This window comes from Scyliorhinus torazame, chromosome 9 (genome assembly GCF_047496885.1).
Source record: "Scyliorhinus torazame isolate Kashiwa2021f chromosome 9, sScyTor2.1, whole genome shotgun sequence".
Lineage (NCBI taxonomy): Eukaryota > Metazoa > Chordata > Chondrichthyes > Carcharhiniformes > Scyliorhinidae > Scyliorhinus > Scyliorhinus torazame.
Window position 1 is genome coordinate 260,587,387 of NC_092715.1, and position 144,179 is coordinate 260,731,565.

Below are 144,179 nucleotides of genomic sequence, written 5' to 3' on the forward strand. Positions count from 1 at the left end.
AGCGAGAGAGAGGGACACAGCGAGAGAGAGAGGGACACAGCAAGAGAGAGGGACACAGCAAGAGAGAGGGACACAGTAAGAGAGAGGGATACAGCGGGAGAGAGAGAGGGACACAGTGAGAGAGAGAGGGACACAGCGAGAGAGAGAGAGGGACACAGCGAGAGAGAGAGGGACACAGCGAGAGAGAGCAGGACTCAGCGAGAGTGGGACACAGCGAGAGAGAGAGACACAGCGAGAGAGAGAGACACAGCGAGAGAGAGAGGAACACAGCGAGAGAGTGACACAGTGAGAGAGAGGGACAGAGAGAGAGAGAGGGACAGAGAGGGAGAGGGACACTGAGAGAGAGGGACACAGAGAGAGGGACACAGCGAGAGAGAGGGACAAACGAGAGAGAGAGAGACAGAGAGAGAGAGGGACAGAGAGAGGGAGGGACACAGCGAGAGAGAGGGACACAGCGGGAGAGAGAGACACAGCGGGAGAGAGGGACACAGTGTGCGAGAGGGACACAGTGAGAGCGAGGGACACAGCGAGAGAGAGAGGGACGCAGCGAGAGAGAGGGACACAGCGAGAGGGACACAGTGAGAAAGAGGGACACAGTGAGAGATGGGGACACAGAGAGAGGGACAGAGAGAGAGAGGGACAGAGAGAGAGGCACACAGTGAGAGAGAGGACACAGCGAGAGATAGAGGGACCCAGTGAAAGAAGGGGACAAAGTGAGAGAGAGGGACACAGCGAGAAAGAGAGGGACACAGCGTGAGAGAGGGACACAGCGTGAGAGAGGGACACAGCGAGAGAGAGGGACACAGCGAGAGAGTGGGGCACAGTGAGAGAGAGGGACACAGTGAGAGAGAGGGACACAGTGAGAGAGAGGGACACAGTTTGAGAGAGGGACACAGTGAGAGAGGGACAGAGAGACAGAGGGACAGAGAGAGAGAAGGGCACAGCGAGAGATAGAGGGACCCAGTGAAAGAAGGGGACAAAGTCAGAGGGACACAGCGAGAGAATGGGACACATCAAGAGAGAGGGTCACAGTGAGAGAGAGGGTCACAGCGAGAGAGGGACACAGTGAGAGAGAGGGACACAGTGAGGGTGGCACAGTAGAGAGAGAGGGACACAGTGAGAGAGAGGGACACAGTGAGGGTGGCACAGTAGAGAGAGAGGGACACAGTGAGAGAGAGGGTCGCAGCGAGAGAGAGGGTCGCAGCGAGAGAGGGACGCAGTGAGAGAGAGGGACACAGTGAGAGGGGCACATTAGAGAGAGAGGGACACAGTGAGAGAGGGACACGTGAGAGAGGGACACAATGAGAGAGAGAGGGACACAGCGAGAGAGAGAGAGGCACGGTGTGGGCACAGTGAGAGAGAGGGACAGTTAGAGGGACACAGTGAGAGAGGGGCACAGTGAGAGAGACACAGCGAGAGAGAGGCACGGTGTGGGCACAGTGAGAGAGAGGGGCAGTTAAAGGGACACAGTGAGAGAGAGGGGCAGTTAGAGGGACACAGTGAGAGAGGGACACAGCGAGAAAGAGAGAGGCACGGTGTGGGCACAGTGAGAGAGAGGGGCGGTTAGAGGGACACAGTGAGAGAGAGGGGCAGTTAGAGGGACACAGAGAGAGAGGGACACAGCGAGAGAGAGAGGCACGGTGTGGGCACAGTGAGAGAGAGGGACACAGTGAGAAAGAGGGACAGAGAGAGAGAGAAGGACACAGCGAGAGAGAGGGGCAGTTAGAGGGACACAGAGAGAGAGGGACACAGCGAGAGAGAGAGGCACGGTGTGGGCACAGTGAGAGAGAGGGGCAGTTAGAGGGACACAGTGAGAGAGAGCCCAGTAAAGTGAGCGCAGTGTGGGCGGAGAGAGCTCAGTGTGGGCGGAGAGAGCAGCAAATCAGCCGAGTGAAGCAGAGAGAGAGAGAGAGAGAGGGAAAACGGAGCGGACCCATTGACTATAACGGAACATTCACAGAAACTGCTCCCGTGCAGCTAGAGAGAATTAGCAGAACCACCCCCCCCATTCGTTCAACAGGACTGTGTGGGAGAGAGAGAGAGAGAGGAGTGAGAGAGGGAAGGGGGAGTGAGAGAGGGAAGCGGGAGTGAGAGAGAGAGAGGGGGTAATAAACCAGCAATAACCATTCAGGACAGAATTCCCCCTGTGTGAGTGTGTGAAGATGATCTTGCTCCTGTCTGGGTTACACTGAGGTTTCAGGGCTGTTTGCTGCATTGAAAGGATTATATTTAATTGTCAAGTGTCCCAATCAGAGGGAAGTTTTCCTGCTGCTCCCGCGGAGACTCCAGACTGAATCCAGGTATGTGAGTTTCACCTTCAATATCTGCCCCTTTCCACATTCACTGTGGAGATTTGAATTGTTGGTCTTGCTGTGCAACTGGTTCCATTGAAGCGTGTAATGATTGTTAGTATCACAGGATCACTGGCAGTCTGGGGTATTTGCTTTAACTTTTCAACGGGGCTGTGACTGGGGAAAGTTATTGATTTGATTTGAAGTGAGGATTTGGAGCGATTTGGAGCTGGGGGTTAATACAGGGGAGAGGGGGAAGGGGGGCTGGGTGCTGAGGTTAACATGCCTCTGAGTAACCCGCACTGTGGAGGACCCGCTGCACTCAGCCTCTCCACAAACTTGCAGAATGAGCCCCGCCGAGGGGAAATGCCCCGGAGACTGGTGTCTGAGTTGGGCTGAACGAGTGAAGTGGAACTGGGCCAAATTAGACTTGGAGAGAACAGAAGGAGGGAGAGGGATAAGGCTGGTGAATACAGGCTTAAACACCCTCCCCTGGTTCAGCACTGAGTGGGAAATAGGCACAGCACGAGGCCATTCGACCCTTCCAGCTTCTACTATTTAATTGGATCATGGCTGATTTGTATCTTTATTCCATTACTTTTGCTTCGATATTCTTGAATACTTTAATGTTCAACTTGGGCAGCAAGGTAGCACAAGTGGATAGCACTGTGGCTTCACAGCGCCAGGGTCCCAGGTTCTATTCCCCGCTGGGTCACTGTCTGTGCGGAGTCTGCACGTTCTCCCCGTGTCTGCGTGGGTTTCCTCCGGGTGCTCTGGTTTCCTCCCACAGTCCAACGACGTGCAGGTTCGGTGGATTGGCCATGATAAATTGCCCTTAGTGTCCAAAAAGGTTAGGAGGGGTTATTGGGTTACGGGGATAGGGTGGAAGTGAGGGCTTAAGTGGGTTGGTGCAGACTCGATGGGCCGAATGGCCTCCTTCTGCACTGTAGGTTCTATGTTCTATTGGAACAGATAAGCAGGCCATTCGGCCCGACTGCTCTGTGCTGTTTGTGCGATCAGGAGTCTCCTCCCGATAAACGCCATCTAACCGCGACACGGAATCATAGATTGGTTAGGTAGCACAGGAGGAGGCCCTTTGACCCAGCGTGTGTGTGCTAGTCCCCGAAGGAGCGGTTCGTCCAGTGCCCTCCCCCCACCACCTTCACCCTGTAGCCATGCACATCCATCCCCTTTAGATACATATCCAGTTCCCTTTTGAAAGCCTCGCGTGCACCTGCCTCCACCACACTCTCGGACAGTGCAGTGGAGACCCTGACCGCTCGCTGTGTGAAAAGGTTTCTCCTCTTGTCTCCATTGCTTCTTCAGCCAAGTATCTGAAATCTGTGTTCTCGATCTTGTTCCTGATCCCCTCGTGAATCTGATCCCCACAAACCACCTCCTCTCAACCTTCTCTTCTCCAAGGAAAAAGGATCCCAACTTCTCCAATCCATCTATGTTAATGAAGTTCCTCATTCCTGGAATCATGAATCCTTTCTGCACCCTCTCTATTGTTTTCACATCCTTCCGAAAGTGTGGTGCACAGAACTGAACACAATACTCCAGTTTAGGCCGTACCAATGTTTTCTGCAGGTTAACTGAACTTCCTTGCTTTTGTACTCTCTCCCCCTATTGGTACAACCCAGAATGACTGTATGATTCATTAACCATTCTCTCAACATTCAATGATTAAAATGCCAGTATGTCCAGGAACTTCTGCTCCAACACACCTTCTGGAATGACATCCTTTATACTGTCTTTCCATGTCCCACATAGAGTTCGACAAGAACACAGCCTAGAGTCGTGAACAGAGCCCAGTCCATCACGTGATACCGCCTCCCATCTATTGACTCTGTCTATACCTCCTGCTGCCTGGGGAAAGTGGGCAGCATAATCAAAGACCCCTCCCACCCGGGTTATTCTCTCTTCCAACTTCTTCTATCGGGCAGGAGATACAAAAGTCTGAGAACATGCACTAACAGATTCAAAAACAGCTTCTTCCTGCTGTTACCAGATTCCTAACTGACCCTCTTATGGACTGAACTGATCTTTACGCGTTGGATTGGATTTGTTTATTGTCACGTGTACCGAGGTACAGTGAAAAATATTTTCCTGTGAGCAGCTCAACAGATCATTAAGTACATGGGAAGAAAAGGGAATCAAAGAAAATACGTAATAGGGCAACACAACATATACAATGTAACTACATGAGCACTGGCACCGGATGAAGCATACAGGGTGTAGTGTTAATGAGGTCAGTCCATAAGAGGGTCATTTAGGAGTCTGGTAACAGCGGGGAAGAAGCTGTTTTTGAGTCTGTTCGTGCGTGTTCTCAGACTTCTGTATCTCCTGCCCGATGGAAGAAGTTGGAAGAGTGAGTAAGCCAGGTGGGAGGGATCTTTGATTATGCTGCCCGCTTTCCCCAGGCAGCGGGAAGTGTAGACAGAGTCAATGGATGGGAGGCAGGTTTGTGTGATGGACTGGGCGGTGTTCACGACTCTCTGAAGTTTCTTGCGGTCCTGGGCCGAGCAGTTGCCATACCAGGCTGTGATGCAGCCAGATAGGATGCTTTCTGTGGTGCATCTGTAAAAGTTGGTAAGGGTTAATGTGGACATGCCGAATTTCTTTAGTTTCCTGAGGAAGTATAGGCGCTATTGTGCTTTCTTGGTGGTAGCGTCAACGTGGGTGGACCAGGACAGATTTTTGGAGATGAGCACCCCTAGGAATTTGAAACTGATAACCATCTCCACCTCGGCCCCGTTGATGCTGACAGGGGTGTGTACAGTACTTTGCTTCCTGAAGTCAATGACCAGCTCTTTAGTTTTGCTGGCATTAAGGGAGAGATTGTTGTCGCTACATCACTCCACTAGGTTCTCTATCTCCCGCCTGTATTCTGACTCGTCGCTATTCCCTACGGAGCAGCACTACAGTGCGTATGCTTCACCCGTGCGTGTCTGTATATTTACATTGTGTATTTACCGTACGTCCTATGTTTTTCATGTATGGAATGATCTGCCTGGACTGTATACAGAACAATACTTTTCACTGTACCTCGGTACACGTGACAATAAATCAAAAGCTAATCTTCTTATCAAAATGAATCACTTCATACTTCCCTGCATTTAATTCCATCTGCCACTTTTCTACCCATCCCACCAACTACTCTTTGTCCATTTGAAGTTCCTACTTCTATCTCCTCTCAGTCCACAATTGTGTACAGCACGGTAGCATTGTGGATAGCACTGTGGCTTCACAGCGCCAGGGTCCCAGGTTTGATTCCCTGCTGGGTCACTGTCCGTGCGGAGTCTGCACGTTCTCCCCGTGTCTGCGTGGGTTTCCTCCGGGTGCTCCGGTTTCCTCCCACAGTCCACTGTCCACGTGCAGGTTAGGTGGATTGGCCATGATAAATTGTCCTTAGTGTCCAAAAAACAGGTTAGGAGGGGTTATTGGGTTACGGGGACAGGGTGGAAGTGAGGGCTTAAGTGGGTCGGTGCAGACTCGATGGGCCGAATGGCCTCCTTCTGCACTGTATGTTCTATGTAATACTTCCAAGTTTTGTATTTTTGGCAAATTTTGAAATTGTGCCTGTACACCAAGACCCTCGATGATGAACATATCAGCGACAGAAATCTAGCAAACTCAGTTTTGATATTTGCTACTGGTTTCTAACCTTAACAGTTGTTTTGAGAGACGGGTCCAGATTTCCACTACACCATTTTGTGTGAAGAAGTTCTTCTTGATTTTTTTCACCAGAGGGAACTGGTGGGTGATGCATCAGAGCCACTACCTAGAAAGTTCATCTGTTAAGGACACGAGGGTTTCATCGAGCCCACCCCCTGGCCCCTTTTGAATGATTAAGTAGATGACTCCGAGGTGTTAGTCATCACTTGCCAGGGTGCACACTTCAAGGCCCAATCTCATCAGGTTTAATTCACCAGTGTTGACGCTTGCCCTACAGAAAGATAATGACATCCTTGTGCATTTACGGAGTGTTGAATTAATGTGCGGAACCACAGGCCTTATATCGGTTTCTCCACAGTTGGTGCATTCTTTCGTTTTGTGAAAGGGGCGATTCAGTCCTTGACTTCGGTGGGATGTCGACGAAATCGGGTTTGCACAGTCTTGCACTGCACTTGTTTTTGATTGTAAAACCGGGGAGTTTGCTCACTGCCTTTTGCATCGGATGACAATGCTGCAGCTCTGGGCTATTGTGGTGTCTATCCATTACGTTTATCCCCTCCCACTCTCTTACCTTGCTTCAAAAATGTCCCAAGTGCTTTACCCTGGTCTAAATATTCTGAGCAACACCCTTGTGGAGTTTTGCAGGTCGTTTTTGCGAAGTTGAAAATGGGGGCTGGGGAATGGGAAAAAAATAAGGCCCATGAATATTAATTTCCCAGATGTTCTTAAAGCAAGACCGTCCTTTAAATTATCTGGCAAATTTCTTCTTCGAAACCTAGAAGATAGGAGTATGTACAGGTCATTTAGCTCTTCGAGCCTCCTCCACAATTCTATATGATTATGGCTGATCCTCTATCATAATGCCATATTCCTGTGGTCTCCCCATACCCCTTGATGTCTTGGGGGTCTAGAAACCTATTTTTTTTTCTGATCAAAATCAAGCCACCAAGAAAAATAATTCGCCGTTTAGTTACATCCTGTTTTGAAGTTAATAACTGGTTTATTCTTTTAGGTGCATGAGCGAGGCGTTGACGGTCAATCCAAGATTACAATGACCACCACGCTCCTAAGTATATCCATTTGGAGATGATTTAACAGCAATCATTTTCTCTCGTTACAAAGCAGTCCTGGTTTTCTCTAAACTTAAAAACTGAATTCATAGATTCTGAGCATGTTACGGGGCAGGAGGAGACCACTTTGGCCCAGGGAGCTGGTGCTAACTCTCCGAAAGTGCTATCTAAATAGCCGACTCCTCTTTTCCCCCACAGCCGTGCATTTTTTTTTTGCGTCCCTTTTTGAAAACTATTTATCCAGTTCCCCTTTGGAAAGTTACCACCCAATCTGCTTCCGCCAGCATTTCACGCACTCCAAGAACTCGGTGAGATGTTTAAACTTGTGACCATCGAGTTTGAGGATGCTGTTTTATTAATTGCAAGATTTTGATCTGTACGTTGCTAATTTCTGGATCGAATCGCCTGGTTACGTGGGACTTGTGAATATAGGTGTTTGACATAAGCTTGACATGAGTTGAATTTAATATTAATAGGAAATGGTGAAAGGCAACAATCTGATAATGTAACAGAATCGGATAGGTGCAGGGCTAAATCGCTGGCTTTGAAAGCAGACCAAGGCAGGCCCGCAGCACGGTTCAATTCCCGTACCAGCCTCCCCGAACAGGCGCCGGAATGTGGTGACTAGGGGCTTTTCACAGTAATTTCATTGAAGCCTACTTGTGACAATAAGCGATTTTCATTTCATATGGTTTCTGTTCGTGTACAAAAGCTTGGAATGTTTTTTTTTCTGTTAATCCATTTCCCATAGATTGACAGTGAGTCGGTTTGTGATTTGAGTTTTGATCTCAGCTGGAACACTGGTCGATGGTGACCATATGTAAGACATTTCCCTCCCTCCCTCCTCTCCCTTTCTTTATTGGCATCCATCATATTTAACCCCTTCTCTCTTTTCAAATACAGGATAGAAGCACAGAAAATAGGAGTGCAGAAGGAGGCCCTTCGAGCCTGCTCCGCCATTCATTATGATCGTTGCTGATCATCCATAAGACATGGGAGCAGAATTAGGCCACTCGGCCCATCGCGTCTGCTCCGCCATTTAATCATGGCTGATATTTTTCCCATCCCCATTCTCCTGCTTTCTCCCCATAACCCTTGATCCCCTTATTGATCAAGAACCCATCTATCTCTGTCTGAAAGACATTCAGTAGCCAATCCCGCCTTCCCCTAAATCCTTTGATCCCTTTTTTCCCCCAAGTGCTATATCTAACTGCATCTTGAGACCGTACAGGATAGAAACAGGAGGAGGATATTTAAGTCAATGGCTTGCATGTTGCGCAAAAAAAAGCTAAATTGTATGACAAAAGATTTTGTAGAAATTCCAATAAAAATATGCAGTTGTGGACAGAATCTGAACCATTCCTTGAGGAATGAAGTATTGGCGATTTATACCCTAGACTTAAACCTTCCTTGGAGGGGAGATGCATTGAGTAGTGCTGCCCTATTGATAAAGACTGTTTTGCAATGTATTCATATATAGGCAGACTAATCTGGGAAAGGCAGCAAAGTGACTAGTTAAAGCCGGCTGCTGGTGCATATTATACCTGCTTTTAATCAGCTATCTGGTCGGAGGAATCCAAATTTGTTTTTCACCTTATCATCGTGATGACCTTCTAGTTCTAGTGAAGCCAGTACAATATTTAGTGATGCTGTTGGTAGGGGCAAGTCCCGTAAATGACGGACAATTCTGTTTTTCCTGCTTGTTTTGTAAATGTGAAGGAAAATAAGGCACGAAGAAGTTGGGATTTCTCTTTGACAACTCGAGGACACTTTCCCAGTTTAACCTCTACTACTCTCTTTCCCGCGTCTGGAAGCACATGCTTACACCTGTTTCCAGAGTTAGATTTTCCTGGAACAGGTTACCAACCTGTGCCGCCAGAAACTGTCGCTTGAGGGGCGCCACTTGTATTGGAAGGATTTACAGGTTGGTACTCAATCCATTGGGTCACGTTATGAACGCACCTTTCTTTGGCCATCAAGTCCTGGGGTGGGTCCCGAAACCGGAGCATCTGGCTCAGAGAGAGGGGGCTCCCCACTGCACCACAAGACCATCTCCTCGGTTTAGCAACTCTTCCACATGGTATCATGTCTGACAGTGCGGCACCCCTTTGGTACTGCCCTGAAGATCCAGCCTGGATCATGTGCTCAAATATCTGGGGTGGGGTTTGAACCTGAAACCTGTTTTCTGGCAGCAGAGAAGGCTCACCATTGGTTGCCAGTGGGGTCTTTGCGTCCCGCTGATGTTTACAGTGTTTTGTGTGACTTGTGCATCCCGCCATGGGAGAGGAGGGAGAGTTACCTTCAGTCCCACTCCTCCGCCCTATCCCAATAACCCTTTAACCTAACCTACACATCTTTGGACACTATAGGGCAATTGTATAATGGCCAATCCACCTAACCTGCACACGTTTGGACTGTGGGGGGGAAACCGGAGCACCCGGAGGAAACCCACGCAGACACTGGGAGAACGTGTAAACTCCACACAGTCACAGACAATTGAACCCGGGTCCCTGGCGCTGTGAGGCAGCAGTGCTAACCATTGCTCCACCATGCTACCCATAGTTGTGAGATTTCCCTCATGGGCTCCAGAGACTTGAGGAGCAGGTCCTTAAATAGCTGTTCAGGGGACTCGGAGACAGGTGATAAATGTCTCCCCTGTCAGTGACACACTGACAAATGATAATGTAATTGTTAAACTTGGGCGTGTTGGCTAAAAGAATGCAGAAAGTTAGCATGCAGGTGCAGCAGGCAATTGGGAAAGAAAATGGCACATTGGCCTTCATTACAGGGGGTCTGGAGTACAGGAATAAATAAGTCTTTCTACAATTGTACAGGGTTTTGGTGAGATCACATCTGGAGTAGTGTGTGCAATTTTGGTTTCCAAATTTAAGAGAGGATATATTTGTAATGCAGACAGTTCAGCGAAGGTTCACTAGACTAGTCCCGGAAATGAGGGGGTGTCGGTCCTGGAAATGAGGGGGTTGTCCAGGGGTTGTCCTACGATGGGAAGCTGAGTAAGTCAGGCTTATATTCTCTGGAGTTCAGAAGAATGAGAGGAGATCTCAATGAAACATACAAAATCCCGATGGGGCTTGATGGGGTGGACACAGAAAGATTGTTTCCGCTGATAGGGGGATTCAATAACACGGGGGACACGGTCTTGGGATAAGGGGGCCGATCAAGGGATAAGGGCAGCACGTCGGCACAGTGGTTAGCACAGTTGCTTCACAGCTCCAGGGTCCCAGGTTCGATTCCCGGCTTGGGGCACTGTCTGTGCGGAGTCTGTAGGTTTTCCCCCTGCCTGTGTGGGTTTCTTCCGGGCACTCCGGTTTCCTCCCACAGTCCAAAGATGTGCAGGTTAGGTGAATTGGCCATGATAAATTGCCCTTCGTGTTCAAAAAAAAAAAGGTTAGGTGGGGTTAATGGGTTATGGGGTGGAGGCATGGGCTTAAGTAGGGTGCTCTTTCCAAGAGCCGGTGCAGACTCGATGGGCCGAATGGCCTCCTTCTGCATTGTAAATTCTATCATGTAGGTCTGAGATGGGGAGAGCAGGTGGGAAAATGGAATTGCAGCCCATGATCAGCCATGATGTTGTTGGGTGGCAGAGCGGGCTCGATGGGGTGCCCACCTGCTCCTGGGGTGGGATTGTCTGCTCCCCCCACCCCCAACCTCCCCCCCCCCCCCAGCTGAGTGTTTCTCAGCAGCGGGATGCGACGCACCATTCGCTCCTGGCAGGACTTTCCGCTCCCGCCGTTGTCAATGGGAATTTCCATCGAAGCCACCACGTGTGTCGCTGGGAAACAGGGCCGGGGGGGGCGGGGGGGCACAAGCCAGCGAACGGCCATAGAATCACGGCACTTATGTCCTAAAATCTCAGATTTTGGTTCCCCAACCTGGAATGAGCGATGAAACCTTTGGCGTCATATTGGCGAGGCTTTATTCGATAACTTGTGTCTCCAGAACCTGGGGAGTGTGGTTCAGCGAGCTGGCCTGTATTTTGGGGCTGTGCGGCAGATAGAGTTCTGATGTAAATGTATATTAAACGGCAGTTCAGTGTGCAGCGGAAATGATAGCTTTCTAAAAATCAATGGCACACTTTAATTTTCTCATTTCTGGCTTAGCCAGCTGTAATTTGTGCCTCGATAATCAGTACTCTGTAATGGAGCTGCATGAAGTGCATCATTGTAGCGAGCTGAAATTGCTGCAGCATAATTGGCCTTGAGTATTTCTGTTTTACTTTAATGTTAACTGATAACAGCCCCGTGAATAATTACGTTATTTTCTAGAAACAGATTTGCATAAGAATGGGTGCCGGTTATTATTCAATTGCGGGTGGCAGTGGTTAGCACTACTGCCTCACAGCGCCAGGGACCCGGGTTCAATTCCAGCCTCGGGTGACTGTGTCTTTGCGGAGTTTGCGTCTGCGTGGGTTTCCTCTGGGTGCTCCAGTTTCCACCCACAGTCCAAAGGTGTGGCGGTTTGGGTGGCTTGGCCGTGCTGAATTGGCCCTTCGTGTCCAAAGATATGCAGATTAGGTGGGGATCGGGTGGGGGAGTGGGCCTTGGTAGGGTGCTCTTTCAGAGGGCCGGTATGACTCGATGGGCCGAATGGCATCCTTCTGCACTGTAGGGATTCCGGTTAGGATTGTAGAATTATCTTAATTGTTCGTTTTTAAATTTAGAGTACCCAATTTTTCTTTTCCCCCAAATTAAGGGGCAATTTAGCGTGGCCAGTCCACCTAGCCTGCACATCTTTGGGTTGTGGGGGCGTGACCCACGCTGACGGGGAGAACGTGCAAACTGCAGACGGCTGGGATTTGAACCCGGGTCCTCAGCGCCGTAGGCAGCAATGCTAGCCACTGTGCCACGTACCACCCCCAAATTATCTTAATTTTAGCAAACTGGGCTAGTCGTCTTTTTCCTCTTCCCAACTTTTCTGTCCCAGCTTCTCTTCCCGTTGCCCTTTTCTTTATGATTTAATGGGACGTGGACATTGTTTGGATTTGTTGCCCATCATTATTTTCCCTTCCTGGGCCATTTCAGAGCGGCAGTTAAAAGTCAACCACACTGCTGAGGGTCACATGTAGGCCAGATCAGGTAAGCACAGCAGATCTCCTTCCCTAAAGGGACATTAGTTAACCAGGTGGGTTGACAATCATGGATGGTTTCACAGTCACTATTACTGACTAACTTTGGGCAGCATGGTGGCGCAGTGGTTAGCACTGCTGCCTCAAGGCACCGAGGTCCCAGGTTCGATCCCGGCCCGGGTCACTGTCCGTGTGGAGTTTGCGCATTCTCCTCGTGTCTGTGTGGGTCTGACCCCCACAACCCACCCCCCCCATGTGCCGGGTAGGCGGGTTGTGCACTTCTATGGGCAACACGGTAGCATAGTGGTTAACACAATTGCTTCACAGCTCCAGGGTCCCGGGTTCGATTCCCGGCTTGGGTCACTGTCTGTGCGGAGTCTGCACATCCTCCCCGTGTGTGCGTGGGTTTCCTCCGGGTGCTCCGGTTTCCTCCCACAGTCCAAAGATGTGCAGGTTAGGTGGATTGGCCATGCTAAATTGCCCTTAGTGTCCAAAAATTGCCCTTAGTGTTGGGTGGGGTTGCTGGGTTGGGGGGATAGGGTGGAGGTGTGGGCTTGGGTGGGGTGCTCTTTCCGGGAGCCAGTGCAGACTCGATGGGCCGAATGGCCACCTTCTGCACTGTAAATTCTGCGATTCTAAAAGGCCCCTTAATTGCAAAATAAAATTGGTTGCTCTAAATTTATTTTCAAAGAAATTACTGACTAACTTTTTATCTTCCAGATTTTTTTTCTTGTTAACTGAATTCAAATTAACCACGGGAGTTCGAACCTTTCTCCCCAGAGCATTAGCTAATTCAGTGACATTACCACTGCACCACAACCTCCCCTTTCATGGTGCCTGCTCCCTGGTAGGTGCCGAACCATGGGGAGGCAAGTTGGAGCAGGTCACCTGCCCATGTGGCCAGGCTTTGAGCCTGAGTAGATCAGTGTGAAAAGGCTAGTCAACTCCGAGAGATGCTGTGAAAAGCCATCTGTTGCCCACACTGAATCATTGCCTGCCTTTGCTGATTTGACCTCTCTTCATGTTACATGAAGGGGTGGGATCTGTTAAACGTGCTTTTAAAAACAGGACACTTGGAGATTTTAGTTTTGGTGCTCAATAAACACTGGTGTCAGGACAGGGTGGTAATGGGCGCTGTAAATCTGGCTAATTTCCGAGAAAAATCACCTTTAACCAAGTGGCGTTCAAAATTGAGTTTTGTATCCTACATAGTTATCATACCACTTTTGTTAGATTTACCATCAGATCCTCACTTAAATCATAATTCCTTTTAAATTTAGACCTGAATTTGAACAAACACATACATACTGTGAAGTCTTAAGGCTTTTCACTGCCCTTCTGACGGGATAATGGTTAAGTTATATATGGTGAAATGGTGTAACATTACTTTTGAGTAAGTAATGCCTAGATGTGTATGACCCCGTGTTAGTTTTGCTAACTATGTGCTTATTAATCAAAAGTGATCAGTGTCGTTACTTTATCAAGGGGTGGAAGTTCCTGGAATCCATAGAAGGAGGCCATTCGGCCCATTGAGTCTGCACCAACCCTCCGAAAGTGCACCCTACCTAGGCTCGCTCCGCCACACTGTCCCCGTAACACCGCGCATTGATCATGGCCAATTCACCTAACCTGTATACCGTTGAACTGTGGGAGGAAACCCTCGCAGACGCAGGAAGAACATGCAAACGCCACACAGACGGTCACCCGAGGCCGGAATCGAACCCGGGTCCCAGGCGCGGTGAGGCAGCAGTGCTAGCCCCTGTGGCACTGTGCCGTCCTCCGCGTTAATTGGTTGACAATTTGATTTCATAGAACCGGACTCCAAGTGTGACAGAAACTGAAGATGGAAGCAGTGGGTGAGTGTAATAAAAGTGACCTGGGGCGGCTCAGTGGTTAGCACTACTGCCTCACGGCCCCGAGGACCCGGGTTCGATCCCGGCTCCGGGTTCACTGTCCGTGTGGAGTTTGCACATTCTGCCCGTGTCTGCGCGAGTCTCACCCCCACAACCCAAAGATGTGCAGGGTAGGCTGCGCTAAATTGCCCCTTAATTGGGGGAAAAAATAAATTGTGTGCTCTAAATTTACAAAAAACAAAAGTGACCTGTTAGCAATAGATTTGTTTTACTTTGCTGGAGGCTTCAGAACTGCATCCAAATGCATCTTAGTGGGCCAGACAGGATAGTCAAATGGCGCAGTTTATTCACTATTAAGGCAGAGAAACTGCAGTAAGTGGAACACAAACAAAGTGTGCTTCTGATTAAGGTGTAGCATCAGATAACCATGTTTGTCTTAAGCCGGGTCCAGGTATCAGTGCAGGGAAGGGGGGGGGGGGCATCTAGACAGTACCCATTGTCTAGCCTTTAATCTCCTGAAGTAATTACTTGTGCTGTTCCAGTTGAAAAAGCTGGAATGCTTGAGTCATTGTGTCTACTTAAACTGCCGTTTTGTGTAGGTTTAGTTCTGTTGATATTAATTTGGATTTCATCCTAATCAAGCTTCTCGTAATGGGAAAACCACATGGCGCGGCTAACAGCAAATGCTTTGTGCGAAAGGCTTTGCTTTTCCTGCACGCCTGTTTGGGGTACAGTAAAATCACATCCGGTCTCTCTGCTCAAAGGGAAAACCAGGAGCAGATGTTCGCCAGGCAGCCTGTAAGGGCCATTCAGGTAAAATGCACACAAGGCAGCGCGAGGCTGGGAAGGCACAATTAACAGTGCCACGGAACATTCAAGGTGGATCTTAATGAAGCACAGTTGTAAACGCCCGAGTTGCCAGGACAATGGGCTTTTGATGAGCATTGGAAAACGGTGAGACAAACCATATCAATCTTTGGAGTGACCTTTATGGCCCTCATTAATTGTTGAGTCAACAAAGTTAATGGTCATGTCTCCCTTGTTTACAGTGGGATTGGATTCGGTTGGGAACAACTGCTAGCATTTAGCAGGGCACTGTGTTCCAATTCGGCAGCTACACGTTGGGTGGGATTCTTCCGCCCCGCCCGCTGCAAGATCGCCGCGGGCGAGACGCGGACAGTGGGGAAGGCCATTGACCTCGGGCGGGATTCTACTGTCGCCGGGCGGACACGGCCGGAGAATCCCGCCGGTTATTTCATTCATTATTGAGGCACACATGATGGTTCTCTGTGAGCCTCAGTTTTGGCCTTTTACAACAGCACAATAAATAAACGTTGGCACTTGTACACCCGGTCAGATGTTTGTAGTTATTGCCGTGAAGTGCTCTTATCCGTCCGTGCCTTTGCTACCATTGGACTCAGCTGTTCCAACGCAAAAGCAAAATACTCCGGATGCTGGAAACCTGAAATAAAAACAGAAAGTGCTGGAAAAAACTCAGCAGGTCTGGCAGCGTCTGTGGAGAGAAAACAGAGTTAACGGACTCGATTTAACTAAATTGGAGCAAGGTCCCATAGCGAGCGCGGTTAGCCGGGTGTTTCCCGGCACTCGCAGCGCCAAGAAACATATGGCTATTTAACACAGCTGGCATGATATAAGGGGCCTCTGCAGGGAATGCACAGCTGAGGCTGCACATAGTCCCGTTTTTGTACACTGGGGAGCTCTGCTCGCCCGAACTCCCCATTGTAGTGAGAGAGCGGGACACCATTTTTAAATGGTGCCCCAATCTCTGAGGCCCACCCCCAATCCCCCCAGCCCAAATGCACTATTGGAGGGTCCCCGGCCCCCCCACACCTTTCCCAACACCCACGCAGGACACCCCTAGCCCAATCGCACATGTGAAAAAAATGCCAGCTTGGCACATTGGTCGTGCCAACCTGGGAGTGCCCATGACAGCTGGCACTACCACCTGGGCACCTTGGCAGTGCCAGGCTGGCACCTAGGTGGCACTGCCATGGTACCCAAGTGGTACCAGCAGTGCCACGACACGACCCTGCCCGCCAAAGGGCATGCAGCTGGAGGCCTCCACTCCCCTGGGAGACCTCCACAAGTGCCGTTCCATCTGGTCCCCATTCCGTGGAGACAAGTGCTGACCAGCGCTCAACCAAGGTCACTGAGGCGAAGAGGATGAATCCCAAAGCTTCATGTACCTCGGGAATCTGCACATTAGAGTGAGACTAGCTGTTTTGCTCTAATTTGCAGATTTGCCAAAAGGTGACCCCGCCGCGCCCACATTGGGCGGGATCCACACCGCCAACGTCTCGCAAGATCTCGTTGAATCTCACGAGGCGTTGCGAGTCGAGTAGATCCCGGGAGCGGGGTCTCCTGGCTTTTATCGGCCATGCTGTGTCGTGGCGAACCGCATTCCGGGTGCAGCGTAGCCGTTGGACGTGCCCAACGTTTCAAGTTCGTATAACTTGCTCGGAGCTACAGAGCTTCTTCAGATGTTCTTCTGGCTGGCCTTCTGTCTTTCATAGAATGATAGAATCACTGCAGTGCAGAAGGAGGCTATTCGGCCCATCGAGTCTGCACCTTTCACCCTCCGCAGACTTGAAATCCTCCAAAGCTTTTCTGCCTGTATCCTAACTCGCACCAAGTCCCGTTCAGCCATTAGTAGACGCGGAGCGGATGCTTCCTCCTGTGGGGTCACCTGGAATGAGGGATCACAGTTTTAGAATAAGGAGTAGCATATTTAAAACCGAGATAAGGTGAAATTTCTTCTCTTGAAGGGTCGTGAATGTGTGGAATTGACTACCCCCGAGTGTGGTGGATGTTGGGCCATTTGAGTAAATTTGAGGAGAAGATAGACCGATTTTTAATTAGCAATGGGTTGAAGGGTTCTGGAGAATGGGCGGGAGAGTGGAGTTGGGGTCGAGATGAAATCAGCCGTGACCATATTGAATAGTGGTGTGGGCTCGAGGGACTGAATTGCCTAATCCTGCTCCTAGTTCCTATGTTATTATTTTACCTCTGTGCTCGCTGACTGATATTGGGTTTAAAAATTGTATTCTTGTTTGGCAAGTCTTTCCAAAGTCTTGTCCCTTCCTCATGCTTTACCCATCTCCAACCCCCCCAACATCTCTGCACTTTTCCAATTCTGGGCCTCCTCTGCATTCCCAGTTTTCACCCCTCCATCATTGATGGCGCTGCTGCCCAGAGTCCAGTCTCTAAACTCTGGTACTCCCTCCCTAAGCCTCTCGGCTTCTCTCCTCCCCCTCTGTTAAGATGCAACTTAATCCCGTCCTCTTTGACCAAGCTTTTGGCTATCTGGTCCAACATCTTTTTTGGTGTCACGTTTTTGATTGATGAAATTGCATCCTGTAAAATGCAAGGGGACATTTTCCACATTTAGGAACTTTTATAAATGACAATTGCTCTGAATGCAGTGATTCTAATGCGGTAGAATGCTGGTTACCTCTGCCACTAGACATGGTCAGGGTGATGTTTCTGCTCCTGTTTCTCAATAATATAGCTCACAATCTAATGGTCAGATTTCAACAAAACCTGGTGCACGGATAAGTCCTCGCCGAAAGCAGATTCTGGAGTTTTAAACAACCCGTTAATATTGGGATATAGGGCAAATTGGCTTTTAAAAAAAAGAATATTGTGGTAGTTTGATTTAGAATGTTGTTGATTGTTTTAGAATGTTGTGGATTTGTCACCGCTGTCAAGAAGTGAGCAGAGTTTTCAGAGCAGGATATTGGACGTGGATTGGCTACAAGCCACTTCGGCGAAATTACAGCTCTTTATAAAATGGTCTTCAGTTTTTTAGCTTTGTAGTTTATAGAGCATCGATCGACCTGGCAGGGCAACGGCTCCAGGAAGAACTTTGTAATTGCAAGTAAAGTTGAGTTAGCACAGTGAGTTATGCCAATTTACTGACGTTTTACTTAACGTGTCAGAATCGGTAATATTTCCCTATATCTTGGCTGGGCTGTCGGAGAAGAGAGTGAGAGGGGGCAGAATGGTGGGCAGGCTCTTCCCTAGCTGAACACACAAGCTGTTGAGCACGTCCATCACGTGAAACGGCTGTTACACAATTCCAAGTGGATGAATATAGACCTGAATTTTCAGACTGCTCGTCTTTGCTGTGAGAGAACGTTGTATGTTCTGGAGAGAGTTCAGACATGACGTGGAAAGTTACAAAAATTCACTCAGTGAATTGCTCACTCGCAGAGCTGGTGCACACACGATGGGCCGAATGGCCTCCATCTGCACTGTAACAATTCTGTGATGCTTTAGAGATGGCTCAGATTTATGAAATGGCACCAGGAGTGAGGGACATTTTTCTTTTGTTCGTGGGGCGTGGTGTCGCTGGCCGTGCCAGCAATTATTGCCCATCCCTAATTGCCCACGAGGGACATTTAAGAGTCAACCACACTGCTGTGGGTCTGGAGTCACATGTAGGCCAGACCAGGTAAGGATGGCAGATTTCCTTTGTTATGGGCCAGGGTGTAGAGAACCCCAAAGTGTACCATGGGGTTCCCCTGACCCACAACTTTTAATAGATTGTGGTATGGGGAGCACACGGCCCACTCTACAGGTGTGGTACAGCAGAAATGGAAAAGTATTTTTTAAAGCAAAACAATGTTTAATCTATGAACTCAAGTTAACCTTTTTAAAACATACAGTGAACATCTTAGCAACCATCAATTCAAATAGAACCCCCAAAGGATACAACACTAAGTAATCCTTTAAGCTTTCCCTTTAACATCCATACGACTTAAAAACAAAACCTTTAACAGAAGCACATCAGGTTAAAGTCACTACTGAAAACATTTATAATTCTGACTTCACCAAATGATCAAGAGATAGTCTTTTCATGGCAGAGAGATCAACAGTACACCTGCTGTGTCTGGCTTCAGCTCCAACACTGAAAACGAAACTGAAACACACCCTGCAGCATACAGCCTAAAACGAAAGTAAAAAGCAGACAGACAGGCCCAGCTCCACCCACTCTCTGACATCACTGCAGTAGTAAACACCCATTTCTTAAATGTGCTCTCACTACAGATATTTATAACCCATTTATAAACACCCATTTCTTAAAGGTACTCTCACATGACACCTTCCCTAAAGGGCATTAGTGAACCAGATGGGTTTTTATGACAATCGATTCATGGTCACCATTGGACTTTTAGTTCCAGATTTTTTTATTGAATTCAAATGTCACCATCTGCAGTGGCGGGATTTGAACCTGGGACCACATTGCTCTGGGTTCTGGTTTACCACTCTGGTGACAATACCACTCCACCGCCACCTCCCCACTTGCTATGGAGAAGCATGAGAGGAGATTTGATGGGGATGTTCAAAAATCATGACGGACCTGGGCAGAGTAGACAGAGAGAAACGGCCCATTTGTAGAATGGTTCGAGAAGCAGAGGACACAGATTTAGGACAACAGACCCAATGGTGCAATAAGGAACAGCTTCTTTATGCAGCAATGCTCTGCCTGGGAGTGTGGTGGAGGCAGATTCAGTCATGGCTTCCAAGGGGGAAATAGATAAACACATGAAGAGCGAGCTCCACAGGAAGGGAAGCCAAGTGGGACTGGCTGAGTTGTTCTTGCGGGGGTCAGCACAGACGTGATGGGCTGAATGGCCCCTTCTGCGTTCTAAGCATTTAGGCTCGATCATCACGATTTTCCTTTTGTTGTCCGTGAAAGAAGCCACGATCAACAGTGGCTGCTGAGTAATTACAGAATCGCAGAATTGTTAAGGGGCAGAAGGAGGCCATTCGGCCCATCGTGTCTTCACCGGCCCTCCAAACGAGCATCGTGACTCGGTGCCATTCTTCTGCCTCTTCCCCATACCCCTGAACATTGTTTCTATTCAAGTAATCATCCACTGTCGTCTTGGATGCCTCGATTGAACCTGCCCTCCACCACACTGTCAAACAGTGCATTCCAGACCAAACTACTCATCGCATTTGCTTCTTTAGCAACTCATTTTAAGTCTGAGCCCCTCTCGTTCTGGATCCTTTTATGAGCGAGAATAGTTTATCCCTACATGCTCTGTCCAGCCCCCAATGATTTTAGAACATAGAAGGTAGAACATACAGTGCAGAAGGAGGCCATTCGGTCCATCCAGTCTGCACCGACCCACTTAAGCCCTCACTTGCACCCTATCCTCATAACCCAATAACCCCTCCTAACCTTTTTGGACACGAAGGGCAATTTAGCACGGCCAATCCACCTCACCTGCACATCTTTGGACTGTGGGAGGAAACCGGAGCACCCGGAGGAAACCCACGCAGACACGGGGAGAACGTGCAGACTCCGCACAGACAGTGGCCCAGCGGGGAATCGAACCTGGGACCCTGGCGCTGTGAAGCCGCAGTGCTAATCCCTTGTGCTACCCTGCTGCCCCAACAGCTGGACATCTCCATCAAATCTCCTCTCAACCGCCTTCTCTTCAAGGGGGGGCGAGGTCCAGATCGCGACAGTCACGCGAGATTTCATTAAATCTCTCGAGGCGTTTTGGGGGTCGCGAATCTCGTGAGCGGACTCTCGTGAGATTCGACGGCCTCGTCGTCTTGTCAAGTCTGATGCAACAAGGCCATTAAATCACTCCCTTCATTCCCATTTCCAAAATAACAGCGGTGAGTGGCAAATAAAGTTGGACAATTATTTTAAAAAATCTTGGTCTAGACTTTTCCCCCCTTCATGGTGCTGGGTGGAATACCCTTCCGAAACATGGATAGACTCTGAGAAAAGCATGGCTAGTCTATCATTTGCTGCTGTAACAGTCATTGGCTGTACTGACGGTGGATAGCTGGAGAATTAAATGAAAATCGCTTATTGTCACAAGTAGCCTTCAAATGAAGTTACTGTGAAAAGCCCCTAGTCGCCCCATTTCTGCGCCTGTTCGGGGAGGCTGGTACGGGAATTGAACCGTGCTGCTGGCCTGCCTTGGTCTGCTTTCAAAGCTGGCGATTTAGTCCTGTGCTAAACCAGCCCCTCAATGTGTCAATTCACCCACTTGCGGACCATTTATATTTACCTCGGCCAACACATTGTTTTCCAGAAGCTTCCTGGTGTCCGGCTGGGCTTTTCCACACAATTTCTGCCCATGGTGTGACACAATTTTTAAACACCTGGGACAGGAAGATTCAACATTTATTCCAGCTTCCCTGTGAAATTATTGTGCAATTTTTAAATGTTCATTTTTGAGCTTGCTTTTTTTCCCCACACTGGTATTGGAATTTTATAAAATCCCCCAAAGCTACTGTAACACCCTTATTTACAAATGTTGCCATGTAGCTGGATGGGCAGAGTAGCAACCATCTCTATATCTGAGACGCCACACTCCCTGATCTATCTCCCCCCCACCCCCTCCCCATTCCCACACGTCCCCCCACTGATCTACTATCTAACAGCAGAATTCTCATAGAATTATCATAAAATTTACAGTGCAGAAGGAGGCCATTCGGCCCATCGAGTCTGCACCGGCTCTTGGAAAGAGCACCCTACCCAAGCCCACACCTCCTCACCCTATCCCCATGACCCAGTAACCCGCCCCAACACTAAGGGCAATTTTGAACACGAAGGGCAATTTATCATGGCCAATCCACCTAACCTGCGCATCTTTGGACTGTGGGAGGAAACCGGAGCACCCGGAGGAAACCCACGCACACACGGGGAGAGCGTGCAGACTCCGCACAGACAGTGACCCAAGCCGGGAATCGAACCTGGGACCCTGGAGCTGTGAAGCAACTGTGCTAACCACTGTGCTACCATGCCACCCATAATAAGGAACAACATCAAAGGGCTCGTCGGGGATTTGAACCCGGGACCTTTCTCAAATTCACGGAGCACACCCCCTGAAGCGAGAATCTTCCCCCCCAGACCCAGAGCTGGTAAAGCACCTACTCTACCGTTTGAGCTAATTCCCCCAGTCAAATTGAATATAGGAATAGGAGTAAAGCTGCCGCTAGCCAATGCAAGGTGGTGTTATTCATCTCTTTTATAAACGTCTCTATTTGACCTTCCCTCTGCCTCGTCAGTTCCCTAAATTAAAGATCCCTCTCCCGATGATTAAATAAAAACCTGATGTTGAGTTTTATTTCACGCAGCTGCTGGGGCATGTGCAGAGACGAGGTCATTATTCCCGAACGCAGGTTGAGTTTAATTGCTGTTTTTCTGCAATGAAGACTGAGTAAATACACTTTCTGCAGATCACCACTTGGAAGCCGCCAAGGCAGGAGCGTTGGAGGAAAGGCAAAAATGTGGTTGAGATTAAAATGGGCTAACCTGATCCAGTCGGGCGAATTATTTCTAGGGGCCCGGGTTGAGAGTTTGCAGCATCTTGGCTGACCTAATAATAGTCCACAGAGCAGAGAAATGTTAACAGGCCTGAGCTGAAGGGACAGAAACTAGTTTGATGGAACCTTTGATGTAAGTCGACAGTTACTTCATGGCTTTCTCACGGGCATGCATGGGTTTTCTATTGCTGTAGTAGGGCAGCTTCAGTGGACATTTTGCGTTGGTTTTAAAGCTCAAGTTCTTTCCTGTGACAAGGAAATATGCAGCTTTGTGTTGCTACATATATGACTCTTTATTTTCTTTATTCTTCCACGAGATGGGTGTGTTTCTGATGAGACCAGCATTTCTTGTCCATCCCTAATTGCCCTTGGAATTGAGCGGTTTGCTGGGCCATTTCCAAAGGGCTGTTGCAGGTTGGCCACATTGCTGGGGGTCAGGAGTCACATGAAGGCCAGACCTGGTAAGGGAAGCAGATTTCCTTCTCTCGGGGACAATGGTGAACCAGGTGGAGGTTTTTAACGGACTTCCGTTTCGTGATCACCATTACTGAGACTAGCTTTATTTCACAGACTCATGGCTCCCTGCAGGGCAGAAGGAGGCCATTCAGCCCATCGAGTCCGCACCAACCCTCCGAAAGAGCCCCACCTTATCCCTGTAGCCCAGCAACCTCACCTAACCTTTTGGATACTAAGGGTAATTTATCGTGGTCAATCCACCTAACCTGCACATCTTTGGACTGTGGGAGGAAACAGGAGCACCTGGAGGAAACCCACGCAGACACGGGGAGAACGTGCAGACTCCACACAGACAGTCACCCAAGGTCGGAATCAAAGCCGGGCTCCTGGCGCTGTGAGGCAGCAGTACTAACCACTGTGCCGCCCCATATTTTATTGGTAGCACAGTAGTTAGCACTGTTGCTTTACAGCACCAGGGAACCGGGTTTGATCCCCAGCTTGGGTCACTGTCTATGCGGAGTCCGCACGTTCTCCCCGTGTCCGTGTGGGTTTTCTCCGGGTGCTCCGGTTTCCTCCCGCAAGTCCCGAAAGACGTGTTGTTAGGTGAATTGGACATTCTGAATTCTCCCTCTGTGCACCCGAACAGGCGCCGGAGACTGGCGACGAGGGGATTTTCACAGTAACTTCATTGCAGTGTTAACGTAAGCCGACTTGTGACACTAATCAAGATTATTATTATTATTATTATTAACTGAATTTAAATTCCACCAGTTAACTAGAATTAACTAGAGAAGAAAATCTTCCGTCCTTACCCAGTCCTCTGAATTACTCTGGAGAAGTGCTGTGTGGAGAAAGACGGGCAGGATGACATGGCCCAGCACTGTGCAGGGTTTGTGGTTCTTGATGTTCTCGGCAGATTACTGTTTTTTGCTGGCGTCTTGTGGCTTTGGCCTTTATGGCACCAAGACTCCTGTAAGCTGCAGAGCAGTGCCTGAAGCTGGTCAATAACGTAGCTGACTATCGATGGACTAAAATAGAAAGTGACAAAACTATACTTGCCAGCTGTGAGTCAGAACTCCAAACAGAACTGTGCTCCAGAATTGATGAAATATTTCACCTCATTCTCAAGGACAAGGCCGTTGGTTTCAATGAGTGAGTCAGATCTTTGCCCCCTCCCCTAATCCCGCTCCTGCCTGGAGATGCCGAGCGCTTGGCCCCACCATCCGGGCAGTTGGCGGGGAATGCATCAAAGGAGCACTGACGGGCAGCAGGCGGGACTTCGGTCCATACTTGGAAGCAAGTCCCAAGTGGCTGACAGCTCTCCAGCCCATCCCAGGCACAGTGCCGCAGTGGCCGGAGGAGGTACAGCAGTGCCATGCCTCAGACTAAGTGCAGGGAGGGGTTGGGGTAAGTAAATGGGGGAATAGGTTAGGGGGTCAGGAGGTCTGGAGGTGTGCGGTGCATGAGGGAAGGGTGCCCCCAGTGCCCCCATCACTACCCGACTAAACCCCCCCCCCCCAACTGACCCAAACCAGTGATTTATTTTCTTATTTTCCACCCTCTGGCGCCTGCCGGCCTTCAAATTGAGGCTGGGCTGAAAAGGCCCTTAAAGGGGCAAGGTTGAACTTCCTGTCTGAGACCCTGTCTGCCCTGTCATAATATACGCCATTATATCATGGTGCAGACACACACACTGATGGACACACAGCAAGACCAATCAACACACACAATACCGCAGCCAATCACCAGTTAGATCACATGCACTATAAAGACAGGGGGCATCAGAGTTCCCGCTCATTCGAGCTGCAGCTTCCTAGTAGGACAGAGCTCACAGCCTGCAGCACAGACATTCACCATATGCTGAGTGCATAGACTGGTTAGGACAAGGCAAAGGTCTTTAGTTAAAGCTAGTATTGTGTTAACCCACAGTGAGAGTATGTTAAACTGTTAATGACTCAATAAATTAGTGTTGCACTATTTCAAGTGTTGGTGACCTGTATGTGTTCCACGGATCCAGAACACCCAACACAACACGCCCCACCTTAAAATCGCATCTGGGTCAGGGCGGGCATGATCCCGGAGGGAGGGGAGTGTTAAATTCATGCCCCTGTCTCTCTGTTTCTCTCTTCTCTCTGTCTGTCTGTCTTACTCTCTCTGTCCCACTTTCTCTGTTTCTTTGTCTCTCTCTCTCTCTGGCCTAAATTTTCCGGCTGTGTCCCGACGATGGATATGAGCACCAGGAAAACCCGCTGACAATGGCAAGACCGGAAGATTCCGCCGCCAGCCGATGGCTGGCTGCCTCTGTGGGGGAGTGAGGGGGCGGTGTAACTCTCTCCCAGTTTCGCTCTGTCTCTGTGTATGTGTTTTCTCTCTCAATCTCCCACATGCCATGTCTCTCTCCCTCTCTTCAACTCTGCAAATGAATGAATTATGGTGGGATATTTAATAAGTAAACAAAGAGTCATTTCCAAAATGATGGAATAGAATTGCTACAGTGTAGAAGGAGGCCATTCAGCCCATCAAGTCTACACCGGCCGTTGGAAAAAGCAGCCTACTTAAGCTTAAGCCCACACCTCCATCCTATCCCCGTGACCCAATTGACCTTTTTGGACACTAAGGGGCAATTTAGCATCGCCAATTCACCTAACCTGCACATCTTTGGACTGTGGGAGGAAACCGGAGGAAACCCACACAGACACAGGGAGAGCGTGCAGACTCCGTACAGACAGTGACCCAAGCCGGGAGTTGAACCTGGGACCCTGGAGCTGTGAAGCAACAGTGCTATCCACTGTGCTTCCATACTTTCTATCACTTGCTAAGAAGCATTTACGGTATGAATTCAGCAAAGCCACAAATCTGAAGACCTGGTGTGTGCTGGGTATGAATCCATGGGCAGCGTTCTCTCTAATGGCTCACCGCAGTGTCCCTTTCTTCCAGTGTGAGTCTTAGTGTTAAGAGTTGGCAGACCACCAAACTACGCAGCCAAAGCTGGTGTTGTGTCATCCTCCAGTTTCCACACTGGAGTGAGTTTGGACTGATTTTTGCTTGAGAAACCAGCCAACGCCTTTCGACGTACAGGGTTACCTCTGATTGAAAAATTACTTCTGAAATAGCCGTTGTGATGTCAAGGAGCCAATCCTCGTTCTTATTGATGTTTATTCTTCCATGGGATGTGAGTGAATGTCATGGCCTCCCCTGAGCCATCAAGGCCCTGGTTTTGCTGGTTGCCTCCAACAGGAAGTGGAAGAGGTAGTAGAGCTATGGGTTTGATGCGTGCGTGTTGGCGGCCTAGTGGTCATGTTGCTGGATGAGTAAAAGCACGGGCTAAATGCTCTGGGCGTTCAAATCCCACCACGGCAGCTGGTGGGATTTAAATTCAGTTAATAAATCTGGAATGTAAAGCTACTCTCAGTAATGGTGACCGTGACAAATATCACTGGTTGTTGTAAAAAAAAACCATCTGGTTCACTAATGTCCCTTCGGGAAGGCAATCGGCCTACATGTGACTCCAGACCCACCGCAATATGGTTGGCTCTTAACTGCCCTCTGAAATGGGCGAGCAAGCCAGGGCAATTAGGGCCGGGCAACAAATGATGGCCTCCGCCAGTGACAGCTTGCTGTGCTGACCTCTCCCCTGCTGGTTTTGAACTGCCCAATGGCACACTCCAATCACTGTTGGACATTGTGATGGCTTTCGCCATCTTATTTGACGCCCCCTCTGGTCTCTTTGGGAATGGCGCAGTCACGGTGCATTGAGTGTCCAGCACAGTTTTGACCCGCAATGTGTAGGTAGAGTCATAAGAGGTGTCCAGCACAGGAAAGGCCACCCCCACCTCCGTATTCCAATCCCATTTTCCAGCACTTGGCATAGCTTTGTAGGCCTTGGCATTGCGTTGCTTGTCAGGCATGGCCCCCACACTCCAGGTTCATGGCTTCGCTGAATTCATACTGTAAATGCTGCGTAACAAATGATCAAAATAGTTGTCCTAGTGTTACTGATTCCAATCCGTGCTGGGGGTAAATTGCTATCAACACTGTTTAAGGCCTACTTCTGAGGGAAGAGAGTCCCTGGTATAACACTGTGTACTGGGGGTAGTTTGGACACACTAATTTGCACCTTTTGCTGCTGTCAGTCTTCTATTTGACGAGCCAAATCTTCTGTTTAAGTGGCAAATAGTTGATGAAATGTATTCCAAACGACAGCTGTCAAACTACCTGCCGTATGTAGATATAAGGCCCTCAATACCCTTCCAGCCAGTTGTTAACTTGCCCTTTGCATTGACATGATGGAAAATTGAGTTCTATATTTCAACACTTAACTAGTGCGTGATTAAAATGTTATCCAAGGCACATGGCGGAGCTGTGTAACATAAAAATCCAGACTTCTCTTTCTCACAACCTGGCCCTTTGGCTTCTCTGAGTCACGCTCTTTTGACCAACTTGCTTGCGTCACAAAAGCTGCAGAAACCGGAAATGACACAGAAATTACATGCTGCATTTCTTGGCACTTGCATCGGTCGCAGGTGGATGTCGGGTAAGATGGAGCCAATGCACTAAATCATACCATTGACGACTTTGCTATCGAGAATCACAATTAATTACACTGAATATCCGAGTCATTCAGCCCAATCAGTTGCATTGGTGGTCTCTGCTTCGCATGAACACGATATCTCACCCTATCAGCCGATCCTTCTATTCCTTTCTCTCTCCTGTACTTATCCAGCTTCCTCTTAAAGATTCCTGCGCTCTGGTGTGTTAACAAATTTCACGCTGTCATTTACTCAATGGGTGAAGCAGTTCAATATTTTTTCAACAGTCACATCCATTTCTGTCGCGGGCATCTAGTGGGATTGTCACGGGACTAGTAAACCAGAGACCCAGAGTAATGCTCTGGGGACCCCCAAGTTCCAATTCCGCCACTGCAGATGGTGACATTTGAATTCAGTAAAAATCTGGAATTAAAAGTCTAATGATGACCTTAAAACCATTGTCGATTGTTGGAAAAACCCATCTGGTTCACTAATGCCCTTTAGGGAAGGAAATCTGCCATTCTTACCTGGTCTGGCCTACCCTACATGTGACTCCAGATCCACAGCAATGTGGTTAACACTTAACTTCCCCCCCCCCCCCCCCCAAAGGGCAATTAGGGGATGGGCAATAATGTCCACATCCCATGCACAAATTTAAAAAAAGATGACCTGAAGCTGGGTCCGACAGGAACGTTGGGTTAGGAAGGGAATTCATTCGGAAGCATCACCTGATATTAAAAACAGTGGCTGCCATAATTTTTAAAACTCTACACCTCAGGCGAGGGATACCGTTAAGAAGGCTAACATGCTTCATGCTAACCACAGACGGTACGGGAATTGAAACTGCGCTATTGTCATCACTCTGCATCACAAATCAGCTGTCCAGCCAACTGAGCTAAACCGACTGTCGTGTTATGTACTCTAGGATAACACGGGCTGCAACTGGATGCAGCTTTAACCAAAAGATACTCCAGACCTTGAAGTTGGTTCAATCTGATTTATTGGGCCAGTAGCACAGATAGTTCTCTATGAGTTCGACTCTCTGCTAACCGAAGTGTGGTTACTCTGTCTGACTGAACCAGACTAGCTCTTAGCCATGTGCTGGAGGTGTGATACAGTACATACACCCTGACTCACTCTGTAGATGTTCATCAGTGGAAAGAGGCGGAGTGTGAGTGCCTCGTGCCTTTTATAGTGAGATACCACCCCTGAGTGTCCTGCCTGCTCATTGGTCATGTCCTGTTCTCTGTGTTCATTAGCTGCCTGTCTGTATATAATTATCTGCATGTCTGCATATCATGACATCAACCTCCCGTAGGAGTGTTGCAATCAGGTTGGGACTCTACTCATTGGAATTTAGAAGAATGGGAGGTGATCTCATTAAAACATAGATGATTCTTTTGGGGCTTGACAGGGTAAATGTTGAGAGGATGTTTCTCCATGGAAGGGTCCAGGACCAGAGGCATTGTCTCAGAATAAAGGAGCACAAATTTAAGACCGAGATGAGGAGGAATTTCTTCACTCGAGGGTTGAGTCTTTGGAACTCCTTGCTTAGAGAGCTGTGGGGACAGAGTCCTTGTGTGTATTCAAGACTGAGATAGATTCGGGATCAGCAAGGCAATCACGGGTTACAGGGAAAGGGCAGGAAAGTGGACAAGAAGAATGTCGGGTCAGCCTACTGAATGGTAGAGCAGGCTCGAGGGGCCGAACGGCCTCCTACTGTTCCTATTTCTTCTAGAACATAGAAAAATACAGCACAGAACAGGACCTTCGGCCCACGATGTTGTGCCGAACCTTTGTCCTAGATTATCATTGAATTTACAGTGCAGAAGGAGGCCATTCGGCCCACTGAGTCTGCACCGGCTCTTGGAAAGAGCACCCTACCCAAAGTCAACACCTCCACCCAACACTAAGGGCAATTTAGGACACTAAGGGCAATTTATCATGGCCAATCCACCTAACCTGCACATCTTTGGACTGTGGGAGGGAACCGGAGCACCCGGAGGAAACCCATGCAGACACGGGGAGAACGTGCAGACTCCGCACAGACAGTGACCCAAGCCGGAATCGAACCTGGGACCCTGGAGCTGTGAAGCAATTGTGCTATCCACAATGCTACCGTGCTGCCCTTAAGAACAAATAAATCTACACTATATCATTTTACCGTAATCCATGTACCTATCCAATAGCTGCTTGAAGGTCCCTAATGTTTCCGACTCAACTACTTCCACAGGCAGTGCATTCCATGCCCGCACTATTCTCTGGGTCCTCTGACATCCCCCTATATCTTCCACCATTCACCTTAAATTTATGTCCCCTTGTAATGGTTTGTTCCACCCGGGGAAAAGTCTCTGACTGTCTACTCTATCTATTCCCCTGATCATCTTATAAACCTCTATCAAGTCGCCCCTCATCCTTCTCTGCTCTAATGAGAAAAGGCCTAGCACCCTCAACCTTTCCTCGTAAGACCTACTCTCCATTCCAGGCAACATCCTGGTAAATCTTCTTTGCACCTTTTCCAAAGCTTCCACATCCTTCCTAAAATGAGGCGACCAGAACTGTACACAGTACTCCAAATGTGGCCTTACCAAAGTTTTGTACAGCTGCATCATCACCTCACGGCTCTTAAAATTCAATCCCTCTGTTAATGAACGCTAGCACACCATAGGCCTTCTTCACAGCTCTATCCACTTGAGTGGCAACTTTCAAAGATATGGGGCGGGATTCTCCGACCCCCGCCGGGTCGGAGAATCACCGGGGGCTGGCGTGAATCCAGCCCCCGCCGGTTGCCGAATTCTCCGGCACCGGAGATTCAGTGGGGGCGGGAATCGCGCCGCGCCGGTTGGTGGGCCCCCCCCCCGGCGATTCTCCGGCCCGGATGGGCCGAAGTCCCGCTACTGGAATGCCTGCCCCGCCGGCGTGGATTAAACCACCTCTCTTACCAGAGGGACAAGGTGGCGCGGGCGGGCTCTGGGGTCCTGGGGGGGGGCGCGGGGCGATCTGGCCCCGGGGGGTGCCCCCAAGGTGGCCTGGCCCACAATCGGGGCCCACCGATCCGCGGGCGGGCCTGTGTCGTGGGGGCACTCTTTTTCTTCCGCCTTCGCCATGGTCTCCACCATGGCGGAGGCGGAAGAGAACCCCTCCACTGCGCATGCGCGGGGATGCCGTGAGCGGCCGCTAGCGCTCCCGCGCATGAACCGCCCGGCAATGTTATTTCCGCGCCAGCTGGCGGGGCACCAAAGGCCTTTCCCGCCAGCTGGCGGGGCGGAAATCAGTCCGGTGCGGGCCTAGCCCCTCAAGGTGAGGGCTCGGCCGCTCTAGATGCGGAGGATTCCGCATCTTTGGGACGGCTCGATGCCGGACTGATTGGCGCCATTTTTGGCGCCTGTCGGCGGACATCGTGCCGATTATGGAGAATTTCGCCCATGGTCTTGTGGTTATTGTCACTAATGCTGTTTTCATCATTGAGTGCAAACACCAGCGTCCTCCCACTTGCTGCGCAACATTTCAGTAAGAGATAGTGCAAATATATTTCACAAGGTTTTTTTTCTCCCTCCTTTCTCCATGTATTTGCTTGTTGGCCTTTTCCCATTTGAAACCGGTTTGCCAAACCAGACACCATAGAACCTTTTGGTCATTGCCTTCAGTTGAGTCGGAGCTTGAACTGTCTGTTGGTTTTTTTTGTCCTGCGATTTAGTGGTGGGGGTTGGGTGCAATTAGAAGAAATTGCGCCTGAGAGTAAATGAGGGAGTCTATGTGGACGGAGCTTTCAGTAATTCAGCTTGTTTTTTTTTTAGAAAAAGCACCAGGATTAAGCATTCGTGGTGGCATCGGAATGTGAGGGCTAACTTGGCTCTACGTGGCCAAAGTTTAAATAAAGTTGTTCCTCTGTACAGGGAAACGTTAAGACAATCGAATGCATTTGAAGACAATGTGCATTTATTCAGCAGTCACGTGAATACTGTGTTTATCCCTCGCACTTGTCCGTTTGTGAAATTCTGATTGGTTTGTGGGCTTGAATGATCCATTATTTGATGGAACTAATTGAATTGGCGAGGTTTGTATGGTCTCAGCATTCCGTTCGGAAGAGAATGTCCACCAATCCCAACTTAATGAGGTACCAATGATTTATCCCCAAATGTGCTCCACACTTTAAAAACAATTATTTTATGGGATGTGGGTGTCACTGGCAAAACCCAACATTTGTTGAGCATCCCTAATGGCCCCGGTCCTGAGGCTAGGCCATTTCAGAGGCAGTTCTGAGACAACCACATTCCTTTGGGTCTGGAGTCACATGTAGGCGTTCTTTGTGCTGCGTATTTCGGGATGGTTGGTGTAATTTTCACCGAGACCACAAAATAGCTTGAACTTAAACACAGCTATGAATTTATCAACACTACTAACTTGGATTCGACACTTGCTCCTAAAGAATACACAGCTGATTAATAACATCTAAACTACAGCTAATCTCACTATTGGTTTAAACTATGATCTGCTCTCACTTACATTATCCGTACTTCTGACTCTCTCTAGCTAACTCCTGCACACACTCTCCCACAAGGCTTAGCAGCACTGCCTTATATAGTTGTAACTGTAGCTCCCTCTAGTGGCTACTCTTGACACTTCATTAACCCTTGCAGTTCTGATAGTTATGATAATATCACAGGCCAGACCAAGTAAGGGGGCATTAGTGAACCGCATGTGTTTCCACAAAAGTCAATGATAGTTGTCTTGGTCACCCTGACAGTGACGAGCTTTCACTTCCAGATTTTATTGATTACATTTGAATTGCACCAGCTGCTGTGATGTGATTTGAACCCTTGTCCCCTGCGAATCTGCCTGGGCCTCTGCACTACAAGCCCAGTGACATTACCACTACACCACCATCTCTCTCCCTCCTTCTCACCACAATTCCCAACCAAAATCCTTTCCTGACTGAAGCATCGGAAGTGATGTGCTCATCGTCGAAGCCCATCTGGACATTCTTTCCCCGTGCCAGGCACTCCCAAGTCAGTGGGGCCATCATAAACGGGTGCTGACTTGATGGGCCAAATGGCCTTCAGCACTGTAGGGATTCTAAGTCCATTAGCTGAACCTTGTCAACAGATAAACAACGGGTGTAACACAGCACGTTTAAGTCGGCAACACAACATAGTCTGTCGTCCAACCAAAGCTTGCCTGGGGGACTTTTCTTTAACATTGCGCAATCGGTCTCATTTACAAAGTAGAGTGTGCGAACCAGGAGCATGGCGCTGAATCAGACTGGGATCTTCAGAGTGGTAAGGTGAAAACAGAGAGGATAAGGAGAGAAATAAATAGGAATGAGAAAGACTCATTGGTTGTTCCTTCATGTGTTATGCAAATATCACCACAGGCCACACTTCCCTTTCAGAGGGAGCTGACTGGTGATGATTGAACCTGAGGGTCACTTCACCTCAGGCAAGGGGCAACATTGAGAAGGCGGGGCCTTCACGAATAACCTCAGCCGGTACAGGAATTGAACCCTGCGCTGTTCGCATCCCTCCACATCACCAATCAGACATCCAGCCAACTGAGCTAACCGACCCCTGGAGGTGCAAAATGACCTTTTCCCTGGGGTAAAAAGTTACCTCGGCCAAGAGTTCCCCTTTTGTCAGCAGGTTTGATGATGGTGTTGGGATTGGGACTGGGAGTTTTGATCTGAGAGAGAACTAGGCCAGAATGTTACGTTGCCCCCCACCTCTTGCGTGTTCTGAGGTGGGGGGGGGGGGGGGGGGGGGGGTTGGGGGAAGAGGAGTGTGGAATTGCATGGGAGATTCCCCCTGGGATCCCATCCAACCCAACTAATCTTCAATTATACAGTGGGGCCGACAGGGTTTGTTGTTCATCGAGTCTGCACCGGCTCTTGGAAAGAGCACCCTACCCAAGGTCTACACCTCCACCCTATCCCCACAACCCAGTAACGCCACCCAACACTAAGGGCAATTTTGGACACTATGGGCAATTTAGCATGGCCAAACTACCCAACCCGCACATCTTTGGACTGTGGGAGGAAACCGGAGCACCCGGAGGAAACCCACGCACACACTGGGAGGATGTGCAGACTCCGCACAGACAGTGACCCAAGCCGGAATCGAACCTGAGACCCTGGAGCTGTGAAGCATTTGTGCTATCCACAATGCTACCGTGCTGCCCCTAGCATTAGTGAACCAGATGTGTTTCCACAAAAGTCAATGATAGTTGTCTTGGTCACCCTGACAGTGACGAGCTTTCACTTCCTTGGTCTCGGACAGGAAGCCCTTAAAGGCCCTTAAGTGGCTACTTGATCTATTTAAGGGCCTTTTCCTGCCTAGCCGCAAATTTTAGGCTGGCCAGTGCCGGATAGTGTTGGGTGCAAAAAGGAAAATATAACAATCTTGGGCAGGAAGGGTGCGTTCAGATTTTGGGTGCCCTCACCTCTGGGACCCGGGAGCTCCCCCAGTCTATCCCCTGACACTGAGATCGCCTCCTGGGCCCCCCAGGGAATCCCCTACCCTGCTGTACCTGGGACCCCTGGTACTTCACTGAAGTATAGTGCCAAGGCTTAGGCGCAGGCATTGTGCTGCAGTACCTCTTCTGGCCACTGCAGTGCTGTGTCCGGAGGGGCTGGAGAGCGGTTGGCCAATTGGTCGACAGTTCTCCAAGGCGTGACTTCCGTCCAAAGGTGGATGCTCATTTGAGTGTGAAATGGCAGCGGGCTAGTTGGCAGCGGGCTAGTAGGCACCGAGTGGCCGCCATGCTGAAAATTCAGACTATAGGCTTGAGGGTAGAGAAACTAACGGAAACTTACATCAATGGTACATGAATTGGATTATCAAGGTTAAGGATACAGGGGTGAAGAGCATTGATTAAGTAATTGGAACACATATAACGAAAAACTGCTGGGACACAAGGAGAATTAGTAGGTATGAGTCAGACATAAATAATGCTGCATTCTGTAAATAAACCAACTATCGTCGTCTAGTTTCATACTCCACCATGGGGCTTGGAATCCTGTTATTACCGTACACCTGCTTTCCCTTAATAGAATCCCTACAGTGCAGAAGGAGGCCATTTGGCCCATCGAGTCTGCACGGGCCCTCTGAAACAGCCCCCTGCCTAAGCCCACAAACCCGTAACCCCATCTAACCTTTGGACACTAAGGGGCAATTCATCATGGCCAATCCACCTGACCTGCACATCTTCGGACTGTGGGGGGTGGAACCGGAGCACCCGGAGGAAACCCACGCAGAGACACGGGGAGAAAAGCATCTTTTGTGTTTCATGACGCTGCTTGGAAACAGAAGAGTTAAAATGCTGCCATTGGCGTTCTCTCGCTGGAACCCACCCAATGAACTTTGGTTTATTGGTTCACTGCAAAGCGTAACCTGAAGAAAACTGCCAGCCCACAATAGCAATTATTTTTTAAACTCCAGCATAGTTTTACTGGAACTGTGCAGCAGCCATGGTAACTTGTGGGATGCACTGACTATTGAAGGGAAGGGTGGGCACGTTTTTAAGGATACTGGATTGGAGAGGCAACTCCCAAAATCCAAGCACGGCTGACCATGATCATATGGTACAAATGGTCAGTCTGGAGTTCAGGAAGATTTGCTCGGTTTGGGCCATTTCCAAAAGGAGGCTTGATTCAGTGCGTTGTTATTCTTCAGTATTTCAGAACACAGCGAGAATCATTTCCAGGTTTCACATACCGCTGACTAGTTGTGTATGTCTGACTGTAGTAAAAGCAGATCTTTGCACTTCATTGTCATAACTCCCATCCTTTTTTTAAATTCACTCATGGGACATGGGTGTCGCTGGCTAGGCCAGCATTTAGTCCATGAGACCCTAAGACATAGGAGCAGAATTAGGCCTCTCGGCCCATCGTGTCTGCTCCGCCATTCGATCATGGCTGTTATTTTTCTCCTCCCCTTTCTCCTGCCTTCTCCCCATAACCCCTGATCTCCTTATTGATCAAGAACCTATCTATCTCTGTCTTGAAGACACTGTGATTTAGCCTCCACAGCCTTCTGCGGCAAAGAGTTCCACAGATTCACCACCCTCTGGATGAAGAAATTCCTCCTCATCTCTGGTTTAAAGGATCGTCCCTTTAGTCTGAGATGGTGTCCTCTGGTTCTTGTTTTTCCTACAAGTGGAAACATCCTCTCCACGTCCACTAAGCATTTCCCCATTTAGAAAATAGTCTATGCCTCCATTTCTCCTTCCAAAGTGCATAACCTGACACTTTTCCACGTTGTATTCCATCTGCCACTTCTTTGCCCACTCTCCTAGCCTGTCCAGGTCCTTCTGCAGCACCCCCCCCCCCCCCCCCCCCCCCAAATCCCCTGCTTCCTCAATACTACCTGTCCCTCTGCAGACCTTTGTATCATCTGCAAACTTAGCAACAGGCTGTTTAGCACAGGGCTAAATCGCTGGCTTTGAAAGCAACCAAGGCAGGCCAGCAGCACGGTTTGATTCCCGTAACAGCCTCCCCGAACAGGCGCCGGAATGTGGCGACTAGGGGCTTTTCACAGTAACTTCATTTGAAGCCTACTTGTGACAATAAGCGATTTTCATTTTTTTCATTTCATTTCAGTTCCTTCTTCCAGATCATTAATGTATATTGTGAAAAGTTGTCGTCCCAGCACCGACCCCTGAGGCACACACTAGTCACCTGCTGCTATCCGGAAAAAGACCCCTTTATCCCCACTCTCTGCCTTCTGCCAGTCAGCCAATCCTCTATCCATGGCAGGATCTTACCCTTAACACCATGGGCTCTTAACTTATTTAACAGTCTCCTCTGCGGCACCTTGTCAAAGGCCTTCTGGAAATCTAAATAAATCACAGCCACTGGTTCTCCTTTGTCTAACTTCCTTGTTACCTCCTCAAAGTACTCTAACAGATTTGTCAGACATGACCTCCCTAATTTCCCTTCAGAAGGTAGTGGTGAGCCAATAGAACTGCTAAAATCCATAAGGGTGATAGTTTTCTCAGTGGTTTTCATATAAAAGAGTGTCTCGCTCGGCCATTTCAGGGGCAGTTAAGAGTCAGTCACATTGCTGTGGGTCTGGAGTCACGTGTAGGCCAGACCGGGTAAGGACGGCAGATTTCCTTCCCTAAAGGACATTAAAAACCAGATGGGTTTTTAATAACAGTCTGGTAGTTTTATTTTCACCATTGCTAATAGTTTTACTCCAGATTTATTTAATTAACTGCTTTACTTATTTATTTATATTTAAATTTAAAGTATCCAACTCTTTTTTTTTTCCCAGTTCAGGGACAATTTAGCGTGGCCAATCCACCTAACCTGCACATCTTTGGGTTGTGGGGCGGGGCCCACACAAATGCTTTGCTTATTTAATTCAGTTCTCCAACTACCATGGTTGGATTTGAACTTGTGGCTCCTGATTATTAGTCCAGGCCAATGGATTTTAAATCCAGTAACGTGACCACTATGCTGTCATAACCAAATCAGAGAAAAGTGATTTCACAATCGGGTTTAGTGATGGAATATTTCAAGAGTGCTTGGAATTCTTAAGCCACATTCCTGACAGGGGATTGAGCAAATACACACCACTCAAACATTTTCCTAACCTCACCCCCTGCGCTCCAAACTGGCTTCAGGGAGGTCTGGATCAAAGGACTTTCTTTGGATGGTCTCTGGGGTACCTTTCAAGAATATCTAGTGTCTCGGAGTCCTACATCCAGACACATGAGGCCTCGTTCTTTCCAGCAGCTCTTCCTGATTTTTTTTTGCAGTTTAATTCTTTGAGTCTTAAAGGGACATTGCTCAGGACTTGCCTTGATGGGGAGCGAGTATTCCATTGCGATAACTGGTCTCCGGCTCATTGTGGCAGAGACGATGTTCTCCTTTCTCATCGGACGATTTGATTCCAGAGCTCTTCTCCATTACAAAGTGAAGATGGTTATGTGGTCACTGCATGTCCCTGTATCTCAGCAGTTTGTCTTTGATCGCTTGCAGTGGTCGGAGTGAACGATTATCCCAGTCAACCCACATCTGTGCTTGCTATGCGCCGCCTTTGTTTCCACTTTACTCCTGAGTAACTCCAGAGCCACACCATCTATGGGAAAGTATCAGAGATACCTGGCACAAAGGAAGATAGTTGTGGTGGTTGAAGGTCAATCATCTCAGCTCCAGGACATCACTGCAGGAGTTCCTCAGGGGAGTGTCCTAGGCCCAACCATCTTCAGCTGCTTCATCAATGACCTGCCTTCCATCATAAGGTCAGAAGTGGGGATGTTTGCAGACTGTTCGCGATTCCTCGGGTAATGAAGCCGTCCATGTCCAAATGCAGAATGTCCTGGACAATATCCAGGCTTGGGCTGACAAGTGGCAAGTTACATTCGTGCCACACAAGTGCCAGACAATGACCATCTCCTACTAGAGAGGATCTAACCATCGCCCCTTGACATTCAATGGCATTACCATCGCTGAATCCCCCACAATCAACATCCTGGGGGTTACCATTGATCAGAAACTGAACTGGACTAGCCATATTAATACTGTGGCTACCACAACAGGTCAAAGGCTAAGAATCCTACGGCAAGTAACTCACCTCCTGACCCCGCCCCTCCCCCAAAGCCTGTCCACCATCTATGAGGCACAAGTCAGGAGTGTGAGGGAATACTCTCCACTTGCCTGGATGAGCACAGCTCCAACACTCAAGAAGCTCGACACCATCCAGGACAAAGCAGCCCCGCTTGATTGCTCCCACTTTCACAAACATTCACTCCCTCCACCACCGACAAACAGTGACACCCGTGTGTACCATCTACAAGATGCACTGCAGTAACTCACCCAGGCTGCTGAGGCAGCACCTTCCAAACACACGACCACTACCATCTAGAAGGACGAGCAGCAGATATCTGGAACCCCACCACCTGGAGGTTCCCCTCCAAAATTATCCACCATCCTGACTTGGAAATATATCGCAACATCCTGGAACACCCTCCCTAACAGCATAGTGGGTGTACCTACACCCTCGAGGACTGCGGCAGTTCAAGAAGGCAACTCACCATCACCTTCTGAAGGGCAACGAGGGATGGGCAATAAATGCCGGCCTAACCAGCGACGCCCACATCCCGTAAATTAATTTACAAAAAATCGAATCGATATGTGAGATTGTTTTACCTGTATTGGGAAGTCTAGCGTCACCGTCTTTGGCGGCCACCCATTCAGCTGCCTGAGGCCTGAGCTCCGAAATTCCGTCTCCATCCCTCCTCTGAAATCCTACCTCTTTGGCCGCCTTTGCTGAAATCTCCTTTGCGCCTCTGCGTTCAGAGTGTTTATGCCGCCAATGCTCCTGCTTGGGTGCGTGGGATGTTTTGCCACCTTGGGGATATTATAGCGTCAACAAACTGCCTGTACTGGTTTAACCGTGGGCTCAAAGGGGTTGGGTGGTATTGTTGTACAACTGGAAAATTGAATTAGTTACAGATCTCAGTGACTGGTGAGGCAGCCTGGAGGGGCTGAATGGCCTACTTCCTGTCACTATTTCTTTTGTCTTTTAAGGTCAGGGTTGGGATTGTCTGTGATGCCGTGTGCACTTGAATTGTCTGCCAAGACTGGCTGTCTGGGATTGCACATCGAAACTGGCCATACTTTGAGACACTTAAGGTACCATCAGGGCCCAAGGAACGGCCTACCCAGGAGAGGGAAATGAGGGAAATGGCAGCAAATGAAGGGGATTTGGGGGGGGGGGGGGGGCGTGTTGAGGAGGCTGGGAGTAACAGTACTGCAAACAAACTCTACCATTACTAATTTCAGACCAAATTGTATGCACTTTTATGATGGATAGCTTGTAGGCCATTCAGCCCCTCGAGCCTGTTGTGCCATCCAGTTAGGTCATGGGTGATCTGTATCTTAACCCCATCGGGAACATAACAGGAGTAGGCCATTCAGCCCCTCGAGCCTGTCCCACCATTCAATGAGATCGTGGCTGATCTATGATCTACCTCCATATATCCACCTTTGACCCATATTTCTTAATATCTCTGCTGAACAAAAATCTATCTATCTCCGATTTAAAATTAACGCCTGTTCCAGCTTCAACTGCTGTGTGTGGGAGAGATTTCCAAACCTCGACCATCCTTTGGGTGAAGAAGTTCTTCCTAACATCTCTCCTGAACGTTCTGGCCCTAATTTTTAGACAATGCCCCCACGTTTTAGAATCTCCAACCAGTGGAAACGGTTTATCTTTATCTACCCTCAATTCAAGTATCTTGAATACTTTGATCAAATCACACCTTAACCTTTTAAATTCTAGTGAAAACAGGCCTAACTTGAGTAATCCCTCCTCGTAACTTAACCCCTGCAGTCCAGGTATCATTTTTGTAAACCTACGTTGTACTCTCTCCAAGGCCAAAATATCCTTCCTAAGGTGTGGTGCCCAGAACGGCTCACAGTGATTCCGAGTGGAGTCTAACCAGGGTTTTGTAAAGCTGCAGCACAACCCCTTTGTCTTTATATTCCAATCCCCTAGATATAAATGCTAGCATTCCATTAGTCGTTTTGATTGATTTCTGCACTTGTTCCTGGCATTTTAAGGGAATAGATAGGATAGATGCGGGCAGGTTGTTTCCACTGACGGGTGAAAGCAGGACTAGGGGGCATAGCCTCAAAATAAGGGGAAGTAGATTTAGAACCCAGTTTAGGAGGAACTTCTTCACCCAAAGGGTTGTGAATCTATGGAATTCCTTGCCCAGTGGAGCAGTAGAGGCTCCTTCATTAAATGTTTTTAAGATAACGCTGGATAGCTTTTTGAAGAATAAAGGGGTAAAGGGTTATGGTGTTCGGGCCGGAAAGTGGAGCTGAGTCCACAAAAGATCAGCCATGATCTCATTGAATGGCGGAGCAGGCTTGAGAGGCCAGATGGCCTACTCCTGTTCCTATTTCTTATGTTCTTATTTTAAGGAACTATGCATCTGAACCCCCAAGTCTCTTTGGACATCCACTGTACCTAACTTCTTTCCATTTAGAAAGTACTCTACTATATCCTTGTTGGGTCCAAAATGGACAACCTCATACTTGCTTACATTGAATTCCATCTGCCACAATTTTGCCCATTCACCTAGTCTGCCAGTATCTCCTTGTAATTTTATGCTATCATCTAGTCTGTCTACAATGCCACCTAACCTTGTATCATCCGCAAATTTGGATATATGACTTTCTATGCCATCGTCCAAGTCATTAATGAATAGTGTGAATAATTGAGGCTCCGACACAGACCTCTCTGGTTCACCACTAGTCACACCCTGCCAATTCGAGTAATTACCCATTATCCCCATTCTCTGTCGCCTGCCACTCAACCAATTTCCCAGCCATGTCAATAATTTGCTCTCAACTCTTTGGGCTTCCATCTTAGTTCACAGTCTCTTATGTGGGATTTTATCAAATGCCTTTTGGAAGCCCAAATAAATAACACCCATACACATTCCCCTGCCCACTAACTTAGCCACATTCAGTAAGATTAGTCAGGCATGACCTTCCCTTCACGAATCCATGCTGCTCTCTCTGATCCAACAACATTTTTCAAGGAGTTCAGTTACCCCAACCCTGATTCTAGACTATTTCCCCACCACAGATGTTAGGCTAAACGGTCTGTAATTCCCCCTTATTAAAAAGTGGAGCGACATGTGCAAATTTCCATTTTAACTCCATCTACCTGCCTTAATTCTCCAAACCCTCAACTTGCTTCAACCGACAAAAATCTATTGATCTCGGTTTTGGTGTTAGTGAAGCGAGTTCTGGCAAATCGGACAGTTCAGTTTTAGAATTGGACACGGCGTGTTTGTGCTGAGAATTATTCAATCACAACCGCACGGAAAATAATGGAGATTGAAGTGGGGATAGGAACTAGTGGGTGTGGCGGAATGGAGGTTGAACGCTTTCCCATGGGAATAGGGAAAAGCAGGGGTGGGGGAATGGAGATTGAACGCTTCCCCATGGGGACAGGGACTAGTGAGGGTGGGGGAATGCAGATTGAGAACTCCCCCCATGGGGATAGGCAATAGTGGGTGTGGCGGAATGGGTGTACAGTGGCATGTTTTGATGGGCACGGCATTCCAACGACTCACAATTGTGCGTCTTGTAAAAGCCTCGATTTCAAGACCGCATCGGCTCTTGGAATAAGCTGCTCGGTTTACCGGGCATGATGCCGGAGGATTTGGTGGGAGGGAGAGAGATCAGAAATGTTTTGGAATACGGGACAGGAGCATGTGTTACAGCCGAATGAACCTGGGCTACTCATTTGATATTCTTAAGCCAAAAGGAGTTCGAGTGTAACAACTTACAGATCAAAGTTCAAAAGTAATTGGAGATTTTCTGGCACGGAAAAGAGTTGATTTGTTTAGGTGGCTGCCAAATGTGGAGCTTAATTATTAATCAAAATGGGTAGGAGCCTTTTAAAACTAGAGAACGAGGTACTTTAGTATTGGCAGCTCTGAAGGTGATTAAGGTACTGCTGTTTCTGTTGCCAAGTGAAGTAAGTAACATCAGTCCGGTGGAAGGTTTCAGTTTAAAACTCCCTTTTTGTGGAGCGTATTTACGGAAAAAGAATGATTAACGTTGACAGATAAGCACGGCTCTCCTTCTGAATTTTACACCCTCAAAATGTCACAAAGCCCTTTTCAGGAAATGAAGTATTTTTGGAGCACAGTCACTGTTGTTTGTTTTTTAAATTTAGAGTATGCATTAATTTTTTTTTTCTAATTCAGGGGCAATTTAGTGTGGCCAATCCACCTACCCGGCACATCTTTGGGTTGTGGGGGTGAGACCCACACAGACACGGGGAGAATGTGCAAACTCCACACGGACCGGGGCCGGGATCGAACCGGAGTCCTCAGCCCCGTGAGGTAGCAGTGCTAACCACTGCGCCACCCTGCCGCCCTGTACAGTCACTGTTGTATTTTAGGGGGAATCGGTTTAGCTTGGTTAGCTGGGCAGCCGGTTCGTGATGCGGAGCGACGACAGCAGCGTGGGTTCAATTCCCGGCTGAGGTTATCCTTCTTTACCACACCCCTCACCTAAGGTGTGGTGACCCTCGGGTTAAATCACCACCCAGTCAGCTGTCAACGGGGAGAAGTCCTCTGGGACTGTGGTGGCATTTACACCGAGCTGAATTGCCCAACCCTTCCAACTGGCGGGATCTTCCAGTCCTGCCTTTGGCACCCCCCCCCCCCCCCCCCCCATGAAGGCGTGCTCCTCAAGTGGCGTGGCTGACGAACAGTGCACATCGGCGTGACCGAGGCATTCCACTGCCGGGCCAATAGCGAGCTGCCTCCGCTGGCGGGAAAAGCAGGGGGCGGAGTATCGTGAAAGCGACATCGATTCCGCCGTAAACGGGGCTTCTCCGGCCGATCGCCGAATGCGATTTTGGTGTCGCCGATCGGAGAATCCCGCCCGTAGTCTCCGAAGGCAGAGATGGGGGAAACCGTTGTGACATCCGCACTTCAGTACCTCCTAATCTCTGGCATTGACGTCAAACATTGTTTACAATGAAACAATACAAGATATATTTCTGGTATTGATATGAGATCATCACAATTAACGAACAACTTGTGATGACTGGTCATGCATCATCTATGGTCCAATGAGCTTGATTGTAATATGCAACAGCGACCTCAGCGAGTTTTACAGCACCCTAAAAATATATTTTATTCACTCATGGAATGTGAGCGTCACTGGTCGGGCCTGCATTTATTACCCATCCCTAAATACCCTTGGGGAGGTGGTGGTGAGCTGCCTTTTTGAATTACTGCAGCCCACTTGTTTAAGGAACGTCCACAGAGCTGTTAGGAAGGGAGTTTGAGGATTCTGACCCAGCAATAGCGAAGGACCGGCATTATAGTTCGAAGTCAGGATGGTGTGTGAGTTGGGGGGGAATTTCCAGGTGGTGGTGTTGACCTTGTCCTTCTGGATGGTAACGGTGGCATGTTTGGAAGGTGTTTGAGGGAGCCTCGGTGAGTTGATGCAGTGCATCTTGTAGATGGTACACACGGCTGCCGCTGTGCGTCGGTCTAAGACATTTTATACCTGGGCATCAGGCAACAGCAGTAGAGAAGGAATGAAAAGCCATGTTAAGTTTTAAGGAGATGTTTGTGCTGAGGAGAGTTTCAGCAAAAGTGTTTAGGAAAGGCGGCTTGTGATGTGGAGGTGATTCTGGTGGGAGGGTGCGTCAGTGATGGAGCAGACGATGAGCAGCCAGCTCATGTTAATTGGAACGGAGGCTGGCAGCAGGGATGTGAAGTGGGAGGAGGTTACAGAGATAGGAATGGCAGCCTGGAAAATCGTGTTACTGCGAGCTAGCGCAGTCTGAGCAGGGTCAGGGCGACAGATAATAGTGAGATTCTGTTGGGGCTCAGACATTGAGGTTGTGGGGCTGAGCTTGTGCGAACCAGGAAGGTGGATACATCGGGGTAAGAGAGGCCTGTTTATATAGAACCGTTCACAATCTCAGGCATTACAAAGAGTTCGACAGCCAATGGGGCACAGTTTGAAGTGTAAAACCTGTCCCTCTTTGATGACCCTTCCAGCTGATAGGATCATAGAATTTACAGTGCAGAAGGAGGCCATTCGGCCCATCGAGTCTGCACCGGCTCTTGGAAAGAGCACCCTACCCAAGGTCAACACCTCCACCCTATCCCCATATCTCTACACAACACTAAGGGCAATTTTGGACACCAAGGGCAATTTAGCATAGCCAATCCACCTAACCTGCACATCTTTGGACTGTGGGAGGAAACCGGAGCACCCGGAGGAAACCCACGCGCACACGGGGAGGATGTGCAGACTCCACACAGACAGTGACCCAAGCCGGAATCGAACCTGGGACCCTGGAGCTGTGAAGCAATTGTGCTATCCACAATGCTACCATGCTGCCCCAATGTGGATGGCTGTACCCTTCTGAAATATCGGTTCTTATGTCGGAAATATGGCAGCCAATCAGCACACCGCCATTGCCCTCAAACGGCAACGTGACAATTTGTTTTTGTGATGCTCGAGGGGAGCATATTTTCCCGGACACAGAGGAACTCCCCTGTTCCTAAGCTAGTCGGGAAAAATGTTAGGAAGGTTTTTGGGAGAATTCCAGGCTTCGGCCACCTCTGACAGAGGGGTGAAAATAACGGACGCGTAGGAGGCCAGAACAGGAGAGGTGCCGAGATGTCAGAGGGGTCCTGGAGGAGATTCCAGAAGTAAGGAAGGGTGAGAGCAAGGCGGGATGTGAACATCGAACCAAGGTGTTTCCAGGCTGCGATGCACTGACATTCAGGGAGCACAGAGCTCAGCCCCACAACGGCCAGTCTGAGACAGTGGTGGGTTGGTATGTGCCAATTGATACCGCCTTCTGAGAGAGCGGCAACTTACCTCCTCCTGAGAGGGTGTCAGAGGGGATGTAATCCACAACATTGTACCATCCACCCGGGGCGAGTTTTAGGGCTCGGTTTACCAGCTGCAAATGCTGAGAGAGGACCTCCCCCAGGATCCCGGACGTCCACAATGCCTCGCGAGATCTAATCAGATCTCGGTGAAACATCGTGGATCTGGAACCAGTCTCGCCCAATTGCTGATGCCACATCTAACCGGCTCCAGGCATCTATCGGCCTCGCCAAGGAGATCCCAGCCGGGCGCCGATTAGTCCTGGTCTGCACAAACATGGACCAGGCGGAACGGCACTTGGGGGTCTCCCAGGCCATTGGAGGCCCCTGGGTGGTCAGGGACAGGGCAGGGTGGCACGCTGGCTCTCCCCTGGCACTGCCAAGGTGACCAGGTGGCACTGCCAGGCTGGCAGGAACGCTATCGGGATGGCAGGTGGCAGTACCACACTGGCACTGCCAAGAGGCAGGGTCTGAGGGGGATATGAGGGGTCGGGGTGGGGGGGGTGAAGGGTGGGTATGAAGGGACCTCTGGACGATTGGGCGGGTTTTGGGTGGGAGTCCTGAAAGGGGAGGGGTTGTAAGACTTGAGAAGGGGGGACCTCAGCGACCCCATACTGGGGCATCCTCAATTGGCTCAGTGTGGGGTAATGCCCGTATGTGTGTGGTTGTGACATTGCTCGTTGGGGGGGGGGGGGGGGGGGGGGGGCTGCGGGACCCTGAAGCTCACTTAGAGTTCGGGGACGCAATCGACCAGCCACGTGCGCCCAAAGGGCAGGGTGGCGTGGCTGGCAGATGCCGGGAGATCCCTCTCCTGGGATCTAGCCGGCTCGTCATGACTCACGAGATCTAACGTGATGTCACGGGACATTGCGATCGGAATCCCGCCCATTGTAGGTGAGATCTCTATTCTGCAAATTTGCACAATAGAGCGAGACGGCTAGTCTCACTCTAATATGCATTTCCCTGAGGTACCCAAGGTGTTGGGTTCTAACCCCTTTGCCTTGGATAATCCCTTTGTTAGTCTTACTTCGGTGGTGGGCAAAGTAATGGAAAGGGTACTGAAGGATAGGATTTCTGAGCATCTGGAAAGACACTGCTTGATTAGGGATAGTCAGCACAGATTTGTGAGGGGTAGGTCTTGCCTTACAAATCTTATTGAATTCTTTGAGGAGGTGACCAAGCATGTGGATGAAGGTAAAGCAGTGGATGTAGTGTACATGGATTTTAGTAAGGCATTTGATAAGGTTCCCCATGGTAGGCTTCTGCAGAAAGTAAGGAGGCATGGGATAGTGGGAAATTTGGCCAGTTGGATAACAAACTGGCTAACCGATAGAAGTCAGAGTGGTGGTGGATGGCAAATATTCAGCCTGGATCCCAGTTACCAGTGGTGTACCGCAGGGATCAGTTCTGGGTCCTCTGCTGTTTGTGATTTTCATTAATGACTTGGATGAGGGAGTTGAAGGGTGGGTCAGTAAATTTGCAGACGATACGAAGATTGGTGGAGTTGTGGATAGTAAGGAGGGCTGTTGTCGGCTGCAAAGAGACATAGATAGGATGAAGAGCTGGGCTGAGAAGTGGCAGATGGAGTTTAACCCTGAAAAGTGTGAGGTTGTCCATTTTGGAAGGACACATACGAATGCGGAATACAGGGTTAACGGTAGAGTTCTTGGCAATGTGGAGGAGCAGAGAGATCTTGGGGTCTATGTTCATACATCTTTGAAAGTTGCCACTCAAGTGGATAGAGCTGTGAAGAAGGCCTATGGTGTGCTCATGTTCATTAACAGAGGGATTGAATTTAAGAGCCGTGAGGTGATGATGCAGCTGTACAAAACTTTGGTAAGGCCACATTTGGAGTACTGTGTACAGTTCTGGTCGCCTCATTTTAGGAAGGATGTGGAAGCTTAGGAAAAGGTGCAAAGAAGATTTACCAGGATGTTACCTGGAATGGAGAGTTGGTCTTACGAGGAAAGGTTGAGGGTGCTAGGCCTTTTCTCATTAGAACGGAGAAGGATGAGGGGCGACTTGATAGAGGTTTATAAGATGATCAGGGGAATAGATAGAGTAGACAGTCAGAGACTTTTTCCCCGGGTGGAACAAACCATTACAAGGGGACATAAATTTAAGGTGAAAGGTGGAAGATATAGAAGGGATATCAGAGGTAGGTTCTTTACCCAGAGAGTAGTGGGGGCATGGAATGCACTGCCTGTGGAAGTAGTTGAGTCGGAAGCATTAGGGACCTTCAAGCAGCTATTGGATAGGTACATGGATTACGGTAAAATTATATAGTGTAGATTTATTTGTTCTTAAGGGCAGCACGGTAGCATTGTGGATAGCACAATTGCTTCACAGCTTCAGGGTCCCAGGTTCGATTCCGGCTTGGGTCACTGTCTGTGCAGAGTCTGCACGTCCTCCCCGTGTCTGCGTGGATTTCCTCCGGGTGCTCCGGTTTCCTCCCACAGTCCAAAGATGTGCAGGTTAGGTGGATTGGCCATGATAAATTGCCCTTAGTGTCCAAAATTGCCCTTGGTGTTGGGTGGAGGTGTCGAGTTTGGGTGGGGTGCTCTTTCCAAGAGCCGGTGCAGACTCAGGGGGCCGAATGGCCTCCTTCTGCACTGTAAATTCAATGATAATCTATGATTAATCTAGGACAAAGGTTCGGCACAACATAGTGGGCCGAAGGTCCTGTTCTGTGCTGTATTTTCTATGTTCTATGTTCTATATCCTGGGCCGGCAATGTTCCGTGCTGGTCCCCACAGGCAGGGACCAGACGGAACGGCACTCGTGGGGGTTTCCCATGGATTAGATGCCCCCAGCTGCTTGCCCTCTGGGCAGAATGGCACCTTGGCAGTGCCAGCTTGGCAGTACCACCTGGGCACCAGCCTGGAACTACCAAGATGCCCAGGTGCCACTGCCAGCTGGCACAGGCATTGCCAGGCTGGCATCTTTCCTGTTCTGGGGATAGGCCCAGGACTGCCTTGTGTGGATGCAGTGCAGTGTGGTGGGAGGGGAGGAGGGGGAGGCGTGAGGACCTCCTGAAAGGTGAGTTGGGGCTTTTGGAGGTTGGGTAAGGGGGGTGGGTCGAGCGATTGGGACGCCATTAATGATGTCTTGATCTCTCCCTGCTCTATGGAGTTCTGGCGAGCGGAGCTCCTCAGTGCATGAGATGGGACTGAGTATGGCCTCATCGGGGTGTTACTCCCTTCAGCCCCGAATCGAACCAGAGTCTCGGTAGATAGCGTGGTGTTTTCCCGTCGCCGCGACTGCCAGGAAACACCTGGCTATACATGCTCTTCCCGGGACTCTGTTACGAATCGGTTCGATCGAGCCCTAGGGCACCCTTTCAAGATGGTGGCCCGATCTCCGAGGAGCCGGTTGATTTGTTATGTTGTAGGTGTAACATAAGCGGATTCCTTGTGGTGCACTTGACAAAGGAAGGTTCAGACGTGGAGATAACTTCAACACGTTTATTAAACTATTTACACTTCTATTACTCGGGTTCGACACTACTGCTAATCCTACTATAGCTACCCAGACTGACTAACCAGTTGTTGCAATCCACGTGGTGGGAGTGATATTGAATCAACCCTGTGTCTGTACTCACTGACTGTCTCCACTGGAAAGAGGCAGATCATGTGTGTGGTGTCCTTTATATATGGGTTGGTGTAATGCCCTCCTGTGGTCATGTCACCTCCTTGTGTATCGTGAATGCCCATTGGTTGTGTCCTATCTAACTGTTCTATTGGTTGAGTGTCTGTGTGTCATGTCTCCGGTGCTCCACCTAGTGTCTAGCTAGCCTACATGCATTTACATTGATGCACATCACCACACCGGTGAATTCAGCTATCCGGTGATGAAATTCTAAACCGGTGAGAAACTCCTCAAGAGCCCACAAAAGTGACCAAGTGTGGTTAGATAATGGTGTGGAACTCACCAACAGAGCCGGGAGAAATTCCCAGCCAAACCCTCCTGAAACGACACTTCCAAAAGTTTCCGTTAAACCGCGCCCACAATTCGCAGCACCATACAATTTGGAATTGAATTAAAATCGAATTAGAATTGGTTAAAATACTTCCTGGAAAAACTGCCTTGTGGGAATAATTTTGTACATTTGTTCTGCGCATGCGCCAGAACACGCTGGCACTCCCACGCATGCGCCAACTCGCGCCGGCCGGCGGAGGCCCTTCGCCGCCGGTTGGTGCGGCGCCAACCACTCCAGCGCTGGCCTAGCCCCGGAAGTGTGGAGAATTCCGCAACTTCCGGGCGGCCCAACACCAGAGTGGTTCATGCCACTCTTTGGCGCCGGTACGGCCCGCCTGCCGGTCGGGGGAGAATCCCGGCTTAGATGTCTGGCATCTGTTTTCTTAACCATTACTCCATGGTATGGCTTTTCTCCTAGCAAGGCTGAGAGGGATGTTTCTTCTTTCGCCTGCTAAAACCAACTGCTCAGAGCTGTGGAGCTGCCTTTTGTCTCACTACCTATCTCCAACTACAATCAGATTAGCTAAACGAAAACTTTAAAGCTTCTCTACCTTACAAGGTCCCAAGTTGCTGAGCAACACCTGCATACCTCTGCTGACCTATTTATTCTTCACGTTGTCGCCCTATCTAAGCACAATAGAAACACAATTGGAACTTAACCAACCCCACACATGCAAACACCTTTTTCAGTATGACTCTAACTGTAGGTGTTATTCTTCCAGGCACAGAAACATTAAATAAACCCAGTTAATGCTAGGTTTACCAATACAAATATAAATCCCTTAGAACTATCTTTGTTTTCCTAACAGTAGAAATATTTGTGGTTTGCTTATTTTGCCATTTTCATCTTCATTTACATTTTCGATGTTATCATAGTGAGATGTCCAAAAAGAAATATACGCACTCCGGGAATTGGGATCGTTGATCCATTAACTGTGTTGGAGTGAGATTATTTAAGTATGCAGCTTGTGCCATTTTGTTTTATCAGGCAGTGTTACCCATGACTGTCAGTCACCTGAGAACGCCTCTATCAAGGAGAGTCCACTTGCCAACTCATACAGCATAAATCATTGCCTCTCCTGACCGCGTTGTTCTTGCGAATTGTCCTGAGGGGTGTAAGATGACAAGCTTCGACAAGACTTCTCTTTTGTTTCTCATCAATCCTTTTTAGATTAATAGTTTATGCATGTTATGTTGATTTAAGCGGGTTTCTGTTAATCCTTTCAGGTCCAGGTAGAACAGCAAGGACACCGTGTTCCTTTCGTGGACTGTGGGTGAGGTTTGCCTCAAAGCGGATCCACGCAAACTTTAATCGGAGGTGACTCGCGGACCACAAGGTAAAAACAACAACTTACGTTTATGTGGCACCTTTAACCTAGTAAACAGCCCGAGCGGTTTGATTGGAGGCACAATCAATCGCAATATAATTTTTTTGAACCACGTTAAAATTTGGGACAGTAAACTAAAGTCTTGTTCAAGGTTTGTAGGGGGAGAGAAAGGTTTAGGGAGGGAGTTCCGGAGTTTGGAGCCTAGGTAACTGCAGGCAGGGCAACCGATGCCGGGAAGAATGAAAATAATAATGTCTCCTTGCTTCTTTTTCTGTGACTGGAGAAAGTGACGTCACTGAAACCTGGTGTAAGTAACAATCGATGAATTGAGTGGAAGCGTGTTGGGGAGGATCTAGGTAATACAACAACAATTCAGGATGGTGGTGTATTGCAGAATAAATGATTTTTTTTGCGTGCGGGGGAAGGGTCTGGCTCCGTAACAATCAGATCCTTGCCATGAATTGTGCAATATTCACTATATAAGCCAATTATCTGTTGTCTGCGATGTGAGGTGCGCGTTATTACTGGGCAGGCTAAATAATTTATTTTTCTTCACTGACTAAGTAATAATTAATATCAAAGCTGACGCATTAGTGTTTCAGTTGGCTATTACCTCGGACTTTTTAAAACTTTAAATCGTTTGCCCATTCACCTGAAGGCGGGGGTGCAGTGGGGGTGGGGTGGGGCGGGGTGCACGTGGGATTGGCGTGCATGAGTTTTAAAGATGGCAGGACATACTGAGAGAGAGGTTAGCAAAACAAAGGGAATCATGGGCTTCGTAAATAGAGGCATCGAGGGAAGTTATGCTGAAAGTTTATAAAGCTTTAATTAGGCCCTGACTAGAAAATTGCATCCAGTTCTAGTCACCAGACGTTCGGAAGGATGTGAGGATCCCGTGACATAATGAGAAATGTACAGAACTGTAAGGGTTAATGTAATGTCTGAATTAATCACTAGAGGGAGCGAGATGCAGAACTATATAAAGCATCAATGCTAAGCCTTCTGGGAGAGAGTTGAGGAGAAGGTTAGAGAACAGACTGTAGGAAAGCTAGTGTGAGTGAGAGCAGATCATAGTTATTGTATTAGTGTAGAGATTAGTGATAGATGAGTGTAGATTGTATGATTATTGTCAATTATTTATTATATAGAAGTAAGAGTCAAATTCAATTAAGTAGTGTAAATAAATCTTTAGCTTTGTTCAATATAAAAGCTGGTTGCGGTCTTTGTGAACGCTACGCCAACCATCCTAAGATCTGATCAACACAAAGAACACCACAGGTCCTTTAGAGAGTGCAGAGGGGAGTTACCAGAATGGTTACAGGGATGAGGGACTTTGGCTAGCACTGCCCACACAGTTAGTTTGCAGTTATTCTTGAAAATAAGCCGTTTAATGTCCCGGGACCGTCTTCACGTTGTCCCGAGTGCTGGAAATTTACAGAGTAATTGTGGCAGTGTTAGAAGACGACAAAAAGACGACGCATGCCGAATGCCAGAAAGAGCATTCAGCGCTCAAATGCTTCACTCCACAAAAGTGACAATACCACATTCAGATAGAACTACAACGGCAGGTTGAAGAAATCTGTGGTCAAGCTTGAGTGAAATCTAATAAGAATCCACTGCTAATTAGATCACAGCCATTTCAGACACTGTGGTGTGACCGGGACAGATGAAGCAGAGGTACCTGTGTGTGTGAAAACGGAGCACACAATTGTGCGATTAAAATCTTGAGGCTGGAAGGATTCTATTGTTGAACTTTCTTTTCTCTGTTGAAGACCTGTGAATCAGATTATTGGAACTGTACTGTACACTCCTCAGTAATGAGTCACCACTCTCGTTAATTTAATTAGTCCAGAGGTAGTACGTTTGTGGGTTCTTCCTCCCCCGCCACCACCGCCACCGATAAGGATTTGGAAAGAAAGTTAATTTACATGTTTCATTTTAACGCATGCATTCATAGAATCGTTTGTCTGGCACAGAAAGAGGCCATTCAGCCCACTGAGTCCATGCTAGCTCTCCGCAGAGCAATTCAGCCAGTCCCATTCCCCTGCTCTCTCCCCACGTCCCTGCGAGTTTATTTCCCCCAATTTCATCCAATTTCCCTTTGAAATCGTTCGTCATCTCCAGTTCCACCGCTCCCATGGTCGATGAGTTCCAGGTCATTAGCACTCGCTGTGTAAAAATGTCCTTCCTCACATCGCCTCCGCTCCCCTTGCACAAAACGCTTGATCCGTGTCCCCTACTCCTCGCACCATCAACCAATGGGGGTAGCTTTTCTTTGTCCACCTTATCTAAACCTGTCATGATCTTGTGCCCCTCTATTATGGGTTATGGAGAGAAGGCGGAGGGTAACAGACGGTGGAAACACGATCGGCCAAATGGCCACCTTCTGCGCCGTGACAATTCTGATGAGGCCTGAGGTCTCGTGTTTCACTATCTACTCCCTCATTAAGCGCTGCTACCTTCCAAGAGCTAGACACGTGAACCCCAAGATAAAGTAGAAACCTGGGCACAACTGTTGTCACCATTAGGGGCTGAGCGTTGGGCAACAATCCTTGGGTGTTCCTTTTCAATATTGACCCATTAATTTAAGTGTGTTGGCGTCAAAATAGAGGAAAGTCATGTGACTGAGATGTGGTAAGTTTGCATCCATGAAAATAATGTCTAGGTTTGATTCTTAATTTACTCTGGAGGTGATATTTCAAAGTAACTGCCACAATCTGATGAATGAGTTTTGGTTGCTTTTTAAATTCTTCAGTTGAATAAGGATTGTAAATCAAAGTGACACTATGTGTTACTAAGTAGGCAGCAATCCATCCATGTTTAGATTCTTGCATTCTTAAAATGTGTTTTACATTCTGTGAGCATAACCTCACCCAATTAAATTCTCACCAACGACTATAGCTGCATAAATGCAGTAATTCCCTGGTGCAAAAAAACACTGTTGCCTCCTGCCATAACTGACTCTCTGAGGTGAGTGACTGCCCTCGACACCAAGGCAACGTTGGACCGAGCGTGGCATCAAGGAATAAACTGGAGTCAATGGGAATCAGGGGGAAAACTCTCCGCTGGTTGGAGTCATACCCGGCACAAAGGAAGACGGTTGTGCTGGTTGGAGGTCAATCATCTCGGCTCCAGGACATCACTGCAGGAGTTCCTCGGGGTAGTGTCCTAGGCCCAACCATCTTCAGCTGCTTCATCAATGACCTCCCTTCCATCATAGGGTCAGAGGTAGGGGATGTTTGCGGATGACTGCGCAATGCTCAGCACCTTTCGTGACTCCTCAGATAATGAAGCAGTCCATGTCCAAATGAAGCAAGACCTGGACAATATCCAGGCTTGGGCTGACATATGGTAAGTTACATTTGTGCCACACAAGTGCCAGACAATGACCATCTCCTACTAGAGAGGATCTATCCATCGCCCCTTGACATTCAATGGCATTACCATCGCTGAATCTCCCACAATCAACATCCTGGGGGTTGCCATTGATCATAAACTGAACTGGACAAGCCACATTAATACTGTGGTTACCAGGACAGGTCAAAGGCTAGGAATCCTACAGCGAGTAACTCACCTCCTGACCCCCACAAAGCCTGTCCACCATCTACAAGGCACAAGTCAGGAGTGTGATGGAATATTCTCCACTTGCCTGGATGAGTGCAGTTCCAACAACACTCAAGAACTCAACGCCATCCAGGACAAAGCAGCCCCGCTTGATTGCTCCCCCTTCCACAAACATTCAAATCCTCCACCACCGACGAACAGTGGCAGCCGTGTGTGCCATCTACAAGATGCACTGCAGCGGCTCACCAAGGTTCCTCAGACAGCACCTTCCAAACCCACGGCCACTGCCATCTAGAAGGACAAGAGCAGCAGATACCTGGGAACCCCACCACCTGGAGGTTCCCCTCCAAGTCACTCGCCACCCTGACGTGGGAATATAATCGCCGTTCCTTCACTGTCGCTGGAACAAAATCCTGGAACTCCTGCCCTGACAGCACGGTGGGTGTACCTACACTTCAAGGACTGCAGCAACTTAAGCAACAAATCACCACTACCTGCTGACGGGCAACTAGGAATGGGCAATAAATGCTGGTCTACCCAGCGGCACTCCTATTCAGTCAATGAATTGAGAGAAAATTCAGTTCCATCAGCTGCCGTAGTGAAATTTGAACCCTTGTCTCCAGAAAATGGACATTACCGGTACACAACTTCGCTTTACATTAACCTGGTTGTCATAATGTAAATGTGGCCACACCGGGCACTGGGATGAATCTGTGTGACTCCCCCACGAGCTGCAGTATTGCTGCTCTTCACATTGCGACCAGTTCAGGCCTGACCGCTAGATTAACACCCCCAATTTAGCATTGTTGTGACGTGGCTTCAGCCTCATGGTGGTGGTAACTTTGTCAGGTGCTAATGCACCGGGAATGCGATGAATCAAGTGCAATATCTGGCTGCAATGGCATCCTCAAACGTCTCTGGCTGTTGCTGCTTTCAGCAGAATGTTGGTGCGTAGTGACTGATTTTATAGAATGGGAGTCCAGGGAAGTGGTATATTGTATACAATTGGCTTTGGATCAAGAATGGAAAACTGTGCCTGCTTCTGGTCTTAATGCTTGGAATCATATCCACCACTTGAGTCAGTTAAGCTGGATGTATGAATGGAGCGATGTTAACTTACTAGATGCAATTAGCTTAAGAAACCAAGTCAATCCATTATAGAGTCCTACATAGAACATGCAGTGCAAAAAGAGGCCATTTGGTCCATCCAGTCTGCACCGACCCACTTAAGCCCTCACTTCCACCCTATCCCCATAACCCAATAACCCCTCCTAACCTTTTTTGTCACTAAGGGCAATTTAGCATGGCCAATCCACCTAACCTGCACGTCTTTGGATATGTGGGAGGAAACCGGAGCACCCGGAGGAAACCCACGCAGACACGGGGAGAACGTGCAGACTGTGACCCAGCGGGGAATTGAACCTGCTACCCTGACGCTGTGAAGCCACAGTGCTATGCCCTTGTGCTACCGTGCTGCCCTAGTTAACTTACATTCTGGATTTAATGTGCGGTGACTCATCTGTAGCATCCAAAAATGAAATGTCATTGGGAATAACCTGGGAAAACGGGAAATCAGCCCATATTTTTTATGTTCTGTAGCACGTGCTGTCCAGGTCCCACTTGAGTGTTGTGAGGGAGCTCGCAAGTGACAGGCTCAGTTTAAATTTCAGAATTAATTTTAGGGAGAGCAAGTTTTCCTGGAATGTAGATGGGAGTTCACGACTGCGACATTATCAATGTGCGCAGTTCAACCAGTGAGTTCAACGACTGGGATGATACCTCTGTCAATTGCAAAATTGGAATCTTGCTGGTCAATTTGCATCATTCCTCGGATTGCCTCTCAATAATTGACATCTTGCCGTTAACCTCAACGTGCTGGATTTACATATCAATTACCCATTCAACTCGTTACTGAAAATTAGGGCTCCGAACCGTATTATTACCCTTTAAACAATGTGATAATATCTCTTGCGATGCGGACCTCTCCAACCCAGAGGGGCGAACAAATAAAACTGTTCAATCTCATTTCAGCAGGTAGCAAATTGTTGTTGGAGTTTAAAGATGTCAACTTTTTTTCTTTTTCCAGCCTCTCTCTCAATCCAAGCTATCGTTTCCTCTCTTTATTTCCTTTTCTCGACTTGATTTGGCTTTAATTCGCCCCTTTTTATTTCTTCCCCCTTGTTCCTCTGATTCTCAATACTTTAATCTCGTTGGTTACAGATATAGGGTTACAAATTGGTCCCATCGTGCACTGAGGTCTCAGATGTCTTTTGCCTTTGCTGTGCCGTTACTAGCTCACAATGACCCCCCCAAGCACATACTGCTTTTGATCTGTTGGTGAGTGGGAGAAAAGGTTTAAATTATCTGCCCCAGTTGCCCCATCCTTGTAAAGTTTACCCCATTAATCCATTTGATTAGACGGCGAACGGCATAACTTTCAGCAGGCCCTGCTCTCTAATACATACATGTGGTTTGATGAGGATCTATCAATGGTGAAAGGAAATTAAAAGCCTGACAAAAGTTCTTTCACAGTTGTGTTTGAAATCACATTCCGATTGTCCAAGGCCTCAGTACCCAGTGCCGCGAGACTTAAATACTTGTTTCTGCTTTGCACTTAACCCCTCCTTCTTTTCGTTCGCAGGTTACCAGGATGGAAGAACACTGCTTCCGCAACGAAACCATTACCTTTTTTTACAACAACAGTGAGAAACCCTTAGCAACAGAATGGAACGCAGTCAGCAAACTGGTTATGGGCCTGGGTATCACCGTCTGCATCTTCATCATGCTTGCCAACCTGCTCGTTATGATCGCCATTTACGTGAACCGTCGCTTCCATTTCCCTATTTATTATTTGATGGCAAATTTAGCGGCGGCCGACTTCTTTGCCGGCCTGGCCTACTTTTACCTCATGTTCAACACGGGGCCCAACACCCGCAGGTTGACCGTCAGCACGTGGCTCCTCCGCCAAGGCCTCATCGATACCAGCCTCACCGCCTCGGTGGCCAACCTGCTGGCCATCGCCATCGAGAGGCACATAACCGTCTTCCGCATGCAGCTCCACACCAGGATGAGCAACCGGCGCGTTGTGGTGGTGATCGTGGTGATATGGACCATGGCCATCCTCATGGGCGCAATCCCCAGCGTGGGTTGGAATTGCATCTGCAACATCAGCACCTGCTCCACCATGGCGCCACTCTATAGCAGCTCCTACTTGATATTCTGGGCTATTTTCAATCTGGTCACCTTTGTCGTCATGGTGATCCTCTACGCCCACATCTTTGTCTATGTGCGGCAGAGGACTATGCGTATGTCTCGCCACAGCTCGGGACCTCGCAGAAACCGTGACACCATGATGAGTCTGTTGAAGACCGTTGCTATAGTTCTTGGTGAGCATGTCCTATTTTTCCCTGTTCAAGTGCTGCTAAAAGTTCACTGACGTCTATTATTTGCATTTGGCTGTTTTCCTTCCCATTTTCTCAGCCTTCGGAGTCAGGTTAAGACTTGTTGGGTAACAATAAAACTGAAGCTTATTGTGGGTATCATTTCTGTCATCTTAAAAATAAATCGAGACATATTTCCGTCTAAGTGTCTTTAACAAATGAGGGGCTTGCTACGGGGCAGTGTACTGTTGTCCAAATGGTCCTTGTTGATGCATGCTTCAGCAACTACCTTCTAATTGTCAATTTGTACAGGACTCCTCAGATCTGTGGTCCTTCAACTTGCTCAATATAAACATTTTAGTGCAACCGTCAAGAATTTGCAAATTTAGTGGCCTTTAGTTGTGTTTTTACATTTTATTCTGCACTCCGCTCTCTGCTTGGGTGCCAGGAAGTGCGCTGAACCAGGGCCAATGACCCATATTTGCTGGAACAGTGCCAAAACTGAGAGGGTGCGACTAAAGGGGACGACTAGGACAGATTTCTCCATTTAGGGATTTTGTGAGGGCCACGAAGAATCCAGCACGAGTTTTAAGGATACAAAGAAATAACATTTATTTACAATAACATGTATATACAACAGCAGCAGCAACTTCCCTTGCTGCACACTCCTTCCTGGCTGGTTCCAAACTGGCCAGCTTTATTTATACAGAGAGTCTGCTAATGATTTCTCCGCCCCCCTCATTGGGGAAGCTCATACTCCCACAGGATTGTGGGATTGTCATTAGTCCCCAGCCAGTGGTAAGCAGACAGGTTATGGATTGTGGGATTGTCATTAGTCCCCAGCCAAGGGTAAGCAGGCAGGTTATAACAAGGGAGAAGGCTGAGAGGTGACCTGGTGAAGGCCTTCGAAATTACGAAAGAGTTTGACAGGATAGACGTGGAGAACGTGTTTTCCACTTGTAGGGAGTGTCCGAAAGCAAGGGCCCTAAATAAAAGGTAGTGTCATGTGAGAGTACCTTTAAGAAATGGGTGTTTATAGATGGGTGTGTATATAAGTATCTGTAGTGAGAGTACCTTTACGAAATGGGTGTTTATTACTGCAGTGATGTCAGAGTGTGAGTGGAGCTGGGCTGTCAGTCAGCTTTTTACTTTCGTTTTAGGCTGTTTGCTGCAGGGTGTGTTTTAGTTTCGTTTTCAGTGTTGGAGCTGAAGCCAGACAGAGCAGGTGTACTGCTGTTCTCTCTGCCATCAAAAGACTATCTCTTGATCATTTTGGTGAATTCAAAATTATAAATGTTCTCAGTAGTGAATGTAAACCTAATGTGCTTCTGGTAAAAGGTGTTTCTTTTGTCTTCTGGATGTTGTTTGGGACCACACCTGTAGAGTGGGCCGTGTGCTCCCCATACCACAATCTATTAAAAGTTGTGGGTCAGGTGAACTCCATGATACACTTTGGGGTTCTCTAAACCCTGGCCCATAACAGGTAGTCACAATTACATTGCACTGGGAATGTGGGGGCGGGGGACGGGAGGGGGGGCGGAGGGGGTGACCTCTTTATCCAGAGAGTGGTGGGAATGTAGAGGTCTCTGCCCCAGGGAGCAGTTGAGGCAGATGGTGGAGATGTATTTGAGGAGAAGCTTGGAAAGGTACACGAGGGAGGGAAGGAATGGAAGGATATGCTGAAGGGTGACAGGAGGTAGGATAGGAGGATGCTCGTTTTGTGTTGGGCCGATTGGACTGTTTCTGTGCTGCGAACGATGTACAATTCCCAAGCTGGCCGTAGATGGCTTCACTTGTGGATTTTGAGAGTCTATCCCGATGTCAATATTGAAGTTCTATACTGAGCAACAAGGAACCAATTCAGCATTCAGATATTAGTTAAGTAATCGCCTGTCTGTGGTCCAAAAGTGATTAAAAGGAATTGCTGTTTCCTCTACCACTTGTTATCAAGTTTAGCAGATGCCTGGTACTGTGAGGCAGAGCCATACATCAACATTGTCCAGTCTGCACGGCAACAGCTTCTGCCAGAAGTTTCAAAGACAGCTCTCTTTGTTCGCTAATATGGTGAAAGAAAAACCTTTCTCTCAGAAGAATTGTTGTTTGATCAAGGATGGTGAGACACAGGGATATCTTCGCTTGTAACTCCCTGTTCTTGATCAGTTGATATCTGGCCAGACAGAAACCTTGGCCGTAATTCTGGGCGAGCTAGGGAACGTAACCGAACACAGTGCTCTTTACAGCAGCTTTCTTTGTTGCCTCATTAGAGTTTGCAGCTAGCTTTGCTCACAGCAGGTACTGATGTAGTGAACATTTTTTTTGGAGTTAGCCCACGGTTACACGTTTCTGCTTAACTACCCAGATCCACTCCATAATGGCGTAAGTTGCAAGGACACACTAATTTCCCCGAAGGAATGTGTACGTAAAGTAAAATTGCAGTGGTATTTTCTGCCTCTTTCCCTTTTAGAACATCAGAATCTGTTACGTTAAAAAGAGGAGAGCTTCCAGTCATGTATTTTCGAAACAGGTTTGCGTTTAATGTACATGAACGATATTCTTGAGGGTGGCAAATTTTTAATTTTCATGACATCCAGGCGGTTTAAGATGGGTTTGACTGATCTATGTTCTGTGTTTTCCTTGAGGTCCTGATGGCTCATGCTAATTTGGTTTTGTTCCACGACTTTCTTATTTAAAACAATCCGCCATGCACAATGCGATTCTCAGCGAATTCTGGTGTGAATTCCTGGCAGAGGGGCCAATGTAAAGTGAACGTGAACCTTGATTTGCGTCATGAATAAATCCCAGGCCCAATGGTCACTATAAACAACAGGGTCGAACTTTGCTGACAATAGATTCATATCATCCCCCCTTTTCGAAATGGAGCACTTTCATCTATCTAACAATGCCTGTCCTGGTGCGACAGTGTGGCTCGCTTCATAGTCTCCAATTTTCTGTATTTAACTTTACAGCTGGCTCCCATTCTGCCTGTAATTCAAGGCTCTCAGCGTGTGTGGTTAATGCACCGTCTGATCTCTAGGGTGGGTTATGTTTTTAATGTTAGTGAGGAGCTTAGTGCAGGAAACTTTTAAAATGTAGGGTGCGATCGAACTGCCGTGCTACCCCCGAAAAGCAGCGTGCCGTGGCGTAACATGGTCGATAGAAGCCGGGAGTCCCCGTTCCCAGGATCTACCCGGCTCGCATCGCCTCGCAGGATCTAACAAGATCTCCTGAGGCATTGTGATGTAAATCCCACCCACTATGGGCAGGATCACTTTTTTTTGGCAAACCTGCATCTTAAAGCGAGACAGCTAGTCTCACTTTAATGTGCAGTTTCCTGAGATACCCGAGGCGTGGGATCTATCCCCTTTGCCTGGGAGACCTTGGGCGAGTGTCGTTCAGTACTGGTCTCCACAAACAGGGACCAGGCACAACAGCGCTCATGGCGGTCTCCCAGGAGATTGAAGGCCCCCAGGCGCATGTCCTTTGGGAAAGGTGGTACCCTAGTACCCTGGCAGTGCTAGCCTGGCACCTTAGCAGTGCCAAGGTGACAAGCTGGCATTTTTTGCGTGGCGGCGATTGGGCTGGGGTGCCATGCCTGGGTGTTGGGGGATGGGGTGCTGGGCTGTAGACCCTCCCATAGTGCATTGGGGCTTGAGGGGGCGTGTCAGGGTTCGGGGGTTGCTTCGGGGGCCTTCGAGATCGGCACACTATTTAAAAATGCCGCTCCGATCTCTCGCTACACTGAGGAGTTCCGGCAAGCGGACAACCCCAGTGTACAAAACGGGGCTATGTGCAGCCACGGCCATGCGTTCTACGCTGAGGCCCCTATCTAACCCGAGTGCCATTCAATGGTGTGTTTCTTGCCGCCGGGAAACACCCGGCTAAACGTGCTCGCTATGGGACTTCATTCCCTTTTAATTAAATCCCGCCTGTAGTCTTTTGGAAAGATAACAATTGGGAGAGAAAACTGTGATGGAGTTTCCTCCCATCTAGCTCTGGGTTCCTCTGTCCATGGTTAGAGGGACTATTGTTACGCGACTGAAAGTGACCTCCTGTAAATACAACCATGTAGCGTCTTCAATGTATCACACTCCGCTCGTCCATTTCAGAAAGATGAAGATTTTTATTCTGAGGGGTGCGAGACTTTCGAACTCTCTCCCTCCTCAAAAAGTGGCTGAGGCGGAGTCTTTGAATATCTTTAAGGCGGAAGTAGATGGATTCTTGAAAATTAAGGGGGCGAAAGGTTGTCACGGGAATGTGGAATTAGATCAGCCATGATCTTCTTGAATGGCGGAGCAAGCTCGAGGGGCCGAGTGGCCTACTCCTGCTCCCAATTCGTATGTTAGTACGTAATCTTTACATGTAAATTGAAGGCACCTCAAAACCCTGCACCTCTCTTGACCATTCTTGACCCAGCCACTGTCTCTATGTTGTCAGGCTGTTTATCCGCCATCCAGTATAGGATGTGCAGAAGATTCCTCCAGCTAGACGAAAGCGAAAGCCATTGACGTCAGCCATTGACGTCACTCCAAAGATGTGCAGGTTAGGCGGATTGGCCATGCTAAATTGCCCTTGGGTTAGGTGGGGTTACTGTGTTCCAGGGATAGGGTGGAGGTGTGGGCTTAAATAGGTGCTCTTTCCATGGGCCGGTACAGATTCGATGGGCTGAATTGCCTCCTTCTGCTCTGTAAATTCTATGATTCAGTCCCCATGCTCAACTTCTCTATTGCTGAAGCCCTCATCCATTGGCTTTGTACTTGAGCATTCCAATACTCTCCTCTCCAGCACCTCCACCGCCACCCCCCCCATCTTCCTCCCTACATTGACGTCAAAATCTTCCTGCTTATTTTCTAACTCTCATCAAGTAATAGAGTGCACAAAAAAGCAGCCCTTCTGCCCATCATGCCTGTGCCAGTCATTAAGCACGTATCTATCCTAATCCCATTTTACAGGTCTGTAGCCAATTATGGTGTGGCGTTTCAAGTGCTCGTCGAACTGGTTTTTAAATGTTGTGGATTCCTGCCTCTACCAGCCTTTCAGGCAGTACGTTCCAAACTCCCATCAACCCCTGGGTGTAAAAACCTTCTCCTGAAGGCCGCTCTAAATCTCCTGCCCCTTGCCTTCGGTCTCGTTCACCCATCGCCCCTGTGCTCGATGATCTAAATTGGCTCATGGTTGAGTAATGCTTCACTTTACCAATTCTCACCCAGTCCCTCCGTGATGCTGCCCTTCCATATTTCTCTGATTTCCTCCAACCTTGAGATCTGCATTCCTCAAATTTAGACCACTCCTGAATCCTATACTTTTAAGTCACTTGCCATTGGCAGCCTTGTCCAGCTGCCTAGGCAACAATTCCCGCCTAAACCTCTCTGCCGCCTTCGTCTTTCAGGCGCACCTTAAAACCTGCCTCTTTGACAAAGCTTTGGATTACCTATCCTCCTATTTCTTCAGGTGACCTAATTGTAGAGTTTTGTTTGACAACATCCCTGTGAAAAGGCCTGGGACATTAAATTACATTTAAAGCCCTATGATAAATATAAGCAAGTTGTTGATGAATTCACAGGTTTAGGGGTCTGGCTGAAGTTACTAACCTGTGCATAGTCCTACTCACAGGATTAACTCTTGAGGCATTGACAAGCCGACGGGTAATATTAAAGGAAAACTTTGACACCTGAACTCGCCCTTAACTGTGCTACACCAGCCCCAAGTCACAGAATCCCTAATGTCAGAAGGAGACCATTCGGCCCATTGCGTCTGCACTGGCCCTCTAAGTCCCAGAGAGATGGTTTGCCCTATAGCTTAGCTATTTGTATCCATAGTGACTTGTAACCTAGAGACCACCTCTTAGTTTCATCGCCACCACTTGAACCTGCCAAATTTACCATTCATTGATGGCATACATGTCTCCAAGACAATCCAAATGAGCTTTTTTACAAAAACTCTTGTTTGTTTTGTAACGTACTGCCAAGTCACTCTCTAGTTTCCCCTGATAAAATTTATCATCCTCCTTGTTTAGTTCGCTCAACTTAATCTACCATCCTGTTGATCAGTAAGTATTTTTGAAATGGTATTTACAAATATCTCTGATGAGAATGTGGTGAAGATTAAAGCGAATGTGCTGGCTTCGCATTCAGAGGAATACCCGCAAGTTATAATGAAGTGAATCAAGAGGTGATCGTATATCCTTCCGATTCTGCAATGACTCATTATCCGATCCCAGGACAGAACGTTTATTTCTTCTGACCAAAGGCTGTTCAAGAGCCACAACTTATAGAATGATACAGCACAGAAAGAGGCCATTCTGCGCGTCGGGCTGGTACCGGTACTTTGAAGGAGCTATCCAATTGGTTCTACTCCAATTGGAATTACTCTATTAAATCGTCTTCTCTGCTCCATGGGCGATCTAATATCGAACCTTTGGGTATCCTCCTTGGGATATGCTTTAGCTGTGCGTTACTGTGGCAGAACACGGGGTAACATTACATAGACTTTACAGCGCAGCAACTTGCCTGTTCCACACAAGGGGGCTGGTTTAGCACAGTGGGCTAAATAGCTGGCTTGTAATGCAGAACAATGCCAGCAGTGCGGGTTCAATTCCCGTACCGGCCTCCCCGAACAGGCACCCTGATATGGCGACAAGGGGCTTTTCACAGTAACTTCATTGAAACCTACTTGTGACAATAAGCGATTATTATTATTATTATTATTATTATTATTATTATTATTATTATTATTATTATTATTATTAGACTTCACCAACCCTATTTCATCTCAAGCGGTCAGCATTCCTTCTGTTCCGTTCTCCCTCATATTTATCCAGCTTTCCCTTAAATGCTGTTCACCTGAATGACTCCCTATGGGAGAGCTTTCCACATTCTCTTTGGGTCAAGAGGATCTTGAATTTCCTCTTGGATTTATGAGTGCTTGCCATCTATTTTTGACCTTGCCGTTGGACCGCCTCAGAAGTACAGAGCACCCAGGCGTCTGCATCTGTATCCTTGACGGTCGGCTGTTTTCCTCCTGACGGTCGTCAGCGTGACATTGGGGGTCGCTGGATCCTTCCGGATCCCCAGCGTTGTGCGCGTGAAAGCAGGTGGGCCGAGATCAGGCAAGCTTGCGTTTTCCTCGTTCTGCTTTCCTTGTTCTCGAGGGAAAGGGACGGAGGAAAGAGTGAGGTAAATTGGTTCTCAGTTGGCCATGGATGGGCACAGATTGCAAAGAACGTTGGCACCAAAGTGGCTGGTGAAAGACTTGGAGGTGGTGTTAAATTGTTTGGCTGGTCCTTAAAGTGCGTTGGCGTCGATTGCTAATAATTTATAGAGTGTAGACGTTGGCCTGGGCCCAAGATATTTTGCTGCCATGTCACAGTTCGTGCAGTGTTACAATTTCTCCCTCAGCTGGATTGTGAACAGTGTGGAACTGTTGTGAAACATTAAATCAGACTTTTTGACTTTGTTTTTTTGATAGCGCCTTGCCAGGTAATACTAGTTCTGTTCACACTAAAGCCACTTGTTCATTGATTTGGTTTACAGGCAAAAAAGGGGGCCATAAATTCATGAACGGGTGGGGTGTATATATTTAGATGAACGATCTTAACCATGTTGCACGTCACATTGAGAAATCGCCAATCTGAACTGACTGCCCATGATTTGAGGCTTGTGTCATGTTGTTGATGTTACAGCACAGATTGTGTTTATTTAGCGATGGAAGGATATATTTTACATCAGAGAGCAGCTTGTCATTATGCAGGTTTTCTTCAACAACAGGCTGTATGGAAGAAAATTTGTTTTTGTCACAGTGTAAAAATGGACCCCATGACCATCTAACTTTGGGAACCCCAGTTGAGGTAAAAGGAGGCAAGAAAGACTGAAGCTATCATCAGCCAAATGTTTTTAACGATGTGGAGATGCCGGCTTTGGACTGGGTGAGCACAGTAAGAAGTCTTACAACACCAGGTTAAAGTCCAACAGGTTTGTTTCGAATCACTAGCTTTCGGAGCACTGCTCCTGCCTCAGGTGAATGAAGAGGTGGGTTCCAGAAACATATATATATAGACAAAGTCAAAGATGCGAGACGATACTTTGAATGCAAGTACTTAAGTCTTTACAGGTCCAGATGGAGCAACTGGAGAGAGGGATAATCACAGGTTAAAGAGGTGTGAATTGTCCCAAGCCAGGACAGTTGGTAGGATTTCGGTAGGATTAATGTTTTTACAGCACTGCTGGTGGGCCAAGTGGAGCAGGAGGTTTTCCTCCAGTTAAACCAAGTGAAACCTTGCATTCATCCTTGCCCCACATTGACAATTTGCCCCCGCGATCTCCTCCCCACCCCTCCTATGTGATCGGTCATCTTTCTTCCCCCAGGGACATCGACCACCCTCCCCTTCCCTAAACATGCTCTACCCATGTCCCACTCCATTCACACTGCTTCGATATTCAACAGGATTTACCATCCCGTGCCGTCAGTGTCCGGGGTTGGGGAAAGGGGGAGGGGTTCAGCGTTGACTGGAAATTTAACGAGATCAGTTTTGGAAATACTGTGGCTACAAGAAGAGGTCAGAGTCCAAACCAGTGACCCCTGAATGCCATCTGAAAGTTGCCCTCCAAATCGCACTTCAACCTGACGTGACTGTCGCTTTGTCAAACTTCTGGAACGCCCCTCCTCAGCGTTGCTACACAAATGGAGCGGAATTCTCCGGCCATTCACCGGCAGCAGGATTCTCATGGGTTCCCCAACGGTGTGAAGTGGCTTCAATGGGAATTCCCATTGACAGCGGCATGAGCAGAGAATCGCGTAGCCAACGGAATGGCGCGCGCCGTCTCCCACCTCCGAGAAACACGAGGCTGGGCGACCAGAGCATCCCACCCATGGGCTCTCTTTTAAAGGATACAGCTGCCTTCTCTCTTGGAGGAGGAGCGGACAGGACCCAAGTAGGTGTTTCCCATCCTCCCGAACTACTTTATTCATACGTTCGAGAATATGTTAATTATATTTTTACTTCAGGGAAATCGGGCAAGGGGCAGCCCTCAATAGTGTTCCTTAACTCTCCAGATGCAACCTTGACAAAATGGGTGTGCGTAGATTGTGCTTTGTGATCAGTGGAAGGCTGCCAGAGTTACTTGGAATCTGGGTTGCTGTGGCAACATGCACTTTTCCATGCATTCTGTGGTCTGGAGCTGCGGGTAGTGTTGATGGAAGCTCAAACTTCCCTTCCAGCATGTGGCTGATCATGAATCTCTTCCACTCTTGCTGCCTGCCATTGGCGAGCATTGGGAGGATTGACCAGTCGAGACTCGACCTGTTTGACTGCGTTTCGACTGCACCTTCCATGGACATCATGGGCGACATTCTCCGACCCCCCGCCGGGTCGGAGAATCGCCGGGGGCTGGCGTGAATCCCGCCCCCGCTGGTTGCCGAAGTCTCCGGCACCGGATATTCGGCGGGGGCGGGAATCGCGCCGCGCCGGTTGGCGGGCCCCCCGCTCGATTCTCCGGCCCGAATGGGCCGAAGTCCCGCCGATAGATTGCCTGTCCCGCCGGCGTAAATTAAATCACCTACCTTACCGGCGGGACAAGGCGGCGTGGGCGGGCTCCGGGGTCCTGGGGGGGGGCGCGGGGCGATCTGACCCCGGGGGGTGCCCCCACGGTGGCCTGGCCCGCGATCAGGGCCCAGCGATCCGCGGGCGGGCCTGTGCCGTGGGGGCACTCTTTCCCTTCCGCCTCCGCCACGGTCTCCACCATGGCGGAGGTGGAAGCGACTCCTTCCACTGCGCGTGCGTGGGAAACTGTCAGCGGCCGCTGACGCTCCCGCGCATGCGCCGCCCGGAGATGTCATTTCCGCGCCTGCTGGCGGGGCAACAAAGGCCGTTTCCGCCAGCTGGCGGGGCGGAAATTCCTCCGGCGTCGGCCTAGCCCCTCAATGTTGGGGCGGCGCGATGCCGGTCTGATTGGCGCCGTTTTGGGCGCCAGTCGGCGGACATCGCGCCATTTCCGGTGAATTTCGCCCCATGTCCTGAAGTCGGACTCAGACCCAGACTGTCTGGTTCAGAGGCAGGGACATTACCCACTGCACTACAAGGCCACTGAACCGAGAGGGGAGCATCTAAAAGAACACTAAGCAGGAATAATGCAAGAACAGATTGATTTAGCTCCAGTGCATTGATCTGAAAGGAAAGTGGACCAAGAGTTGATGAATTCTGAATTTCTTGGTAATCACAAAGAAGTAAAATGAAGAGAATTTCACTTGCTGGGCGATTCAAAAGAGTTTGATATCTTATCTGAATCCTTCTGTATCGTTTTCAAGGCAGGTCTGTTCTCACAGTCTACATACAGCTTGAAACATTGTTATGTGGAGAGACCAGATAAGCTGAACTTATTCTCCTTCGAGCTCAGAGGGTTAAGAGGAGATTTGTTGGAGGTTTTTAATTCTTTTAATTTTTCATGGGATGTCAGCATTTATTGCCTATCCCTAGTTGCCCTTCAGAAGGTGGTGGTGAGCTGCCTTCTTGAACCACTGCAGTCAGTGTGGTGTAGGTACATCCACTGTGCTGTTAGTGAGGGAGTTCCAGAATTTTGACCCAGCGACAGTGAAGGAACGGCTGATATAGTTGAATAATAATCTTTCATAGTGTCACAAGTAGGTTTACATTAACACTGCAATGAAGTTACTGTGAAAATCCCCCAGTCGCCACATTCCGGCGCCTGTTCGGGTGCACAGAGGGCGAATTCAGAATGTCCAATTCACCTAACAGCACGTCTTTCGGGACTTGTGGGAGGAAACCGGGGCAGCCGGAGGAAACCCACGCAGACACGAGGACAACGTGCAGACTCCGCACAGACAGTGACCCAAGCCGGGATCGGACCTGGGACCCTGGTGCGGTGAAGCAACAGTGCTAACCACTGTGCTACCGTGCCGCCCCGTCAGGATAGTGAATGACCAGGAGGAGAACTTCCAGGGGGTGGTGTTCCCATGTGTCTGCTGCCTTGCCCTCTGGATGGTCGACATTATGGGTCTGGACAAAGCTATTTCAGAAGTCTTGGTGATTTGCTGTAGTGAATCTTGTAGATAATAGAGGTGGTCAAAGCCAAAGGAGGATTTTGATAGAGTAATTAACGAGGAACAGTTTCCATTGGCTTGAGGGGTGGCAACCAGAGGGCCATCTCAGATAATTGGAAAAGAGCCAGAGGTGAGATGAGAAGGACATTTTTACTCTATGATTGTCAATGCTCTGGCTGCTTTGAAAAGCTAGTCAAAGCAGGCTCAGTAATAACTTTCAAAAGGAAATTGGATAAATAATTGGAAGGAGGGAAAAGTTTGCAGGGATAGGGGCAAAGATCAGGGGAGTGACATTGGTTGGATAGTTCTTTCAAATTCTCTAGCACAGCCAAGATGGGCCGAATGGCCTCCTTCTATGCTCTAAGATTCTCAGACTGCAATCTTTTGTCAGTATTTCTTTTCTATTGGCACTACTGCTCTGCCTTAAGATACTAGGTCAGGATACTCCGACCCTGCGCCGGGCCGGAGAATCCCTGGGGGGGGGGAGGCGTGAATCCCCCCCCCAACGCCCCAATGTCGGCTTCCCTATTCTCTGACGCCGTCTTTCGGGCGCCGGTGGGATTCCCGCCACGCCGGTCGGGGGCCGTTGAAAGCGGCCCCCCTGTGATTGTCCGGGCTCCGATGGGCCGAGTGGCCGACGAGTTTGGCCCAGTCCCGCCAGCGTGGATTATTCACCTCACACACAATCTGGAAGGTAAGTGTGTGGGGACGGTCCTGGGGTGGGGGGGGCGGGGTGATCCGACCCCGGGGGCCCCCACAGTGGCCTGACCCGTGATCAGGCCGACCGCTCGGTGGGCGGGCTGGTTCCGTGGGGGCCTACTTTAATCCACGCCGGGCCACTGTAGAGCTCCGCCAAATTGCCTGGGGGCCAGCACGGAGAAGGGAATCCCCTGTGCAGAGGGACTTGGGTGTCCTTGTGCAAGAATCGCAAAAAGTTGGTTTGCAGGTGCAGCAGGTAATTAAAAAGGCAATTAGAATTTTGTCCTTCATTGCTAGAGGGATGGATTTTAAAAAGCAGGGAGGTTATTTTGCAGCTGTATAGGGTGCTGGTGAGGCCACACCTGGAGTACTGTGTACAGTTTTGGTCTCCTTTCTTGAGAAAGGATGTACTGGCGCTGGAGGGGGTGCAGAGGAGATTCACTCGGTTGATTCTGGAGTTGAGAGGATTGGCTTGTGAGGAGAGACTGAGTAGACTGGGATTATACTCATTGGTATTTAGAAAAATGAGGGGGGATCTTATCGAAACATATAAAATTATGAAGGGAATAGATGGGATAGAAGCAGGGAGGTTTTTTCCACAGGCGGGAGCATAGCCTCAAAATAAGGGGGAGCAGATTTAGGATGAGTTGAGGAGGAACTTCTTCACCCAAAGGGTCGTGAATCTGTGGAATTCCCTGCCCAGTGAAGCAGTTGAGGCTACCCTGTTAAATGTTTTTAAGGCAAAGGTAGATTCTTCAACAGCAAAGGAATAAAAGGTTATGGTGAGCGGGCAGGTAAGTGGAGCTGAGTCCACAAAAAGATCGGCCATGATCTTATTGAATGGTGAAGCAAGCTCGAGGGGCCAGATGGCCTATTCCTGCTCCTAGTTCTTATGTTCTTATGTTCAAGTCCCTCTCTCCCACCAGGCGAAACAAGCTCTCGGCATCCTCCCTGCCAGGTCCTCTCAGGATCTTACACGTTTCAATGCGATCGTCTCCCATTCTCCTGAACTCTGATGTACACGGGCCCAGCCTGACCAACGTTTCCTCATAGGAACCGGCCGCGTGAACCTTCTCTGTACTGCTTCTAATACAACAATGCCCCTTCCTAAGTAAGGAAACCAGAGCTATACACAGTGCTCCAGATGTGGTTATGTCATTTGCCTCCTAGTCACTGGCTGTATCTGTATACCAACTCTGTGATTTCCCCTTCTCACTCTCTGGAAGACCAACACTCTGTTTTAATTACTCTTTTTCTTTTTAAATACTTGTCGAAGCCCTTACTATTTATGTTTATATTTCTAGCTGTTTTTTTTCTTGGCACTGTAATCTCTTCGTCCTTTTTTCTTAGGTCATTCTTTGCTGACCAATCTTCTGACCTCCCACTAAACTTTGCATATGCTTTTTCTTTCAATTTGATACTATCTTCAACTTTATCTTGCAGTTGTAATCTCACTGATGATTTTGCAATTCATGTGGTATTTGAGATTAGATTGTAGCCAAAACGTTATCCCCTCTCTCGCTCTGTTTATAACATTGTTGGCTACTTGATGCTTGTCATTGAGTATTTTTTGGCCTTATTCTCTTCACTTGTCCTGCGTCAGCAAACTGAGATTTATTTATTTTAGAAAGAACTGAAGACTTTTTTTTTTTTTTTTTTTTTTGCATCTTCAGTTCACACGTGCCTGTCCCTTTTTTTAGTTATCTGAGCAGCGATTTTTGATTTGAGGAAAAGTTAAATTCTTTTAACACTGTCACGGTCCGAATAGAGGTCGATAACATTTTAGAAGAGAATTTCCCAGTGACTGACGGAAAGAATCACAAGACACCATTTCCCGTTTTTAAGGCTTTTACTGTAACAAACAAAACTAAAATCAAACCATAGACCAAACATCAATTGACAGGCAGCTAATACAACAAATTAATCGATGCAATCGAGATAAGTCTTATGCAATCACTTCGGTTGTGCGCTGCACTTCGGGCAGATTTGTACCATTTTAGGAACAGTCCCTTCCTAACTCCTAGCTTTCCAATATGCTCAGACAGGCGCTGGAATGTGGCGATGACGGGCTTTTCAGAGTAACTTCATTTGAAGCCTACTTGTGACAATAAGCGATTTTCATTTCATCTCCTTGCAAAACCAAGCGAAGATCCCAGTGCCCTTCGCATATCATACCACTTCACCTGACATTTCCAGATCCAATTTTCACCAGCAAAGCCCACGCCCTTGTTCTTTGAACTGTTGCTTCTGTCTTTTCAAACTGAAAATGAACCCTCACGGGCATCCTGCATGGTTGTTAACACAAAACAATCGTTCTATGCATCGAAGTAGCTGCTTTGCCTGCCCACGCAAAAAAATCCTCTTTCTCTCTGTCTCTCAAATTGCCCTTTTACTGTAAGATATTCCGTCAAGGTTTAAAAGCTACTACTTGGTATTTCAATGGGCTTTTGTTTGAGTTTCGCCTCCATAGCAATCAGATCATATGGGCCTGTCTCTGAGCCGAGGTGTTTGTTGTGACCTCACCATTCCACATTTCAGAGTTCTGTTATATCTGAAATTAAAGGGGATATTTTAAAACATAACTGTCTTGTAAAGTGCAGCTTCATAACAACGGGTATATTAACTGGACATATTGTTTCAGAAATTCCTTCGAAAGGCACCAAAGCATTTGCCATTTGGTTTATTGTATTTTGGCGAGGCTGTGTAGTGGAGCTTCGCTGAAGTTTGGACGAGGTAGTTACACAAATACAGTTTTCCCTTCAATGGATGTTTATGTATTTTTGAACACTAATACAAGTGTCTTGAATTACTGGATCTAATGCTTCAGAAATATGAATTGTAAATATTGCCTGTTAGTCGAAATGAAACTTAGTCATATCCTACATTTTCAGGAAGTCGCATAGCTTTCAAAAACGTGTTGCAGATTTTGGCTCAAGTATCAATTCCTTGGACGTCCTTTGAATAGAAAGTTTTGAGGTGGAATTGGATAGTAAAACCTGTGTGTTAGTTATACATTCTTTCTCTCTATTTTCCTGCTGTTTCTTTCCACCCACATCCGAGGATTGTGATTTATGGTTAACGAGCGTCGATAGTATCTTAACAAAGGAGGCATTATTCATTTGTGAGCCTGTACTCAATGCTGATGAGCTGTTCAGCTTTCTGATGAAGCACAGTGGTGCCAGATTCTGTCTTTTCCTCCGTGTGGACATTCTAACTGAGATCACTGAAAATAAAATAAAAACCTTCTCCGTCCGGGAAAGCTGAAAGAAAGACTTGCGTTTATATCAAGCTGTTCATGACCACCAGATGTCTTGAAGCACTTCACGGGCCGATAAAGTATTTTTGAAGTTGTAGTGGTGGTTTTGATGTGGGAAACAGCAGTCAATTTGCTCACAGCAAGCTCCCACAGTCATGCGAGGAAGTGAAGATTATTTCTTGTATGATTTGATTGAGAGAACGTTTGTGGCCAGGACATCAAGGACAGCTCTCCTGCCCTTCTTCAAAATAGTGCCAGGGGGTCTTTTGCATCGACCTGAGCTATGAATTAGGTCTCATCTGAGAGAAGGTGCATTCAGAGGTGCAGCACTCACTCAACGCTGTCATTCTTAATGTTTCTTTGGGCTGAAGTTCAGGATTGGGATGTCAACACGGAACCTTCTGACTCGGAGATGGGAGATTCTACCAAAAATAAAGATTTGCGCCTTTCGCAACCTCAGAATGTCCAAAGTGCTTTGCAGCCAATGAAGTAGGGTGGCACGCTAGCACAGTGGTTAGCACTGATGCTTCACAGCTCCAGGATCCCAGGTTCGATTTCCGGCTTGGGTCACTGTCTGTGCGGAGTCTGCACGCTCTCCCCATGTCCGCGTGGGTTTCCTCCGGGTGCTCCGGTTTCCTTCCACAAGTCCCAAAAGACGTGCTTGTTAGGTGAATTGGACATTCTGAATTCTCCCTCTGTGTACCCGAACAGGTGCTAGTATGTGGCGACTAGGGGATTTTCACAGTAACTTCATTGCAGTGATAATGTAAGTCTACTTGTGACAATAAAGAGTATTAATTATTAATAAGTACTTTTTGAAGTGTAGCCAATATGTGCAAAGCACTTTCACAAATGGCAATGTGAGAATGACCAGATCCTTTTTTTTTTTAGGTGTTTGATTTGGGATAGATATTGGTTAGGACACCTGGGATAACTCCTCTGTCCTTTTAAATAATGCCATAGGATCCTCCTCACCTGATAGGAGAGACAGGACCTCAGATTAATGTTTCATCTGGAACAGTTATCCGAAGTGACACTCCCTCCTCCTCTTCCCCTCAGCTCTGCAAAGGGTTCCTATCAACTCTTTGAATGTTAACATTGAAACTTCTTCCACTGTCCTTTCAGGCAACGCATTCCAACATAGCTGAAATAGTTACACACAGTTCCTGCTTGCGTCCAATTTTATTTTATTGGCCGGGTCTGGTGACTAATCAGCACCATTTAATGAATCAACGGTTAACGAGACATGTACCTTACCGATGACCTTGTTCAGATGGCAACGTGAAATAGCTTGTTCTCATCAGACATTCAACTGGTGTATCAGCAATAGCAGATAGAACATTGCGAAAGCAAAGACTCGCTTATCCGCCTAGCAAGACGCCAGGAAAACCCAAATGCGTTTTCTTTCTCTGCAGAGGAGCCAGCTTCTATCTGCGGAGTCTGCATGACAAAGGTTTGCGTAGGACCGCTATTCAAATCACCGGGATTTCCGATGGTTCAGTGGTCAGGGGTTACCAGGAGGAGAGGAGATGTAACATCTTGTGCTCATATTGGTAGCATTGATTCAGGCCATTGTTACTAACTGAGTTAATCTCGGATTGTAAAAATGAAGCAATTGTGTTGGCTGGATTTGTAGAGACACCGTGGAACAGCCTAAAGTGTACATGCCAATCACTAATGTGTGTTGAGTTGAGCTAAGGGACTAGTTATGCCTTAATACAGGCTTTATCTTAGTTTAAACTTGTAGTTTTTGTGATGCCTCTGGGAGGTTATCTAATGAGCAACAAAACTAAAACAGATGCAGTTTAATTTTCCCAGTGTAGATTAAGGTAGGGGTGCAGGAATTGACTTGAGGCGCTGTTAAAGTAAAGCTAGCCAGTAATCCCTCCCCAGCCCCGATAAACGTTCTGCTCCATTTCTGATTGGTTCTCATAATCTATATTTTATCCTCTCTGTATTTGAGGCTTTTGCAAGCGTGTGCCATTCCCCTACGTTTTCAGTAGCATCTTGCTGATCTTGCTATCTGGGTATCCTTTCGGTGAAAGTTTTCCCCTCAATTATTTTGGGTGCTGGATTTATCCTGTGTATCTGTAGGATCGGCCTTTCATCTTTGATAAGTGGCGGAGCATCCAAAATAAGTTATCAGGAAGCAGACATTTTTTAAACCAAAGACAAACGGCAAAAAATATTGGGCGCGATCTGCTGGCCACGCCGTGCTCCCGTTCAGGCGAACGGGGATGCTGCCCGATGGTAGATGCTGCAGATCCCTCTTCCGGGATAATCCCGGCTTGGCGCGCATTTCAAAATCTAACGGGATCTTGCGAGACGCCGCAATCTGAATCGTGGCATGGTGGCACAGTGGTTAGCACTGCCTTCTCACAGCTCCAGGGTCCCGGGTTTAATTCTGGCCTCCGGTGACTGTGCGGAGTCTGCACGTTCTCCCCGTGTCTGCGTGGGTTTCCTCCGGGTGCTCCGGTTTCCTCCCACAGTCCAAAGACGTGCAGGTTAGGTGGATTGGCCATGATAAATTGCCCCTTAGTGTCTAAAAGGTTAGGTGGGATTACTGGGTTATGGGGATGGGGTGGAGGCATGAACGTAAGTAGGGTGCTCTTTCCAGAGGTCGGTGCAGACTCGATGGGCCGAATGGCCCCCTTCTGCACTATAGGGATTCTATAAGTCCTGTCCATTGTGGGTGGGATCAGTATTTGGCAAATCTGCATATTGGAGTGAGGCAGCTGGTCTCACTCTAAATGCACTCGCCTGATCCACCGGGGCCCGGGGATCTAACCCCTTTGCCTCGGAGACCTTAGGCGAGTGCTGCTGCATACTGGCTCCCACAATGGGGACCAGACGGAATGGCACTTGGCGGGTGGTCTCCCCGGGGATCGGAGGCCCCCAGGGGCACTCGGGGGAGGGGGGGGGGAGATCAGGCGCAGGGGTGCCTTCCCGTGTGAAGTGGGGGCCGAGGACCCCCTTGTAGGTGAGTTAGGGCTTTGGGAGGTCCAGGGGGCGCATTGTTGGGTGGGGGGCTTGAGAGATTGGGACGCACTGAGGACTTCTGGTGAACTGAGCTCCTCCGTGCAGGAAACGGGACTAAGTGCGGCCGTGTGTGGGCGCTCCTCGCTGACGCCCCGTTGGATGGCGTGGTCTTTCTCGACGCTGCCAGTGCCAGCAAACACACAACTAAACGTGTTCGGCACAGGACTCCATTGCAATCCGGTTAGATCGTGCCCATAATTAATATACTTCAAAAATAACGTGCATATGTGTGGCACCTGGAATGCAGCAAAACAACAACATTTGTGGATCACTGTGTTGAGATCAGCTTGGGACAAGATTCTAACTTTATAAAAAAAGTCCAGGTGACTAATGACTGAATTAAAGGATTTTTAAAAATGAGGGAGAGCTGCTTTGTTTCTGTCATAAGCAAATGAGTTATCGTTACAAGATCTGAATAATATTTTGATCACTTTTAGCACAACACAAAGTGCAGTCGAGCATTTAACCCTTCGAGCTTCCTCTGCTACTCAACAATCTGGGGTGGGATTCACCCCTACCCGACGGGGCGGGGGGTCCCGGCGGGACGGAGTGGCGTGAACTAGGCCTGCCCCGGAGTGGTTGGCTCCCCGCCGGCTGGCGGGAAAGGGGCTTGGCGCCACATCAACTGGCGCCGAAGGGCCTCCGCCAGCCGGCGCGACTCAGCGCATGCGCTGGAGCACCAGCGCGTGCTGGCATCGTCCCCGCGCATGCACACAGGGTTTCGCTTCTGCACCGGGAATGGCGGAGGACCACGGCCTCCGGTGCAGAAGGATAGAGTGTCCCCACGGCACAGGCCCGCCCGCGGATCAGTGGGCCCCGGTCGCAAGCCAGGCCACTGTGGGGGCACCTCCCGGGGCCAGATCCCCCCGCGCTCCCCCCCCAAGCACCCCGGAGCCCGCCCGCGCCGCCAGGTCCCGCCGGGAAGGGATCTACTCCAATTTACGCTGGCGGGACCGCCAACAGACGGGCGGGACTTCGGCCCATTGCGGGCCGGAGATTTCGGGCAGCCCGGTGCCTATTGAGGCGTGCTGTTCCCCGCCATTCTCCGAGGCGGGCGGTGCGACTCACGCCGGGCTGGTTTTGGGGGGGCAGGAGAATTAGGAGGACGGCGGGGGCGGGATTCACGCTGACCCCTGGCGATTCTCCCATCCGGCGGGGGGGGGTCGGAGAATCCCGCCCCTGGTCTCTGTCATCTTCATTTTCCGGCAATATTCCCACCTCCCTTAATTCCTTTGTTACCCAGAAATCTCACCTCAGTCTTGAATATAATTTCACAACTGACCACCCACAACTCCCTGGGGTACATAATCCCTAAGGTTCACGACCCTTTTGACTGAAGTAATCTCATCTCAGCTCAGTATTAATTGGCCGAGACCGTGACCCCGTGTTCCATTATCCCCAACTAGGGGGGAAACATTTTTTCAGCAGCTACCCGTAAGACTTTGATTTAGATCCTCCATTCTTCTAAACTCTAGGGAATGTACGTCCATCTCTCCTACGAGGAAATCCCCTCATCCCAGGAACTTTCATTGCACTCTCTGGAGGGCAAGTATGTCCTTCCTTAGGGAAGGAGAGCAAAGCTGCACACACTACTCCAGGTGTGGCCTCACCATTTCACCGTACAATGGTATTAAGGCTCTTATCTATCTGTCTTACTAGGCACCTGCTGGAATATGAAGGGGATGGACAAGGTACACAAATCCACTTGACATTATTAGAGCTGTACCCAAGTGTGCCCCAATCCTCCAAGGTCACTCTAGAATCTCCAGGAATTAAAGTTTAACCTCGAGGAAACCTTTCTGAGCAAAATCATAAAAGGGCATTAAGCGAATTGTGTTTTTCCTTCATTTCCTTTGGACACTTTTGGTTGTTAGTTATCAAACCAAGGGGCACGAATGGAAGAAAATACTTTTCGACTGGCAAGTCAAGAATTAGGAATAATGAAACTGATTGCTTTCCGACTGGCTGCAGTGTGAGGACTGACCCGCAGACGAGTTCCGAGGGAGGGTTGGTTGTAAACGGCAACCATTATTTGATTAAACCTCCAGGACTATGTCTAATCAAAGTTGGCAACCCCAGCCATACCCTACCATACCCTATCATACCATACCATATCATACCATACCAGCCCCTTCAGCAGAGATATGTGGCAGGAATGCGGATGGGAGCTGAAGTGATGGGGCCTTGGAAGATTTACCATACGTTCATTATTTTGATACTGCCTTCATGCGATGCAGGCATCACCTGTTCCCCATCCTGCATTGATTAAGTGCCTCCCTGGATGCAGTTGAGTGGCTTACTGGTCATTTCAGAGGGTAGTTAGGAGTCATCTACATGATTGTAAATCTGGAATCACGTGTAGGCGAGGCAGAACGAGGATGGCAGATTTCCTGCCCTAAAGGACGTTAATTGAACCCGATGGGTTTTTACGGCCATCCAGTATGTTCTTGGTCACTGATGTTAACTTTTGATGGCGGATTTCTTTAATTCATTGAATTTAAATTTCCACACTGCCTCATTGGGGCTTGAACAGGTATCTCTGCTAGTCCAGTTGTATTACCACAATGTGATCAGACCCAATGGATTCATGTCTCTGCTAAATCAGTGGACTGAAGGATTTCTGAGGAAGACATACGATTCCAAAATGTCATAGAATCCTGACAGAGCAGAAGGAAGCCATTCGGCCCATCGAGTCTGCACTGACCCACTGAAAGAGCACTTCGACTCACTCCCCCGCCTCAACTCCACCTAATCAGCACATCTTTGGACACTAAAGGGCAATTTTAGCGAGGCCAATCCATTTAACCTGCGCATCTTTTTTCTGTGGGAGAAACCGGGGCACCCAGAGGAAACCTACGCAGACACGGGGAGAACGTGCAAACTACACACAGTCACCCAAGGCCGGAATTGAACCCAGGTCCCAGGCGCTGAGAGGCAACAGTGCTCAACACTGTGCCAACCCGTGAACCTTGAACTTCCTGATGTGTTTGCAGAGCTGGTAAACATGCTGTTGAGTTTGTACTTAAATATTTATGTAGTTGCGATATAAGTCTTTCGGTAAAATTACTGTCTTGACATTCATTTACTAACTACAGAGGAACTCGGCATAATAGAGCCCAAACTTTTAAATTCTGTGTGAACCTGACGTAACTGTATATTTGCAAAAGGACGCAGAAATGTGATTGTAATATGGAATATCTTTCTGTTTGAAGAACCCAATGAGTGGGTAATGAGGCCGTGTGCAATTAAACAATATAATTAAATAAATCATAGGCTGTGGCTATGAACTGGGACAAAAGCACTTCCAGAAAAATACACTTCATCATTTGATACCGTACAGGAACTGTGCACAAAAATCTTTAATCAAAAACAAGCTCATGTTTGTTATAAATTTTGTAACTAAACCCGCTTTGCATATTGCTATAGATGTGGGGAATAGTCATCACTGACTAGTACTTTTATACAGCAGGAAATAATTATTGTGTGGGGTTAGAAATAACTTGGCTTATTTTGTATAAGCCACTCGCTTCCTGAAGTTTATCTTATTATGTCTGTGCGGGGAATACAATAAATATATCCTCCGCTGTGAATCTGCTGGATATCAAGGGGCATTTTAGGGGCCAACTTAAGTTTTCTTAAATAAAGCTGCTCTTTCCCTTCTAAATGCAAGTAGTGATGAACATCAAAGGAATCCTTAAAAAGGAAGTTCAAAAGTTGTAGGAAAATGTTAAGTGTTAGTCGTGGTGTAAATGTGTAGCTGTACAAGGCTTATGAATCCTGCAAGCTTCCAAACTCGTAAGTCCTTAGTGAGGATCTATGTGACCCAGAAAACCTGGTTAGGAACATTTCCATTCCTTGTCAAACTTCCTCAACAAAGTTGCACAACTACAGTGAACATCTAGCACTTTTAATCGAAACGTCGTCTCCCCTCTCCTCCACTAAGACCGAAGCAGAGCCCTCACACGATGAAACCTCTCAAGCCAATGCTTTTTATTTAGGATCTAGACCAGCGTCATCAATCTGAATAACAGGAGCCATTGTTAAAACGTAGCCAAAAAGCAGAGTATCGTAAGAGCCTCGATGCTATAACCCAAACATCAATAATAATGAAAAATAAGATGGAGACACATGTTCGGGATTTGCACTTAACGCTCTTCACTGGCAGTATTAAACTTACGGGCAAAATTTTCCAACGCTCCCTGCCAGTGGATTCTTCTGGTCCCCCCATCCTCTCCCACCCACCCCATGGTGCATTTTCCGGGTGGGGCAGAAAATCCCACCCACGGTGTTAATTCAAATGCTAATCAGTTTAAAAGAATGACTGCTGGCCTTAACGTTCCACACAGTGCTGCTGGTGAAGGACTCCATCTTGTTTGCTTTGATAAGTTCGCTTCTTGCAAAACATCCTCAAAAAAGGGGCACAGTTAGACCCTTTATACGAACAAACAGGCCGCCTATGAACAGGAGGAGGCCACTTGGCCCCTTCAACCTGCTAAGCCATTCAACAAAGATCGTGGCAGATCTGATTGGGGCCTCATCTTCACTTACCGCCCACCACCCCCGATAATGTTTTGACTCCCCTATTATTGAAGAATCTATCTACCTCTGCCTTAACGATATATATTGACCCTGCTCCCAACGCTCTCCGGGGAAGCGAGTTCCAAAAACTCACCACCTTCTTGAGAGATAAAGAATTCTCCTCATCTCAATCTTAAATGGGAACCCCTTCATTTCCAATCAGTTTACGTAACTAAATTTGTTGACGTGTATGTTTCCATCTGCGAACATCTCGCGCACAGCATTAACGTGATGGCACAAGACGTTCTTTTACTGATAAAACAATGCAGCTGTAGCTTGTTTTGACTTTTGATCAAGCAAGATAGAACTTTGTGATTGAAAATTTCACAATTGCCTTTTGTCAATAGTTTGACTAATTCTACTTCTGTCTTGGAAGATTTTATATTCTTTCACTCGCAAGGCTAGCATTTGTAGGCATCACTTTGCAAGGCCATTTCAGAGGCAACAACATTGCTGTGGACCCGGAGTCACATTTAGACCAGACCAGGTAAGGACGGCGGATTTCCTTCCCTAAAGGACATTAGTGAACCAGATGTTTTTTTTTATAACAAGAATCAACAATATACATTGTTACATCGAAGGTCGTATGTGGAAGTGGTGGCATAGTGGTTTTGTCACTAGACTAGTAAACCAAAGACCCAGGGTAATGCCCTTGGGTCCAAGGTTCAAATCCATCCATGGCAGATGGTGAACTTTGAATTCAAAAAAATCTGGAATTAAACGTCTAGTGATGACCATGAAACCATTGCTGGTTGTAATAAAAACCCAACTCGTTGACTAATGTCCTTCAGGGAAGGAAATCTGCCGTCCTTGACCCGTCTGGCCTACACGTGACTCCAGACCCACACACCGACGTGGTTGACTCTTTTTAAAAATAAATTTTTTTTTTTTTAGAGTACCCAATTATTTTTCCAATTAAGGGGCAATTTAGCGCGGCCAATCCACCTACCCTGCACATCTTTGGGTTGTGGGGGCGAGACCCACGCAGACACGGGAAGAACGTGCAAACACCACACGGACAGTGACCCGGGGCCGGGATGGAACCCGAGTCCTCGGTGGCATGAAGCAGCAGTGCTAACCACTGCGCCGCCGTGCCACCCCGGGTCACATTTATTACACTCAACCACTGCGGCCCCTTGATGCAGTTGACTCTTAACTGACTCTTAACTGCCCCCCCCCCTCTGAAATGGCCCAGTAAGCCACTCAATTCAAGGGCAATTAAGGATGTATAACCAATTCTGACCCAGCCCGCGATGCCCACAACCCAAGAAGGAATAAAAATAAATTGAAAGTTTGTGTTCCATCTGAAATTCTTCTCGGATAATTTAGCAGAGGAGAATAAATTTAATGGACCAAAGAATTTCAGATGTAGGCATTGAACAATGTGCTATTATTCCACAATGTAATTTGACACTCCTGGTATGTTTATCGAGCCAAACACCAGTAAACATGTTGCCAAGTTTATATTTCAGCTTCCGACAACAAGAATACCTGAGTATTTATGCAAGTGAATATGTACAATATTAAACATTTATTGCCTGACACACATTTACTAATTACTAACTCAGAAATTAGATGGAGTAGATATTTTAACGACAGGGTAAATCTGATCGGACTGTCTAACTGCAACAGGACACAACAGCGTGAATGAAATGTGGAATATTTTTCTGCTTGAATAACTAAATAAGTGAGTAATGATGCATCCCGTAATTAAATACTTTCTCTATCCTCATGCAGCCCCTGTCTGTTCAAGGCACTGTCGATTCCTTTATCATTCGTCCAATTATACATCTCCGTAACTAATGTGTGCCCTGATTGCAGAGTAAGGATCTGAGGCCCTGGTATTTCTGGAGAAGCTGGCCAGCGAGTGGGTGATGGGGCTGGGAAACCGAGGAGTAAAAGAATACTGCAGCAACAGGGCACGGCAGGCAGCGTCGAGTGGGGGGAGGAAGGGAAAGGTAGCCTTCAGGTCAGTGTGTGGCGGGGGGGGGGGGGGGGGGAGTTGAGGGTGAATGAGCGGAGAGGATGAAGGACTTTGGATACCTCATTAGCTGCATAGATAGGGGACACAGCCTGGGGGCAACATGGATCGGGGGGAGAGCTGCCGTGGATTTGATTTGGCATGGACTGGGAAACGGGTTGTTTTGGGAGTGGAGGGGTGTTTACATAGAATTTCATGCAATTTACAGTGCAGAAGGAGGCCATTCAGCCCATCGGGTCTGCACCGGCTCTTGGAAAGAGCACCCTACCCAAGGTCCATACCCCCACCCTATCCCCGTAACCCAGCAACCCCACCCAACACTAAGGGCAATTTTGGACACTATGGGCAATTTAGCATGGCCAATCCACCTAACCGGCACATTTTTGGACTGTGGGAGGAAACCGGAGCACCCGGAGGAAACCCACGCACACACGGGGAGAACGTGCAGGCTCTGCACAGACAGTGACCCAAGCCGGGAATCGAACCTGGGACCCTGGAGCTGTGAAGCAATTGTGCTATCCACAATGCTACCGTGCTGCCCTTGACCCACAAGCAGTGCTGTATAGACCCTAGCTTTAGGGGTTTCCTCGGCCTTGGAAAACATGGAACGTTATATGTAAATCAGTGAAAATGTGAACTCGATTGCAGACTCGATGGGCCGAATGGCCTCCTTCTGCACTGTAAATTCTATGAAATGATTGGGAATTATGATCTGTGCAGCCGCAGATGACAAGTAATTCCAATCTGGTATGTTAGGTTTCCGTGATTCATAAGTAATGCTCATTCAGCAGGACGTTCTGCTTCCATTATCCATCCTATTTTTGCCCAGAGTTGGCAGATTCTGACTCTCTAAAATGGTTTTAAGACAAAATTCCCTTGGCAGCAAACTGTAGACTCCAAAGCCCATTCCCAGTGATCAAAGCATCTTCTGAAGGCCACACCAATTCCTTCACGTAATTGCATGGCAGGCACCGCTGGTTCATTCTGGAAGCTTCTGCTGAGTTTTATGCATTGTAGAATACCTTTGTTACTTCTCTGTTTGTCTTGGTTTGTTAGAACGTTCGTTGTGAAGTGTTGAGGGAGCACTATTATCAGCCCCCTGACTTACTGCGATATCTTACTTGGAGATCATGGCCACTAAAACTGTGGGTCATGTGGAAATGGTTGAGAAGGAAGAGTTATTTACCTCACAGGAAGCAGCACGTTTAATATTCTGTCTCCCACTGTTTGACCAATCCAAATTTTTGAAACCTACACTTAGACGATGACTTTATTGACTGGCTGCTTTGTAGGACACAAGAAATAAGCACACGAGTCGGGCATCCAGTCCTTTTGTTTCTGCTCCCCATTAAATAAAATCATGGATGGTCTTGTACCTCAGCTCCACTCCCTACTAACCCCTTGATTCCCTTAGCATCCAAAAATCTATCGATCTCTGCCACTCAAAGACTTGGTGGCACAGTGGTTAGCACAGCTGCCTCGCAGCGTCAGGTACCTGGGTTCGATTCCGACCTCTTGTCACTGTCTGTGAGGAGTTTGCACATTCTCCCCGTGTCTGCGTGAGTTTCCTCCGGGTGCTCCGGTTTCCTCCCACAGTCCGAAGGTGTGCAGGCCAGGTGGATTGGCCACGATCAATTGCTCCTTGGTGTCCAAATATGTGCTGGTTAGGTGGGGTTATGCGTGGGTAGGGCGAGGGGTTTGGGCCACGGTAAGATGCTCTTTCGGAGGGTCGGTGCAGAACGGCCTCCTTCTGCACCGTAGGGATCCTATGACTGTTGACCTCTTAGTGTTCCTAAATTCCCAAAGATTCACAACCCTTTAGGTGGGATTTTCTGCCCCACCCCTGTCTCCCAGTGGCGGGGGAGGCACGGCATTGGCTAGCGGCAGGATCCTCCGGTCCCACCAAGGTCTATTATGTTTTGCGCGGCTCGTCCATCCTGCTGTGTTTTTTTTGGGGGGTGGGGTTGGTTCCGGAAGGTTCCTCTGTCGGGCAAGGCCAGAAAACCCGGCCGTTTGAACGCAGAAATCTCTCCTCGTCTCAATCCAAAATGGCTGACGGCTTATCCCGAGGCTGGGGTCCTCTAATCCCAGGAATGTTCAGCCAGGGAAAACACACTCTCAGCGTCTACCCTGTCATCAGGCTTTCTGTCCTGGACAAAAGTTCCGTTTTTAATGACCCGATGAGCATTTATTGAGCACCATTGAACCGAAATGTGACTTCACTTAAAGAACCCGCCGCAGGGCCTGCAATGCGGAAAGTGCTGGATGCCGGCTGTTCGAGTCGCTCACTGAAATTACTGAGACTCATGACTGTCCTCGAGTCGGTGTTCTGTGGGTTTTGAGGCCACAAAATTGCTTTTGATGCGGCGCTGTAGTCAGCATCTCAAAACAAAAATAAAAATCATCCCCCTATTTTCATCAAACATGTTGGTTTCAATATTGATCTTGGTAACATTCCCAACATCGGCACACCTCTCCCTCTTTCTCTGCAGAATACCATTTCTTCTCGTGTTTGCACAGAAGAGATTTCCAAATCCATGCTGTGCGGTTTTAGAGGAAAATCTACTTTTGATACAAAAATAGTTTCCAAAGGATAATATAAATAGCGGAGCGTTTGCAAATCTTTCACTGCTTCAGTTTCAAAACCACTGTGGCTCCATCGACTGTGGAAAAACAAACCTCTTTCCGATTAAATAAACCCTATTAAACAATTGAAAAAACCATGTCGGTCCTGTATATTGTTTATTTTATTCTAATATTTATATCTCAGTGCATCTATTTGCGGAGGTGGCGGGATAGAAGTGGAACCTGCCACTAGGGAGCGTAGGAATAGCCACCCTCGGGGTCAAGGCCCCAATCGAGAGAGTCAAGAGCAACATCCAGGTTAACTCCCCCAGTGCACAACTGAGGGAGGGCTGCACTGCCAGCGGCCTGTGTCTTGTAGAAGACCAGCAGAGCTCTCCACAGTGTCATGACCAGTGGTTGTGGGATCTTGCCCTGCATAAACCTGAACGCTGCTGAAACGAGACGAATGTGGGCTGGTTGATTTGCAGACCGTGATTACCGAGACACACGGCGGACCACGTGTTCGCCACGTTGCGACAGTGACTACACTTTGCAAGTGTTTCATTGGCTTTGGAATGTCATGGGTCATGGAAGGTGCTATATAAATGCAAGTCTTGCTTCCTTTCCTTATTGGAACTAACAACGGGACATGCTGACTACCTTACCTTGTTATCTGGAGGATGACGGACACACGGTCCTGTGCTTTGGAATGTTTTATTATATTAGAAGTCCCATGTTGTTGCTGTTGCTGTTATTTTGATAGTGATGGGAAAGCACAGGATCCCAGCAAAGGGGACCGAATGGAATACGCCTGTTTCTGGACGGTGGTAAGGCCATTGAATGCCAAGGGCAGATGGTTAAATTCTCTCTTTTTGGAGATGGTCATTTGTCTGGCACTTGTGTGGCACCAACGTAACTGAATGTCGTCCAGGTCTTGCTGCATGTGAACACAGACTGCTTCACTATCTGAGGAGTTCCATTTGGAGCTAACTTGCAGGGTGATGGGGGAAAAAGCTGAGGAGTGCGACTGATCGGGTCGTTCTTTCAAAGTGCCAGCAGGAGCATGATGAACTGAATGGCCTCCTTGTGCGTTGGAAGAGTCCATGATGTGCTCTTGTCACAAGGCGCTCTGACCCCATTGGAAAGTGACATATAAATCACTTCTCTGCACCTTTCTGTAAAACCAGATGCTCTTGCGTTAACCGCTTCATATTCCAGATCACCTTTCCTATTCCTGCTGTGCACACAAGTGCTCCTTGAGGAGAATGTGGGAATGACGAGTTGCAAATCAGATGCAGTTCAAGTATTTTATTGAAACTGCTCTGACATGCCGTTTTCGCAGGACTGCAATATGAGTCGGGCATCAAACAAATCCTTCCCCAGCTGACGTTAGGGTTGACAGTTTGATGAAAGGTTTGTATTCTGAATGGTGGAAGGTTGCAGAAGGAGGCCATTTGGCCCATGGTCTGTGTGCTGTCCCTCTCTGTCGGCAGGGAGCACAAATACAAGGTAGTCGCTGTTAAATCCCATTGGGAATTCTGGAGAAACCTCCTTTCCCAGGGAATGCTGCGAATGCACAGCCTCGAGGAATGGTTGTGGGGCAGCACGGTAGCACAGTGGTTAGTACAGTCGATTCACAGCTGCAGGGTCCCAGGTTCGATTCCCGACTCGGGTCACTGTCTGTGCGGAGTCTGCATGTTCTCCCCGTGTCTGCGTGGGTTTCCTCCGGGTGCTCCGGTTTCCTCCCACACTCCAAAGATGCGCAGGTTAGGTGGCGTGGCCATGAGAAATTGTCCTTAGTGCCCAAAGGGTGGAGTGGGGTTGCTTGGTTACGGGAATAGGGTGGCGGTGTGGGCTTGTGTAGGGTGCTCTTTGTGAGGGCTGGTGCAGACTCGATGGGCCGAATGCCCTCCTGCACTGTAAATTCTATGTAAATAGTGTGGATGTATTTAAGAAGAAGCTGGAAAGTGTTGTGTTGGGTGTTCCGATACACAAACGAACCAACACGGTTGTAGATGGTACAACTCTGTTTTATTATTCTGTACAATAACAACTATTAACTTCTGGCTGTGGTTCGTACTTCACCAGCTAACCTGTGGACCCAGCCCTAGCACTATCTTAGTGAGGCACTCAGCACATGGTCTATGTCTGAGTGGCACGCTGTGAGCTCTGTGCTCTGAACTATCTCCTGGTAGAATGAGCGGGAACTGTGGTGTTCCCTGTTTTATAGTGCGTGTGCTCTCACTGGTGATTGGCTGTGATGTTGTGTCTGTGTTGGTTGGTCCAGCTACCTGTCCATCAGTGTGTGTGTGATTGCACCAGGATATGTTAATGTGGATATCATGACATCCCCCCCTTTTCACAAGAATATGTGCCTACATGGTAATAAATATTGGTGTGTACTGAGTGCATCTGAGTATGTGTGTGCAACATTTACAACATGTACATGAAGCTAAACTATATACATAGGAAGGTGTCAGGTGCAACAGAGCAACGAGGTTGTACCACGAACAAACAAGTGCAATCAGCAAACAGCGAGAGAGAACTTCTGGAACGACAAGAAAGAAGCACGTTAACAGTATTGCAAAACAATTCAGTGAGTCCAATGTGCTAACAGGCTCATAAGTCCAATCTATTAGGTGGGAGCCGAATTCGGGTTGACCGTTAGGGTGGCACACCATTCATCGCCCGGATTAATGCTGTGCACTGGCATCGGCTGGTGGGTCCGAATCGGGGACATCCGGTCCTTGTTTATTACCGCAACGCGGAAGGGTTCCCGGTCGTCGGTATCACCGGTCTGCACGTCGTCAGGGTATGACTCGGTGTATGGGGGCTGAATGGCCCACATGTCCCTGCGAGGCTGGCGTAATTGCGGACAGTTGGCAGGTTGAGCTGCTCGACAGCAGGAAGCGTAGTGGCCCATCCTGCCACAGTGGAGGCATTGTCGCGCTTTGGCCGGACATTGCCGCTTTAAGTGTGAAGATCCAGAGTTGCCGCATGTCGTGACGTCATGGCGTTCGTTGCGCCACCGTGCATGCGCGGTGCGGTCTTGCAGAGAGCGCGCCTGCACGTCCCGTCCCTCTGTGTTGATGTCCCTTCGTTTGGCGCGTTCAAGCGCAGGAGGCCTCGGAAAGCACGCAAAATGGCCGCCCTCGTCCGGGCCGCGGGCCGGGAGGAACTCAATCGACTGGACCAGCTCGGGCTCGTAGGACCCCTGACGTGCCGATTCGGCCGCCTGGAATTGGGAGTACCGGCTGGTCGCGTTTTCGTGGAGGGTGCAGGTCACGATGACGGTGGCTAGGGTGTGGCATTTTATTTTGATGAGCTGCTGGTGTAGGGTGTCCGAGGTGACCCCAAAAACTATCTGATCCCGAATCATGGAGTCGGAGATGGCCTCATAGCCGCAGGACTGTGCGAGGATATGGAGGTGTGTCAAATAAGATTGAAAAGGCTCATCCTTACCCTGCAGGCGCTGCTGGAAGAGGTACCTCTCGAAGCTCTCATTTACTTCCACATTGAAGTGTACCTCAAATTTTAGAAGGACCGTCTTGTACTTCGTCTTGTCGTCGCCTTCCGCGAATGCCAGGGAGTTGTAGATGTGGATGGCGTGTTGCCCCGCCGTGGAGAGGAGGAGGGCGATCTTCCTGGTGTCCGATGCATTCTCCCGGTCTGTGGCTTCTAGGAAGAGTTGGAAGCGCTGTTTAAACAGCTCCCAGTTGACGCCAAGATTTCCAGTGATCCGGAGCGGCTGCGGCGGGCTGATGGGTTCCATGGCGCAGGATGGCGGGTTTCTGAAGAGGTGCAGGTAGGTCTCACAGTCGCTGGCGAGTTTCCAGTCCTGGTATCATGTCATGTTGGGTGTTTCGATACACAAACAAACCAACACGGTTGTAGATGGTACAACTCTGTTTTATTATTCTGTACAATAATAACTATTAACTTCTGGCTGTGGTTCGTACTTCACCAGCTAACCTGTGGACCCAGCCCTAGCACTATCTTAGTGAGGCACTCAGCACATGGTCTATGTCTGAGTGGCACGCTGTGAGCTCTGTGGTCTGAGCTATCTCCTGGTAGAATGAGCGGGAACTGTGGTGTTCCCTGTTTTATAGTGCGTGTGCTCTCACTGGTGATTGGCTGCGATGTTGTGTGTGTGTTGGTTGGTCCGTCGACCTGTCCATCAGTGTGTGTGTGATTGCACCAGGATATGTTAATGTGGATATCATGACAGAAAGGTTAAGGAAGGAGAAAGGAGTGGAGGATATGCTGGTAGGATGGGAGGATGCTTGTGCTGTGTATTAACCAGTTGGGCCGAATGGCCTGTTTCTGTGCTACGAACACTTGTGTAATTCCAAGAGTATTAACAGCTAGTCCCATTCCCTGTATCCCTGCAGTTTTTCTCTCTCTTTGGGTGTATATCCGATCTCCCTTCGAAAGCCTCCGCCACACTCAGACACTGCACGTCAGGTCCTAACCATTTGCTGTGTTCGTAAAAAATACATTTTGCCCCATTCACGTGGGTTCTTTTGCCAATCGCCTTAAATTAGTGTCCTCTGATTCTTGACCCATCTACCAATGAGAATAGTTTCTCTTCACTCTGCTCTTGTATTCTAGCCCTCTCGACATGAATGCTAACATTGCATTTGCCTTCCTGACTACCGACTGAACCCGCGAGTTCTTTACTCGACCCAAAACTCTTCAACTTTTGAACACCTCTAATTTCTTAATCTTTCTTTCGCTCCAACTAGGAGAATTTCATCTTTTCTACTGTCTCCCTGTTACTGTAAACATAGTGCTATACAGAAGAGAGGTTGAGCCCAGTCTGTGCTACCCTGTCCTCGTAAATTAACCCACATGGCGTTTTACAAGGCAGAACATTATTGCACTTCCTAAACCTCGTGACTAATGGAAGAATTTGCAATTGTATGGCTCCCTTGATGACTTGAGGACATTCCACAGCTGATGAAATATTTTTACAGTGTAGTAAGGGTTGTTATACCGGGTAGAATTAACGGCCCGGATTTTGCACATTGCTCCATGTTTTCCAACGTGATACGGGATGCCATTGAGTAGTTAGCGCAAATTCAATTTAATAATAATTAATAATCTTTAGTGTCACAAGTAGGCTTACATTAACACTGCAATGAAGCTACTGTGAAAAGCCCCTAGTCGCCACACTACGTTGCCTGTTCGGGTACACTGAGGGCGAATTCAGAATGTCCAATTCATCTAACAGCACATCTTTCGGGACTTGTGGGAGGAAACCGGAGCACCCGGAGAAACCCACGCAGACACTGGGAGAACGTGCAGACTCCGCACAGACAGTGACCCAAGCCTGGAATCGAACCTGCAAGCCTGGAATTGAACCTGCGACCCTGGACCCTGGTTAGAATTTAGTGCGAGTTGCGATATGGGCAGAACGAATGGGCTCCTGTTTCTGGAGGGTACAGGGTGGGTGAGTGACCAGGAGACCATTGGAATAATCACACCAAAAAACAGTTTCACGGGGCGGGATTCTCTGATCCTGAGGCTAAGTGTTGACGCCGTCGTAAACGCTGTCGCGTATTACGACGATGTCAACAGGCTCCCAGGATCAGCGATCCTGCGCACTACAGGGTGCCAGCACGGCACTGGAGTGACTCACGCAGCTCAAGCTGCCGATATGGGCGCCGAGGGTCTGTGCATGCGCGCTACGGCCGGCGCCAATTCACGCATGCACGTTATGACCGTCGCAAACTAGCGCATGCGCGCTAGTTTCCTTCTCCGCACCGGCCCCGATGCAACATGGCGGAGAGCTACAGGGGCGGAGGAACATAGGCCCCCACCAGGAGAGGCCGGCCGGCCGATCGGTAGGCCCCGATCGCGGGCCAGGCCACTGTGGAGGATCCCCCCACTGGTCGGATCCCCCCTCCCCCCACCAGGCCGCCCCCCCCCCCCCCACCCACCCTGCAGGATGAACAGCGATGTCCCGCCGGGTAGGACCACATGTGAACGGCGCCGGCGGGACTCGGCCTATCTCGGTGGCCACTCGGCCCATCGCACGCAGAGGATCGCTGGGGGGGGGGTGTCGCGTAGAGCGGCCCCCGACCGGCGCTGCGTCGACTGTGCCGGCGCCAATGGTGTCGACTCTCCGGACAAATCGGCGGACCGGCGTCGCGTGAATGGCATCCCCCCCACCCGCCCGCCGGATCTCCAACCTGCCTCGGGGTCAGGGAATCCCACCCACGAAATCTGGTGCAAACTGAATGCCTGTGATGAAGCCAATTTCTTTCCCTATTTGTTTAAGAATCCACGTTGTTAGCAGTGCGTCATCTTCATGTTAGATTTTAGTTTATACTGAGATAGAATGTCTACCCTTTAGACTGGTGTGTCATAATATACATCTGTGCACCAGTTTTCCCGCTCTCTCGGGACCCAGGCTCTGAGACAGTCAGAGCCCGTGAGCTAGCCAGTGCCTGCACCATGCGGTAGCTAAGTTAGTCTGGTCCGGCTAGTGTCAGGTCTCCAGTCAAGTCAGCACAGTGTCGACCCACAGTTGAACATGTATAATAGTTTGGGTGTTGAATAAAATCATGTTGCATTTTATCAAGTGTTGGAGGTCTGTATCTCGCTACACTGCATCAAGTGCAGTCCACCTCGACCCAGCCTACCCAACACATCATGGTGGTGAACTAAATTGTCAGGAAAATATCTAATATGTGGCACTAGGTTTAATTGGCACACAAGTTTGTGACTTGATCTGGCATTTTCCATGTCGCTCATCTTGAAGAGTCCTTTATATTTTTCCGAGCGTACGTCAAGCGATTATTTTTCCATTTGCTGCAGACAAAAGATGCCGAAGATACTGGCAGAGGCTCCTTAAATTCCAGTCAGTGTCTCAACCCTGTAACCCGACAGTGGGGAACAAGTGAACGAGACAGAGGTTGTAAAAAAACTGATGTGGGTTGAACTTACATGGCTGGAAAGTTTTGAATGATTGAGTGCGTCAGCGAGCACCCATCTTTGTACGAGTGAGTTTCACAGTACAATTTCCATAGAAGCTACATTGTGTGGGATTGCGTCACTGGCAGAGGCACTGGCTTTTGGCACTGATGTTAATGAACGCATAAGATTCCATGGTAATATTTCAAGGAGGAGCCAGGGTATTCTCCTTGGTGTCCGAGGTCAATATCTATCCCTCAGTCAACATGATGTAAGAAAACATTATCTGGTCATTGTTATATTGTTGTTTGTGGGAGCTTGCTGTGTGAAAATTGGTTGCAACAATAACTATGCTTCGAAAGTGCTTTGTTGGCTAGAAAGGTTGTGAAACTTGTATATTTCTTTGATGCCGATTGGACACAGTAACTTTCAGGATCCGTTTCCCCACATTTGCACTTGTTGAGGCTCCTGGCCCTCCGAGGTGCTGCCTGCTCTCTCGGCATTGGCAGGGCTCATCTGCCTTTGCCCGTCATGCTTTGCAGGCAGTTCCCACCTCCTGGCCACATTTAGTAGATTTGTCCGTTTGTTGTATGTTTTTTTTAATACCTTGGAGCAATGCAGAGATGACACTACTTTCTAAGTATGCAACACTGAGTTTTAAACTATCTCTGCAGACACAAAACATCTGCACTTGTGCTTACAGCTTGTCTTCTAATAGCTTCTGTGGTGTCTGCCTATTTTGCTCCGAGTCTAGGCTTAACCAATCAAGCACAGTGATCGATCAGATACCAGACTTTCAAAGTTGAACATAGAATAAATGAACACTACAGGCCCTCTTGAGATGCAAACTTGTATTTCTTCTTCAGACAATCTTTGCATTTTACAGTGAAGACATTGTTGATTTATTTTTAAGATAATGTTGAATTTGAAGTTTTTGACCTATAGGATCGGCGGGGTGGGATTGGGTTAGGGGTGTTTGGTAGTGTGAGTGAAACCTGGGCCAGGCTATTATAGTAATAACAATAATCTTTATTAGTGTCGCAAGTAGGCTTACATTAACACTGCAATGAAGTTACTGTGAAAATCCCCTAGTCGCCACATTCCGGCGCCTGTTCGGGTACACTGAGGGAAAATTCAGAATGTCCAATTCACCTAACGAGCACGTCTTTCGGGACTTGTGGGAGGAAACCGGAGCACCCGGAGGAAACCCACGCAGACACGGGGAGAGCGTGCAGACTCCGCACAGACAGTGGCCCAAGCTGGGAATCGAACCCAGGTCCCTGCCGCTGTGAAGCAACAGTGCTAACCACTGGGCTACCGTGCCGCCCGCTGTGTATTTGTGTTGTCACTGATATGTTCACTCCTGGGATGTCAGTCTCGCCGACGGGCTTGGCTTTCGATCAGACAGGGAGTTTTGAATAGGTTGAATAGAAACCTTCTCTAGGACCAGGGACAAAACCCTTCATGTCAGCCCCTGGAGAGAGGTCAGGAATCACTTCTTCATGCAAAGGATGTAAAACTGTGGAACGCTCTCCCACAAAAAGCGGTCGATGCCGGTTCAATCTGAGATTGATAGACTTTTGCTCGCCATGGATATGAAGGGATATGGAACCAAAACAAGCCTGAACCTGCTGTGAGTCACCAGGGATTAAAGACCTGTGTGGTTGGGGGTGAAGAGGCTTGGACGACCAGGGGCAGGGCTTCCGAGATGGGGGGAAAGAAACGGAAGCTTTTGGAGTGGGAGAGAAGGGAGGGGGTAGTTAGAGGAAGTTGGATACCTCAGGAGTCCAACTAAACCCCCCCCCCCCCCCCCCCAACAATAATCAGTCAACCCATGACCCTCTTGTTCTTCCACTGCTGCCCCCACAGCACTTCCCCCGCCCCATTCTCCAGATCTCCAATCCCTCCCCATCATCCCGGACACCGACCTAACCCCCGCCCATTTGAGGCACAGATTAGAAAAGTGTTTTTGTCTCTGAGGATTTGGGTGCTTGTAACTCCCTTCCTGAAAAGACGGTGGAACCAGAGCCTTGGAACACAAGTCTGAGGTAGACGGTTTCTTGATAAGCAAAGGGGTGAAAGGTTATCAGGGGGTTGGTGAGAAGGTGGAGTTGAGGCCACATTCAGATCAGCCATGATCTCATTGAATGGCAGGCTCGATGGGCCAGGTGGCCTACACCTGCTCCTAATTCGTTTGTATGTACGTGCGTATGTTCGTGTCCACCTCACGCTAAGGCCTTCACTGACGTGTTGTTCCCCATTTGGTAGCCAAGCCTGTCGGTCTGGCCCCAAAAAGGAGCTGTGTTAGGTGCACACTGCGGACTATAACTCCATGGCCTGTAGGAGAATGCCGATTCGCCGGCTCCCCGTGGTGTTCTGTTTCCCCCAGCTCCTGGAAGGTCGAGCCAGTAAAATTCAAGGTCACAAAGTTGTTGTGGAGGCAACCAGTGAGTTTAAGGATGGGTCTATTAACCAGCAGCTGTGTCACTGAGCTTGACCTAACTGTGATTGTATGGGCTAAAAGCTATGGGGGTTGATTATTATCTCCGCATCTGAAAGGGTGCGCCAATGGGACATAAGGGAATGTGGAACCAGGGCAGACATCAATCCTGTTTGTTACCTGCTTGTTGCTGATGGACATTCCTGCGTGAAACAGGGGAGATTGATTAGTGTATGTTAATGAGCCGACAGTCACTAATTGTCAAGCAGTTTGCAGTCACCCAGTGACCCATGAACACGGTATTGTGAAGTGACACAGTGAGCGACTTCTTGCACTCTCTGGATATGCCTGCAGGTCCCCAGCACATTCTATCCAGCATTCCCCGTCTCTTCATTGTTGTTTTATGATTCCTAAATCCCTGCCTGCTGATCGCCGAGATGCTTTCACAGCTCTGAAAGCTTCCCAAAATGTTGTGTTCCCCCCCCCCCCCACCCGGTATTCTAACACAACTACTTCATTGGCCAGCTCTTTAAATTTGGCGAGCGTTCCATTTTTTTTCCATCGTCTCCCAGATAGAGTGCTTACTAGGCTGGTCCGAATCTATATCTGGAATCCTGAATAACTCAAAATGAATATCGTTGAAAGGAGAGACCGGATGCTGAAGCTTTTCGTCGCGCACTCATCAGGACAAATACAAGAATGCCAAATTTCAAACGTAACATAAATTCTGATTGTTTGAAATCTGGCATTCTGGTATTTGTCCTCGTGAGTGCAAGAGGAGGAACTTCAAAAAGGTGTCTCTCTCTTCATCGATATTCAAATTCTGTACTACCAAGGGACTCAAAATGAGCTTCATGTCAGAACATGGGACGAGGAGCAGACCATTCAGCATCTTGAGCCTGTCCCACCATTCAGGAAGACATTGGTCGATCTGTATCTAGCTAATTTAGCACCATATTGCTTAATAGCTTGATGAGCAAAAACCTACCAATCTCAACTTTATCATTATTGATTGAGCTATAGCGCCGACTGCATTTTGTGGGAGATGGCCCCACTACTTATGTGGAAAAAGTGTTTTCTAAGGATGTGTCAATGTCTCGGACCTTCCCCGCAGTGGAAAGAATTTTGATCCACCCTATTGGTTCCTTTCAAAATCCCATAAAAACTTCCAACAATATAGGAAAATCTGATGCATTCTCTCGCTGACTGGCAGGACCTTCATTATGATAATGAGTAAGTGTCTTTGAGCTTTAATGAATTTTTATTAAAATTAATTTGCTACTTATTGTGTTGCCGTGGAGATTGCAGTCAATAAACATATCCCACCAGGGTAACCTAATTGCCAGGGTAATTCATTTGGACAATATTCCTCTAATTTCAACTGGATATAAACCTTCACTAAACATTTAATTTAAGATTTAACAATTAACAATGGTAATCAGTCAAGCTCATTATGTGACACACTTGCTATAAATGACACACGTTCATCCACATTCTCTGCAAACAAAAGGAAGCCGTTCAAGCCTTGCACCTTTTTTGATTTTCCTGGGTGCTTGGGGAGCCAAGAGCCCCCTGTTGCATTCTCCATGGCAACATCTTGGCCAATCGGAGTTGACTTGCCAACCAATCAGCACCCTTTTCTCCAGCAGTATAAATTGTGATAGTTTGAAATTTGGCATTCTTGCATTTGTCCTGATGTGTGTAAGACAAAAAGCTTCAGCAGAAAGTCTCTCTTTTCAGTGGTGAATATTAACCTTCTCCTTCGCAATGGCATCACTGAAGCAAAGAAATGTGTACGTGTCCAGGACCAGAAAGAATTTTTTTCGAGTTTGCACTGAGACCCTGACAAGCTGCCTTCCATCGACGCAACCCACCCACCACACATGTGGGGAAGAAATATTGGTTCCCCCTCCACCCCGCGCAGCCCGAGATTGGGAATGGAGATAATGGGGGCGGCCGTGGGCCTGAACCTGGGCCCTGGGAAGGCTGCTATCCCCAGGAGGGGGGCGGGGGGGGGGCATCCGCTAGGGCTGGGGGGACTTGTGGGGGGTGGCCAATGGGTAGCCAGGGGTACAGTGTTTGACAGGTCCGGTCCGGGCATGGCGGTGCCATGTTTTACGGTGCGATCGCTGCAGGTCGTCGCCGTAAAACCGGCCATTCTCCAGCCACCTTTGTCGTGGGAGACAGGAGTTTTATCCTGCGCGGCTGCTAGCCCCTCACCGGTCGCAGGTTCGGTGAGGGTTCGGCACCGATTTTGGGGTCGTAAAACACCACATTTCCCAGGTAATCAGTCAAGCTCATTATGTGACACACTTGCTATAAATGGCGTCGGCACGTAGCCTCAATCACGGTGATTCCAGCCCAGTATCTGTGGAGAGAGAAACAGAGCTAGCATTTCAAATCGATGAGCCCTCATTGGAACTCAATGGTGATGGGTCGGTCTGACGAAAGGTCATCAATCTGGAAAGTTAACAGCTAATTCAGGTGGGAAGCCCAATAAAGTCCGGAGAGCCAGCAATCCAGGCAGGCTTCGGAGGGCCAGCGCTCCAGGCAGGCCGGAGGGCCAGCGCTCCAGGCAGGCCGGAGGGACAGCACTGCAGGCAGGCCGGAGGGACAGCACTCCAGGCAGGCCGGAGGGACAGCACTCCAGGCAGGCCGGAGGGACAGCACTCCAGGCAGGCTCGGGAGGGCCAGCACTCCAGGCAGGCTGGAGGGACAGCACTCCAGGCAGGCTCGGGAGGGCCAGCACTCCAGGCAGGCTCGGGAGGGCCAGCACTCCAGGCAGGCCGGAGGGACAGCACTCCAGGCAGGCTCGGGAGGGCCAGCACTCCAGGCAGGCTGGAGGGACAGCACTCCAGGCAGGCTCGGGAGGGACAGCACTCCAGGCAGGCTCGGGAGGGCCAGCACTCCAGGCAGGCTCGGGAGGGCCAGCACTCCAGGCAGGCCGGCGGGACAGCACTCCAGGCAGGCCGGAGGGACAGCACTCCAGGCAGGCCGGAGGAACAGCACATCAGGCAGGCCGGCGGGACAGCACTCCAGGCAGACCGGTGTGACAGCACTCCAGGCAGGCCGGCGGGACAGCACTCCAGGCAGACCGGTGCGACAGCACTCCAGGCAGGCCGGAGGGACAGCAATCCAGGCAGACCGGTGCGACAGCACTCCAGGCAGGCCGGAGGGACAGCACTCCAGGCAGGCCGGAGGGACAGCACTCCAGGCAGGCCGGAGGAACAGCACTCCAGGCAGGCCGGAGGGACAGCACTCCAGGCAGGCCGGAGGGACAGCACTCCAGGCAGGCCGGAGGGACAGCACTCCAGGCAGACCGGTGCGACAGCACTCCAGGCAGGCCGGAGGGACAGCACTCCAGGCAGGCTCGGGAGGGCCAGCACTCCAGGCAGGCCGGAGGAACAGCACTCCAGGCAGGCTCGGGAGGGCCAGCACACCAGGCAGGCCGGACGGCCAGCACTCCAGGCAGGCCGGAGTGACAGCACTCCAGGCAGGCCGGAGGAACAGCACTCCATGCAGGCCGGAGGGACAGCACTCCAGGCAGGCCGGAGGAACAGCACTCCAGGCAGGCTTGGGAGAGTCAGCACTCCATGCAGGCTCGGGAGGGCCAGCACTCCATGCAGGCTCGGGAGGGCCAGCACTCCATGCAGGCTCGGGAGGGCCAGCACTCCATGCAGGCTCGGGAGGGCCAGCACTCCATGCAGGCTCGGGAGGGCCAGCACTCCATGCAGGCTCGGGAGGGCCAGCACTCCATGCAGGCTCGGGAGGGCCAGCACTCCATGCAGGCTCGGGAGGGCCAGCACTCCAGGCAGGCCGGAGCGACAGCACTCCAGGCAGGCCGGAGGGACAGCACTCCATGCAGGCTCGGGAGGGCCAGCACTCCATGCAGGCTCGGGAGGGCCAGCACTCCATGCAGGCTCGGGAGGGCCAGCACTCCATGCAGGCTCGGGAGGGCCAGCACTCCAGGCAGGCCGGAGCGACAGCACTCCAGGCAGGCCGGAGGGACAGCACTCCATGCAGGCTCGGGAGGGCCAGCACTCCAGGCAGGCCGGAGGGACAGCACTCCAGGCAGGCCGGCGGGACAGCACTCCAGGTAGGCTCGGGAGGGCTCTCCCTTCCTATTGGGGCAGAGGTGAAGCCAATAGCTGCCCTGACATGGCTGATTTTCCTATTTTTAAAAAAAAAGTTCAAATAAAATGTAATTTTAAGTACGATTTTTAAAAAGTGCCTGATGAGTCATCATCTTGCCATGCTGCCCTCTCAGCTTCTTACCTCTTACTGCAGTTGAGTGTTACTCTCAAGCTGGTGGGCCTCTGATTGGGTCAGTAGCTTCGAGAGCCCACGCACCATCGTCAATTGGACAGGTAACCCGTCTCCATGCCAGTTGAGGGCGCGCCTACCTGAAAAACCTGAACTATTATTAGTTTCCCACGGGAGGCGGGTTTGTGACTGGAAAACGAACACTGCTCCTGTTTCCCGTCTCCATGGCAGCCCATCAAGCTGGTGAATTCTAGGAAGGCAGTTGCATGGATCAAGCCAGGCAGGAATGTGCACGGGGGGTGGTGGTGGGGGGTGGGGGGGGGGGGTGGGGGGGGGGGGGTGCGCAGTCCCCACACACATGGTTATTTGGAACAACTTTACTGCGAGTGGACCATGAAGCATTTTGGAATTCCAGGATTGCACAGTCGGATTTTAGTCACAAGACGTGTTTTACCAGTTCTCTGGCAGATTGAAGTATCAGTTTAAAGCATCAGATTGAAGGCGCGCAACTCTCCGGTTGCGCGCCTTCATTCTTTATTGCTGTTGTGTCACCGGTCACACACCACCATCTAATCGTTCAGAACGATGGATAAAGTTGCATTCCTCGTCTAAAATAAAGAAGAAATTAAACTTGTAAAGTCAACCAAGGGATGTGCGGAGGATGAGGCAGAACTGAGAGGGGACAAGAATTTGGCAAAACCCAACATGCTGGGTGTGGTGGTATGTATTAGGGGTCATGTGGGACTGTGAAGCCGAGATGCTATTGGCTGACAGATCCCGGGTCCTGGTTGGCTGCCGACTCCTGGCTCCGCCCTGAAGGCGGAGTATAAGAACCCGAGCTTCTCCCCGCAGCTTCATTCTGTTGCTGAACTGCTGGGGACAAGCATCGCTTAATAAAGCCTGGATCGACTTCATCACTTCTCGTCTCTCGTAAGTCATTGTGCGCTACAATTTATTAAGCGAGCTTAAAAGACTATGGAGCTCCAGATCGCCCCGGAATGCCTGCGGGTCAGCCCCCAATCAGCGAACTCGGCAGCAGTATTCAAACACTGGCAAGCATGCTTTGAAGGCTACCTCCGAACGGCCCCCGGCCGGATCACAGAAGACCAGAAAATGCAGGTCCTTCATTCGAGGGTAAGCCTGGAAATTTACCCCCTCATAGAAGACGGAGGATTTCCCGACGGCGCTCGCATTGCTGAAGGGCATCTACGTTCGTCCCGTTAACCAGGTCTACGCGCGCCACCAACTTGCGACGAGACGGCAAAGTCCCGGAGAATCGCTAGAGGAATTCTACGCCGTGCTGCTAATTTTGGGACGGGGCTGCAGCTGCCCGCCGGTGAACGCGATCGAACACACGGACCTGCTAATTCGCGATGCATTTGTGGCAGGTATGAACTCTCCCCAAATCCATCAAAAAAACTTTTAGAAAGAGAGTCGCTAGGACTCTCAGAGGCACGGGCCCTTGCAGCTTCCCTAGATGTGGCCTCGCAAAATGCCCGCGCCTACGGCCCCAACCGCGCGGCAGCCCCTTGGGCTCCGGGGACCCCCATCGTGACAAACTCCCCCCCCCCCCCCTCGCAAGCTTGCGTGGTTAAAGCGCCAGACCATCCCGGGGGGGGGGCCGCTGCTATTTCTGCGGACAAGCGAAACACCCCCGGCAGTGCTGCCCGGTCCGCGCAGCTATTTGTAAAAGCTGCGGCAAGAAGGGCCATTATGCGGCAGTGTGCCGGTCCAGGGGGGTCGCCGCAATCCCCGGAGAAGAATGAGCCCAGCACATCCCAAACGCTCCCCAACCCCCCCAGCGCCCCATGTGCGACCCGCGGGCACTGCCATTTTGAGTCCCGGGCACCACGAGGGGAGGATGGGCGCCGCCATCTTGTGACCCCCAGCCACGTGCGATTCATGGGGGCGGCCATTTTGTCCACCCCCGACCACGTGCGATCCATGGGGGCGGCCATTTTGTCCACCCCCGGCCGCATGCGATTCATGGACGCCACCATCTTGGTTGACAACAAAGGACCCCAGCATCGACTGCTCTACGGGGTCCGAAGAAGACGCCGCGACACTACTACCATGACTGGCTTCGGTGACACTGGATCAATCGCGGCCCCGGACGCTCCAGACGACGACAACAACGGTGCTGGTCAACGGATACGAGACACCATGCCTGATCGACTCCGGGAGCACTGAAAGTTTTATTCACCCAGACATGGTAAGACGCTGTTTTCTGACCATCCATCCAAGCACGCAAAAGATTTCCCTAGCTGCAGGATCCCACTCCGTAGAGATCAAAGGGTTCTGCATCGCGAACCTAACGGTGCAAGGGAGGGAGTTTAAGAACTACAGGCTCTACGTCCTTCCCCAACTCTGCGCCCCCACATTACTGGGATTAGATTTCCAGTGTAACCTGCAGAGCCTAACATTCCAATTCGGCGGCCCAATACCCCCACTCACTATCTGCGGCCTCGCAACTCTCAAGGTTGAACTGCCTTGAAACCTCACCCCGGATTGCAAACCCGTCGCCACTAGGAGCAGACGGTACAGCGCCCAGGACCGGATATTTATTCGGTCTGAAGTCCAGCGGTTGCTGAAGGAAGGCATAATCCAGGCCAGCAATAGTCCCTGGAGAGCCCAGGTGGTAGTAGTAAAGACCGGGGAGAAGCAAAGGATGGTCGTAGACTATAGTCAGACCATCAACAGGTACACGCAGCTAGATGCGTACCCTCTCCCCCGCATATCCGACATGGTCAATCGGATTGCCCAGTATAAGGTCTTCTCCACCATGGACCTCAAGTCCGCCTATCACCAGCTCCCCATTCGCCCAAGTGACCGCATGTACACTGCCTTCGAGGCAGACGGGCGACTATACCACTTCCTAAGGGTCCCATTTGGCGTCACAAACGGGGTCTCGGTCTTCCAACGGGTGATGGACCGAATGGTTGACCAGCACGGGTTGCAGGCCACGTTCCCGTATCTCGACAACGTGACCATCTGCGGCCACGATCAGCAGGACCACGACGCCAACCTCCAAAGGTTCCTCCAGACCGCTAACGCCCTGAACCTCACATATAACGAGGAAAAGTGCGTTTTTAGCACAAACCGGTTGGCCATCCTGGGATACGTAGTGCGCAATGGGATAATAGGCCCCGACCCCGAACGCATGCGCCCCCTTATGGAATTCCCCCTCCCCCACTGCTCCAAAGCCCTGAAACGTTGCCTGGGTTTCTTTTCATATTACGCCCAGTGGGTCCCCCAGTATGCAGACAAGGCCCGCCCGCTAATACAGTCCACTACCTTCCCCCTGTCGACAGAGGCTCGCCAGGCCTTCTGCCGCATCAAAGCGGATATCGCAAAGGCCACGATGCGCGCCATCGACGAGTCCCTCCCCTTCCAGGTCGAGAGCGACGCATCCGACGTAGCTCTGGCGGCCACCCTTAACCAAGCGGGCAGACCTGTGGCCTTTTTCTCCCGGACCCTCCACGCCTCAGAAATCCGCCACTCCTCAGTGGAAAAGGAAGCCCAAGCCATAGTGGAAGCTGTGCGACATTGGAGGCATTACCTGGCCGGCAGGAGATTCACTCTCCTCACCGACCAACGGTCGGTAGCCTTCATGTTCGATAATGCACAGCGGGGCAAAATTAAAAATGACAAGATCTTAAGGTGGAGGATCGAGCTCTCCACCTTCAACTATGAGATCTTGTATCGTCCCGGAAAGCTGAACTAGCCGTCCGATGCCCTATCCCGCGGCACATGTGCCAACGCACAAATAGACCGCCTCCAAGCCCTCCACGAGGACCTCTTCCACCCGGGGGTCACTCGATTCTACCATTTCTTAAAGTCCCGCAACCTCCCCTACTCTGTGGAGGAGGTCCGTACAGTCACCAGGAACTGCCACATCTGCGCAGAGTGAAAACCGCACTTTTTCAGGCCGGATAAAGCGCACCTGATCAAGGCTTCCCGCCCCTTTGAACGCCTCAGTTTGGATTTCAAAGGGCCCCTCCCCTCCACCGACCGCAACGCATACTTCCTGAACGTGGTGGACGAGTACTCTCGTTTCCCCTTCGCCATCCCCTGCCCCGACATGACAGCGGCCACAGTCATTAAAGCCCTTGGCACCATATTCACACTGTTCGGTTGCCCCGCGTATATCCATAGCGACAGGGGGTCCTCCTTCATGAGTGACGAGCTGCGTCAGTTCCTGCTCAGCAAGGGTATAGCCTCGAGCAGGATGACCAGCTACAACCCCCGGGGGAACGGGCAAGTAGAGAGGGAGAACGGCACGGTCTGGAAGACCGTCCTACTGGCCCTACGGTCCAGGGATCTCCCAGTCTTCTTGTCTTCCCCAGGAAGTCCTCCTCCGGAATGTCGCTGTCGACCTGGCTGGCGGCCCCAGGACCCATCTTGCTCCGGAAACATGTGTGGGCGCACAAATCGGACCCATTGGTCGAGAGGGTTCACCTTTTCCACGCGAACCCGCAGTACGCCTACACGCCCTGCGGGACCTGGCGCCCGCCGGCAGCACACACACACCCCCGACACCGATCATCCCCTCCCTGCCACCGGCGCACCCCGCGACCGCCCCCTTCCCGGGGGGACTGGTCCTCCTCCCGTGCCCGCCCAGGAGTAAAACAGGAACAAACACCGAAACGCTCCCGGAGACAACAACGCCTGAGCAAGCACCTGCACCGCCACCGGGGCTGAGGCGATCGACGAGGAAGACCAGACCGCCCGCTCGACTCGTGGAATACGCGTGACACCAAGAATGTTGTTGTAACAAATAAAATGTTTTTGCTAATATTGTAAATAGTTCTCACAAACTTGTACATAGCCCAGTGTAGGGCTAAAACTGTAGTAGCACTGTCCGAAATTTTCCTTCCAGGGCCAACCTTGTAAACCCCTACCACCATGCGAACCACCACCACGCCGGGTTCCTTTTTAACAAGGGGTGAACGTGGTGGTATGTATTAGGGGTCATGTGGGACTGTGAAGCCGCGATGCTATTGGCTGACGGATCCCGGGTCCTGGTTGGCTGCCGACTCCTGGCTCCGCCCTGAAGGCGGAGTATAAGAACCCGAGCTTCTCCCCGCAGCTTCATTCTGTTGCTGAGCTGCTGGGGACAAGCATTGCTTAATAAAGCCTGGATCGACTTCATCACTTCTCGTCTCTCGTAAGTCATTGTGCGCTACACTGGGGCTCTTTAATTCCCCAGATAAACAAAGGTGGACGGTGGTCATTAGGATGGTGAAAAGTTGTGATAGGGTGGACACGGAGAAGATGAGGTCCAGAATTAGTAATCACCCGACATAAGATTGTCCATAATAAATCCAGTATCAGGAGAAACCGCCTTCTTTACCCTGCGAATGGTCGGAACATGGAACTCACTGCCCCGTGGAGTTGGTCAGGCGAATGGCATAGGTCGGGGTCTCCCCAGCCGTGGGTCGCGAACCCCAGTGGGGTCACGGGGTGAGACTTTGGGGATCACGAACTCCGAGGCTGAAAGGGCGGCCGTGGAGTTCGGGCTGATTCCTGACAGCTGCGAGGCCCCTTTGTTGTTGCTGGTGGGCGTGGTCAAGTGGACTGCTCTCTAAAACCCTGTTGCGGATGCTGCGGGGAAAAAAAAAGACCTGTGAATTGGTAAAAGTTTGCATTTTCTGGAGGAGCCCTGCCTTATCGTCAACTGCCCTCAAGCCCGACTCCTGGTTCTCAACCATCACCAACCCCCTCCCCCACCCACCCACCCACCCACAATGTTCACTCTAGGGTCACACAAAGGCCAAGGCATTAAAATGGGGTCACACCGGGAAAAAGGTTTGGGGAGCACTAGCATGAGGTCATCTAAGGTGGAAACTAAAATACATGAGAGAGAAAAAAATAAAAGGAAATGCTGATAGGGTGAGACGAAGAGGAACAGACGGTAGCTCGTGTGGAGCATAAATGTCAGCATGGAGCAGATGGGCCGAACGTCCTCTTTCTGTGCTGTAAATAATGTGCAAGACTGTGGGGCGCGGCTTACCGTCCGGGTCCTGCCGTAATCGGGACGGGATGCGGCCTGTAGGTCCTGGTGACAAATATTGAATTCTTTACCCGTCAGTCTGGCCTCAATAAAACTCGAGATGGATTTGTAGGCATAGTATTATTTATTTTTAACTATCTTGCAAGGCTGACTCGCTTCTCAGGGACAAAGAACACAGAACTAGTCTCCTGGACCCCTTGGAAACGAATGAGGTCTGAGACAAAGGGATCTCTGCAAATACATTCAAATGGCATCAAGTTTCACATACACGATTCCCATAGGTCATCCTATACACCTCCTGACCTGGCCATACATCCTAATTGGCTCACTTCTCATTCCTTAACCCTGGGCCTCTTATTACCCAGCATCCTTTTCTCCTCCTCCACCAGGCACCCCTCCCCCCTTCCTTGCCGTGCTTTCTGAAATCCTTTGTCTGTGAACTCACTAGAATTAGACTGGCCTACATCTACATTACTGTAACTAATATATTTAAACTAACTATTTTATATTACATTCGTCACTGGGAGAGGTTGGTATGCCTCGCGAGATCTCGTGAGACATTGCGATCTAGATCCTGCCCACAATGGGCGGGCCCCAGTCTTGCATTATTAAAATAGCTCACTTAGCAATGCTGCTGCCGGATCTAACTGGCACCTGGCATCTATCAGCCTCGCCGAGAAGACCTCCGTCGGTCACCGTTTTGCATTGTCCCCGCAAACGGCAACCAGGCAAGATGGCACTTGGGGGTGGGGTTTCCCAGGCAATCGGAGGCTGGCTGCTATCTGGGTTGGGTGGTACCCTGGCACTTGAGCCACCCAGGCACCTTGGCACTGCCAGTCTGGCACCCTTGCAGTGCCACCTGAGCACCCTGTCCGTGCCATCCAGCTGTCACCCTGGCACTGTCAAGGTGCCCAGGTGGCACTACCTGGCTGTCGGGCATTGCCAGGCTTGCAGTCTTGCAGTGCCAAGGTGCCAAACTGGTATTTTGCCCGTAAAATAAGAATTGTCAGGAAAAAGAGATAGTTTTAAGGGACCTATATTTGTTTTGTTAAATATTAGAAATAAGATACAGGTTTAAGTGGGTTTAGTTTAAATTTAGGCGGTGCTGTGCGAGGAAGGGTAAACATATAGTTAGATCCATGCTAGACAAAGGTGTTTGTGTGCGTGCGTGGTTTGGTCAGCTCAAATTGTGCTTCTATTGTGCTCAGAGAGGGTTACAGCGTGAAAAGTAAACTCAGAAGTTAAAAGTCGTTCCTTAGTAACCAGGGGCACCTTTCGAGTAGGGATGCTTTTTAAGTTTAGTTTTAGCTGCGTTTATAGCAGTTGGGGATAGAAAGCAAGAGGGTGAACAGCTCCAAGCTCTGCTGGAATCAGAAAAGCCTTACAATGGAATACAGTGCATGAACACGGCTCCGGAGCAACTAGAGGGCAGTTAGTTCTAGAAACCAGGGAATGAGAAAGAAGTTCTAAGAATATTGAAGCAAAAAGGATCAAAGAGGATTTGGCTTTGGAGCAGGATACTGTTTGTGGAAGTTAAAGTCAGGACCAGGGAAGAGAAGAGCTGAGTGGTTGGCTATAGACAAGCCACATATCTGAAGCAGTCGTAAGATTTGTTGTCCTTATTTCCAGCTTTAACGAATTGTATTCTGTTGGGGACTGAATACTTTAGCTTGTGTAGAATTTTGGATGCATAAGGGAAGCCTGAAAGGCGAGGTGGAAAACCTGGTGCTGGATTCCTTGTTGAAAGCTTTGTTTGAAAGGCTTGCTGGAAAACCTGGAGTGGATTCTTAATGTAAACAGCTGATGACAAGCATTGTTTGAAAGAAGGTTTTGAAGTGAGACTTTTTGAGAGTGGAGTTTGGAAACTCTCATGTGACAATGATCTGGGGTAATTTGAGGAGAGATCCACGAATGATTGGTTGAGTGACATCAGCCATTTGGTTTCAGACTGGTCTGTTATCTTTAAAAACTTTATACATTTGTAAAGCTAAGGGGGGAGTAAAGGAGAATTATATCATAATCAACATTTTCATATTTAATAAATGTTCTTTTCTTGTTAAAGCTATTTAGCGGTCCTGTGACACTTGTTCCTCCACGGTTTCTAAAATCAAAATTAAAGTTGCGATCTTTTTAGCCAGGGTTCAATTCTGGAATCGTCCTGCCCAGTTATAACATCAACTGAGACCAGAACAACATATAAATAATGATGATCATAAACTTTTATTAGTGTCACAAGTAGGCTTACATTAACACGGCAATGAAGTTACTGTGAAAAGCCCCTAGTCGCCACATTCCGGCGCCTGTTCGGGTACACAGAGGGAGAATTCAGAATGTCCAATTCACCTAACAAGCACGTCTTTCGGGACTTGTGGGAGGAAACCGGAGCACCCGGAGGAAACCCGCGCAGACACGGGGAGAGCGTGCAGACTCCGCACAGACAGTGACCCAAGCGGGAATCGAACCCGGGTCCCTGGCGCTGCGAAGCAACAGTGCTAACCACTTTTTACTCGAGGGTTGCACCTGCAGATAAAGAGAATGTATTCCAGGCTCCCTTCAGTTTTAACCCACTCTCCCCACCAACCCACACCCTTCATTGTAAAATCCAGAGTGGTTTGTGACAAAAGAAAAGATGCCTTGGTTCAGAGTCTTCCTTCTCACTATCCAGAAACTGAGTTGAAAATACAGAAGAATAATTTTGAATCAAGCTGAGAACGTTTTCATTTTGCACTAATGAGGACAAATGCAACAGTGCCACATTTCAAACGACCACTACAATTTATACTGCGCTAATAGCTACACTAACAACTAACCAGCTCCCAACATGGCTAGAAGTGACTGATATTCATACACGGGGACCAGTTCTCTGGAAAACAAAAGGGATATGTCCAAGCCTTGTGCCTCTTTTTGAATTGCCCGGGAGCTTGGGAACCTATAGTTACCCGTTGCTTTCTCCATGGCAACGCTTCAATCAATTAGAGTCAACATGCCAGCCAATCGGCATCCTTTTCACTGCAGTATAAATTGTTGTGATGGTTTGAAATTTGCCGTTCTTGTTATTTGTCTCGTCCTTTTCGACACCAGTGGCCTGTTACAAGGCCGATCAATGGCTTTGGAGTTGCAACAGCACCAGAATAATGCTGGATCTTTCTCCTGTGGGAATGCTGAGCGTTTCAGTTTATCCGGCACGTTTGTTTCTCTTGGACCCGCTGCTCATTTTGTAGAAAGCAAAATACCCTGGGGCATACAAAAATGTGCTGCTGGATTCTTGACGTCTCCTCATTCACGTCGCTGATTGTGAGAGAAAACATTGGTGCCTTTGTACTTTGTCAATCCAAGGTGGAGTAATATTTCAAAGCCGCACATTTCAGTCCAATTCTGAGTCTCTGAAGCCATTTTTAACCTACTTTTGTAGCTCGTGGAGATGCGGGGTTGAGGGATAATACAGGTTTCAGGCCCTGAAACAGCTCTTACCAAATTGAGAGATGACATCCCACATGTTTGTGACAAACCTGAACTATCCCTCCTCATGTTTCTTGGCCTTGGTTTGCGGCCTTTGACACTGGTGACCTTGTCCTTCTCCTCCTCCAATACTGTCGTCCAGTTGGATGGGGCTGCAGTCATCTGGTTCCATTCCTATCCACTCGTACCCAGTCACTTGAGGTTGTTAAGGAGGGGAGGCGGTGGCGTAGTGGTATTGCCACAGGTCTAGTAAACTAGAGACCCAGGTTCAAATCCCGCCACTGCTGATGATGACATTGGAACTTAATAAAAATCTGGATGACCATCAAACCATTGTCAATTGTCGGAGTCCTTTAGGGAAGGAAATCTGTCGTCCTTATCTGGTCTGGCCTACACGTGGCTCCAGACCCACAGCAAATGTGGTAGACTCTTGGGCAGCACGGTAGCACAAGGGTCCCAGGTTCGATTCACAGCTCCAGGGTCCCAGGTTCGATTCCCCATTGGGTCACTGTCTGTGCGGAGTCTGCACGTTCTCCCCGTGTCTGCGTGGGTTTCCTCTGGGTGCTCCGGTTTCCTCCCACAGTCCAAAGACGTGCAGGTTAGGTGGATTAGCCATGATAAATTGCCCCTAGTGACCAAAAGATTAGGAGGGGTCATTGGGTTACGGGGATAGGGTGGCAGTGAGGGCTTAAGTGGGTCGGTGCAGACTCGATGGGCTGAATGGCCTCCTTCTGCACTGTATGTTCTATGTTCCTGCCCCTGCACCGCTACCTCTGGTGTCCCTCAAGGATAAATCCTCGGCCCCCTCCTATTTCTCATCTACCATTGCCCTCGGATTGCACCCTCTGAAAGCACGTGTTGGTTTTCACCTGTTCGCTGACCATCTCCAGCTCTAACCTCAAATCCATTTCACCCCAACTCCGCCGCTCTCTCCGACATCCAGGGCCGGGCGAATCGAAATTTCCTGCCGCTAAAAGTCAGAGCGATCGCCTGTCCCTGGTCCAAACTCTTTGTCCCTGCCACCGACTCCATCCCTCTCCTTGGCTGAGGCTCAGCAAGACTCTTCGCAGCCTTGGGGGGGGGGTCACGTGTTGCCTCGAGGTGAGTTCAGATCACGGGGGCCAATTTGCAGCCCGCGTTCGGCGTCGGAGTGAATGGCGACGAGGGTGGAAAATTCGTCGGGAATCGGGAAACGCGATTCTTGCCGGAGAGGTCGTTTTTGTGATTATCCCACGTGAGTGATAATGGACATACAGCTGGCTTCCCCTTTGAAAAAGGTAGTTAATTTCAGGCAAACCACTCGCTGCCTGACCAGGTTTCTTTATTACTAAAGACTGCACAGGAAGGAACAGCAGGAAAGTGGCGAAGGAAGGCATTCAGCCTCTGTAAATGGGATGGGTAGAAGAAAGTGTCGCCTAACGTCCCAACATTATAACCAATAATATACCGTGAAACGTGGAGAGCTTTCACTTTGGGTCCAATCAGTGACCTGATCAAAGTTGCACCAGATTTGAGAAGTGTTCCTGTTTTCACAAGTTTCTGCTCCTCCTATTCGCCCAACGCTAAACACAACACTTGCCCTGAACCGGTGCAAGAAATTTCAGAATGTAATTGCTTTTTGAAAAATAAAAAAAGATGCTTAAATTGATATTCTTTGACGTATGGAAGAGTGAAAACCCGGTGCACCTTGATGAATACAGCTGAAAATGGATTTATCACAAAAATGAGACCGTTCTTCATCAGAACATTATTAACAAATCTAAAACCAACGTCAAAGCAGAATCTATACAGAACTGTTTGGTTATATTGGGCGCGATCGAATGGCCATGCTGTGCCCGAAAGGCAGCTCGCCGCAGCGCAGCGTGGCCGATAGAAGCCTGGAGACCTCGCTCCCGGGATCTACCGGGCCCGGAACGCCTCGCGGGATCTCATGCGTGGGCGGGATCACTTTTTGGCAAATCTGCATATTCAAGCAAGACAGCCAGTCTCACTTTCATGTGCAGGTTCCGGAGGTAACCGAGGCGTGGGGCCCATCTCCCTCACCTCGGAGACCTCGGGTGAGCGCTGTTCAGCGCAGGTCTCCATAAATGGGGACCAGATGGAATGGCATTTGTAGGGGCCTCCCAGGGGATCGTAGGCCACCAGATGCATGCCCTTCAGGCAGGGTGGTGCCCTGATCTCTCGCTACGCTGAGGAGTTCCAACGAACAGAGCTCCTCAGTGCACAAAACAGAGGTTTGTGTCGTCTCAGCTGCATGTTCCCCACTTAGGCCCCTTATCTAACGTGGGTGGTGTTTTATAGTCATGTGAGCGCTGAGAAACACGCGACTAAACGTGTTCGCTACGGGACTGTGTTCCCCTTTAGTGGAGTCACGCCCATTGAGTTGATCAATTTCTGTAGCTTTTTTAAATTTGTATTTAAAAGTTTTAAAAATGTTCTTGTTGGTGGTCTTTGCACCCATAAGGCTGGGCTGATGGGCTTAACCTGCTGAGCCTCCACAACGGCTCACAGAAGGCCGCAATTAGCAGAAACTCGCTTTCCTCATTGATTCGATCGGAGGGCGTGGGCAAGGCCAGTTTCTGGCACAATTTTGTTTTAACTCGCGCCAAGGTCACTGAGATTCTGTGGAAAGTAATTTGCGTTGGAAACTTTGCAACTCTTTTTGCGTGTGTTTTGGGTAATTTTAGGAGAATTGTGTTGGGAAAATATATCCGCCGCCATTGAGCGGAAACTCCAAGTGAATGGTTTGCCCAGAACCAAATACGCAGCCCAGAAATCTCCGGCGCAGTGCTCCGCATACTGAGACTCATTGGGGGGGGGGGGCTGATGTTGGGCTTGGGGAGTTGGTGAAGACTGACTGAAGATCAGGCTGCTGCTACTGTCATGTAGCCCACGGGCAACTAAGGCAAGAGGCCAGTTGGGTTGGGACTTTGTGAGGGGGGGGGGGTGGTGGCGGTAATCGCATTGGGGAGGGAGCAGCAGTCGTAAGGTGGAGGAGGGGAAGGAGGAACAACACGCGGGTTCACTGATGGCATTCACTGCCTTTGGATGTGGAGATTAGGAGGACGCCCTCCTGTTTACCACTCAACAGGTCTAGGCATTATTAAAATTTGACTTAATCGGTTGCAGCCTGAAGATTACTGCAATTGTTGCACGATTGTCCGGGGTACAGTCCCTGGTTGCTTTGCTGGGCGGTGCAGGGGAGGGATGGGCCTCCAACAGGGGTCCTACGCAGGGCCTACCTCCTACTTCAGGTGATGGCACTCCACGCTGACTTCTTGCTCTTCATATGATGGTGGGCACACCTGCTGCTCGCAATGTCCTTGGTCACCATGTTGGACATGTCGGGGGGAAGATGGCGCAGTGTAGTCTCACTGGACTAGCAATCCAGAGGCCCGGGCTAATGCTCTGTGGACACGGGTTCGAATCCCAGGCATGCCAGCTGGCGGATTTCGAAATTAATGAATTAAGCCTGGGATATAAGCCCGTTAGCGTGGGTTGTGATGACCATGACAACTGTAGTCGATTATTGCACAAAACCTTTAGGTTGGGTAATGTTTTCAGTGGCTAGTTTCTTTTCCCCGAATCTTCAATCTCGTTTCCCCCCCATTTCACAAGAATTTAATCCATAGAACTGAAAATATGGCATCTTGTTTCAGTTTGCAAGATTTCCTGTAACACATAATTAATTCAGAATGGAAACAACCCAGAGGCCACAGATCGGATTTAAATGTTTTATTTTGCTTGTGGATTTTCTCTTCGCACAGTCGATCCTTCTTGAAAATCCATATTTGGGAGGTTGCGAAATGCATTAACTGTAGTGCTCCATATGTCATCAGTAGAACCCAGGATCCAGGCTGACACTTCAGTGCAAGAGTGTGAGCTGCTGTATCAGATTCCATCCTTTTGATGAGAAATTCGAACCCAAAATCCTGTCTGCCTGTCCAGGTGGCTGTTAAAGATGTCATGTTGCTCTTTGGAAAGGACCAAGCGGTGCAGAGATCCTGGCTGACATTCATTCCACCCAAACGTTGACAGCTAAGCAGATTAACTTGCCATTTATTCCATTTGTTGTATGAAGGATTTTGCCATGTGTAAATTTGCCCCCTTGTGATATCCTACAAAATAATAGGAACTACATTTTAAAGTAATTCAATGTCAGTGAAGCTCTTCGAAAGTACATAAAAGTTGCTATATAAATGCACTCTGCTCCCTCCCGCCCTGCTCCCTCCTCCCCGCCTATGCCCTGTTTTCCCCTTCTAAGTGCCCTGCTTGCTCCCTCTTTTCCCTGCTTGTTCCCTCACTTCCCGGCCTCCTCCCCACCTTCAGACCCCCTCCTTGCTTGCTCTTCGACTTCCTCTCTCTTTCTCCCTACACATTCTAGAATTTGCCTGGTGCTGGTTCTGTAATACCCACACTGACTCGTGCACCATTTCGATCTGAGGCCTTGATGGGAATTGAAGAATACAGGTGTGCCAGGCCCAGGAGCTTCACGATTGCACTAGTGTATGGTTCTGCAGCTGCTCGCCTCCTTCCGACGTGTGACAAATGGACGGCCAGTTGGATCATTCAGCCCACGTTAATGTAACAGTCGTGCTGTCTGACACTATCGTATATTTTATATCGTGCGCAGCATGGTAGCAGAGTGGTTAGCACTATGGCTTCACAGTGCCAAGGTGCCAGGTTTGATTCCCGGCTTGGGCCACTGTCTGTGCGGAGTCTGCAAGTTCTCCCCGTGTCTGCGTGGGTTTCCTCCGGGTGCTCCGGTTTCCTCCCACAAGTGCCGAAAGACATGCTTGTTTGGTGAATTGGACATTCTGAATTCTCCCTCTGTGCACCCGAACAGGCGCCGGAATGTGGCGACTAGGAGCTTTTCACAGTAACTTCATTGCAGTGTTAATGTAAGCCTACTTGTGACAATAAAGGTTATTAATATTTTTTTCAAAAATCTCAGGTTGATACAGAGATGGCACTAGTTTCTGTGTATGTGACAGGTCTTAATCATAGCGTTTTAACATGTCCACTCCGCGCTTCCAACTCTGCTTTTCAGCTTTCTACAGTTTGTTTACTTTTCCCTGAGTCCACACCCAGGCATCACCAGTCAAACACAGTGAGCACTAATAATGGATTGACTCATATAACCAAACACCAAACAATTGAACACTACAGCCACGTTGAGGGGGGGGGGGGCACGTTCTCATTGAGAAAGCGAGATGATGCTTATGAGGACACTGTCCTTGCTAACAGTGCTATTGTACGACGGATGTGTCTGCACCAGGTAACTTAATGAGGCTGCACCCATGTGAACTTCTCTCGTCTCTTGACACTGACCCAGTCTGATGGCCAGGTTTTCCTAGGTGGTCAGTTGGGGGGCTACAAAGTTCAACTTGGATATTGAATTTCCCCGCCCAGGCTACTCTCTCTGCTGTTTACTGGGTGATGTACAGGATTGTGCAAGGAGGACCGTGTCGGGCTGTTGCGTGAGTCCCCAGTTGGGATTTGGATGACACAAGATGTTAATGGGGGATGGACTTTGCCAAGTTGGCTGGGCTGAGGTCCCTTATGCCTCATTGTAATGCATGTCATGCATGGACCATTGCCAATAGCTCCATCTGATTTAGCACAGATATGTAACAAAGCAATTCATCGTTTATATTCACTACATTGTTAAAAATAATGAATATTCAGTGAAATGTTTCAATGCATTAGCGCTTTGTTGATTAAACTGTTGCATGTATGATTTCTTCACTTGCCTGGCTTGTTTTGTGTTGGATTTGAATCCTTCTCAACTCCACAAATTTGAGTTGTTTCTCTTTGATTGTGAGTGAATCAACACGGTTGCGGACTGGGTTCTGGAAGGCAGGATTAGAATGGGCGGCTTGATGTTTCAGCCAGCACAGGCGTGATGGGTCGAGCGGCCTCTTTCTGTGCTGGGACCTTTCCGTGGTTCTAAGTGTGAGCACCGCAAGGAGCACGTGCAGAGATTCCGATTCGCGCCGACCAATTTTTGATATTAAAGAGCTAATGTTGTTGAAGGATGTAGTCAAAGTGAATTAAGTGATGACCAAAGTTGATGTAGAAAAGTAGCCATGACCTTCTTGAAGGGTGGGGTAGGTTCAAGGGGCCGAGTGGCCCACTCCTGCTTCCATTTGTGGTTAACACTGTTGCATGGGTTTGAATCTCACCACTGCAGCTGGCAGAGTTGAAATGTAACTAATTAAGAAATTAGTTTAATTAATAAACCTCAGATTTGAAGGCTGGTACCAGTGATTGCCCTTTTTTGGGGCACTAGTCCCTGTAATGGTGACCTTGAAACTATCATCAATTGCTGGGAAAACCTGTCTGGTTCACTAGGGAAGGAAATTTGCGTCCTTACCTGGTCTGCCGTACGTGTGACTTCAGACTCACAGCAATGGGGGTTGACACTTAACTACCCCCCTGAAATGGCCGAACTAGCCACTCAGTTCAAGGACAATTAGAGATGGGCAACATCTCCCCAAATTTTATATTTACACATATAACATGTATAGAGAATGACGTGGAGATGCCGGTGTTGGACTGGGGTGAGCACAGTAAGAAGTCTTACAACACCAGGTTAAAGTCCAACAGGTTTGTTTCGAATCACTAGCTTTCGGTTCACCCGAGGAAGGAGCTGTGCTCCGAAAGCTAGTGATTCGAAACAAACCTGTTGGACTTTAACCTGGTGTTGTAAGACTTCTTAATTCATATAGAAGAAGGGATTTGAATCTTTGTTTGGAATAAAGGGTGGGTAAGAGAAACAGGATTCCGAGACTTTGAACGATGAGGGAATTAAGTAGGTGTGAAATAATATTGCGTTTTTCAAAATTTTCATTATTATTTACTAGGTACCATTAAGACACTATCTCCCCCTAATTTATGCACCAAAGGATTGAGGAAGGAAGGAGATGGGGTGGTGGTTGGGGATGGAGGGAGGGGTTAGTGGCGGGACACAGATGGGTATGAGGGTTGGTGTGGACTCGATGGGCTGAATGGCCTCCTTCTGCACTGTAGGGATTCTAAGATGAGGGGTAATTATTACAAGCCAAGGAGGTTGGAAGCCAATCGAAACCTCAGGAATAATTTCCACCATTTGAGTTGATAAATAATGTAATAGATCTCAAAGCCCGATAAATACGATTCAACTGCTGAGGATAAAGTCTCCCGGCACAAAATAAAGCCAAGAAACACTGCGGCACTGGAAAACGTGAAATAAAAACAAAAGTGCTGGATTTACTCTGCAGGTGTGGCGGGAGAAAAACAGTGTTAACATTATCAGTGGGAATCCTGGGCGCGATTCTCCAAAATGGAGACTAAGCGTGAACGCCGTCGCGTTTCATGATGGCGCAAAATGGGCGCGGGATCCCTCAGGGGGCCAGCACGGTTCACACCGCTCCAACCTCCCTTCCCGCCGCCAAATGGGCGCTGCGCCAACCCGCGCATGCGTGGGGGACGTCTTCAGCGCGGGGGTTCAGGCGCCGGCCGTGAAACAATGTAGGCCCGGGGGGGGGGGGGGGAAGAGAGAGGCTGGCCCACCGATTGGTGGGTCCCGACCGTGGGCCAGACCCCATGGGAGGCCCCCCCCCAGGGATGGAGCCCCCCCCCCCACCCCTCACAGGCCGCGCCCCCGACCCTTCACGCAGAGTTCCCACCGGCAGCGACCAGGTGTGTACGGCGCTGGCGGGACGCTGCTTTTTCCGCGTGGCTGCTCGGCCCAGTCGGGCCGGTGAATCGGCGGCCCCGCCGTGTACAGCAGCCCGCGTCAAACGCGCCAGCGCAAATGGCGCCGATTCTCCGCACCTCGGAGAATCACGCGCCGGTGTCGGGGCGGTGTGGCGCGGTTGCGGCGATTGTCCTGCCCGGCGCTCGGAGAATCGCGTCTCCTGATTTGGGAGAAGGTAGTTTGAAATGATCTTCTAAATTATCAATCATTTCTTTTGTCCTCTCTGTCAGTATTATTTCCTCCTCCTCGTTTATGGGTAAGCACTCTTGCTAAGTGTGAATGTGCAACCACATCTTCCATATTCCGTATCACAGAATTGTTACGGTGTAGAAGGAGGCCATTCGGCCCATCGTGTCTGCACCAGCTCTCCAATTGAGCATTACGGCTTCATGCCATTCGCCTGCCTTTTCCCGTACCCCGATTCATTGTTTCTATTGGTAAAGCTAAAGTTGCCATAGTCCCAGATGACCATAGGCTGCTTTCTCCTTTCAGGGGGGAGAGCTGACTGGTGATGTGGTCAGCACGGTGGGCAGCATGGTAGCATAGTGATGGCATTGTCTAATAACCCAGGCTAATCCTCGGGGGGGGGATTACGCAGCTCCAGGGTCCCGGGTTCGATTCCCAGCTTGGGTGACTGTGCGGAGTCTGCACGTTCTCCCCGTGTGTGCGTGGGTTTCCTCAGGTGCTTCCTCCCACAGTCCAAAGATGTGGAGGTTAGGTGGATTGCCCTTAGTGTCCAAAAAGGTTAGGCGGGATTGCTGGGATAGGGCGTAAGTGTGGGCGTGAGTGTGGTGCTCTTTCAAAGGGCCGGTGCAGACTCGATGAGCCAGATGGCCTCCTTCTGCACTGTAAATTCTTTGATTCTATGATAACCTAACGATCACCACACCTCAGGCAAGGGGCAAGGTTGAGAAGGCGGGGCCTTTGTGAATAACCTCAGGTGGTACGGGAATCGAACCCACGCAGCTGGCCTCGCTCTGCATTGCAAACCAACTGTCCAGCCAACTAAAGCGAAATTAGGCCCCCCCAATTGATGACACCTAATCTGGGGTTTCAAATGTTGCTTCTAGAACATATTGCGAAATGACTGTTCTACCCTGGGCTCCCTTGCCAAAATTGACTTCCGTGTGCAAGTATCTGAATAAAATATGCTGATGGGATTGAATGAAATAAGACGGGAGGAGGTTTGTGTGGAGCGTAAACGCTGGCATGGACCAGTTCGGCCGAACGGCCTATTCCTGTGCTGTGAATTCGAAGTGTGTAATTATTATTTCTTTTCTGTTCACTCCGTTTAGGGGCGTTTATCGTCTGCTGGACCCCGGGCCTGGTGTTGCTGTTGCTGGACGTGTTCTGCCCCAAATGCAAAGTCCTCACTTACGAGAAGTTCTTCCTGCTCTTGGCCGAGTTCAACTCCGCCATGAACCCCATCATTTACTCCTACCGCGACAAGGAGATGAGCGCGACCTTCAAGCAGATCCTGTGCTGCCAGCGCAACGAGGGCAGCAGCAACGTGGCCGAGGGCTCTGACCGTTCGGCCTCCTCCCTCAACCACACCATCCTGAGTGGAATCCACAACGACCATTCAATGGTGTAAACTGGAGCGGGAAGACCAGGTTCGCGGCTGCTCGCTGCAAGGTGACCAGGATCGAGGAGACACCCAGATCTGAACCTGCTGTGGACGAGTGAATCAAACACTGAAAACTAAATACTAAACAAGCACCAGGGGCCTATTCACAAACTAATATGAACACCATTGACAAGAATTTCTGCTTGAGCAGGACCTACTGTGAGACATCGTAACACCAGTTGAAGTCTTACGTACTTATGTTGTATTACCTGCTAAACTGTAGAAATTATAGCTTATTAAAAATATAATAAACTTATTTTATTCACCCCCTCCCCCACTCCTCCATCAGCATGCTTGAGATGGACTTTGCCGAGAAGCAGTTTCAATCCTTTTGATGCTTCACATTAGTACACACTGAGAAAAAAAAAATAGGCATCAGAAGAGCTTTTAATGTGTCTCTCGGAAGAGATGGACGATTGCCAGCTTTGTCCTCTGGGGCATGCAAACTGTGTCAGTCATTAGCAATATTTGAGAAGTGCGTGCTTTCTTTAATCCCCTTTTTATTTAAAAATAACACAGTTGCTCCCAAGCTGACCCAGTCCATTTTGCTTCCAACATTTGGGCCTCTGTAGCCACATTTTACACAGGACGTTTATCTGAGAAAATGGCACAGGTGACCGTTCCGTGTCAGCAGATGAGGATTGTGTTTTGTGAAGCGTTCTGAGTTTCGATAGCGGTTAACGACCTCCTGAATAAATAGTTCATTACTTTGAGCATGTGCCTTTTTTCATTGCTGCTCGACTCTATTGATTAGTGCGTTGCAGTTAAAACGTGCGGTTATAAGTGGGGGGGGGGGGGGGGGGGGGAGAACTGGGTTTTAAATATATAAAACAGTCAGCAAAAGAAAAATAGTGAACTATTTATTTAATATGGTCTGGCAATGTGTTGCCCTATAATTTGAATTCTGATGGCTCGGGGTTAATGGCTCCGGGTGACCAGGTTCTGGTTTTGTTTTGCGAAATCTGGGTTGGCGATATGCTAGACTGATACGTCCTAAGATCTTTGAACAGATTAATTCTTGTCATGCAAGTCAACAGTCAAGGTAATGCCAATCTGCACTGGGCGTTGTTCGTGCCAAAGTAAGTGTTACCAAATATTTGGTGGTGTTATGTTCGAGGAAGCGACTTCTGAGTTCTACTTCCTAATACCGTGAGTATATGTTCCATGGCATATAGATTTCTCCTCTGTCAATTAATAATAATAATCGCTTATTGTCACAAGTAGACTTCAATGAAGCTACTGTGAAAAGCCTCTAGTCGCCACATTCCGGCGGCTGTTCAGCGAGGCTAGTACGGGAATTGAGCCCGCGCTGCTGGCTGTGTTCTGCATTACAAGCCAGCTCTTTAGCCCACTGTGCTAAACCAGCCCCTAGAAGGTGTCCCTTTTGGAATTACAAGCAGTAGAAAATTGCTAACGACTAAAAGGATTTCCTTCAAAATGATGATGGATGAAGCATGATTAAGGCATAGCGTGGAAAGACAATAGTTCTTTGTCAAGCATTCCTCGGAGCAGAACTCCGAACCAACCCCACTGTTTGGGGTAGACGTGGATACCAGTTCTGATTGGTGAAGCATGTTTCTTTGCACTCAAATGAATGGAACGATGGGTCGAAATGGGAAACCACCTCGGCTGCTGTACTGCAATTTTTATACAATTTAGTGGAGTTGGGAGGGTTGGAAAAGTTGCCTTAAATAGTTAGTTTGATAATCTATCGATGATGAATGCAAATTTGGCTGGGTGATTTTTTTTTTTTTTCTTTTTTTTTGCTGATCCTAAAAGTGCCTTAATTTGGGTGTCTACATTCCTGCAGTGCCCTTGCATTGCTGGACCATTATTGCAATTTGCAATGTGCATTGCCAACTGTCAGCTCTGCAATCCCATTAAATGAAGTGCCAGGACTGGAAGCATTGGCCTCTATTTCTTTTCCAAGTCTTTACTATTTAGTAAAATTGTTTTGTACATTTCATGGATTAGGTACAACTTGTACGAGTATTTTTGTTATTATTTTTAACTAGGCAAGGTGTTTTTTTTCTCTCTCAAAAAGACGTAATTTACAGCGCCCCAGATTGTTGTTCAGAGTGGTTTCTCCAAATTAAGCCAGGTTTCGTATTTGGTCTAATTTCCGGGAATACTGCTTTTTCACAAACTATGTAATCATTCTGCAACTTAGTGCTCAAGGCGTTCGAGGTAGTACTGTGCACCAGTAGGGTAAAATAATAGTCCTGATAGTACTTGCTACAGAAACTATTCACCACTAGACGATATAACAATTTTAATGTAATCAGGTCATTATGCATTGTCTTTGTAGCAGTATCTAAAACCAGTATGTGTTTTACCTTAACTAAGCTTTTGAATTTGTATTAGCAAATGGTACTGGGCATTTCCGTATCGATCTATGTACTGTGTTTAACACTTTTCCCTTTCACTCAGAACAGAACTGATTTTTCATTCTTGCATTCAAATTAGTCGGATCCTTTTGGGTCGGCCCAGCTTAATGCAGTTGTTGTCCACCTACGGGACATCCAGTAAATGCAAGAGGGGGAGAACTGGTCCAGGCTGGGGATGGCTGGTGGATTGAGAGAGAGCTTGAAGTGTAAAACCCACGCGGTTTGGCGTAGTCGTCAGACTGTGGAAACCCATTTATTTTCAGGAGGTGCTAATGCTAACTGGGAGTGATGTGGGGTTGGGATAGAAGAAAGATGAAGCGTTCCAATTTATTTTTGGAGAATTGTTAAAATAGAAATGGAATTTTGGATTGCCTGGGGCTTGGAAATCCCTTCTATTCCTGCTCCACAGGCACTATCCTGCTTCCCCCATTCCCACATGTAAACAGAGAACCCTATCCACCAATGGCTGCACTTCATAATGCAAATGGAGTGTGGACAGACCTGAGGATTTTCACCAATCAACACGCTGATTTGTTTTTCTTTGTAATTCTGTGATGTAACACCTGAGACTGTATTTGCAAAGTGTCTTTTGCGACCAACACTAGATCATAATTCAAAAGCTACGAAAGATTCTGTGAAGTAAGGTATTAACAATTTAAGACTTGCTTAACATTTCACGTAATGAATTCCATTGAAAGCTGAAAAGATTTATTTGAGGACCACTTTTGCAGATATATTCTCTATGTATGTATTATGGCGGGAATATCATTATCTTAACGTTCAAAACATAATTCATTAGCTCCGCATAAATTGATAACTTTTTTTTCCCCCAATCCCCTTTGATGTTTTCTTCTGTGATTTTTAAAACGAAAAATAAAAAAAACTCCATTGTTTTGGATGGAAATGTGTTTACAAATTCTTTGTACTTATCTCCATACTTCAGCTTGGTCTATGTTGGCTCAACGCCTCACCATTTATTGGACAGGCCATGGGAAGGATAGAACTGTGGGATTTTGGAACAATTTGATCAATGTAGGAAAAAATGAGGGGCAAAGTTTATTTTTGCCAGCGGGATGGCAGGTTTGCCACAAAATGTTAAGTGTTCCACTTAATTCCCCGTGGCAGCAAAGCCTAAAATTGTTTAGTCTGTGTGCTGTTGCACTAACTGCCATTGCGGTCTTCATGAACATGCAGTTTTTCATTCACACCATTAATATACCAGGAATACCAAATATACTCCATGGCTACAAGAGAGAAAGAAAATGGAAGGTCATGCTGATGGAGTGTGATGAAGGAGGAACATAAAAACTGGACAGAATAAATGGACCACATCTCCCTGTGCAACATAATATATAGAAAGAGTCACTTGGTCATACAGAATTCGGGCATTGCTGAAAAGAGAGACGTGTTGCTGAAGCTTTTCATCTTGCACTCATCAAGACAAAGGCAAGAATTCCAAACTTCAAATGAATACAAGCGAGAAAGGTGTTGATTGGTTAGCCATCCTGAATCCCAATATGAACAACCTTGAGTGTGCCAATAGCTACACCCAATAACCAATGTAAGATAATTAGCCGGGCTCATGACGCGGCTTGTTTACACTTGCTAGAAGCACCATACATTCAAACACAGGGATCCACAACCTGCAAACAAAAGGAATATATTCAAGCCTTGCACCTTTTTTGAATTACCCGGGAGCTTAAGGAGCCTATAGTTCCCCATTGCTTTCTCTATGGCAAGGCCTCAGCCAATCAGAGCCGACTTGCCAACCAATCAGCATCCTTTTCTCAGCATCATTGCCATGATTCTTTGAAATTTGGTATTCCTGCATTTGTTCTGATGAAAAGCTTCAGCAACATGTCTCTCCAGCAGTAATGGATATAAATGCAAAATCCTGTCCAATAGATTGCAAATAGATTTCCAAGGGTAATTCCGGAATTGGGAGGTTATAATGATCAGAAATACCTGAACAAGATTGGGCTCTTTTCTCTGGAAGAGAGAAGTGAGGGGGTGGAGGTGATATAATAAAGGTAAAATGAAATTATGACAGGGTTTGATAGGGTTTACATGGGCAGGGGGTGGGGGGGGGGGGGGGGGGGGGGCGGGGAGGAACTAAAGTTCGAGCTACTGGGATAAGATGGTAGATGTTGAATCCAATAGGGAATTTAGGAGCAATTTCTTTACCTAGTAAGTGTTGAGACCAGGTATGTTTTTTTTCTTTTTGAAAATTTAGTGTACCCAATTCATTTTTTCCAATTAAGGGGCAATTTAGCGTGGCCAATCCACCTACCCTGCACATCTTTGGGTTGTGGGGGCGAGATATGGTTGAAGGTATGGTGCTGCCCGAGACGAGGTATGGTTGAAGTGAATAGTGTAGATGGATTTTCAAACAATGGAATCACAGGTAAAACTGATAGCGAGAGGAAGAGGCACAGGAGGAGGCTCATGAGGGGCTAAAAACACTAGGTACATGTCAGCTAGGCGGGGTGACCAGCTTCTGTGTTGTAGAATTCTATACATTTTCATGCGATCCGTCCTCCTGTGGTAAGATCAATACCGATGAGGAATTTCGCCAGTCAGAACCAGACCATCATGAACATTATATATTGTCGAACCCAATTGTTCGTCAAATGTCCGCACTCTTTCACAAGTGGAAAGATGGGGGTCAATTAGCTCAGTTGGCATCAGGAATGGTGCAAGTTGGCATCAACGACCTGTGTTCAATCCCTGTGCCGGCTGTGGTCGTTCATGGAGGCCCGCCTCCATGCCTTGCCCCACAGAGTGCTGCCCCCTCAAGCTATGTGACATGGGAACAGGAGTAGGCTATTCAGCCCCTTGAGCCTGTCTCGCCATTTAATGGGATAATGCTGATTTGTGACCTAACTCCATATACCTGCCTTTGGTCCAGAGCCCTTAATATCTTTGCTTAACAAAAATCTATCTATCTCAGATTTAAAATTAACAACTATTCCAGCTTCAACTGCTGTGCGTGAGAGAGTTTTCCAAACCTCCACCACCTCTTGCGTGAAGATGTTCTTCCTAACATCTCTCCTGAACTGTCTAGCCCTAATCTTTTAGACTATGTCCCCTAGTTTTCCAATCTCCAAAAAGTGGAAATCTTTATCTACTCTGTCTTAACTTTGATCAGATCACCCGTTTACCTTCAAAATTTTAACGAAAACAGGCCTAAAGTGTGTAATCTCTCCTCGTAACTTAACCCTCATAGTCCAGGTATAATTTACGTTGCACTTCCTCCAAGGCCAAAATATCCTTCCTGAGGTCTGGTGCCCAGAACTGCTCACAGTGACTCCCAAGTGGTTCTACTCCAAGAGACTGTTCCTCCCTCTAATAAGAGAGATATGTCTATGGTCCCTTGTGGATGATCAATAATTACTTTGAGTGGAAAAAAATGGAGGGGTTAATTTCTTCAAGGAACCCACCAACGTTAACTCTCTTCCATTGTTTAAATGCTGAGTCTGTTCGCCGCTGCTTTGATCTTTTCAGTGCTGCTCAAAGGTTGTGTTCCTGGATGAGATGCAAAACCACTTTCTTCCCATGGGCCATGAACTGGGTCATGAATTTAGGTTGGCAGTTGTTTGGGATAACGACAGGACCAAGTTTCTCCCCCCCCCCCCCCCACTCCCAAACATATGATTGTCATTGTTAGAACTTGATTTTTTCCTTGATAGCACCAGAATAGGCGAGGATTGCAAAACACATGTACTAAACTTTGATCCAAAATGCAGTTTGCAAGGCTGCTGGATCCATGCACACACACTCTCACACACACTCTCACACACACTCTCACACACACACTCTCACACACACACTCACACACACACAGGACCCAGTTACAAGCTTGATCTTCCAAGACCTAAGTACCTGAGGCAATCAATTCTACCGTATCTTGCCAGTTTCAAGCAACATCATTGGCAATCTATCCTCCGCAATGGTGCAGGAAGATTTCTTTTGATAATGCCTCCCACACAATGTGTGACAGTTCAGAACCCTCTTTTGCAAATGGCAATTGATGCTGGACCAGTTGCTAATTTTGAAACTGCGATTGATATAATTTTTGTTCATCAAGGGAGGTGGTGTTGGGTCACAGGTCTGCCATGATATCAACGCATGGCAGAACGTGCTCAAGGGGCTGAATGTCTCCTCCTGTTCCTGTGCTGCTATGAAGACTCTGCAAATGTAATTCAATGCTGCTGTGCCTGGTATACTGGAGTTAAACAATGCGCATTCTTCTCTGAAAGTGTTGCCACCTGTCATATTGGATTGGCTCCTTCGCTTGACAGGGTGTCCTCCAGAACCATTTAAAAGTCTCACTATAAAATTGGCCATAGGATCCTTTTGTGAAGTTGGTCTTTCCCAATCCCTGACTCATGACAAACTTACCGGGAAACTCACGGGGCGGGATTCTCTCACCCCGGGACAGGTGCGAATCGTGCCATGCTGCCCCAACGCCGGATGGGGGGGGGGGGGCGCTCTACGGGGCACCGCACGGCGATTCTCGGCCCAGGATGGGCCGAGCGGCCACGCAAAAAAAGCCGATTTTCGCCGACGGCGTTCACACCTGCTCTTACCCGGCGGGACCTCACCGTGGATGCATCTGGGGTCGGCCTGGTGGGGTGGGAGGGGGGTCCAACACTGGGGGGGGGGGGGGGGGGGCCTCCGCTGTGGCCTGGCACGCGATCGGGGCCTACCGATCGGCGAGCCGGCCTCTCGGGCTGGGGGCCTCTTTTGTCCACCGCCGGCCCCTGTAGCCCTACGTCATGTTGCGTCGGGGCCGGCGCGGGGAAGGGAGCCACTGCGCTTGTGCGCAATCGCGCCGGTCCCACTGAGCATTCGCAGACCCGCGGCGCCCATCTGACGCCAGGATCGGCAGCTGGAGCAGCGTGGGTCGCTCCAGTGCCGTGCTGGCCCCCTGTAGGGGTCAGAATCGCTGCTCCTGAGGGAATGCTGACACCGTCGGGAAACGCGACGGCGTTTACGACGACGTCAACACTTAGCCTCAGGATCAGAGAATGCCGCCCATGATGCTGGCAAAGTGATATTTAAACCCAGTGATATTTAAAAGGCTAGGGGCGGCACGGTGGCACAGTGGTTAGCACTGCTGCCTCACGGCGCCGAGGACCTGGGTTCGATCCCGGCCCCGGGTCACTGTCCATGTGGAGTTTGCACATTCTCCTCGTGTCTGCGTGGGTCTCACCCTCACAACCCAAAAAGATGTGCAGGGTAAGGTGAATTGGCCGTGCTAAATTGCCCTATATTGGAAAATAAAAGTGGGTACTCTAAATTTATTTTTCAAAAAAAGATATTTAAAAGGCATTTTAAATATTACATGCAGGTCCCGCCTAGGCTGAAAAGTTTCCTTTTTTAGTTTGGCTTGACTTTCTGCCTTCTACCACTGACCCCTGACCCGCTAACAGCTTTGCTGGCGGACTGCAGTTGGCTGCCTTTCTCAACGCTTTCTCTCCAGTTATGGGTGGTCTGCTCGGGGCAGGAGGTCAAGGAAAAGGAGCAGCCACCAGGCCTGGAGAGAGCAGGAACAGCTGGGAGAAGAAGGAGTCCGTGCGGGGGCCACAGGAGGTCTTGAGGGACCACGTCTCCGACGTGAGCTTGACTGAGGAGCAGTGTGTTCGATACCTGTCACCGGATTCCGCCCTCTCTTCCGTCACTTGGTCGGAAGCCTGTGTACGCGAGACATAAATCCCCATTCTTCACTGGGTCATCAATTTAGCTGGGTGGTGTTTGGAATAACGACAGGACCAACATACGACTGTTATTGTTGCGAGCTCGATTTTATCCTTAACAATATCAGAATGTTTGCTGATTGCAAAACAGGGCAGCACGGTAGCATGGTGGTTAGCACAATTACTTCACAGCTCTAGGGTCCCAGGTTCGATTCCCGGCTTGGTTCACTGTCTGTGCGGAGTCTGCCCGTTCTCCCCGTGTGTGCGTGGGTTTCCTCCGGGTGCTCCGGTTTCCTCCCACAGTCCAAAGATGTGCAGGTTAGGTGGATTGGCCATGCTAAATTGCCCATAGTGTCCAGAATTGACTTTAGTGTTGGGTCGGGTTACTGGGTTATGGGGATAGGGTGGAGGTGTGGGCTTGGGTAGGGTGCTCTTTCCAAGAGCCGGTGCAGACTCGATGGGCCGAATGGCCTCCTTCTGCACTGTAAATTCTAATTCTATGAAAAAACAGATGTGCAAAACCCAGAGACGGAAACAGACAATGGGCAGCTGTTCTTCCACTCCCAGGAAGAAACACGATTGCATTTGTATAGCACCTTTCAAAGCGTCACGACACGACAAAGCACTTCACAAGCCGAAGATAGACTTCTGAAGTGTAGTCATTGTTCTGATGTACAAAATGCAGCCGTTAATCCGTGCACTGCGGAACCCCCCACAAGCCACGCTACAACAAATATCAGGTAATGTGTTGTTGTGATGTTGCTTGAAGAGTAAATATATGCCTGGACAGCAGGTGCAAGTGCTCAGGCCTTGAGCCAGGATATGAGTGTCATGATATCCATATAAACATATCATGGTGCAATCACACACACACACTGATGGACAGATCAACGGACCAATCAACACACACGCAACATCACAGCCAATCACCAGTGAGAGCGCACACACTATAAAATGGGGAACACCACAGTTCCCGCTCATTCCAGCAGGAGACAGCTCAGGGCACAGAGCTCACAGCGCGCCACTCAGACATACACCATGTGCTGAGTGCCCCTCTAAGATAGTGTTAGGGCTGGGTCCACAGGTTAACGGGTAAAGTACGAACCACAGCCATGAGTTAACAGATGTTGTTATCAAGAGTAATAAAACAGAGTTGTACCATCCACAACCGTGTTGGTTCGTTTGTATAGCGGAACACCCAACACGACAATGAGCTCCACAGCCAGTGGCTGTAGACGGCATCGTGGGTCTTGCAGTTGATGCCATGGTGTTGCCAGTGACATTGCCCAGTTTGCCGTTCACCGTTGTTTCTGTGGCGTTAACACCCTGGGGAACGCTGTATCTCTTAGCCTGTGGACAGGCCGAACGTGAGCGCCCTGCATTTCAGCTCTTTGTCCCGGCTTCGCGGAGCGGGTGCAGTCCAAGGTGAGGGTGCGTAGTCTGCACACCGCATTATCCTACCCCACTTAACCAGCCTGGTACCTGCCCGAATAGGGAGGATTTTGACTTCCTCAATGTCCAGCGGTTAATGAGGACGTTTAAAACAAAAGGGCAGGCCAAGACTGGGCAGTTCATTTCTCGATGGGCCATTTGGGCTGAATGACCCACTCCAATGTATTTCCACACCCCAGCAGTCATGATGCGCCCTGTGACAACTTTCTCTGCTGCCTTCATTCCAACCAGGACGTTATCCCATCGGCTGGCAGTAGAATGACCATCTCTTCAGTCAAGGCCCATGATCAGGAACATGGACAAAGATCCAGAACTTGCGTACAACACGAACCATGTTGTCACTGGAAACAGATTGTTGGTGTTCTCGAATAGGGCTGCCAACTGTGATTAAATGTATTTCTGGAGGCTTTGCCACACGACCCGCCCCACCCTCCAGCCATTAGTTGGTCGACACATCTGTCCTTGTGACTTACTGCCTTCAGACACCAATTGGAAAGCAAAAAGACTTCCTATCCATTTTGTTTTGATCCTATTCTCGATATTTTTATATCTGGTAAAGAGAAATGTTTCAAGAAAATTTACAATAAACAATCCTTTTTAATATCCTGATGATTTTTCTCCAGGGTTGCACACAGCAGTGCCCTGGAGACAGATCTTCAATTCCTGGTGTCTCCAGGCTGATCCTGGAGGGTTGGCAACCCTACTCCTGCTGCCTGGGAGTGCAGGATGAATTCCGCAGTACAGCCCTGGGTATATAGCCGGATTTAAGGCTGTCTGCTGTATAGTGCCATGCGATCATGCAGGATGTGCCTTTATCATCAGACTGAAATAGCTTCCAACACCTCATTGGAGAAATTGGGCAGACCCCCACCCACCCCCATCCCACCCAATCCCTCCCCCCTCCCAAAAAAAACAGTTTCCCATTTATGAAGTTTCCCTCTTCTAGAGCAACGGGCTGCCTTTAAGTCGTTAGAGTCAATCCTGTAAGTGTCCCATCCCACACACCGGAAATCGAAGGGCATTGATTGGATGGACAATGAGCTGGTGGCACCAATTTCAAGAGGTCCCCACCATCCCACGAGCCCAGGCGTGTGCCTCACCCTGTTTTAGGGTGTGATTGCCATGCCAACCTCTGGACCCACATTGCTGTGTTCAGTATAACCACATAATACCTTTCACCAAAATGTCTCCTGGCACCTTTCTTACTCCAAAAGCATCCTGTGTTGCACGGAACAATGCAATGCTGGAAATGCACCAAGAATGCTTGCATTTATATAGCGCCTTTAACATAACTGTCCCAAGGTGGTTCACCAGAGCAACTATCACTGAGCCACAGAAGGAGATATTGGGACATCCACCAAAGGTTTGGTCAACGAGGGAGGCTTTAAACAGCGTCATAAAGAACTTAAGAACTAGGAGCAGAATGAGGCAATTCAGACACTCGAGCCCTCAGCACTATTCAATACGATGATGGTTGATTTAATCTCGGTCCTCAACTCCACTTTCCCGCACGTTCTCCATAACCCTTCAACCCATTGCTAATTAAATATCTGTCTTAAATTTACTCAATGTCCCAGCAGACACCTGGACCCAATGCGAGAAGCAATTTCTCCTCATCTCTGTTTTCAATCTGCTGCCTCATCCTCAAACTATGACCTCTCGTTCCAGATTGACCCACGAGAGGAAGCATCTACACCACGCCTGCTTTTCCAATTCTTTTATCATCTTGTCTACCTCAATTATTTCTCCCCTCATTCTTCTAAACTCGAGAGCGTATCGGCCTAAACTGCTCAATCTCTCTTCGTAAGCCCTTGGGGCGATTTATGGTGGTATTGTGCTTAAGCTAGAGCGCGTCTAGGCCGTTAAATAACGGGAGGGGCAAAACTGAGAACCACGACGGGCGCCGATATGTTTGCGAACTGACCACCCCGCTCCCCTTTCCAAAATCCAGATCTCACCTTAGCATGGGGTGAAAATAATAATCATCACCTAAGGCCGATCTCCCTACAAAGAATGGGAGCGACCCCCTAACGAACAGCCTCCCGTGATCTAGCCCCCTCCCCAGCAAGTGGTCACGTGGGCGCCAATTTGTACACCTTTATAAAAACGTGAAATGGGCGGAAGGGCTGCTGCGGGCACCCTGAGGAGGTGAGTTGCCATCTTCACTCCCAGGCACAAAGCCCGGGGCACTGCGGTTTCTGCCCTGGTGCTCGGTGGGGGAAGGGGGGGGGGGGAGGAGGGGGGGGGGGTGGTGCGCGGGGGGTTGGGGGAGCAGCTGGGGGGCCAACCTCCGTCGGGGGTCATGGAGCAGGAGGAGGTTGCCGACCACGGTCTCGGCTGAGGGTCCGCCATGCCAACCCCTGGATCGCGTGTACCCGTTCTGGGGGCAACACGCGCCCCAGCCCCATAACACCCAGTGATCGAGGAGGCTGTGCGGCTAAAGGCTGTAGCTAATTGGAAGTTGGCAATCTAGTGAAGTGAGTACTTCACACACCCCAAGTGGATTCCCGTGGGTGGGCCATGTAGCGTGTGGTGGTTATTGCTCAGCATCCCAATCAGACTGTGATGCCTGGAAACTGTGCCTGGAAACTGCAAGAAGCAACGCAGCGTCCAACATCCGAGTACCCTGGGGCTGAGTGCCAGCACTGGGCACATTTCCACCACCAGGGGGTGGCTGACTACACTGGGGAGGGGGCCTTCGCCTGGTCCAGGTAACGTTGTTTGCTGGTGTCTGAGGTGCATGGGGCTAGAGGGTTGGTTTAGCTCAGTGGGCTAGACAGCTAGTTTGTGATGCAGAACAAGGCCAGCAGCGCGGGTTCAGGGCTGCGGTGAGCATCATGGCACTGGGAGCGGGGGCCCTCCTCCTCCATCCGCCAAGTCTGTGAGGACATGCCACATGTGCCACACCGTCTCTTTGTTGAGTCCAGTGACCTCGAGCTGCGAGCCGGGAAATAGGTATGGCTCCTCACCTCCGCACTGCCCCTCAGCCGCCATTGCGCCAGCTTCACGTTTTTAAAAAGTGCTAAACGACACCCATGTAAAAATGTAAATAACCTTTATTGTCACAAGTGGGCTTACAGTAACACTGCAATGAAGTTACTGTGAAAAGCCCCTTGTCGCCACATTCCGGCGCTTGTTCGGGTACACAGAGGGAGAATTCGGAATTCTCAGCTGGTACGGGAATTGAACCCGCGCTGCTGGCCTTGTTCTGCATCACAAACCAGCTGTCTAGCCCACTGAGCTAAACCAGGTATTACCCGCGTGGTTTCTCACTGGGAAGCTTGGTGATTCCAGGGAGGCCGCTCCATTCGACTTCAATCTTGTTAATGAGATAGAAATGTATGCAAATTGGGGTCGATGATATGCTCGCTATGTTTGGGAGAAATCTGGAACTCGCCATCAGGAGCGGGGCCGGTTATATAGCAAATTGATTTGTGCCTGGCACGAACCTCGATTTTGGTCCTTCCGACTATTTAACGGGGTGCTCAAATCTGTGTCGAGTGGTTAAATCGTGCCCTCCATCTTTGAAGGAAGAAGATAGGATGGCCGAAAAGGAAACTGATTGAAAGAGGAGGGCTTCTGGTCTCGTCAACTGCCCTTAAGAGTGGAGTGACTGGGATTGGTGCAGTTGACAGAGGACAAATGGTGAGATTAATGAAGGCGGGGAAAGGAGAATTAAAGGACCTAGGAATTGAGCAGATCGTCAAAGTGGATGTGGTAAGGGGAATCATTAGGTGTGAGGGGTAGGAAGAAGGGGAGTGGGTAGGAGGCAAATTGAAGATGAAGAGGTGAAGAAAAGCACGACGATTTGGGGAGGAGATGGGGCGGGAACCATGAAGGGCCACATTTGCACATTTGCCCCAAATTCGCCTGACAAGCCCGGCTCAAGCAAAGTAAAGGAAACGCAATTGAGGCAGAGACTGAGCAAAGGAGCAATATGAAGACCCCAGTGATGGATCAGGTCTTTACCGAGTTACCATGTGCAGGCCATGAGGGATTGACAAGTCAACGAACATTTGCCAAACCTTTGGTGGAAAGCTGAAACGGGGTAGATAAGGCTTGAATTTTATATTCCCTGACATTCTAAAGCTGCAATAGGCCTTAAAATCGAAATCAGCCAATGTGGAGAGGAAAAAAAGAAAACTTACACATTTTTAGTATTTAAAAAAACTGCAAAAAGGGGCCTGTGCTACTGACACAGGGGCAGGAAGGGTTTGCATATTTAAGCTGGGGTCTGCTGTGTTTTCTTGGCTCACACTCTCACCCTGCTCTGTAAACAGAATGGTCTTGTCAGCCAGGAGGCAGAATCTCAAACGGACAAGAAGAGACTATGTACTTTAAGCCAAGCATGAAATACGTCATATGCTGGAAAGTAGGCAGGGGGAATATACAGGGTGCATTCCCAATAGTCATCTCTTGCCAAGACTTCTCCAATATGTATGAAATAATAGGAATAAATGAATCTGGCAAAAGGTTAACTGGGTGACCTGTACAAACTTGCAAATGCAGAAAAATTCTACATGAGAAAAACCCGTCCAAAGTCTGTTACCCTCTAACAGTGCTAACTTCAGGACTCCCATTAAACATTCAAACTCGATGTAACAGTGCATAGAGCTGACCCGGATTAAATGCAGTCATTTGGGATTTCTCAGTGAACGCTGCAATCAGTTTAATTCACAAAGTCACTGAGAACTTAAATTGACAGCCTGAGACACACGCTCAGTCCTCGTTTCCCATTCAGCCAGGACGAGAGATCCTGAGGCCATCTGTGGAATCAAATATCGCATTGAAATTTAGCAGCACCAACTTGTCCTTAGTCATGAGCTGATGCCTAAGATTCAGAAAGGGACATTCCAGTATCCACATTCTTGCATTACATTTCTAGCGGAGAAATCCATTTATTCTTCCAAATGTGCAACCGTCATGGATAATCTTGGGAAAAGCAGTTCTTGTTTGGGAAGGAGAGCTGTTATTTGCATTGAGCACACTGCACGTTGTGATAATCCGTCTTGCAGTGACACCAACGTCCCCCAAATAAAACTTTATTTAATGAAAATGTTTAAGTGACAGGATCTCCCAATGATGGTCTTTGGGCGCAATCTACCGGCCGGGTAGCGCAGCCAGGACACCTGGTGAGATCTACCCAGGTCTTGCGAGGTAGTTGGGATCAGGATCCTATCTACAATGGGCATGAACGAGCTGCACACTCTTAACATGGTTTTAAACTGACTTCAGCGCGCTCACCCAGGATCTACCGGCCTCCCCAGGAAGGCTCCTGGATGGCCAGGGGAGAGTGCAGGTGGCTCCCTGGCTCTCCCCCTGGGATGCAGGCCACCTTGGTACTGTCCAGGTGGCACTGCAAAGCCAGCAGGAGCACTGCCATGGTGCCAGGCTGGCATTTAGTGCATGCACACAATCGGGCCGGCGTTGCCCAGTGTGGGTATTGAGGAGGGGTATGGGGGAGGGGAGGGGGGGGTGGTTTCCAGGGACCCTCCCATGTTGCGTTTGGGCTAGGGGGGAGTTTGGGGATTGTTTTGGGAAGTTCGGAGATCGGGACACCATTTAAAAATGGGCGTCCCGATCTCTTGCTACATTGGGTAGCTCCGGCGAGCGAAGTTCCCCACTGTAAAAAATGGGGCTATGTGCGGCCTCGGCCATGTGTTCTCTGTTCACGCCCGTTATTCAACGCACGCCGCTGGGAAACAAGCGGCTCAATGCGCTGACTAGGGCACTTTGATCGCTTGAGGGAAGATTGTGCCCAGAGTGTCGTTGGATAGCGGTGGGGAACTCACTGACAGGGCCGGCGAGAAGCTCCCAGCAAAACCAGCCGTAAATGATACTCAGAAACATTTCTTTTAGATCGTGCCCGTGGTCAAATGCAGAGATTATTCACCAGTTCCTCAGCCCGAAAGAGGATCCTGCCCCAAAAACTGATGTGATCTAACGAGAGCTATGATGTCCTTGAGCAACCTTGATGGACCACATGCAGTTATGCCGTTCAATCAATAATATGGACAATGTTTGATGAGATACAGCTGCCATTTTATCCCAGCACAATCCTAAAGTCACTGGCATCTTTAGAAAGTTTGAATTCAGTCGAGAAAAGCTTGTATTTCATTACTATCCAGTCCGGCCTCCCACCTTCTGCATTTCCTAAACTTGAGTTTACCCAAACCTCGCACTATGTCCGGTTCACCCATCCCCCCTGTCCTTACTCACCCACATTGGCTCCAACTTAAGCAAATTCTCGATGCTAAAATGTTTGGGTGAGATCCACACCGGTATTTAGCCACACATTTTGGGCTTGGAGAGTTTCTCCCTGGCCAATCAGCACTTACATATTTTAAGCAACGGGGAGCTGGACCCTCTGGCCAGATCGGCTCCTCAGAGATCAGGTCGCCATTTTGAATGGCTGCCCCAAACTTTAAGTGGGCTTGAGGGTCCCCTACATCTCCCACTCATGGGCGATGTCACCCCCCCCTCCCACTCACATGGGCATTACTGCACCTCCCCCTCAAGTGAGAACATGGGGTCGCTGAGAGCCCCCCTCCCTGTTCAGGCCTCCCCACTGCCCCTTTTGGCCCAACCCCTTTCAGGACTCCCAATCTTAACCCCTCCCAACCTTTATGAGGCCCTTTCTTATCCATCCTTCATCCGCCCACCCCTCATAACCCCCCTCATTCAACCCCTCATGGGCATGGCCCCCCTCAGGCCCCTACCCTAATCTGTGCCAGCCACCTTGGCATCCGGGGTCTCCAATGAACTAGGAAAGCCCCCAGGTGCCATTATGCCCTGTCCACATTTGTGTGGACCAGTACAAAATGGCGCCGGATCCAGGCCTCACTGGGCAGGCCGTTAGTTCCCGGGCGCCAGGAGAATCTGGCGCAGACATATTTAAATGAGCCGTACCGCTCATTTAAATATGTACATCTGGAATTCGCCCAGCGAGCGCGAGATCCAGATCGAGACGACTCGCGAGGTTTGGATGCATCTCGCGAGACATGTCAAGTGTCAAGAATCCTGCGAGAGGCCTCTAGTAAGGTTCAATGGCCTCGCTGTGACACCAACACGCGACAGGGCCAGTAAACGGTTAGCACTGTTGCTTCACAGCGCCGGGGTCCCGGGTTCGATTCCCGGCTCAGCTCACTGTCTGTGCGGAGTCTGCACGTTCTCCCCGTGCCTGCGTGGGTTTCCTCCGGGTGCTCCGGTTTCCTCCCACAGGACTCGAAAGACGTGCTTGTTAGGTGAATTGGACATTCTGAATTCTCCCTCCGTGTACCCGAACAGGCGCCGGAATGTGGCGACGAGGGAATTTTCACAGCAACTTCATTGCAGTGTTAATGTAAGCCTACTTGTGACATCAATAAAGACTATTTAAAAAAAAGAAATTGCACCCCTTCCGTTTTAAGACAACGAGCTCAGAAATAAAACATCACTTGCAGTTGAACATCATAAAGCACTGCCTGAAGATTCAGCATTGAGAAGATGTCAGTCTCTCCCTCACCCCATCAACTTTCCGGCCAGCCCAACGGGATTCACATTTCTACACTTCATCTTCCCCAGCACCAGATAGGAATTCATTCTCTGCTGTTCCCTGCATTAGAAGCCACATTCCTGCTATCTGGTCCCACACACTGATGCCCATTGAGACCGCCAATGACATGAACCCACACCAGTGTCCCTGCTGAATGGTGAGCTGTGACTATAGCAGCTGGCCCCCAGCATTTATTTTTATTTTCTGTGTGGTTTATGGAGCTGTCTGTACATTCCCTGCCTTAGTGAGTCCATGGATCAGATTATCGTGGTGCGTACTCTCAGTGAGAATTGACCAAATCTCCCGTGCCACGATGGGAATTCATCGGAAAATAAAATTCATGGAATTCTTATTTCAACCATTCACACATCTAACTTGCTAAAAATTCTTATCGCTTATCGCAATTGGAGAGTGATCTTGTGTCATGTTGTAACCAAACGGGTTGTAAAATTATATGGCCCGCTCCATATCTTGTTTGATCAGGCCAAATTTTGCAAGTAGCTGCTTGTTCAACACCATAAAAAGTATGAAATTAGTCCAAATAAGCTGCTACCGCAATAAAATGAAATCAAACACAGATCCATGCCTTCCTTTGGGAGATGGCTAAATTTCTTTTGGTCAAGAGAAAAAAAAAAGTAGGCCGGGTCATTGAATTTATTCAAGACAGAGTTAGATAGATTTTCGATTGATAAGAGAATCAAGGGTTATGGGGGGCAGGCACGAAAGAGACGTTGAGACCACAATCAGATCAATTGATAGATTATTGATTTATTCATGGTTTTAGGTGCTAATTGAATGCATAGCTAAAGAGTGAAATTATTAAAAGTGTTTTGACTGTGAGAATACAGTCATTGTTTCAGATAATGAATTAACCATTGAACTCTAGTGTCTTAACTGTGGAAGTTTAGGCATTGTTTCAGTGAATGTTTTGTATAATGAATTGACTATTGTATTTCAGTGTATTGAGCAATAAGAATATATCAACTAATTAGTTACAGTAAGTTCTTTGGCCAGCTATGGCGTGAGAAACCTATTTTCCTGAGACTTTGCACGTAGATGCTGAGCTAACTTTGATGGACACCGGCCAATCATAAGTAATGGCCAATGTTTGATTAATAAATCATCCTCTAAGTAACAGACATCCATTTGAACAAACCAGGAGGTCTCAGCTGAGAATTAGAACCCAAATGAGAGTAAATGAGGGATTAGACCGCAAGTTCTATTCTATTACGTCCCAAGTTCGATTCCCCGCTGGGTCACTGTCCGTGCGGAGTCTGCACGTTCTCCCCGTGTCTGCATGGGTTTCCTCCGGGTGCTCCGGTTTCCTCCCACAGTCCAAAGACGTGCAAGTTAGGTGGATTGGCCATGCTAAAATTGCCCTTAGTGTCCAAAAGGGTTAGGAGGGGTTATTGGGTTACGGGAATAGGGTGGAAGTGAGGGCTTAACTGGGTTGGTGCAGACTCGATGGGCTGAATGGCCTCCTTCTGCACTGTATGGTCTATGTTCTATAAGGATTCCCATAAAAGTAGGACCTCATGGTCGAGATCTTGGCCGGGATTCTCCGTTACGCCGGCCGCTCGATGGGGTTTCCCATTGTGGGGCAGCCGGCGGGATACCCCCGAGCGCCAGCAAAATGGAGAATCCCGCCGGCGGAGAATTCCGGCCCTTGTTCCTGAATTTCCGCCTTCCCGAATTCTTGAATCATCTATCCATTTGTTTGCTTTAAAGTGATTTCCTCATGCTTTTATGTTCAATGCTTTTTTGCCATGTTTTTAACCCGTTTATATATTGTTTGATATTTCATTTCTAAGTTTTGATTCAGTACTCATACAAGTGTATTAAAGTGAATAATAGCAATAACGTTTTATTTTCGACACCTGCAACCAACCAGACAATCGGCTGTTATTAGAAGAAGGTAAAACAAGAGTCCCAACATCAATCAAGATCTTGTCAAATGGTAGAGCAGGGCCGAATGGCCGAGTCATGCTCCCAAGTTTCTATTCCAATTAGGCTGGGTCAGATTTGTGGGCTATAATGTGTCACCTGTGGTTCTGTGGGAAGTACGCCTGATTTATGCTCAGAAAGAATCAAGGCTGGCTGAGGGAGTGCTGCGCTAGTGGGGATTCGGCCCTTCAGATGGGATGTTAGCCCGGATTCTCAGGTGAATATGAACGATCTCCTGGCATTGCTTTGAAGACGAGAAGGTGGGGAATTCTTCCCAATGCCCTGTCCAATATTTATCTCTCAACCAACATTGAAGGGCGGCAAGGTAGCATTGTGGTTAGCACAGTTGCTTCACAGCTCCAGGGTCCCAGGTTCGATTCCCGGCCTTGGGTCACTGTCTGTGCGGAGTCTGCACGTTCTCCCCGTGTCTGCGCGGGTTTCCTCCGGGTGCTCCGGTTTCCTCCCACAGTCCAAAGATGTGCAGGTTAGGTGCATTGGCCATGCTAAATTGCCCCTTAGTGTTCAAAATGGTTGGGTGGGGTTACTGGGTTACGGGGATAGGGTGGAGGTGTGGGGCTTGGGTGGGGTGGTCTTTCCAAGAGCCGGTGCACACTCGATGGGCCAAATGGCCTCCTTCTACACTGTAAATTCTATGCTTCTATGATTAGGGAACTATGACTGCAACACCTTTCCAGTTTGGCACCTTGAATCCGATAGTGGACTGCTGAAAATTGCAGCTAAGGGCCTTCGATTTCCCTTGACTTCTGTGGAACCTAGATTCGCCCGGTGAAGAACGCTTGATTTGTAACGTTTGTGCGCTATGAAGAGAGTTTTGGAAACCCGGCCACATTTAAAAAGAGAAAGTTAATAAAAGAAATATCTGCAAATGCTGCAAATCTGAAATGAAAACAGAAAACGCTGGATAAGCTCTGCAGGGCTGGAGGATCTGCAGAGGGAGAAACAGAGTTGACGTTTTGAGACGAATATGGCACTTGCTCAGAAGTGAAGGAGGGTGGAAATGTTTTGGAGCATGCGCCATGGAACGGTCGGAGGGAGTGGAGAAACAAAAGGAAAAGTCTGGGATGTGGTAGAGGGTGGGAGAGATTAAATGACAAAGAGGAAATAGGAGCCCAAATGGCTGTGCTAAATATTTGTCCAGAGCAGGCGCCAATGGCAGGATAATGAACAGCTCTATTCAAATGCAATAAACATGAAAAACAAAAACCCAGTATATGGCAAAATACCAGAATCAAAACGGGGGGGGACAGAGCCCACGGTCTGAAGTTGTTCAACGTAACGTTGAGTCCCAAAGGCTGCACAGTGCCGAATCGTACAATGAGGCGCTGCTCTTTCAGTTTGCGCTGGGATTCACTGGAATATTGCAGCAGGCCAAGGACAGAAATGTGAGAGTGTAAAGAGGGACACATGGAGGGGAGGGGGGTGGGCAAATCCCCCCCCCCCCCGTCCCCTCCCCGACTCATTCTTCCACAAACAAAAACAACAAGGCTGATGCCGACAAAGGGAGAAGTGAAAGTGGGAGGGGCAAGCAGAAGGGCGAGCACCCCCCAGGGAGGATAGCAAGGGGTGGGGGGTGGGTTGGGGGGAGACGGAGAGGGGCTAGAGAAAGGGGGACTTGGGGGGGGGGCGCAGGACGGGGGGGGGAGGACATGACGAACTAGACGTAACTTAAGACAAAAGCCTTTTTTTTCGTTACACTGAACCATAAATAAACATGGACGTCAACGTAAATAATACTGAAAATGCCACTAAAAAGATTTATATTAAAAAAAAAGAAATGTGAGAGCGAGAGCAAGGTGGTAAATTCAAATGGGAAGCAATCAGAAGGTGGGGATCGCGCTTGCGGACTGAGCGGAGGTTTTCTGCACAGCGGTCACCCAAGACCATAAGGCGTCGGCCCGAAACATCCGTGTATCAGCGGGAAACCGCGGGTCGGCGATACTGAGAGAGAGAAGAGTCCACAATTACCAGCCCCCCAAATCGTGACGCTCCTTCCAGCCCCAGCGTGGCGCAGTTTGAACGTAGCCCTTGTGACGGAGAATCTAAAAAAAAGCAGCCATTGAGGTCAGGGAGTTAAAGTGCAGCTTTGTATTGAAGACAACAAGCAACAAGTTTCACAGCTGTTTTATAGCTATGCTGAAGTTTTTAACAGTTTTTTAAAATTCTTTCTTTTAAACAGGCAATGCTATTGTTACCGGTTCTTTTGAAGTAATATTTTATGTTATTTTTTATGATTGAAGATGATTATTATTTAATATTTATAAGTGAACATAGGTTTTGTTATTTGTTTTAAACCTATGAAACTATTTTAATCTACGTTATATTATTACATAACTTTACGTGTGAATGCTTAAATGTGTTTGTACGTTTTGATTTAGAATATGGCAACTTAAAATTTAGTTGGGAAGATGAGTTAGAACTTCTTGGATCACTAACAATGGAGATTCTTGAAGCAGGATATACTGTAAATAACACCGTCCCTTACAGACCTGCAGAAGTGGTCATAAAATGTTACAAGATGGTTCTAACCTGGTCGTAAGATTTAAAAAATGCACCCCAGGCTTTTTGCTTTTAGCCTTGTAAAATCTGAATTTACAAAATTGTTTTTAACATTAGTATATTTCTGCCTTTTTACTTCAATTATCTTATTCATTTATAATTACATCATAATTAAATGTTACGTTTTGATGTTTCAGTGAGCTATTTGCAGAATGGGGCGCACTGTAGCACAGTGGTCAGCACTGCGGCCACACAACTCCAGGGTCCCGGGTTGAATTCCGGCCTCAGATGCCTATGTGGAGTTTGCACTTCCTCTCCGTGTCTGCGTGGGTTTCCTCCGGTTGCTCCGGTTTCTTCCCGCAGTCCAAAGATGTGCCGGTTAGGTGGATTGACTATGCTAAATTGCCCCTTAGTGTCCAAAAGGTTAGGTGGGTTTACTAGGTTACGGGGATAGGGTGGAGGCGTGGGCTTAAGTAGGGGTGCTCTTTACAAGGGCCGGTGCAGAGTCAATGGGCTGATGGCCTCCTTCTGCACTGTAAATTCTATGATTCTAAGTTTGAAAAGTTTAATGGAAAACATTTATTAACAGAAATAATGTCATAAATACAAAGCTTCGATACTATATTAAAATTTAACATTAGCAACTGCTGTATGACATTTTGTTTAATCAATGACCTCAGATTTTTCAAATTCTTTGCAATAAAATAGAGTTTTTCACTTTAACAGAACAATCAATAAAATATATTACGGGGATAGGGTGCTCTTTTAGAGGGTCAGTGCAGACTCAATGGACCGAATGGCCTCCTTCTTCACTATTGGGGTTCTATGAATGGACAGGGGTGTGGAACAGGTCTCAGTCACCTCCTGGGAAAGTCAGGTTAAAATGAGCTCCACCTTGTCTCCATCTTGACGCCCTAGCTCTGTTCGATCTCCTTAAGTAAAATTATTTTCTTCTGCAAAAGGATCCACATCAAGGAATCAGGAGGTTGATCTCGTGCAGGGAGTTCAGTAAACAAAAAGTAAACTTTGCTCTGTGGAAAAGTCACATGGACTCGAAACGTAAACTCTATTCCTCTCCCCACAGATGCTACCAGATCTGCTGAGTTTAAAAAAAATATTTTCTGGCTTTTATATTATTATTTATTATAAACTATTGTTTTGTTTGGCTGGAATGTAAGGATTAAAAATGGTTCTTCATTTCATTCAGAAATGATCGAGCAGCAAATACCCGCTGTTATCATCTCCTTTTCACCTTTCATACATTGCGCTATTTGTTTTCGCTTGAAAGTTTAAAGCAGTTTTCTTTGGCAGGAATGCATTCCCCCCACAGGTTAGTGCAAGCAGTGTGAGTGTTTCAATTCAGGCCGTTCTGCACATTACTGTAATAATGCTTTCAAGTTTCAGATGTTCTTTCCGGGAACGGTGGCTGTATGTCGGGTCAAGCAGACCTGGATCACTGCCAGGCACCATCACCTCATCCAGAGCCCTGGAGCCTCTAAGGATCCATTGTTGAGTCTGTTGTGTTATGTACTCTGGGATAATACTGGCTGCAACTCGATGCAGCCTTGACCAAAAGATATTCCAGACTTTGAAGTAAGTTCAATGTGATTTATTGAACCATTAGCACAGTTCTCTATGAGTTCGACTCTCCTGCTAATCTTGCTGTAGTAACTCAGTTTAACTAACCTGTCTGCTCTAAGCCACGTGGTGGGTGTGATGCTACTGATCTGCCCCTGTCCTACTCTCTAAGTGTCGCCTGTGGAAAGAGACAGAGTGTGTGTGCCCTGTCCTTATATATGAGTTGTGTAATGCCCCCTTGTGGTAGTGTCACCTTTGGGTGTCTTGACTGCCCATTGGTCGTGTCCTATTCTATGTGTTCATTAGCTGCATGTCTGCATGTCATGACGTCTCTGGTGCTCCCTCTAATGTTTACTTAGTCGTGGTGTATTTACATTAACCCCTTGTGTATTTACAGTGATGCATATCACCACGGAGTCTGGCTTTTTGTCTTCCACTATTGCACTCCAACTGGAATCTCTTGACCAGGAATCTCTCGGCTGAAACTCCAGGACAGTACGGAGGGAGTGCTGCTCTCCTAGACGGGCCACTTTCCAATGAGATATTAAAACGGGGCCCCATCTGTCCTGACAGGAGGATGGACAGGGGACATTTTTGAAGACAATCCAGATGATCTCCCCTGTGCCCTGATCAATATTTATCTCCGGGCCATCTTCAAAAATGGATTGGCTCCTCATGATCTCATTTGCTGTTTGTGGGAGCTTACTGTGCGGAGAATGGCTGCCATGATTCCAGCATTGCAACAATGTCTAAATTTCAAAAGTACTTCATTGTAAAGTGCTTTGGGATGTTCTGGGTTTGGGAAGGACGCTATGTAAATGCAAATCTTGCTTCTTTCTTTCCATTTTATTTAATTGACAACTATCATGTGCACTGCACACCTCAGTTTCGAGTATGTGCTCTTGCTAAGCGAGGTTCCTTCATTTTTTATTTTATTTTTTATAAATTTAGCGTATCCAATTCATTTTTTCCAATTAAGGGGCAATTTAGCGCGGCCAATCCCCCTACCCTGCACATCTTTGGGTTGTGGGGGCGAAACCCACACAGACACGGGGAGAATGTGCAAACTCCACACGGACAGTGACCCAGAGTCGGGATCGAACCTGGGACCTCGGCGCCTTGAGGAAGACGTGCTAACCGCTGCGCCACCGCGCTGCCCGCGAGGTTCCTTCATTGACAACAGAAAATTGTCTCCCAACTCCTCAAAAAAGCTACAACAGTAGTTGCATAAACTACTGTTTTCACCGTGATAGTTGGGGGGGGGGGGGGAGGGTGGGTGGGGGGGACTTTGCGGGGGAATGGCCTGCCTCATTTGTCAGCAGAAGCATTTCAGATATTCAGCCATGAGTGGTGCATGCGTTTGGACATCCTGAGGTAGTGAAAAGGTGCTATATAAATGCAAGCCTTTCTTGCTTTACACCTTTCTTGCACGCCAATTTGATTGAGTATCGAATCTTTTTCATTTTGAGTCCTGCAAGATCCTTGAATCATCTACCAAAGACCCGTGAGGATATGGACAGATAGAGAAAGAGAAACTCCCCATTGGCAATTGGATTGAGAAACAGAGGACAGCGGTGAATATTATAAGAAGCAATAGTGACAAGGGGAGCAAGGATAGAAGAAGCAATCTCCTTATTTAAGGAAGGATGTAAATGCTTTGGGGGCGGTTCAGAGGAGGTTTACTAGATTGGTACCTGGGATGAGCGGGTTGGCTTATGAGGAGAGGTTGGACAGACTGGGCTTGTTTCTACTTGAGTTCTGAAGGTTGAGGGGTACTTGCTTGACGTATATAAAATCCTGAACGGTCTCTACAAGATGGACGTTGAATGTTTCCTTTTTTGGATGCACTCAGAACTAGGGGGGCACTGTTTTAAGATTAGGGGCCGAGGAGATGAGGAGCATTTTTTTTCTCTCAGAGGGCTGTGCGACTTTGGAAGTCGCCGCCTCAGAAGGCGGTAGCGGTGGAGTCACTGAATATATTTAGGGCAGCACGGTAGCATTGTGGATAGCACAATTGCTTCACAGCTCCAGGGTCCCAGGTTCGATTCCAGCTTGGGTCACTGTCTGTGCGGAGTCTGCACGTTCTCCCCGTGTGTGCGTGGGTTTCCTCCGGGTGCTCCGGTTTCCTCCCGCAGTCCAAAGATGTGCAGGTTAGGTGGATTGGCCATGATAAATTGCCCTTAGTGTCCAAAATTGCCCTTAGTGTTGGGTGGGGTTACTGGGTTATGGGGATAGGGTGGAGGTGTTGACCTTGGGTAGGGTGCTCTTTCCAAGAGCCGGTGCAGACTCGATGGGCCAAATGGCCTCCTTCTGCATTGTAAATTCTATGAAATTTAAGGCGGAGGTAGATAGATTTGTGTTGAGGAAGGAATGAAAGGTCATCAGGGATAGATGGGAATGTAGAATATGAGCACAATCAGGTCAGCAATGATCTCACTGACTGGCGGAGCAGGCTCGAGGGGCTGAATGGCCTCCTCCTGCTCCTAATTTGTATATTCGTCGGTCATCAACCTTTTCCAGGTTGTTATAATCTGGAATGCACTACCTGTGAGTGTGGTGGTGGCAGAGTCAATTGTAGTTTTCACAAGGGAATTGGATAAACAATTGGAGAAACCATTTTCAGGGCTCCGGGTAAAGGGTGGGGGAGTGGGACTAACTGAGCTGCTCTTACAGGGAGTGGGCCCGACAACAATGGACTGGAAGGCCTCCTCCTGCACTCTTCTACGATTCTATAGGTTTCCTCGAAGGTTAATGAGGTTCTCCTTTTATCCAAGAGTACAATCGCACATCAGGGGCGGGATTCTCCGAGCCTGGCCGGAAAGTCGTCGCAACCGCGCCACGCCGACGCCGACACGCGATTCTCCGAGGAGCGGAGAATCGGCGCCATTTGCGCCGGTGCGTTTGGCGCGGCGCCGGTCGCGGGCCGCTGTCCGCGGCCGGGCTGCCGATTCCCCGGCCCTGATGGGCCGAGCGGCCGCGAGGAAACGGCAGAGTCCCGCCGGGGCCGTTCACACCTGCTCGCAGCCGGCGGGAACTCTGCGCGCAGGGTCGGGGGGGCGGCCTGTGGGAGGGGGAGGGGGGCTCCTTCACCGGGGGGGGGGGGTGCTTCCGATGGGGTCTGGCCCGCGGTCGGGGCCCACCGATCGGCGGGCCGGCCTCTCCAGCCCCGGGCCTACATTGTTACGCGGCCGGTCCCTGAACCCCCGCGCCATGTTGCGTCGGGGGCCGGCGCGTTGAGGAAGTCCCCCGCGCATGCGCGGGTTGACGTGGCGCCCAGTTGCCGCCGGGAAGGGAGGCTGGAGCAGCGTGAGCCTCTCCAGCGCCGTGTTGGCCCCCTGTGGGGGCCAGAATCGGTAGTGCCCGCGGCCGTTTCGCACGACGGCTCGAACACTCTGCCTCCATTTCGGAGAATCCCGCCCCCTGGATGTCACCAATGGAAGATCTGAGGCAGACAGGTCTTCGATTTCCTGTTTGAAATGGCAAACATAAATTGGGTCCAGTGCCAAGTCTCTCGCCATCCTGACTTGGAAATATATCGGCCGTTCCTTCGCTGTCGCTGGGTCAAAATCCTGGAATTGCCTCCCTAAGAGCACTGTGGGTGTACCTACACCACACAGACTGCAGCGGTTCAAGAAGGCAGCTTATCACCACCTTCGCAAGGTCAAATTATTGGGCAACAACCTTGGCCAATGAACCCAATATCCCAAGAACAGATTAACCCTACAATCCTGTCAAGAGCTTGGAAGTTTTCTTCCATTTCTCTAATTGCAATTAGTTGGGCCTGATCTGGATATTAGTGACACCCTGGGCTGATTATGTACAGTCACTTTTCCAGCTCTGAGTGGAAAATATTCAAAACTTGGCAACTAAGATTCACACTGAGGACAAGCTGCTGGATATCTAACCGCTGCTTTATATGTGGGGCAAATGTTTAAGTATTTGTCAACTGTCTGCTGCTTGCTGACTTTTATAAACTGACAAGCTATCGTCTGGATGGTTCACACTCACAGGAACTGACACTATTCCTCTGGAAAGGAGAATCCCTGCTCCAGGAGGCAATGGCACAGTGGTATTCTCGCTGGACTATTAATCCAGAGATCCAGAGTCATTCTCTGGGGACCGGGGTTCAAGCCCCACCATGGCTGATGGTGAAACTTGAATACAATTTAAAAAAAAAAAAATCTGGAATTAAAAGTTAATGCGAAACCATTGTTGATTGTAGTAAAAAAACAACATCTGGATCACTAATGTCCTTTAGGGAAGGAAATCTGTCATCCCTATCTGGTACGGCCTACACGTGACTCCAGACCCACAGCAATGTGGTTGACATTTAAATGCCCTCAGGGGTGGGCAATACATGTTGGCACAGCCCAGCGAGGCCCACATCCCATGAATGAATAATATCAGCTTGCTACTTGGGGTAGCACTGATGCCTCACAGCACCAGGGACCGGGTTCGAATCCAACCTTGGGTCACTGTCTGTGCGGAGTCTGCACGTTCTCCCCGTGTGT

The 144,179-nt window shown here is 48.8% G+C and overlaps 1 protein-coding gene across 4 annotated transcripts; it reads left to right on the forward strand.

Moving 5' to 3' along the window:
• Nucleotides 1-1,876: 1,876 nt before the first annotated feature.
• On the forward strand, nucleotides 1,877-117,271 carry lpar1 (lysophosphatidic acid receptor 1). Of its 4 annotated transcripts, none has more exons than XM_072517327.1 (4): nucleotides 1,877-2,300; nucleotides 49,882-49,991; nucleotides 56,188-56,932; nucleotides 116,226-117,271. In XM_072517327.1, the coding sequence occupies exons 3-4, from the start codon at nucleotides 56,197-56,199 to the stop codon at nucleotides 116,522-116,524; spliced, it is 1,035 nt and encodes a 344-aa protein (XP_072373428.1). In that variant the 5' UTR covers nucleotides 1,877-2,300; nucleotides 49,882-49,991; nucleotides 56,188-56,196; the 3' UTR covers nucleotides 116,525-117,271. The 4 variants fall into 4 exon arrangements, with proteins under 4 accessions (XP_072373428.1, XP_072373430.1, XP_072373429.1 ...); XM_072517329.1 differs by lacking the exon at nucleotides 1,877-2,300 and adding an exon at nucleotides 4,860-4,883; XM_072517328.1 differs by lacking the exon at nucleotides 1,877-2,300 and adding an exon at nucleotides 41,447-41,783.
• The last annotated feature ends 26,908 nt before the right edge of the window (nucleotides 117,272-144,179 follow it).

Bases quoted from the DNA above. Each gene is read 5' to 3' on its own strand.
- lpar1 (XM_072517327.1), top strand. From the start codon at position 56,197: ATGGAAGAACACTGCTTCCGCAACGAAACCATTACCTTTTTTTACAAC. The intron at 56,933-116,225 runs GTGAGCATGTCC...CACTCCGTTTAG, and splicing joins GACCGTTGCTATAGTTCTTG to GGGCGTTTATCGTCTGCTGG.